Source organism: Juglans microcarpa x Juglans regia, chromosome 4S (assembly GCF_004785595.1).
Source record: "Juglans microcarpa x Juglans regia isolate MS1-56 chromosome 4S, Jm3101_v1.0, whole genome shotgun sequence".
Lineage (NCBI taxonomy): Eukaryota > Viridiplantae > Streptophyta > Magnoliopsida > Fagales > Juglandaceae > Juglans > Juglans microcarpa x Juglans regia.
This window is the reverse complement of record NC_054601.1, coordinates 15,118,799-15,248,959: the sequence shown is the minus strand read 5'-3', so window position 1 is coordinate 15,248,959 and position 130,161 is coordinate 15,118,799. Positions and strand designations below refer to the sequence as shown.

Sequence of the window (130,161 nt, the reverse complement as noted above, 5' to 3'; positions counted from 1 at the left end):
AAACACATCAACATATAGAATCAAACCCACTAATTCCAAATCTAACAACAAAATCTATCCAACAAGATTAAATCAACACAAGGACCTAGTTAGAGTTTGAAAATCAAACCCTGATTGGGTCTTGACCAATCTCACATAAACCAATCTTCAATCGCAATCCAAGATTGTCCATACTCCAATCCAACATAATTCAACACAAATTTAAACCTATTTGGAAGGAAGCTTACTTCAAAGCGACAAATATTAGATAAGCATGATCACCAACTAATAATCCCACTATTGCAAAGCCATGACCCTTCAGCTAGAACAAGAGAAGAGAGAAAGATAGAAAGAGTCGACAACAGAGATATTGATAGAGAGACGAGAGAGAGAGAGTGGGGTACTTAGTAGTCTGGTTATGGTTGAGAAAGGTGGATGAACACCATCAGTGTCGATATTAGGCTGCTAATGACGATAGACCAGGGGCTGAGAGAGAGACCGCATGGGTGAGAGTGCAATTGAGGGAACGATTAAGTAGATAGTTGAGAGAGGGGGAGAGGGTGAGGTCAAGAGAGAGAGAGTAAGGGAATTGAGAAGGATTGGGAATTTTTTTGTTTCCTAATCAAGCTTCATATATATCTTAAGCAGTTACAAGATACAAGAGTCTAAAGGGTGGGAGGCCCCAACAATCATCCTCAAACTAGATAATACAACACGAGAAAAGAAAAAAATTGAGATATGAAGCCAATGGCTCCTACCCATTTCCCACAAAGGAAAGCTACCTAAAGAAATCTTTTTGTACTTCGATAAATGGACTGCGACACTACTACGACTAAAAGTCATAGTGGATTGTGTTGTGTTGCACTTTGCTAGTCTAGTTTGGTTGAAAGAGATGTCCACTTCCTTTTCCTTATGATCTTTGGTCAGGATAAGTGGTAACATAAGAAAATAGCATATGGTACATGGTCCAATACGTCAGCAAACAACCATTAGTGGTTGTGAAGGCGCATGAGAATCATGCGCCATTGCTGGTGAGAAAAATTTTGTTGGATCTACAAGATCCAAGGCTGCTAATCCTATTTCTACCTCACATGGTGGCGGGACACGCACCATGATGCAATGGTGCGTGGATCTCACACTCGGCAATGGCTGCGTGTGAGACTTATGTGCTACTCGAATGAAAGCAATTCTTCCAAAAGCCAACAGATCGGCAGTTATGGAGTCTTGTGTGGCCATGCGTGATGGTTGAAGGTGGCTAGAAATCAATAGATCGGCCCATCTTCGTGTTATTTTAGAAAAACAAAGGAAAAAATAGGACAAAAGCCGGTGGATAGCGTTGAAAAGTACTGAAGTGAAGGATAGGAGGAGGAGCCAAGGCCCCACCCCCCCCCCCCTTCTTCTAGATGGTGGAGGGAGGATCTTAGGAGATTGGTTTGGGAGAACTTTTCGAAAGGGAAAGAGAGAGAGAGAGAGAGAGAGGACAGTTTGTTTGTTGGAAGGATTTGGAACTTGCTTATCCTAAACAGTTTTAGAACATCATAATCTTAACTCCAAAATCACGTGATTTCATAGATAACTAATTATATATATAATATTTAATTATATACAACTAATCCACTCGTCTACTAAGAAATATATAATTAATCCGCCCCACTACCTACTAATACCAAGCAAATCGTTCGCCCAATACCTTGCAAGAGCAGGCAGATGTGTCAAAGGAGGACTCTCCCAACAGCAGTACCAAAGAGATCAGCAGCACATGCTTTTTGTAAATATTTAATAACAATCACAAGTCCAACAAAAACTCATCACATCATAAGATTAGTTCACCAACTCCAAAAAAAATTGAAATTTTAAATACATATGGGGCAATGACATCGGACGAAACTATCTTAAAATTATAATATAGCAAAAAGAAACTACATACAATCAGTAGGTCAAACTACGAAAGAGCATAATTGATGTGTAAAATCCACTTACATATACCTTTCACAAAATAAATGGTATGAGTTATCTCTAAGACTGTTCATCCGGGCCAGGTTTTTTCCCGGTCTGGTCTGGAATCCGGATAACCGGGTTCCGGTTACGGGTTCTGGCCCGGAATAACCTCGGGCCGGTACTGGCTTTTTAAAACCCGGGTCTATCTGGCCCAGATGCGGGTTTTTACACCCGATACCCGTTTCAAACCAGATACCCCTGGTTTAGATAAAAGGCCTCGTTTCCAGCTTACCTGGAGATGCCCTAGCCCCCCCACGCCTCGAATCACACTATCTCTCGTCTACTCTCTCTCTCTCTCTCTCCTTTGCGAAGTCGATGCCCTACGCCTCCCTCCCCCTGATTCCTTTCTCTCGTTTGCTCTCTCTCTCTCTCACTCTGCTCTGAGTCTGCAATGCCCTAGCCCCTCCCGAAATCACTCTCTCATCTGCTTTGTCACTCTCTCATCTGCGATACCCTAGCCCCTCCCGAAACCACTCTCTCATCTGCTCTATCTCTCTCTCTGCCATCTACGATACCAAACAGTGGAAGTGCTTGAGTTTGGGATCCAAGAGATTAGAACGTATTTCCGTTTGGATATGTTTTCTTTCTTCCCTTTGTTTTGTTCTCTCTTTGTTGATTTTGGGTTTTTTTTTTTTTTTTTTTATGAGAATGTTTGAATGTTTGAGGAGTATTTTTATGGGTTAGATCTGTTTGAATGTTTGAGTATTTGTTTAGTTGCAAAATGTTAGAGCCGTGGGTTATTATTATTTGGAAGATTTGTTTATATCTGTTTAGATTTGTTTAGATCTGTTATATTTGGAAAATATATATATATATATAATGAAGATTTGTTTTGATTTGGAAGAAATGGTTTTTAGGATGTTGTATCTTTGATTTTTCTAGATTATTTTTTAAAAATTAGTTGTGTTTTTGGGTGGAGTTTGGAAAAAGAATTGGGGCCTTTGGGTTCCAAATTATTTTTAGGAAAAACAAAGACTTTAGAGAGTTAAGGCAGGTTCAATCTAGTTTTAGACTTTAGAAGTTGTAGCCTTCCGCTTGTGGTCCATTCCCATTGCTATGTTCTAGTTCATTGACCTGGTAGTTCTGTTTAGGTGGGAAGATCTACATTGGCTTACATTTTTTAAAACTTCATGTTTTCATCAAACTGATTCATTATCTTTGGTGAAGCAGCTAGTCCTCTAATCACGTTTCTATATTTAATTGTAAATATCTATTACAAGTTTCAACCTCATGCAACTGAAAATAAGAATAATAATAATCACATTAACACTACAATATGCTAATACAACATCTTTATAGGATAGCCCAAATTTAAGGCCCTATGTTCATAGTTGATAAATAGAAGATCTCTTTGTGATCGATGGCTTTCAAGGAGCTTTCTTGTCCTTGTATACTTTTACTTTTAGTAATGTTTTCCATTTTTTTTGTTCTTTCTGAATAATATTTATCTTATTTCATCAGCTATTTTTTGTCACCAAGTACCTATCAATTCCTTGTAATGGTGTATTGTCTTTTTGTTTGAAATCAAATGCCTTATTAGCTATTGCTGTAGGTTTGGAATTTTTCAAAAGTTACTTGTTCAAGTACCTATCAATGATGAAGCAGCATAGGTGCATCAATAAGAGTCAGTTGAGGAGTGGAACTACAAGTTGTGGGTTGGGCAATTTTGATAGGTTTGAGATTTTGGAAATTTGGTGTAGAGTGAGGATGAATGCAGTTTTGGTTTTACAATTTCAGGCCTATTTTGAGCTTGGATGGAAGAATTGTATACATTATATTTGCATGTGGTTTGGCTGTGTTTGATTATGAGAAATCTGCTTTAGCTAGCTTATTTGTGGGTAGCAAACTTGGACCCTATATTGCCACTAGAAAAAAGGTTTAATGTGAACCATATAAGTAGCTTCCTCCTGCTTCGTAGTGTTGATGACAACGCTTTTTAATATACTTTATACAACTTCGGTGACTTGTTAAATATAGACCCCATTCAATTTTAGTAGTAAATTCATTATATAGTGCATATATAATCTCTCTGCTCCAATCATTCATTCACATTTTCTACCTTTTTCAATTTTTTTGTACAGGTTGATTGAGAGTGGGGGTTGAATTGTAATATGTGGGGAAATCTTTGGAGCTATTTTCAGACAAAGAATAAATAGTTTTTAGACAAAATTTACCACAAAGTGATCTTCACTCAGTAATACTTTCTAATAATTTAAGGCTGATTTTGGCTGATTTTATTAAATTAGTAGGTGAAGAAATTTTTGCATCATTTGTTTAGTTACGTAAAGAATTTTGGAATGGTTGGTTTTCATTTACAAATTGACTTGCTGCCAACTCGATTCTTTGTACTCTTCTACTTCAACTTTCTCCTACAGTTTCTTTTGATCACCCATGGATGCATTAAAGCTTCTAGTTTGTACAAGTTGTAACAAATGCTCCTTTCCCATATGGCGTGCAACAACATCAAATACTAGTTTCTGATTCAGTCAAGAGAGCTTGTCAAAACCACTATCATGTGATTGTTGGAAGAAGAGCTAATTGCTGGAAAAATTTCTGATTTTTTACAAATAATTTGTTGTGTATTAGAGTTTAATTAAAGCAATGTATGTGTTTTGTAATATTTAGCAAATTAGTTCAAACAATGTAATATGTAGTTGATTGTATCTTGTATGTGTTTTGTAATATTTTTTTTATTTTTACATGCATTTAGTTAAAAAGTTTAATTAATTGTTTATAGTCTCATGTTATATTATAGGCTTATGTTGTATTGAGAATATGATTTGAAATTCTAAATTGAGACAAAATATTTGAAGTCTAATTAATAATAAAAAAAACTTTTGTTAAAAAAAAAAAAAAAAAACCGGGTTCAACCCGGAACCCGGAATCCTAGTTTTGAAAAACCCGGATTCACTCGCGTTCCGACCCGGGTCTGACCCGGACTAACCCGGTCCAGATTCCGGCCTGGGTTTAAAACCCTGTTCCCGGTCCGGGTAGACCCGGGTTCCCGGGTTGGAACCCGGATGAACACCCCTAGTTATCTCTTGAGTGATAATAAGTTCAACAGTCCTAATTGACAATTAGTACCACTAGTATTAGATGGCATCGAGATCTTATCATTATTTGTGATATGGTACCTCTCTCCCAGAGTTTTAGCATTTGGCACCACTGGTGGGATCATCATTGTGAGATTTGGGATCTCAACTATACTATAATGGACCTGTTCATCCTGGTCGGATATTTTCCAGTCTGGTCTGAAACCCGGATAACCTAGTTCAGGTTACGAGTCCTGGCCCAGAATAAATCAAGGTTGGTACCCACATAGAAAAAATTGGGTACACCTTGTCCGGATATCGGGTTTTAAACCCAGACCCAGTTAATTTTTTTTTTTAAACCTAGTAGGGGGGTTACAATAATAAGTAACTAATGGCATTTTCTAAATGGGGTAGTTTACGCTTTAAAACAATAATAACTATCTAAATAGTAAGTAACAATATTAATATTTATTCTATTTTTCCATCCTTTAACGTTTTACTAGCCAAAGGCATGTGGCATGGTTGGCATAAGCCTAGCCTCCAAAATGGAGGTCTGGAGTTTGAAAGCCCCTCCCCCAAACTAAAAAAAAAAAAAAAAAAAAAAAAAAAAAAAAAAAAAAAAAAAAAAAAAAAAAAAAAAAAAATTTACCAGGATTATTGATCTTTCAGACCGTAGGTTTGCTACATTAATTTTACTGTATACCAAATGCGGTCAGAGGAGTTCTATTAGGATTATTGACCTTTCCGACCATAAATTTGTCATGTTCAGCTTTACTCTATATATGGCCAGAAGAGTCTAGTCAGGATTCTTCACCATTCCAACTATAGGTTTATTTTCAATTTGTTTCATTCATTCATTCATGCCAGGATAGTTTTTGAAATGTTTCTCACATTATTACTAAAACACGTTCAGCGACTAAAATTAACATGGCATGAAAACATACTCTTTGCAATCAAAGTATAAAACAGATGAGTCAATTTATCTTGAAAGCTCAATTACGCCATAAGAGACAAATTACAAACTGTGATTGCTATGATGTGTCGCAATCCTCATTTTCTGTCCAGATTTTCAACCTCATGTTAGCTTGTAGGTTTAACTCATTTTTTACTTAAAAACCTTATAAATCTTAATTATTATTATTTATTCCCTTATGTTTATTTTTTTCCCTTAAACTTTTATTATTTGCAATTTGTGCCCTATACATTTTTTAAGCCCTTAATTCTAGTACCCTCAAACTATAAATTTAATTAGCATAGTAGACTTCATTTCATGCACAAAATATTCATCTTAATGCTTTATACCACTAACTTAAAATTTAACCCTAATATTTATGCATAACCCGAACCTCTATCCCTTTGATTTTATCAAATCATCATCAATCTTTGATCGCATGTTCAAGGTTTCGACCTGACTCTAATGGCATGTTTGGGTAACACCAAACATTCTCAAAATTTCTCATATCTTCATTTCCAAACATCACTCAAATACAAAATATTTCTCTATTTCAAATTCTAAATTTTTCATCTAATTATTATTCAAGAACAAAAATCAACACAACTTTTACAAAATTTAAAACAAAGTAATATTTAAAAGTTATATTCAAATAATCTTTTAACTTTATCTATTCATTTTCACAGACTCCAATACAATACTTCTTTAAAAAAAATATGTTTATTCAAAATCTTCTCTCTCATGTTCTAAAATCCAATAAAATATATTTTTCTCAAACAATTTCACTACTATTCATAAAATTTTGAGATACTTTAAGCATCCAAACATGTCCTAAACATTATGATTTTTACTCGGTACACATTAACAACATCATATAAAGCCTTACATGAACAAAAACCTAGATGCTCTTTTTTTTTTTTCTATTATTCGATCAATATCCAACATACACATTAACAAATTTATAGAATTAGTTATCTAAACACTAGATAAACACTACTGTAATCTTGAGAACATGATTACTTACTTGAGTTCAAACTTTGAACTCCTTAACACCTTTCTTTACTACCATTGAATAGGAACTAGTTTGATTGAAGTTTAAGTGTTGTAACAGCCCACTAGAAATTTAATGGTGGAAATTTCTATAGGCTTTATGAACCTTCATGAATCGACCAATTGTGTAGGTTTTATTTTGTTAGCATAGTCAATGTTACCTACCACTCACTATGGTGTTAGAAATGCGATTTTATTTATTTGAGATAGTTAGAAATGTTAGAATGCGATATGATCTATGACATTAGACTCAGAGGAAGATTTGGGATTTTATGGAGCAATAATCTCATTTTCAATTTTTAGACGAAACGCTTGTTCGAAAATGCGTTTTCTTTATTTCGAGGCCCTTCGAAGTTGAATTTCAATAAACGAATTGCACAGTTAGGTTAGTGTTTATATTTAAGATTTTACAGTTCAAAGTTTATTTCACTTTTCCCAAAATGAATAGTAACCTCGATAGTAGCACTAAGTGCAGTGTTTTCAAAATTACAGTGTGGAATGTCCAAATTAGGTTAGAGAAGTTTTATTTGAACATATGGAGAGATCTTAGCCACACTTGGTAAATAGTATTGGATACTTAGCACCAAGAGGAGCCATGAGATGGAAGCAAAGGAAATAAAGTTGTGAGATCATGCCACCTAAGCAAAATACTATTCCATCCAATCATCCATTATGTGCCAAACTAAAGAGGGTTTCAACCCTAATGAAACCCTAAATATTTAAAATCCAATCGAAACTCCACAAGGTTGGAGGAAATCGAAATCCTAAACGGTTACCCCAAACCCTAAACTTGATTTCAAAACCCTATTGGATCCTATTTCTAGCATTGTGTTTAATCACTTGATTAAATCACTCTCACATGCTATTAATCCCTCTAATCCATGTTATGAAGTCATTATTCAACCCTTTAAACCTTGAAAATTTAATTGGGCCAAGAAAAATCAGATCTGGGATTGATAGCATTTTAAACCCTAACCAAACCCTCTTTAAACCCCTAATTGAAGCCTATTTGTTTAAGGCCCACAAATTTTGGCCACCTTGCCAAAAATTTTTAAGGAAGTTTCTACCCACCCATGGCAGGCAAACCTCTGCCCATGACTGTAACGCCCGCCCTTGTGGTGGGATTTTTATAAAATAATTTTAGAAAGGAAGATGGGGAATTACTGTTCGATTTAAAAATTTTTACTTCCATACCCACGGTACAAGACTCTACATTATAAAACAAAATGTGCGTTGCGAATAAAAGAGGTTTACAGCGAAAAAAATTAATTTTAACAATAAAATGGCCTCTCATACATTTAAATGCTCGTGCCTAAACTTCCGTGCTCTTCCCCTTGGGCCGTGTTCTTCCTTATGCGTACTGCTCATTCAGTCCCTGTGGGGGGAGGGGCATGCATAAAAACTAAAATGAGTCGATGACTCGTAAGCATTACTTCATACGGTTAAAATATAACAATATAGGTTTTCATTTATGCATTCATCATACCATACATACTATACGTACATGCATGCGTGCATTCGTTTGAAAATATCACTGGAAGAGATTTTTCTTTAAAAATGGGCTTTCTTTTTGTAAAACCCTTCTGTCAGTGCCTTCATTTCTTAAAGAATGTGATGCATTCATATATTGATACATTTTTTCTTATCACTTTCATTGGCCGGGACACACTGTTACACCCCGTGTGTTCGGGTTAGCGGTCTTCCTTTGGACCCGGACTCTGCCCATGGCCACGGGTTGGGAATCCCTTTTCAGTCAGGGGGCAGCACTAGGTACACTATCAGTACTACTTACCCGGCATTACAATCTGTCCATTCATTGGTACCATTTTCATTCATTCATGTAGCCATTATGTATTTTCATACATTAAACGTTCAGTCCTTTCATTTAGTCCATTCTTTCAGTTCAGTCCTTTCTTTCAATTCATTTCAGTTCTATCTTTCATTTAACAGTTCATCCATGGAAAACATTATTTAAAAGCATGAGCTTAAACATCATCTTTCATGGCATCCATAAAGCATCAGTTTATAAGGGCATTTTAATATCAGTTCACAGGGACCATTTTAAAACACTTTCTTCACGTCAATCAAAGCATCAGTTAAAGCTCGAGGCACAAGCCTCGACATTTCTTTTCGTAGAAAATACATGCAATAGGTATAGCGTATAGTGATCCATTCACATGCATACAATTAATACTTTGGGTGAGTAAACAGGAGCTACCAAGGAGGGGCCGTAGATACATATACCTTTGAACACTTATACTTAGCATTTTTTTTTTTTGTAAAACATCTTTCGTATCGTTTAGCAAGGAAAAAACGTTTCATTTTCGTTTCTTGTATTTTAGAAAACTATAGAAAGTGTGAACGTAATACTTACTTGGACTCCATGCTATTTTTTATATCATGTAGTCCATTCATGTGCGTGTTAGATGGCAACCTACATGCATACACATAACCTTAGTGTCATTCTCTGTCTAATGCATAAGCAACTTAAACTATAAATAGAGCTACACTTCACTTGGAACACTCTCCTTCTATCTCGCGCTCTTACGTGCTCTTTACTTATGCTAAAACCTTCGGGATTTGTTTACGGTCACCTTTACTTATGCTAAAACCTTCGGGATTTGTTTACGGTCACTACCTCTTCCAAACTCGACGTTCTACTTTGAGTGCTCATCCCTTAAGGTGAACCCATGGATTAAGACACCAAGACCTTCGTTTTACTCTTCTTACTAACCACATTCCGACGCATGATTTCGACCGATGGAATCACGCATCCCAATCCTAGACAATACACCAATCACTATCTTCATGCACCTTATCTCACACTAAATCCTCATTCCTATCCATACCCGCCACATGGCTCTAAGCCAACTCTAAGGCTTAAGCACCGTGTAACTATATTTAAGACAGATTATCTATTACATATGGTGAATCCGTCCGGCATATGTGTCTAACCAGATTACACACGTACCTTACCCCTTATCACTAAGACCAACATATAACACGTTGATCGCCTACTTGTGTAAAAAAACACCATACTCCAATACCAACCTTCTCTTAACCTAGCTATCATGACTTTTCATGCTACCCGTCCCTTTTGACAGTTCATCCCAACACTTAACACAACAAGACTCCGTTCACAACCACGCCTTACATCACATCATATAGCTCAAGATTACTCCTAAGCTACAGCGTGAGTCACGTCACCTGACATTTGCTACACCATTTCTATGCTAACTCCTCACTTATCATAAGCACGACTACTGGTAACCATGTCACTTCATGACATTCCCCAGTCATGCTTCTGCTGTGCACTCTTACACTTGTTCTTCTACTTCACCCATACTCCCAGCCATGAGTCAACTACATGGTGACACCAATCACCTCAGACTATAGCCTACACCATAACTACTTCGAGACACTATTCCACAGTTCCTGACACTACTCATCTCGTTTTACGCGCATCAATCACATAATCATCCTTATCTCTGCTACATGACACACCTGCACCTCTTGGAGTACACTCCACGTGTACTCCTTCTCACACACTATGCCACATCACCACTATGGCGTACACACCATATGGTGCATCACTCCATCACATGGAGTACACTCAGCGTGTACTTTCTTCATACATGCTACACCACACAGAGTACATTCCACGTGTACACTTCCCATTCCACATTAAGCCAGAAGGGTATATTTTATATATACTCTCCTTATCCCACACTACGCCACGAGAGTACACACTCTCTTCCCAATCCACATGACGCCACGCTAGCATTACAGCACATATTCTACAATAACACTACCCAACACAGTCCACAACACTGCACAACACACTTCCCAACTACGTCCAACACTTCGCTACATAGAATGTCCAACACTTCATTACACAACACATCACAATTCAACGAACTCCACAATACTAACAGCACAGTCCACAACCTAATCAGCTAATTAACATCTAACATAAATAACGAGAGATTATACCATTGACGGGATAACCCATACGTTGCTCGCTGATCGCCACGGTTGATGACATTGAAAAGGTTGTACGTGGCGGCAAACCCATGTACAATGGTTGTCCACCATGTAAAGTGGCGGTTTGGGCTTAGGGCTAGGCTAGGGAAGGCCAAGGGAGGCTGAGGGTGGTCTCATGGTGGCCTCGTGGTGGCAGTGAGGGGTGGAACACGGCGGAGCCATGGGTTTCCAAGGGAACCCGTGTGTCCCGAAGCATGAAAATGGAGAGGGAAGCTTGGCTGGCCGTGGCTAGCCATGGGAGAGCTCAGGAAGTTGTTGGGGGAGCTATGGTGGTGAGGTGGAGGCGGCACGACTGCCTATAACGAGGGATCGAAGCCAACGATGGAGGGAGATTCCGTGAGAGAGTGAGAGAGAGTGGACATGTGTGAGGGGTAGATTGAGGCTATGGGTGGTCGGGGTAGGCTAATGGTGACCAGAGGAAGCTCCGGTGGTGGTGCGACGGCCTGGGTAACTGCGCATGGCAGCGCAAAGGTGATAAACCTGTGCGTGAGGGAGAAAATGCCCGTGTGTGTGAGGGAGGCTATGGGCCTTGGGTCAAGGGGAGGAGGAAGGGGGAGGGAAGGGAAAGCTCAAGGAGGCACTTAGTGGTCGTGGGTGGCCGCTCATGACAGCACATGGAAGAGAAATGGGTTTTTCCCCATTTTGGCCAACTTATCGTGATGTGACAGAGAGGGTTGCGTGTAGGGCTTGGCTCCGAAGGTAGAAGCTTGCCCGCATGGGAGGACATAGGTGGTGGTGGGGGTGAGGCCAGGCGGCTCATGGCAACGCCTAGCTGGGCTATGGAAGAATCGGGCGAGAGGGGGGAGGCGTAAGTCGTACGCGTGAGGGAGAGGGAGGAGAGAGAGAGGGGAGGAAAAAGTGAGAGAGAAAGATGAGGGTATGGGTTTTAATCCTGATCCCTTCGTCTTGGGATCTACAAAATGATCTAATGATGGGCTTTAAATACTAATTTGAAAATGCATAAACATTAACTTAATTAAAAGCACTAAGAGGAATTGAGGTAGAATATTATTTAAACTAAACTTTAGTTTATAAAATAATATTCCTTCATCATTAATAAAATAATAAAGTCTTATTTAATATCTTTAAGGAATAAAATCATTTAATTTAATTAGATTTTTAAACATAATTTTTAATCACATAGTATTTTAAATAACTGGAATCATTTTAATAAATGATATTAAAATAATTTTTGACAATTATAATATTTTTGGAACTCTTCAAAAATATTATAATTATCTTATTTAAAATCAAACTTAGTTCAATAATACTGGAAATACTCCATATAAATATTTCCAATGCATCTAAAACAAGCAATTAGTGTTCAACACGCATAACGAGGCTCGCAGTTGTTAGAGAGAAGGGGCAAACTGTTGCATAATTTTCGTCCTCAAAATTTGCTTACGTCAGAAAGAAGGAGCGTACTTAAGAAGGAAGGAGTGAGGTGTTACAATGACAGTCCCAAATAGTCACTTAATATGAGAGGAAAAGGCAACCTCAACACCACCCTTCTCTTGGAAGTTTTCTTGGCTGAAAACCACTCACTATTTGCACATTTTTGTGACCTAATCACCATCCACCAAGGTATCACTCAAGCCCATACTTCACTTTTCAGAAATTTATTAGGTGTGCATGTCATCATTTTACTCATTTCACCCCTTTTCATTTATGTTCTTGGAGAGAATACTTAGAAGCTCTCTCGGGTAATTTTCAGAGCAAGTGCCATTTTTGAAATCCTTGTATGTATTTAGCATGATGATTCTTTCATGTAAGTTGTTCTTCTTTGAGTTTAGGTTTTGTGGGTATCTTTTTTGTTTTATTTTATTGTCATTTTATCAGTCAAAAGTTGTTTTGACTATGGGGCAATCTGGGTGATAAATTGGATAGTGTGCTGTTTTTGGAGTTTTCTACCAAGCTAATGGACAAATCATGATCCAAAATTTCTATGTAGCGTTTTCAACATGTTTATGAATGTCGTTTGAATATTCATTGCATGATAAAGATTTTGATGAAAGATTTTCTTAGATCTATAAACTTAGAAACTGGAAGGAGAAAGCTTAGATCTTTTGTGGTTTAATTTTACTCCAATGATTTTGATATTTTTATATGATGATTCTAAGTCTTGGATATACATGTTAGGATGTTGGTTTGAAGATTTTAGGTGTTGATTTGTGAAAATATGATTTTTATGCAAGAGAATACTCGGTTAGGCCATATGTTTGATGTTTTCAGCTAGATTCATATTTTGGTTTTTTTTTTAGCCATGTGATTTTAAGTTTAATACTTGGATCTACTTTAGGACATATATTTAAACTATATGATGTTGTTGGTTTGAATATTTCATCATGGTATTTTAGTTAAAACGTTTAGATCTTTTTACTAAAAAGTTGTGATTATGTGAAGTGAATTTTTGTTGATTGTGTTAAGCATACTTATAAGTATAGGATGTGATGATCTATGTTGCAATATTTTGATTTAAGTATGAGTGTTGAAGTTGGATAAAATTACAATAAAAATCAAAGAGAAATGACCTTTGGAAGTTTTGGCCCTATGGTGTTTTTCATAGTTGTGTTTGGTTTTAATTTTTTCTAAGTTGATATTTGAGTTTATGATAAAATTCACGTGAGGAATGTAAATTTTGGTAATTTTTAGAGTTAGGATGTGAAATCCTTAAGTTAAGGGTAATATGGTCTTTTCCTACATGTAGAGGGTAAAATGATAATTTTACTCTAAATTAGCATTTTTCATAATACTAAGTTATTAGTGATAAAGTTACTAATATTTAGAACTCCCTACGTACATTTTCTCGCATTTTGTGCTTTTATTGTCAGCTTACTATGTATGTATGTAGGTAAGGAAACCACTACTTATGTATTTATGTTATCCTATATGTCGTGCTACATCATGTATGTCTGTTACGCACGTTATATTCTATCATGAACATATGTATATGTCACATAATATATTATATCACGCAATATTTATTTATTATACAATATACTTGTCATGTAATGTTATTTGTTACACATTATGCCATGCCACGTAATGTTATTTGTTACTCATCATATCATGTCACGTAATGTTATTTGTTTCACGTTATGCATTGTCATGAAATGTTTGTCTGTTACATATTATGCCATGTCACAAAATATTTTTCTGTTACATATTATGTCATGTCACGAAACATTTGTTTGTTATATGTTATGTCATGTCCCGAAACATTTATCTGTTACATGTTATGCCATGTCACAAGATGTTTGTCTGTTTATATTATGCCATGTCACGAAATATTTGTCTGTTACATGTTATGTCATGTCATGAAATGTTTGCTTGTTTCATGTTATATCATTTCATTCATCTCACACTTACGTCAAGTCATCTGTCTATTCGCTTTATGTCACGTCATGTCTCGAGTACAGAGTGAAAACAATATTTTCATCCCAATCAAGTTAGTTTCATGCATTATTAATTCAAGTTCAATTCGAATTCTTATTATCGATTAATTTATACTACGATCAAGGAATATACGATCTGCATGGTCCTGAAGTCAAGACATATGCGTTGCTCGGTACTATGGTGACGAAATATAATCTGACGTAAATACAAAAAGGATACTCATGGTGAAGGTGTAGAAGCTACCTGAGTAGCATTTCCATAATGCATAATTTTAGTTGCACGAGTTAGCATTTTCAATTCAGTTCTTCAGTTCATGTTTAGTTTAGTTTAGCTTATGTTCAGTCTTAGCCTAGTTCATGTTTAGTTCAAGTTCAACAAAATTTAGTTCACGTCAGTTCAGTTCTTCTCATGTTAGCTCAAATCATGTCAGTATACGTCTTGTTAAATGTCAAGTCATGCTAAGCTTATTTATGATCATATATGCATTCATACTTTTATTGCAATACATGCATTTTTAACATGTATGTTAAGTTATCTATTAGGAAAATGTTATAGCCACAAAGTGATTATATGAAAGCAATTCCACAAACTGGCTTGGTTTAATGTGATTCGTTAGATTGTAAAGTTACTTTTATTATAAAGTAGATCTAACAGATCAGATGAAGCCATATCAATTTGTAGGATTGTTTTTGTGTAATTCCTTTTTGGATGTAGCAGTCCTCTATCCGTTAACTTACTAAGATTTGTAATCAAATCTTATTTAATAGTCTCAACTACCATTCCCTCTGGAATGGTAGACGATGTGTCGGGATCTGGAGAACCCACGCATGGGAGATTGGACGAGATCGAATAGAATGTGAAGCAGATAAAGAGTTGATGAGCCTAACCTCCATTTTCTGGACGTCAGTTTGGATATCACAGTTGAGCTATGTGAATGGCTCAGCGAATTAGTACAATACTTTTTATTTTCAGACTGTAGTTATGGAGCGCCATCTTCAATACTTTTTATGCTACAGACCTATTGGATAAGTACCTTAACCTTTTGAATATTAGCTATCACATGAATTTTATGAAGTATATTTATGTTTTAGGATATATTACTTCTGGTACATAGTATTGCTAGATGCATGCTAGATACATTGCATATTTAATTGTCATGAACGGGGACAGGTAACCTTGCATTGCATGTCCCGATGCGTCAAGTTTCGTCAAATCCCAAGCGAAATTTAGGGGTGTCACAAGTGTGCTTTGTGTTGAAGGAAGTTGAAGGAAGCTTGAGGGAATGATGGGAGGTGACTTCAACCAGTAGCTGAGGGGCTTGAGAGACAAAAATGAAGATGAATTGAGGTTGGTTCGGAAAGTGTAGGAAGAGGCGACAGGATGTGGTGGCAATACAAGATCGTGTCAATACATTGCACTAGTGGGATCGATGCACTTAGCAAGGCAGGCCAGTGTGAGGCGTGTTCATGTGGAGGTGCCCTATCCTTTTTCTTGTGCTACCAAATGGTAGCTGATGTGTTGCTGCCAAGTGGCAGCACCGCAATATATATATATATATATATATATATATATATTATCAAGTTTACATGTTCTAATTAATACTAACTCATCTTTATTTTTGTTTAATTCGATTCCTATTTGAAGATATAATTTTCCTAATTTGTTTTCTCTCTCGGTTTTCTCTTACATTCTTGTTTACACACCTTCACAATTTCCATTTAGATATTTTCTTGATGTAAAATTCTATATACCATACAACCATCTTACTTTTATCCCACTATGATGAGGTGGTATTGCCCATCAATCTTTATATTTATTGTTCTTTAAAGATATAAAATATCATCCAATAGTAATAAATGTGTCGCATCTTATGTAGTTGGATGATTACTCTTTGCACCTCTGCACCTCCACTCACATACATAACATGGTTTGTTTTGATCGAGATTCACCCTTATGCAATTTTTTTTTTAGGAATAACCCCTATGGTCCCAAAACTTGAGATTTGTTCCCTTCGTTACTAGTTCGGTCTATCTTATTTAAGAGCAATGTTAAGTACAATCCCTATTTGGGGATTGTAATGCAAGTCTAAGCAATTTTATCTTTAAAATTTTTTAAAATTACAAAACTATCCCTTCTAAAATGATGATTGTTCTCATTTAATAAAGAGCCTGAACATACAGTTCCCAAGTGGGGACTACAAATATTTTCCTTATTTAATAGAAAAATGTGACAATCTTAATGAGTATTGCTTCGGAGAAAAACATATTTATTTTTAAAACAATTTAAATTGAAAAGGTAAAATTAAAATTAAAATATGAAAAAGAAGATAGGGGGAGCGGCCAATTCTGGCACATGGGGACATGGGGTGGACAGCTTGTAAGGCTGAGCAAAAATTTGAAATTTGAATCTGATTACGATTCCACTTTGGCTCCAACTTCAACTCCGGCAAAATAAAGTCGGAACTAGATTTATTTTTTAATTTTTTAGCCGGAGTCGAAGGTGTAAAAATATGGGGACATGGGGTGGATTGCTTCAACTCCGACTCTAGCTCTGAATCTGAATACGACTCCAATATTGTACATATGGTATAAAAATATGCATTTATCTATATATTTATCATATATAGTAGTATAGTTATATAGTTATATAACTAGAATTTATATCGTTAAATTCAATAATATACTAATATAAGTTAATTATTATAAAATAATATACTTATACTATAATATAAATAAACTAATGATAGTTTAGAATATGTAAGCATCATAGTATATATTACTTCCATACATAATCAAGCATAGAAATAAGTTAAACACCAGTATTTAAATAAGTCTAGTATAAGAAGTTAATAACACAAATACTAATTTACTTGAATATAATAACATGTAATTAGATACTAGAAAGTCTAGTATATAATTAAGTTATAAATAAGTTAGACATTGGTATAATAATATGTAACACTAATGTATAATAACATGTAATTATATACTAGAAATAAGTCTAGTGTAGAAATAAGTTATAAATAAATTAGACACTAGTATAATATAATAACATGTAATTAATTTAACACTAAAAATAATATGTAATACTATTAAGTATGATAACATGTAATTAGACATTATAGTATAAATCTAGTATAAAAATAAGTTAGACATTAATATATAAATAAATTACCAGTGAATGATTTAATACTTTTAGTTTTTAATTTTTTAGAAAAATTAAAATTTGAAAACCCACAAAAAAGGTTTTTTTGTTTTTTAAAAGGACTAAATGTGAAGCTAAAAAAAACCCAAATCCGACTCCGCTCCGACAGATCGGAATTGGACCAAAGCCTACACAAATTGGAATCAGAGTCAGAGTTCGGATTTGAACTTCGATAAAATTGGAGCCAGAGTCAGATCTAGGAGAATTCAACTTCGACTTAGTCGATGCTCACCCCTAGTGGCTTGGACCTCTCAGCCCCTCCTGTCAAAACTTTTTAAATTTTTTCTTTATTTCTTATTTTACAGTTTTAAAATAAAAAATTTTATTTTAAAATTTTAATATATTTATAAATTTTAAAAAACAATCCACTGTGAATAGATAGATGCACACTACAATAAAAAATCTTGCTGGAAATGACTTTTTTCCACCACCTTAATTCGTAGCTGACTCCTCAGAGATAACTGACAACAAATACTAGAAGTATCCGCAATGCAAATTTGTCCAAAATACTATTATTTCTGGCATATGGTGGTCGTAGGAGATATATAGACTTTTTGTGAGAAATATGTCGCACCTGAGTGGAGCTTGATTACCATAAAAGTTTGTTGCAGTTTATGATGTCACTAGAAATGATTATTTGAGGCAGTCAGTATGGTGGGAAATGCTTTTTTCTGCTTGGGAAGTTCACCAATAAACATTTTTTTCTTGCATGCTTACCTTACCGGAAAAAGTATTTATTACAAACACTTCGCGGGTCTTAGTTACTTTCAGTGTTAATTTCACACTTCATGCTAAATACCGACTAATAATATTGCTAGAAATAACTATTTGTGGTGATATTATATGGCAAATCTCAAGTTTTGTTATAACACTTTTTTTTATATATATATATCTATAGAAGAGAACGATATCCCAATTTTATTGATTGTCCTTGCTTATGGTGGAGAAATACCATAGTAACAAATAGGACACTTGGGATTTACGAATATTCAATAAAACCATCACAGGCATCAAAACCAATTAAACAAAATAACCTATACAATAAACTAAACAACTAATGCAAACTAACAAGGAAACGCGTACAAAGAAAACGATAGCAAAGAAACCGCTCTATGTGGATGAGTTCCCTCCTCTGTGTAGCTTTCCTCACCGACCCTCATTGAAACTGACTCTAAAAAAACCCTATCCCTACCACCTAACTTTCAAACATCCAAAATCTAAGCTTCACCTACCTGAACATTTAACCTTTTCACTTTACTCCTTTTCATCCAGAACTTACCCCACCTTGACTCCCTTTCAACATACTTGCACACCTACCCCACCTAACCCCACAACCATGAAAGAACCAACTCCAAACATTGATTACCTCATCACACAAATGGAAGCCTTATCCTAGGATGACATAATCCTTATACCAGCAACAAAAGCAGCTGAAGACATAACAAATCACACATTGGTGGGAAAGCTTATCTCCTCAAAACCTCTAAACAAGTACACTTCGACACCACCATCAAAGCAATATGCAGTTTTATCTCCAGTCTTGGGATAAAGGATGTTGAACAAAATGCCTTCCTCTTCACTTTCCCTTCCTTGCAAGACAAAAACAAAATCTTCAATCAAAGACCATGAAACTTCAAAGGGTATCCATGTTATTAAAGGAATGGAAACCAGGTCAAAGTCTGCAGGAGGTTGATCTAAGGTTCTCTGATTTTTGGATTCAAATTCATGGTCTTCCATTAGAACTGATGACCTAAGAAAATGCTGAAAATTTTGGGAAAGTGCTGGGTAATTTCTTGGAATTCGACCACTTTGCCATTTCGGTTAAAAGATTTCTCAGAATTAGGGTTGAAGTTGATACATCAAAACCTCTCTCAGAAGGTTTCTCCCTTCCAAGAATTAACAAAAAACTAACAACAGTCTCCTTTAAATACGAATGAGTCTCAGAGTTCTGCTACTTGTGTGGTCATCTTGGACATGTACACCTGGCATGCACCCAAGTTCATGGAAGAAATGTTGACTTCCAGTATGGGTTAGGCCTACGGGCAGAAGGACAAGATCAAAAGAGACCAGCTAGGACTGAAGAACCAGTGACTGAAGCTCCCTCCCCAGAACTACAAGTTCCCATCATACCTCTACCACCATTCAAAATTAAGGAGCCAATGAGCAGTATCAATATTTCGGAGAACAACCAACCAGTCATCAAGCAATTTCAACATCAGCTAGGTTTTAAAGGAAAAGGCAAACAAACTCTGGAAAACAAAGGAGAAGCAACAAAAAACTCAAAAATCCACCAGAGAACAATTTTCAAGGGTAACAGTAACGCTTTTTCTGAGTTTGGCACTATTCTTCTTCTTCCTCCGAACCAACAACCCAGTGAACTGGAAAACCCATGCAAAATCTCATCCTCGACAGGTGGAGCCATCCCAGACCAGCAGAGAGGATTTTCAAATGGAATTAAGGAATGCTGGGGAAGTCAAATGCAAACTCAATCCCCCTCAGCTATAAGCCATTCTGTCACCCTACAGTCTAGTCATCTCAAATTACCTTTCCCAGGTGAATTCATAAATTTCTCTAACCATGTGGCCTCATCTGATTCACAAATAGAACCCACATATACAATTAACCCGCTGAAAAAAAAAAAAAAAAAAAAAAAAAAGCAACCCAGTTTATATTCCAACCAAGTGACTTTGAGAACCAAAGCAATGACCCAGAACCTTTGGTTTTTTAGTAGGTAATTGCTCAGTTTCAAAACACACAAAGTGATATGAATCGGTAGAAATGGAATCCCTTAAACCCACAATCAATTCGAAAACTCACCTAAGAAAGTCAAAATCAAGTGAATGGATGGAGAATCTAGACCCGTTGAGAACTCGTTTCAAGAACCTAGATTATATTAAAATCTAAAACAGTTGAAAAACTTATCTCAAGAACCCATATTACAAGGAGGAATGCCACAAAGGTTATGATTTACCTTTGATAAGTTCAAAAGTTCAATCAAGAACAAGATGAGTAAACTCAACTCACAATGAAAATTCATCAAATTTCACAAACTGATTAAAATGAGACTACAAAAAGTATTTAAAGCAAAACCTAACTAAAATCCTAACCAAAATAAATCCTCATCTTCCAAAAATGCCCCTAAGTGAATAGTGTCATGGCTACAGTACCGCATCTATAGTAACTCGGCTACAGTACTTCTTGAAACCCTAGTTTAACAAAATAAAATATATGTGGGCCAAGCATCCTTAACCTCAATTATTCTAAACTAATAAAATAAGTCATTTAAATGAATTAAACAAGTTGAAAGCCTTTAAGTGTGCAAAGCCTTTAAGTCATGTTGTTACTCTCTTCCATAGATTGTATCAAATGAATCAAAATTGGATCTATCCTTTAAGCCCATCTTGAATGTTGGGCTCTTACTACACTCGTCCCAAGTGGATTGCACCAATCCTTGCATTGTCTCCTTGATCTTCAGGGCTCTTGACCTTGTAATTGGCACATCTAGAACTTGCAAATAATTTTTAAGATTAAGTCCATTTTGGTGCCCATCATTCCCTCTCTCCTCAAAATGATTCAATCTTGAATCTCCACTTGCATCAAAGGGAAAAATGTTAGTAACATTGAAAATAGCATAAATATGATACTTATCTGGAAGATCCACTTGATATGCATTATCATTAATTTGTTCAAGAAATTGGAAAAGTCCATCCAAGCTACTCCTGTCATCAACAGGTAAAGATATTAAATCTAAATGAATAAATGGATCAAGTCTATAAACAATTTCAAAAGGTGAAAATTTAATAGTAGAACGAACACTCCAATTATGTGTAAACTCATTGAATGACAAACAATACTCCCACAAATGTTGATGAAACACATCTAAAGTCTTCCTTACACCAAAATGACCACTCCAATTATATGCAACCTCAATGAAAGACAAATGATACTTCCTTAAACGTTCATGTAACAAGTCAATGAATGACAAATGATACTCCCACAAACGTGCAACATGTCTAAAATCTTCTTTACACCAAAATGACCACTTCAATTATATGTAAACTCAATGAAAGGCAAATGATACTCTTACAAACCTTCATGCAGCAAGCCAATAAATGACAAATGATACTCCCACAGACGTTCATGTAGTACGTCAAAAATATTCTTTACACCAAAATGATCCATCAAACCAAATCCATGCACAAGCAACTCACGCATAAGACTAGTAGGCTCACAAGGTATATTCTCTTTCAACAAATACCAATATAGTCTATAGAACTGACCAAACCAGGCTTTCTCATGTACTCCATACACACTAGCCAAGCCATCATCATTAACATACAATTTCTTATCATATTCAAGTCTCAATAACTTTGCATCTAAAATGATGACAAGGATATACCTTCTTGTTAAAGCATCAACTACAAAATTTTTATTTACTATGTGTGCACTTCATTACATGGGGAAAGGTCTCGATGAATTACATCCACTTGGCATGCATTCTATTCAACTTACCTTGTTCCTTCAAGTGCGTCAATGACTCATGTTCTTCAAAGAGAGGTCGGGTAGGGTTGGTCGCACCTGTCACAAAATCAATGTAATGATCTATCTCTCTAATAGATGGCAATCCACTAAACACACTGCTAGGAATCATTATCTCATATTCCTGCAATAAAGAAACAACAATATTAGGTAAAGGATCGTTAAACTTGTTAGTATAAAAGTTTGTTTTAGCATAAAAACTCACTTTTGTTTTTCCATTTCTATTTGTAATCTCTCTTTCTTTTTCCTCTCGGACTCTACTTTTTTTTCTTGACTCTTAGCCACCTCTCTATTTTCTTTTTCACTCTCTCTTTCTCTTGATGTTTCGGCCTCATTCTCTTTTTTTTTTCTCTCACTCTCTTTTTCCTTTTCACACTTTTTTTTTTCTTTCACTCTCTTTTTTTTTTGAACTCTCGGCTTCACAATTGTTTTTCAATTCATTCTCTCTTTTTCTTGAGGTTTCAGCATCACCCTCATCTTTTTTTCTCTCTAATTTTTCTCTCTCTCATTTTCAATCTCACTATTTCTTTTTTCCCCAATCTCATCCTCACTTTTATTCCCATTTTTTTTTTTTTTATCAATCTCACTTTTCAGCTCTCGTTGATCCTCATGGACCTGTGTTGGACTTAAAGGAGCAAGTTTGATTATTTTTCCATCCTTTTCAAAAATGTAAATGTTCCTTAACCCATCATGGATTACTTTCCTATCATATTACTACGGCCTCTCCAATAAAATATGGCCAGCATGCATAGCACTACATCATAAAATACCACATCCTGGTATTTTCCATATGAAAAAGAAATTAAAACGTGCTTATTTACCCTAACCTCCCCATAATGACTCAACCACTGCAACTTGTATGGTCTAGAGTGTTTCAAGGTAGGTAAATTCAATTTCTCAACTAAAGTAGTGCTAGCCAAATTTATACAACTCCTCCCATCATACCTTGTTGTTGATGTTCTATTATGAAAAATGTTCTCGCTCTGCTGCTCTTTATCATCCATCTTAATTTGTGTATTGTGTGCATGCCTGGCAACAAGAGAATCACCATACTCTTCATTCTCATACCCATTTTTAACACTAGACTCACGTCGTCTCTTATCTCTCATGTCCTGTAGATTTCTAATTACAGCATCTTGATGATCCATCCTATCCCTCATTTCCCCCAACATCCATCCTATCCCTCATTTCCCCCAACACCATCAAATTCAACCATTCAAATTGTTGTTGCATGACATACAACAGAAAGAATGAGTTATTTGCTATCTCCTTTGGTGTTGAGTCACTCTTGTGAGACATCGTAATGCGCTACATAAAAAGAATGTTAGTGAAAAACCTCACAAACTCCTTTACATGTTTACACTCAAATAATGGTACTCCACTCGTGTTTCACTCTTAATTGACTTTTTCCCGATAATAGTTTCACACTCTCTTGCCTTTTACCTCAAGAGTTTTTCCACTCAATTTCTTTAAGAACTAATTGAACTCAATCAAGACAATGCAACCTTGTTTTATCCCAACTAGTAATTAAGTCCAAAAAACAAAGAACAAGAGAAACATGGAAGGAATACAATGACACGAGAATCAAAAAAATTATACGAATGAAACAAGATACCAACTATAATGAAGTATGTAACTCCTTTGATGATAAAATTCAATCAACAAATGTCTTTCTTTCTCTTTATTGTAACCATATAGCAACCTTTGAATATGTTACATTTTCTTTTCTTCTTCTTCTTCTTCTTTTTCTTTTTTTCAAATCTTCTTTTCTTTTCTTTTCTTTTTTTTTTCTCTAATTCAATCACAAACAACAATATTCAATTGTGAAAATCAAGTAATAGAATTCAAGTATACAAGAATTGACAATGAAATAGAAGAGAATCAATTGATCAACACTCTAAATAATTGACAAACTTAGAGACGCAAGAAACCCTAGAATTTTGAAACCCTAAGTGATGCAAATTTCAGCCAAACTGAAAACCGTAAAAATTTTGGCAGCCTACTTTTTGTCTTTTTTTTTTTTTTTTTTTTTTTTTTTTATTGTAGCCCTAGAACAATAAAGCCTTAGAATTAAATTTAAAGATACAAGAATTAAAAGACTCAGACTTGATTGGAAACTTTGCTCTAAATACCAAATGATATGAATCCGCAGGAATGCAATCCCTTGAACCCACAATCAATTTGAAAACTCACCTAAGAAAGCTAAAATCAAGTCAATGGATGAAGAATCTAGACCCATTAAGAACTCGTTTCATGAACCTAGATTATGTTAAAATCTAGACCCGTTAAAAAATCCATCTCAAGAACCTAGATTACAAAGAGGAACGCCACAAAGGTTGTGATATACCTTTGATAAGTTCAAAAATTCAATTAAGAATAAGATGAGTAAACTCAACTCAATGAAAATTCATCAAATTTCATAAATTAATCACAATGAGGCTACAAAGAGTATTTAAAGCAAGTCCTAATTAAAACCCTAGCCAAAATAAATCTCCATCTTTCGAAAATGCCCCTGAGTGAATAGTGCCGCGGCTACAGTACTTCTTGAAACCCTAGTTCACTACAATACTTCTTGAAACCCTAATTCAACAAAATAAAACATATGAGGGCCAAACATCCTCAAGCCCAATTATTCTAAACTAATAAAATAAGTCATTTAAATGAATTAAACAAGTTGAAAGCTTTCAAGTGCCCAAAGCCTTTAAGTCATGTTGTTACCCTCTTCCATAACTTGTATCAAATGAATCAAAATTGGATCTATCCTTCAAGTCCATCTTGAATGTTGGGCTCTTGCTACACTCATCCCAATTGGATTGCACCAATCCTTGCATTACCTCCTTGATTTTCTTGGCTTTTGACCTTGTAATTGGCTCATCTGGAACTTACAAAAGATCTTTAAGACTAGGTCCATCTTGGTGCCCATCACAAAGCCTGCATGCAAATAAAGCCCAAAGCCCAAAAATATCACTATTGCTCAATCCCTTAGGCCGTGCATGTCTCGTCTTCAGCCCACAATAAGCCGACCCAAATTCCTTTCCAACCCAGCCCCTCCCACAAAATAGTAGCTCCACAATAAACCAGCATTTTACCCTAATGGCCTAACAGTTTTTCAAATTGATCAACAATGGTCAAGTGAAACCAGCTTTACTAACAAAACCCAAACAACCCAAAGATCATTCATGAAATTCCCAAACGAAAAAACCCTAGCCAACCCTCACCTTACCAAGAAAAAAGCTCCAAAGAAGAGGAACCATCGGATAGCAGAGCATGCTCTCTTCCATCCAAACGAAGTAGCATTCAACTGATCACTCAAGCAGACACTGTCAAAGAAGATGCAATTTCAAGTAACAGCCCAACTCTCCCAAGCTCTGGAAATCAGCTACTGGATGATAGCACTAAAGGCCACTTAGTTCAGCCAAGCAAGAAACTGGTGCAAACATGTGGGTATCTCGAAAGGTCCCAAAGATGCATAGATTCTTCCCTTACAAGCTAGAAGACGTGGAACAGCAGGGTAACTCCTTCAACTCTCCAGTCATGAATCTCTTCCCTTTAAATCCAATGACCGAAGAGGCAGGGTCAAAACTGACCTCATAACAAACATGAAGATCCTCACTTGGAATTGCTGGGGTATTGGTCGACCCCGTGCAATTAGAAATCTAAAGGCCAATATCAGGACCCATAATCCTGATGCAATATTTCTATCTGAAACCCTTTTGCATGATGAAAATACTATTGCTGTTGTTAATAGATTAGGATTTTTCCATTTATAATCCCCCTACTAGGAAATGGGGTGGGCCTTTGTTTATATGGGGTGATGGTGTAGATGTTGAAACTTTTTTATTTCTAGTAATGTAATACCTATGTTAGTCTACTTTGACCCCCTCACATACTCCATGGTTACTCACTTTAGTTTACTACCCAGCTCAGAAAAAGCATAAACCTAACTTATGGAACATCTTGAATATTCTCCCTAAAATCTATCCTAGACCCTTGCTTTGCATTGGTGATTTTAAGTCAATCCTCAAACAATGTGAAAAATATGGAGGAAGGCCTTTTGCAACAATGTCATCTCGCAATGATCTGGCTTTATAGCCTTTTGCAATAACTTTCTCTCGCAATGATCTGGCTTTATACATGGAGCAACAAGGCATGGTTGACTTAGGTCACACTGGTCCCCTTTACACGTGGAGAAATAACAAACATGGCCTTAATAACATTAGAGAAAGACTTGATTGTGGTGTTGCTAATATTCATTGGAATAATCTTTTCCCTAATGCAAACATCAAAATCCTTCCTAGGCTTTCCTCTGATCATTTTCCTATTTTACTGGACACATCAAACAACCACTAAGGGAAAAAGTCTTTCAAATTTGAAGAGTTTTGGATTAAAAACAATTCCAGTTTTTGGTAAAATTAGCTTGGTCAACACATGTGACTAGTTCTTCGGCTTCCATTCTTACCAAAAAAGCTCAAAGCCACAAAACTTTCACTGAAAAATTGGAACATAAATTGTTTTGGTCACATTCAAACTGCCATCAAGAGTCTCACCTTAAAACTTAATGACCTTCAAAATGTGCAACCAACTCTTGATAATATCATCATGGAAGAGATCACCAAAGAGAACCTTAATGAGCAACTTAGATGAGAAGAATCCCTTTGGAGCCAAAAATTGAGAAACACTTGGTTAACAACTTCTGAACTTAACACCAAGTATTTCCATAATTCCACTATCATTCGGCGAAGAAAAAATAATATCAATTTTTTGAAATTAGAAGATAGTCATTGGACCTCGGATCCCTCCATTATTAGGGAAAAAAATCTGCAATCATTTTCAAGGAATCTACAGCCCCACTAATCATGATGTTTCAGATGACCTTCAAACCTTTTCTCCAGCAAAATTTCTGAAACGAAAAATGAATTTCTTTGCAAAATACCTATTGAGGAGGAAATTTTAAACACAATCAAACAAATCCCTTCCACAAAGGCCTCTAGTCCCGAAGGTTTCACTGGTTTCTTCTATAAGCATTAGTAGACCATTATAAAGGATGACCTTCAAGAAGTCATCAAGAACTTCTTCATTCATGGTAAAATTCTAAAAGAAATGAACCACACAAATATTGCTCTTGTTCCCAAAATTGAAAATCCGAATGCGGTTCATCACTTTCAACCCAACAATCTTTCTAATGTTAGCTATAAGATCATTGCAAAAATCCTAGCTAATAGGCTAAAGATCATTCTTCCTAGTCACATATCACCTCATCAAACGACCTTTGTCCTCGGTAGGCTCATTCAAGAAAATATCATTCTTGCTCAAGAAATCTTCCACCATTTGAAAAAAGAAAGGGCAAAATGGGTAATATGGCAATAAAGATTGATATGGAAAAATCCTTTGACTTTATGGAGTGGTCTTTCATACTCTCTATTTTTAAATCTCTAGGATTTAGTCGAACTTCGATCATGTGGAGGAGTGCATCTGTAGAGTTTCTTTTTCAATCATCCTCAATGGTACTCCAATTGGTTTAATTCATCCTGATAGAGGTCTTAGGCAAGGAGATCTCCTATCTCCCTTTCTATTTGTCTTAGGTAGTGAGGTGCTCTCAAGATTGATTCTTAGGGAAGAAAATAGGCAAAACTTGAAAGGGATCAGTTTTTCAAGTTGTAATGCCCGTCCTTGTGGTGGGACTTTTTATAAAATGATTTTAGAAAAGGACGATGGTAATTACTGTTCGATTTAAAACTTTTTACTTCCGTAACCAAGGTGTAAGACTCTACGTTATAAAATAAAATGTGTTTTGAAAATAAAAGAGGTTTACAGCGGAAAACATCAATTTTAACAATAAAAAGACCTCTCATACATTTAAACACTCATGCCTAGACTTCCGTACTCTTCCCCTTGAGCCGTGTCCGTTCTGACGCGTACTGCTCATTCAATCCCTGTGTGGGGAGGGGCATACATAAAAACTAAAATGAGTCGATGACTCGTAAGCATTACTTCATACAGTTAGAATAGAATGATATAGGTTTTCATTCATTCATTCATCATACCATACATACTATACATACATGCGTGCGTGCGTTCGTTTGAAAACTTCATTGGATATGATTTTTCTTTAAAAAAGGGCTTTCTCTTCGTAAACGTTTCTCCCATCAGTGCCTTCATGTCTTAAAGAATGCAATGCATTCATACATTTATATATTCTTTCTTATCACTTTCATTGGTCGGTACACACTGTTACGCCCCGTGCGTTGAGGTTAGCGGTCTTCCTTTGGACCCGGACTCCGCCCGTGGCCATGGGTTGTGAATCCCTTTTAAGTCAGGGGCAACACTGGGTGCACTACCAGTACTACTTACCCGGCATTACAATCTACCCATTCATTCGGTACCCTTTTCATTCATTCATTCATATGGGCGTTACGTATTTTCATGCATTAAACGTTCAGTCATTTCTTTCAGTTCAGTCCTTTCAGTCCTTTTTCAGTTAATTTCAGCTCTATCTTTTCAATTCATTCATGGAAAAACATCCTTAAAAGTATGGGCTTAAACATTATCTTTCATGGCATCTGTAAAACGTTAGTCCATGGCATCCATAAAAGCATTAGTTCATAGGGACCTTTTAAAACAACATACTTTCTTCGCATCGTTTAAAGCATTAGTTAAAGCATTAGATATAAGCCTCGGCATTTCTTTTCTTGGAAAATACATATAATAGATATTGCATATAGTCATCCATTCACATGCATACAATTAATACTTTGGGTGCGTAAAAAGCAGCTGCCAAGGAAGGGACATACATACTTATACCTTTGAACACTTGCATGTTTTCATAAAGCATCTTTCGTGTCGTTTCGCAAGGCATCGTAAAGAAAAGTGTTTCGTTTTCATTTCTTATATTTTAGAAAGCTCTAGAAGAGTATGAATGCAATACTTACCTGGACTCCATGCTTTTTTTCATATCATGCAGTCCATTCATGTGCGTGTCAGATGACAACCTACATGCATACCCATAACTTTAACGTCATTCTCTATCTAATGCATAAGAACCTTAAACTAGAAATAGAGCTACACATCACTTGGAACACCCTCCTTCTATCCCGTACTCTTACGTGCCCTTTATCATGCTAAAACCTTTGGGATCTACTTACGGCCACTACCTCTTCCAAACTTAACGTACTATTTCGAGTGTTCATCCCCTAAGGTGAACCCATAATTCATCTTAGGAATAAGGCACTAAGACCTTCGTCTTACTCTTCCTATTGACCACATTCCGACTCATGATTCTGACCGATGGAATCACGCATCCCAATCCTAGACAATACACCCGTCATTGCCTCCATGTCTCTTAGCTGACACTAAATCCTCATTCACATCCATAACTACCACACAGCTCTAAACCGACTCTGAGGCTTAAGCACCGTATAACCATGCTTAGGACAGATTACCCATTACATACGGTCAATCAGTCCGACACATGTGTCTTACCAGATTACACATGTAACACGTTGATCACATGCTCGTACGGATAAGCGTCATATTCTAATACCAACCTTCTCTTAACCCGGCTAGCATGACTCTTCATGCTACCCATCCCTTTTGACAGTTCATCCCAATACTTAACAAGACAAAACTTCATTCACAATTACGTCTTACGTCACCTCATATAGCTTGAGACTACTCCCAAGCTACACCGTGACCATGTCATGTCACCTGATATCCCGCTACATCATTTCTACGCCAACTCCTAACTCATTAAGAGTACGGTCTCTCACGTACTCCTGTCACTTTGTAACATCCCTTCACGTTCCTACTACGTCATTCATATATTAACTCCTCACCCATCACAAGCACAACAGTCAATAACCATGTCACTTTGTGACATTTCCCAGTCATGCTTTCGATGCACACTCTTACACTTGTTCTGCTACTTCACACATACTCCCATCCATAAGTCGATCATAGTGACACTTGTCACCTCAGATTACAGACCACATCACAGCTACTTTGGGACACTGTTCCACAGTTCTCGACACTACTCACCATGCTCTACGCCCATCAACCACACAACCATCCTTATCTTTGTGACACGCCACACGGTGTATTGTTGCACCTCATGGAATACGCTCCACGTGTACTCCCTCCATACACGCTACGACCCATCACCATTACGGCATACCCGCCATATGGTGTGGCGCCCTCGACCTCCACGTGTTATTTTTGTGGAGTTCGTGACACCGGGATGATGACCACACGGATCACGCACCCCAACGACCAGTGCTCAAAGTGTGTACAACATACAATAAATGTACAGTATAATATTCGCAGCGGAGAAAATAAAAGGGTCTTTCTTTATTAAGTACCAGAATTGTACAAAAAGTAGTAAAACAACTTTACAAGAATTTTACAGTCTTCCAACAGATAATTTAAAGAAAACAAATAACATAAAGGAAACAATTCTCAAAACGCTGAACAACATATCAACGACTTAAGCTTCTGGCGGAGTTGGTCCTTCAGGTTCATACTCGGGCTCTGCGTCAAACTCTATGGCACCATAAAACAGAACCGTAGGGTAAAACACCACTATGAGATTATGACATCTCAGCAAGTAATTAACCAAAACAACATCCAAGAGATTTAAAACACCACTATATAAACACGCGTTCCCATACGGACAGAATAACAATCCACATTCATTTTTTCCAAAAATCCCATTTTTTGGTCCCAATCATATTTATTATGAAATTACGCATGCACCACGGTCTCCCCTATTAACCATCCGCACACTCTGGCTCTCTTCGTCACATCACGGGTAACGTCCGTGCATGAGACTTCGTAACAAGTGATGCCCAGTTCCGCGCCCAGCGCGTATATGGCCAAGCATCCTCTAACCTCGCCAGCCCAAAGGTCACGGAATCGGTACGAGAGCATTACCATCTCGTCCGTTCCCGTTGTCGCCCTGTGACAACTCAGAGGACGTCACGTTAGTCTGTTACGCTCCCGAGTGACCAGAGGAGCTCCACTGAGATAATGCCCCATCTCGGCTTGGGGTCGTGATACACACGCACCCACGCCATTAATAACAACAGTCTCAATTCCAACAGACAACGTGACATCACAACACAATTTATTATAAACGATAAATATGCATTGCAACAGTTTATTGGAATAAATATTAAATATCTCATTTACAATAAAATAATCCTCTATTTACAATTATACAGTTTCACAAATACACGCGTAATCCGGTCCTCTAATCCAGCCCAAGGCCCAAATCCAACAACTCCAATTTAACAAACCCAACACTTCAACGACTCAAGGCCCAATTTTCAACAAAAACAACAGATCAATAATTTACAAATGAACAACAGTTATAATGCCAATTTAAATCACTTGATTTACGATGGAAAATTACATACACACGAAGATGGATATTTCTGAAAGATCACTCAAGGGCGTTGCTCAAGGTGGCGGCTCAACGGAACAGTGCCCAAAAATTGGGTTTTATCACACGGCAACAACAAACACCAACCGATCAATTTTTTCCCCCAATTATAACAAAACCAAGCTCAACAAAATCTTAAGCTCTCGGATTCAACATCCAAAACTCACAAATTTCATAATCGAAGCACTCGGCAAAACCACACAAACACTCGGGTTCATCCCAAAAATTCACAGATCAAACACTCCAATTAAGAGGGACAAGATTGAGGAACTCGGAAAAATTATTTGTAGAAGCCGTGGCCTATTTATAGGCCAAGCACGGCAGTGGCAGGAGCCCGTGTGTCACACGGGTAGAAGAAGAGAAAATGGCATCAAGCCAGACGTGGCAGTGCGGGTTACGTGGTGGAGTGATGGCTTGACAGCAGATGCGGGAAGGCGTTGCCGAAGGACACGGAGAAACCATGGAAGCTTGAGATGGCAGGTGGTGGTGGCCGTGTGAAGCCACAGCTTGACAGCAAGGCTTCGGAGCCTCCATCGAACAACACGGAGAGGAAGAGGCAAGGTGGAGGTGGCGGCTTGCGGCTGATTTGCGGAACGAAGTCCCGAATGGAGTCGGCAGCAGCTGCGTGGAGGAAGGAAGAAGAAATTTGCAGAAGAAGCTAGAAGAAGGAAGAAGATGGAGCATGGCGCAAGGGAGAAAGAGATGAAGCCCTAATGTCATCCTCCAAAACGACGCCGTTTTGATAAGTGAGGGTTGAGTTCTCACGGGCCGCACGGGCTGAGTTCTCACGGGCCGCACGGGCTGGGCCCTGCTAGGCTGGGCTGGAACCGGCTCACCAAACTCACACACCCACGGCCCACAATGAAAAACACACATACACACACAGCCCACAATAAATAATCACTACAATAAAATTACACAAAAAATTACTAACACATATATAAAAATAAATAATAATAAGGAAATTAAAATCCCAACATACCAAAATAATTAACAATAAAATAATACACTTAAAAATAACATAAATAAAATAACACAATAATATAATTAAATAAATAATTTAAAACCCATAAAAATAGGGATCTCACATATGGTGCATCACTCTACCATATGGAGTACACTTCATGTGTACTCCCTTCACACACATTATGCCTCATAGAGTATACTGCACGTGTACTTTTCCCATTCCACCTTATGCCAAGAGGGTATATTTTACGTATACTCTCCTTATCCCACACTACTCCACAAGAGTATACTTTATGTGTACTTTCTTCCCAATCCACACAATGCCACATCACCATTACAACACATATTCCACAACCATACTACACAACCCAGTCCATAACACTTCACAGTACACTTCCCAACTACACCCAACACTTCACATACACAGCACAACACATCTCCATATTGCACAGGAAACTCCACAATACTAACAGCACAGTCCACAACCTAACCAATCGACTAATAACATAAATAACGAAGCATAGAGGGTTATACCATCAACGGGATAATCAGTGCGTTGCTCGTTGATCATCACGATCAATGACATCGGTGGCTGTTTGGGCATTTGGATAGCTAAGTGTGGTCTTGGAAGAGCTCATGGTGGCAGTGAGGGGGGTAACACGGCATATTTGGCCGTGTATAATGGCGGTTAGCCATGCACAGTGGATGTCCACCACATAAGGTGGTGGTTCTGGAAGGGGCTGAGCTTGGAGGGGCTTGGAAGGACCTCGGCGAGGTGATGGTGGCGTCGGGGTGGCACCACGGTGGCTCTACGGTGGCAAATCTAAGCCTTGCATGTGGGAGAGTTCATGAGAGAGAGGATGTGTAAGAGGGGTGGATCGAGGCTATGGGTGGTTAGGGTAGGCCGATGGTGGCCAGAGGAAGCTCGAGACGGTGGTTGGACTTCGTGGGTGGTAGCGTACGGCAGTAGATGGGGAGAAACCCATGCATGTGAATGAGAGAACTCATGCGTGTGAGGGAGGCTATGGGCCTCAGGCCAAGGGGAGGAGGAAGGGGGGAAGGCTCAGGGGGCTCGTGGTGGTGCTTGGTGACCTGGGTAGCCGCATACGATGGCATTAGGGCTGTTGGTGGCATTAAAGCCGTGCAAAACCCATTTATGGGTTGGGTGCGTGCATGCAACGGAGGGGGAGAGGGAGGTTGTACTGGCTTGGGTTCCATGGAAGGGGTTCACCGGTGATAGGAGAGGCTTACCGTGAGAGAAATGGGTTTTACCCATTTTGGTTGCTTACCGTGAAAAGAGAGAGAGAGGGCTGTGCGTAGGGGGCTGGCTTTGGTGGTGGAAGCTTGCTAGTGTGAGAGGAGGCCGTTGGTGGTGGAGGTGAGATCGGGCGGCGCATGGCAGCGCTGGGCAAGGCAGAAGAAGAATCGGCTAGGGAGAGGGGGCGTGCAGCGTGCGATGTAAGGGAGAGAGAGAGAGAGAGAGAGAGAGAGAGAGAGAGAGAAGGAAGGGAAAAGTGAGGAAGAAAGAGAGGGGCTTGGGTATTTAATCCAAGCCCTTTATCTTGGAATCTACAAAACGATCTAACAGTAGATGATTAAAACACTAATTTGAAAATGCGTAAACATTGACTTAATTAAAGCCACTGAGAGGAATTAAGGTAAAATATTATTTAAACTAAACTTTAGTTTCTAAAATAATATTCCTTTATCATTAATAAAATGATGAAATCTTATTTAATATCTTTAAGAGAATAAAACAATTTAAATTAATTAGAGTTTTTAGCATAATTTAGATCTCATAATATTTTAAATAACTAAAATCATTTTAATAAATAATATTAAAATGATTTCCGACAATTATAATATTTTTGGAACTCTTCAAAAATATTATAATTGTCTTATTTAAAATCAAGCTTAGTTCAATAATACTGGAAATACCTCATATAAATATTTCCAATACATTTAAAATACTGGGCGTACTTTAAAAGTCACATAATATCTTTAGAATCACGCCATTGAGGTTCAACACGCATAACAAGGTTCGCAGTCGCCAGAGAGAAGGGCAGGCTGTTGCATAATTCTGTTCTCGAAATTTGCTTACGTCAGAAAGAAAGAGCCTTACGTCAGAAGGGAGAAGCGGGGTGTTACACAAGTAGAGGTCCCATCCTCTCCCATCTCCTTTTTGCTGATGACCTAATACTTTTTGGTGCTACAACTATTAATTCTACTCAAGCATTTGCAAGATGTCTTGAAATCTACTCTTCTTGGTCTGGTCAAAAAAATCAATTTTGGAAAATCATCCATTCATTTTAGTAATAACACTCACAATAAAATCAAAGAAGAGATCAAAGAAATTCTTAGCGCTTCAAATCCTCTCCACCAAAGTTGAGATACCTTGGCCTTCCCCTTTTCATCCAAGCCTCAAAAGAAGTTTTTTTCAAAGATATCCAAGAAAAGATCCAAAATAGGCTGTAAGGTTGGAAAAAAAAGATTTTGTCTCAAGTTGGTAGAACAACTCTTATTAGGATTGTTGCTAGTACTATTCCCTCATATTTCATGTCTACTATGTGGGTACCAAAGTCTTCCACAAAAAAAAATAGATGCTTCCTTCAGAAGATTCTGGTGGGGAACTGACAATAAAAAAGCTTACACATCCAAATCTTGAAAATCCATTTGTCAACCTAAATCTTTAGGAGGATTAGGCCTTAAAAACATCTCTCTTTCTATAGAGCCTTTGATTTCAAAATTTGCTTGAAACCTTATAAGCAATTCCAGTGGTCTCTGGAAAACCTTTTTGGTTAACAAATATTTGAGAAATACTCCTTTCTTTGATGTGAACTCCAAACCTACTGACTCCTGGTTTTGGAAAGGGCTCCTAAAACAAAGAGACTTCATCAAATCAAGTTGTTGCTTGCATATTAATAATGGCATCACAGCCAGAGCCTGGTCTAACCCGTAGTTCCCTTCTTTGCAAAATTTCTCACCACAACCGAATCAAAACATTCCTTCCATTGACCCCACTCTAAAAGTCTTGGAATTAATGTTGGAAGAACCAAGGAGATGGAACACTATTCTCCTCCAAGCCCTCTTTATTGCTGATACTGTTAATGAAATTCAAAAAATCTCTATTTCTCAGTACAACTATTCAGCTGTGGAGAACAAAATCAAATGGGTTCATCATTCCTCTGGAAACTTCTCGGTCAAATCAGCCTATGCAGCTCTGATAAATAATTTTCATAATGATCCCCTTTCTCAACCTAATGAAATCTGGAAAAAACTTTGGAAGTTAAAGATGCAAGATAGACTAAAACTCCTTCTCTGGAAAATACTTCATAACATCTTGTCAACTAGATCTCTTCTAAAAAGAATTCTTTCTCTAGAAGATGAGCAAATTCTCTGCCCTCTGTGCAATGTAAGGGAGGAAAGTCTCACACGTCTCTTTCTTAGTTGCCCTTTCTTTAGGATTCTTTGGAGACATTCAAAATGGCCCATAAAAACTGCCCAGATTGCTTCATCTGAAATCTCTTGTTAGATCAAAACAATTCTCAACCCAAAAATAGAACTAGCCATTCCAGAAAATGAAATTCATGAATTCCAACTCTTTGCTACATTGGACATGGACATCCTTTGGTTTATTAGGAACCAGGTCATTCATAACTCTTTTTTCCCAACCATTTATCAATACATTTCAAGAGTTTTCAAGTCCTGTAAAGAACACAAATAAGCATGGATTTTGAAACAGTATCATGAAGAGACAATCTCCCTGCATGGACGGCTTCCCGAAGGTTTCTTTTTGTTGTCCTTTGATGTTGCAGTTCGAAGCTACGGTAGTGTTGTAGCAGTAATCTGCCAAACTGAAACAGGAACCCAGGTTTTTGTAAACACTGCATTTTTGCACAGCACAAATCCAAATATAGGTGAATCTGCAGCAGCCCTGTTAGCAATTCAAGAAGCACATGACAGAGATCTAGGGAAAACTTTCATTCAAGGAGACTCAAAGCAGGTTGTTCAAGCCACAAACAATGCAAAGCAACCTACATATTGGAAAATGCAATCCATTATCAGGGACATCAAGCACCTTTTGAGCAGTTTTGAATATTGAAAAATTGTGAAAAATATATCGATCTCAAAATGAATGTGTGCATAGCATTGCGCAATAGGCTGCTTCCAACCATCTGTATGGAAGCATATCCCTCATTTCTATTCCTCAATGTCCTTTAAGTTTTCATTGTGGAAATGACCCTCCTTCCTTATTTGTATACTTTACCTAAGAACATATTGTATTTCAGGTTATTATAATATCAATGAATGAATCTTGCTTAGGAAAAAAAAAAAAAAAAACTAAGGAAACAGATCAATGCACCTCAACATTAGAAACACGAGATCAGGTTATTCTTTAAAAAAAGAATTGCATAGAATATGAAGCTCAATCGAAACAAAGGTAAAGACGAAGAGTCAATGCTACAAATACGAAGGATCTCACAGAAATTGCACGGACCAAAGCCAAAAATTTATCACTGTTTTCACTTTTTTCACGTCTCAGTCCACTACTCATTTCCAAAAGATGAAAATACCACCATGCAAAGTTGAACATTGAGGGTGACTCAAACAATTATTGGTATTTGTTATTGTTAAGGAACATATACGCCCATGATAGTGAGATATGATGAGATTGGTTAAGATAGTTTCTGAATAGTAGTGAGATTATTAGTTAAAATTAGAAAAGATAAGATGAAGTGAAATGAGATTCACCCCCTATCCGAACGGGCTCATAATGTATTAATTGTGTGCGAGAATCTTCACATATAAGTTTTGTGTTCTCATTTTCTTGTATAAATATGCACTCTTTCGTACTACACGTCATGTATTTCGTGTTATGAATCATAGTTTTATTATGTATATGTTTTCAGAGAAGCTCTATTCATCCTCTTAACATGATATTAAAAGATTGAAAAAGAAGTTTCGATATTTTGAATCATGAACATAAAATCTTGAAAAACTAAGTAATGATACGACACAACCGGATACAAACTCAGTAATGATACCACACATTTTTATTTCAAGTGATCCATTAATAATATCCATGGAAGATCCTCTCAGTCAGAGCCATAAAGCTCTAAATTTATTTCAACTTCGCTATTCTGGATTCATAAACTAGAAGCAAGTTTCTTGGCTCTATGTTAACATAACACAATCTTAATGGAAATCACTCCAGTAGATAATCATTCGTGTGCGACACGAATGACCTGCTTGCCAACATTTTTGCCAGAAAATAACCCAACAAAGGCAGCTGGAGCACTGTCCAAGCCTTCATTCATGTCTTCGATGTAAACAATTTTCCCTTGCTTATAGTTAGTGATGACATCTTCCAAGAAGCGTGGGTATAGGTGCAAGTAATCATGTTGCAGGAATCCCTGCATCCTGATGCGCTTTGTTATGAGATTGAACCAGTTAAAAATCCCTTGTGGCTTAGAGAAACTCTGCTGGGATACCACCCCACAAACGGCAATCCGGCCATGAATCCTCATGTTAAGAAGTGCAGCATCGAGCATGTCCCCACCCACATTATCAAAGTAAATGTCAATTCCTTGTGGAAAGTACCTATTTCAGCCAAGAAAGAAAGAATGAATTGCGACTGAATTATTTCAAGGGAAAATAAAAGGGGAAATTTGAACAAAAAGGAAAAGAAAAGAAGGTTTCATCTTTTCTTAAAACAAGTTCTTTACCATAGTTCATCCTTGGAAACTCATCACTAACCTTTTCAGTGCAGCATTAAAGTCTGGCTCTTCCTTGTAGTTGAAAGCTTCATCAAATCCAAGCTTATTCTTCAGTAGATCAACCTGATATGGCCCATTTAAGTCATTCTACTCGTCTAAACGGAAAGGAGTCCAACTCAAATGCAGAAAATCAATGCATAATACGTTTTTTAAAAGTTTTTTTTTCGAGATAAAGATCATTCCTAAAATCCGTCAATAATTAACAATAAAATATCAGGAAAAAAAATAAAGCAGCTTACTTTTTGGCTTGTGCCTGCACTTCCAACTACATAGCAACCATGCAACTTAGCAAGTTGGCCAACAAGCTGACCAACGGCTCCAGAAGCTGCAGATACAAAGACAAATTCCCCTTTCTTAGGGGTGCAGACCTCAAAGAATCCTGCATATGAAGTAAAACCTGCCATGCCTGTATAAAAGGAATTCCAGTTTTTAGTGATTACTTCAGATGACTAAAGCAAACTCTTACTATAAGATAATTTATTTCCATATATTAAAAACTTAACTTTTAATTGACATCACATGTAGAGGAAAAAAATGTGAAACTTTTGGATTGCCATGAGTATAGAGTTGTACACAACGACCTTAAGTAATACCTAATTAACTAATGAGTGGGGTTTTGACATCGTCATGGATTGAGAGAACAACTTCTTCCTTGCTTCAACAGATTTTTTTGGTTCATGTTAGAATAATGGTTAAATGATTAAATTTATCACTTCTCATAAACTCGAGCTTTTGAGATTATTGGTAATACATCATACCATCAAGGCACGTTTCTTGAGTTTGGAGCATGCCTTCATTTTTTACCTTAGTCAAGTTAAAATAATTTCAATTATTGACCCCGATTTATTTAGAGGAGTTTCGTCCAGCAAGTGAGAGAAGATGTAAATGATTCCTTAATGATTGAGTTCACCATTTCGTTTATGCTTAAGCTTTCAGGATTAGTAGTCAGTTCTCTTTCCAAAGTGCCAATGTGAAGCCCCCACAACCCACTCCCCCACACATTATTCTTTCTATTCAGGTCAATTGAATGGGAAAACTGAAGCTACAATGTTCTTAGTAGTCCAATGAAGCATAGCTCCCGGGAAATTCATTTTGTCCCTCTAGATAAAGCAGATATCAATTTTCAAAAACATAATGTAGATCACGTTCAGGAATTGATATATGTGTTTAGAGTTGCTAGATAAGTTTGACAGCTGGAATGGGAGCAACCAGGCAGCAGCTGTCAGTATGAGTTTGCCTAAATTATTTATGCCCATTTGGACTCCATTAATAGAAAGAACCATGGTTAAGTTGGACAATTTTGTTTAGGGCCAATGACAAAGCCACGCTAAAAAGGAGCTTTGCTTGCTTAACTACGCACAACACTGAGGCAAATATGCAATAGTGGGTCCTCGTATCTGGTAAGGGAAAGCACAGACTACAAAGTTGAGCACCTCTGTTACTTGGACAAAAACCGTGGACAAAGGCACAAGGTGCTAGTGCTTCACCATTTTTCATGAGAATAAGAGGAACCCCAACCATCAGTACCAAATTGACAGTTTATTTTATTTAGAAAAATTTTCCACAAAGAAACATCCAAGCATGTATTATAGCATTGAGATTCCTCTATACAAGTGTCATTCTTGGACAGTATTTGAGGTCCTAACTTATCATAATATAAGCCATTAGGATTATCAATTGTTGCATGGACCTTTTAGGCAGAGTAAGTGAGAATGCATGACAGAGAAAGAGATTGATAACTAAAAGAATATGAAAGAACTGTAAAATATGTTTCCATGTATGTTCAGGTGAAAGAGAAGCAATCCCAAAATATGATGGATATTGAAGTCAGAGTACAGTACCAAGAAGACCAAGATGGTATGAGAGAGGGATTTCATCTTGATCAATTTTCCTACTCTGCTCGGTTCTGTGAATCAAGCTATATTCTTCCCAGCCAGTAATCAATGCAACTAAATCGCCAGGCTTGAAAGCTGGATTATCAGAATCTAGAACTCTGGATACACCAAATCCTTCCAAGGGCTTCATCAGAACACATCATTATTAGGAAATTGTAGAGCACAAAATCAATTGGGCATATGTCCCATCATATAAACAATAGAGACCGATACTGACATCCTACTTCCAAGGATTAATATGAGAAAAATGGTTATAATATAATTGATTGCTACCATACTGATCACCACTAGACTGATTTTAGAGGTGCAGATAGACATGAAGAAGGTTGAAAAGCATGATTTCTCAGATATAGCTGATCAACATAAGTGCTGATGACCTAAAGTCTGTTCATGATTAATAGATGAAAGAACTGTAAAGGATGAACACATAAATGATTCTTCATTGTGTGCACGGAGATGAACATTCTAAATTACTTAAATACTCAGAATTAACTATAATCGTTAATAGAACCAATAAATGTCTTACAACAGCTAGGCATAATTAACTATAAATGTTTTGTTTGCTGCTAGTAGACAGGAAGTGGGGGATTTCTCAGTCGATGACATTGAAGCTCTAGTTGCCCTAAGAGGTTTACAAATGATTTTACAGTTGGGATTTTTAAGAGTACTATTGGAAGGGGATTCAATGATTGTTATTGAAGCTATAAAATCCCAGGAACCCAATTTTACGTCTCAAGGGCCTTTGATTATGGAGATTCAACGTCTTCTAATATGCTTCCAGAGTTATGATGTTATGCATGTAGGGAGGCAAGGTAACCAAGCAGCACATCTCAGAATGCAACATGCTAAAAGGGTGGAAGATACGGCTCAATGAATGCATTCATACCCAGATTTTCTTTCCAATAGAGTGTTAATAGATTCTAAGTTGGTCTAATTACTTGTTCTGTCTACTTACTGAAGGTTCTGTAGTTTGAACTGGTTGTATCATGTTATTCAATTGTGAATAAAATCTGTTTAAAAAAAATACAATTAACATAAATTGTGGCTCCATATTTCTGAGGTTAATGTAGTGAAAGTCGAATTACCATACATTCAGTGCATGGAGATTAGGTGTTCATCAATACAAGCCAGTTCATTCTTCATTACCAGGTTACAAATGGATAAAAGCCAATATTGAAATCCTAAGTTAGTGCTTACTCTATATAACAAGTGTAAAGAACAAACAGACTAACGATTTTCCTCAGTTTGTTTCATATTCTTACCTTTAATTTGTTGACTGATTAAAAAAAAAAAAAAAAAGACTCAAGATTTTGCATCTTGATCACCGTGGCGCATATGTTTTCCTTTCAATTCATAAAAACAGTAACTTTCATAATACCATCGATCTCAGACTTTGTTTTAACACAATTGAATTTTTTCATCACTTAGATATTACAACTTAACAAGATCAGTGAGAACTCAGGTTTATACTAGTTGGAATCTTCTTTTGTCTTATCAGTTGAGAAATAAAGTTGGGAATAACCGTTAGTGCAAAAGGCAAAGCTCACTCTCCCCATGTCCCGGCCTCGACATAAAGAAATCAGGCAATTGTTTGTAAAATTCAGTCATAGATGAGTTTACTTTGTAAGAAATGGTTCTTTAACGAAAGGGTAAGGACCAGACATGCTCCTCCTGTGGTAAATATTCATGGGTTTTTGGGATCATGACAATGAATTAAGTCTCGATCAAACAATGAAACCACCAAATGGGATATTGCAGAAAAAGAAAAAAAGAACTATCCAAACAATGAGACAACAACATCAAAAAGTCACAACAAGAACAGATTTTTTTTTTTTTTTTTGAAGTCACAACAGGAACACGAATTTTGAATATTTTTACTGTAAGTAAAGAGTGGGGAGATGATGATGGGACTACCTGACCGGGGACAAAGGGGGGGATATAAGAGTCACGGAAATCACGCATACGGCCTCTCATGTAAGGGTCACAGGAGAGGTACAGATTCTTGACCAGAAAAGCTCCCGACCCTTTTGGAGCCTCGAGCTTAATTTTGCTAACCTTGAGCTCCATATCTGATTCTTCCGGGATATTTTCTGTGTACCCTTTGAATATGACTTGCTTGTTGTCCACTTCCGCCATGTCAAAGACTTTAACTTCTCGCGCGCGCGCACAACCCAGATGACGAAAATGTAATAAGGGGATTTTGATGCACAAGATGGGCTATGCTTGTGCAGAGCTCCACTCGCAAGTGTAAAAGGGAAGTTGATTTGCATCTCATCACTCACATAACTATTATATATAGAAGAGAGAGAATTCGGTACCCAAATTCAAGAACCACCCACCCTCTTTTGACGTTAAAGGGGAGGAGCCAACGCTGACCAGCTGACTTGATAATGTAATAGCAACGTTGCCCACCTAATGATTCGTCCACCCTCTCCTTCTTGTCCTTTTGCACCCTTACACCAACCCCGTCGGCCGTCGCCTGTCGGTTTCGAAGTAGTTCAGAAGAAAAAGAAAATTGGGAAGTATTAAGAAAGGGTAATGTACATTCAGTGAAATGTGCAACCGGACAGTGTTTTAAAAAACAGTGTAGAATTTATCGTTAAAAAATTAATTTTTTTTATAAATTATAAATTTATTATTTTTTAAAAATAATTATTCAACAGGACTCTTACGCATTCACAATCGTAAGCATTACACCATCAAGAAAATAGAAATGCGTCGTCCGCAAACGGATTTCTTTTGGCGAGTTCATAAATGGGGAAGTGTAAGAAAAAAATTAAAATTTATTCGTCGGACATTCTAAATATTCTTTTGAAAAATGAGAGTTCGTTTTCTCAATTTGACATTTTTTTAATAATTTTTTTATTTAATAGTTAAAAAAATGATTATTCATGTATTATTTTTTTAATTTTTTAAAATATTTTAACATATTTAAAAATATTTGAAATAAAAAATAAAATAAAAAATAGATGATTTACATTAGAGGCACGCCCAATATCTAATGTGGACGACATAACAGTACTACTCTTTCATATCAATTTATAAATTATTAAAAAAAAAATAGAAATACATCTCTTTTATACACGAAATATTAACCATTCTAATAAGAAACTAGAAAAATACTCTTTAGCCCCTACTTCTCAACAAAATCTCTACTGTAACACCCCGCATTTTAGTGTATTTTTACTAAAGGATTATTTTTATTTATTTAAATTTTATTCTCGTATTTTAAAATTGGTTGGATTTTGAATGAGTTTATTTCCATGATTTTTATTCGGTGAAAATTATTTTTTATGTGCTTTCTTAATATTTATTTATTGTTATGCATTTAAATTGCTTTTAATATTTATTTAATTACTGTGGGATTTAATTATTTCAATTTGACTTTACCATTACGTTTAAATTTTTTTATTTAACTTGAGGTTTTGAAATCGTTTCCGTTGGATCATTTTTGTGACCCAAGTTATGAGGATTGGACCTCATTTCTTTTCCCTCTATTTTTCTTTTCCTTTTCTTTTTCTTTTCTTCTTTTCTTTTCTTTCTTTTTTTTTTCTTCTTCCCGGTTTCCTCCCCGGGTGCGCGAGTTCTTCTCTCTCTCTCTCTCTCTCTCGCCGTGCGTTGGCTTCTCCCCCAGCCCGCCGCCGTGCGCCGGCGGTGGTCGACACCGCCTGGCTCCACCGCTCCCCCTGCCGCCGGCGATCACCCCCCTCCATTTCCAGCTCCTCCATTGCCGCCGTTAACCACCACGAACCCATTGAAGCCGTGGCGTTCCATGCACCACTGCGCCGCCGTCGCGCCACCTCCGGCCACCATCTTTCTACCACATCATCCTCGACCTCTTGGCAACCCATTGGACCCAACCCCAGCTCCGATCCGTCACCGGTGAAGCCCCACCAAGTCCATCTCCGATTTGCACATTTTTGGCCTAAAACCACCCCTTGCGCCGCCACCCACGCAAACCACCACCACCACTAGCTTCACCGACCTCTCTAGGCCCTACCCTACCATTTTTGGGTCTTCGTTTGTCCTCGTTGAAAAGTGGGTATCTGTGACCCACGGCCACAGTGTATTTTACACTGTGGTGTTGCTCAGACATCACCACTTGCAGCTTCGTGATCCTCCGGAAATTATTATATTGCACTGTAAGTATTTCTCCAAAGAACTTTCGTAATTTAAATGTATTTTTGCACTAACTCATTTCACTGTATATTTGGCATGCCGGACTGAGTCCGAGGAGTTCGAGGGTCGGATGGATTTGTGATTGGAGTTGTTTGGTTGGATTTGATTGGATTGGTAATTGTTGGTTTGGATATTGTGTTGGTACATGTGCATTTCATTATTTCATGCATGATCATGTTTGTAAAAAAAAACTGGGTTTTCGTGTATTGCATTCATGTTCATGTGATTTGAAAAGCTATGATTTTATGTGATAATATTTTTGGTGCGTGTGTATCACGACCCCAAGCCGAGATGGGGCATTAACTCGGTGGAGCTCCTCTGGTTACTCGGGAGCGAAATATACTGAGTAACGTCCCCTGGATTGTCGCCGGGCGACAATGGAATCGGACGAGATGGTCTCGTGCCGACTCCGTGGTCCTTCTGCTGGCGGGGACTAGAGGATGTCTGGCCACGTACGCGCTGGGCGCGGAACTGGGCATCGCTCGTTGCGTAGTGTGGGTGCTTGGCCATGTACGCGCTGGGCGCGGAACTGAGCACAGCTACGAAGCCAGGACGTGCGGATGGTCCATAGGGGAGGCCATGGTGCATATGGAAATAATGCATGGTGCATTTGGAATTAATGCACTATTTTCTAGGAAAATAGTGCGAGTTGATTTTTGGGTAAATCATTTTCTGGGAAAATGTTTTACGGATAATTTGGACCAAAATGGGATTTTGGTGTGTGTTGGAAAATTATCATTTTCGGAGAAAATGATGTTTTGTGGAAAATGCATATTTTTCATGTGCATGCATGTTAGTTGCATTTAATGCATTTTATATTACGTTGTTGTTTGGGTTATACTTACCTGCGATACCATTTTGTGGTAACGCAGATTTTGATGCTGAGGAGGAGGAGGGCGAGCCTGAGGAGACGGCTCTGCCTGAGGAGTGATCTGGGATCACTCGTTTGTATATCTAAAACTATTGTAAATTATTTTATAGATGACTGTATAACTGCTATTTAAATCTTTACTGATGTTTGATTGTAAATAAATTCTGGTACTTAGTTGACTATCCGCTGCGTTATTTTATTTGTACACTGTTGCATGTACATACACTGGCACTTCGTTGGGATGTGTGACCGTGTTGTCACCATCTTGACGTCTCGATCCCTGTGTATTTATATAAGGGGGATTGGGGGCGCCACATCTACGAAAGGTAAAATCTCACTACAATTTACTATTATTTATAAATTTTAACTTACAAATTTTATTACTATTCATAAATTATCTCATCTCTCAATCCCAACATATCTATGTCTCTTCGTCCCTCCCTTCTCTCCCTCAGTGTCGTTTCTCCTTATGTTTTATTTATTTTTTAACGTTTGAGAGCCAAATTATAGCTTTAAGGCATCTGCAAGCTGTACTACACACAAGGTGTAATCTAAATAGATTATTCTACATACAGCTTGAATTTAATTTGATAATACTCAATTTGCAAAGTTTATTAGATATACTGGGAGATAAGTTTTACTATTTATAAATTCAGCGTCCAACGCATAGTTTATTATAGGATCCATTTCATTCATAAAGAAAAGTTATAATGCAATTTTTTTTAATATAAGTTAATGTGATAGGCTTCTATATAAACGATATATGATCTGGTGTGTCAATAAGAAAGGTTGTAGTAATTTTTTCTTTTTAAACATAACTTCATTCAATCAAAAATAACAACAATACATCAATTGGTATCAAACTATAGTGCATGACTATCCAAAGAAGGGATCTGCTCCCACCATACATTGATATCAACAACGCGTTCCAAGTATGTCTAGCTAAAGAGTGAGCTATCCCATTCCCTAGCCTGTTAACATGTTGAACTCTGACTTCTTGGAAATGCCTCATCAGATCCTTGGCTTCATTTGATGAAATTACCAGCACTTGCATACAAATCTTTTGTGGATTGCAGCTCCTGAACCACGTTAAGACAGTCACTTTCAATAATTAAATTTGGAATACCAAGTGGGAGGCATGGCTGTAGCCCTCTCAACACAACAATGAATTCAATTGTGACTGCCTCATCCACTTCTAACTCATTCTTGCTTGCAGCCATCACAATTCCTCCACTTGTATCTCGTAGGACAATCCCAACTCCAGCTTTCCTCAGATTAGCAAAAATTGAACCATCTACATTTACTTTGAGAAACCCATCCGGGGGAGCTTGCCACGTAGAAAACTTATGCAGATCCCTTGCTATTGTTGCTTGTACATCATTGAAAGCTTTGCATAGTGATAAAACATGTTCAGCTGCTTGAACAGGTTGTGTCAAATTGTTTTCCATCTGCAACTAATTTCGCCTATACCATAAGCTCCAACACAGAATAAAAAATATAGTTAACTTAGCTTCATTGTGTTGCATCATAATCATTCTCACAATTTCAATGAAACTCAAGGAGGATTTAAAAGTTTGTAACATTGGGAGGAATTTCTGCCACAAAATATAATTAGTAGAACAAGTTAGCATAGCATGGCTAGTATCTTCCTCATGAACATGGCAAAAACCACATTGAGCCTCCACATCAATTTTTTTCCTCCTACGTTAGTGAGAGTTGGCAATATATCCTTGCAAGCCTTCTAAGCAAAAGTCTTAATCTTCATGGGAACTTTCATGTGCTAGATTCTCCTCCATAGAGTTCTATCTTGCATCTGCAAAGATGATTCCCTATCACAACTGGCCACTAAATTTTGAATCAACTTATAAGCACTCTTGACAGAGAACTTGCAATTTGCTTCCTTGTCCCAAATTCATATATCCAAACTCTGAGTTGGTAACAATCGAATCTTAAGGATCTCCTCAGCTATATTTGGATTAAAGAGAGCTCTTACTGACTGTGCATTCCATGTTTTAGTAGTAGCATTTATTAAACTGTCCACTGTATGTTCTTCAACAACAATTGTCCCATTTATGCTATCCAAAGCAAGCTGTAAGAGTCTAAGGCCAATTAACCAAGGATCATTCCAAATCTTCGTTGTTTCACCATTTCCCACTCGCCACTTACACCCTTCCAAAAGCCATTCCATTGCTTAAAAAATGCCCCTCCAAGCATAGGAAGGATTAGGGCCAAAAGAAGTTTGGAAAAATGTACAGTTAGGGTAATATTTGGCCTTAAAAATTCTTTGCATCAGTGAATTCTCATTTTGCAACAACCTCTACCCTTGCTTAGCCAATAATGACATATTAAACATGTGTAAATCCCAAAACCCCATCCCACCTCTAAATTTGGACACATAATTTCTTCCAACTTAACTAATGAATTTTCCTCTCATTACTCCTTTGTCTCCACCAAAACCTTGCCACCATCATTCAAGTTCCCAGCACAAAATCAAAGGTAATTTAAAATAGCTCATTGAGTAAGTGGGTAAGGCCACTATTTTTATAAGAATCTCTCTACCCTCTTGAGAAAGCAGTTCTTCTTTCCAACTCTGCAATTTTGTCCACACCCTTGTCTTAATACTTTCAAATACTCGAGCCTTAGATCTCCCAATAAAATTTGGCAACCCTATATATTTGTCATACTGTTGAAAAGTACTAACGCCCCATAATTGCAACAGCTCTCTTTGTTTAATAGCATCCACATTTTTTGAAAAAAATATGGCTGTTTTCCCTTTGTTCACCTTTTGCCCAGAAGTTATTTCATATTTATCTAACAAACCTTAAATAAATCCGGTTGTATCAACATCAGCTCGACATAAGAGTATGCTATCATCAGCAAAGAGGAGGTGTGTTACCATTGGAGCTCCTCTACAAACTTTCACTCCCATCAAATTCCTATATACCTCAAAATCCCTCAATAAGGCTATTAAACCTTCAGTGCAAAAGAGAAAAATGGAAGGGGAAAGTGGATCTCCTTTACTAATGCCCATTGTAGGCAAAATGGGGCCATGAGCATTCCTATCAACTAAAACTGAAAAAGTGACAGTTTTAATACATTCCATAATTAGATTAACAAATCTGGTTGCAAACCCCAATTTGAGCATGATCCTCTCTAAAAATCCTCATTCAACTCTATAGTACGCCTTACTTATGTCTAATTTAAGAGACATGTACCCTTTCTTTTCATTTATTTTATTTCTCAGATAATTCACTAATTTATAAGCTGTCAATACATTGTCACTAATCAGTCTTCCCCCCACAAAAGCACAATGAGACTCAGATATGATATTAGGTAAAAAAAAAACCTTTCATTCTATTCACAATGACCTTGGAAACAAGCTTATAAACCACATTGCACAAACTTATTGGGCGACAATTAGAAACAAGCTCACAAGTTTTCTTCTTAGGAATCAAACTTATAAGTGTATGATTGAGTTGAGAGGGTAGCTTAATCCAACATTGCATTTGTAATGGAATCTCCCGTGACCTGCCGGTATGATTGGAAAAACAAAGTGAATCCGACACTATATTTGTATTAAGAGAATCCAACATTGCATTTGTAAAGGATCCAGTATTAAGATAATCCAACACTGCATTTGTAATTGAGTTGAAAGGTTGTAGTAAATGAAGCCAATCCAATTGCGGTAAAAATCCTCACCATGCAATGCCAATAAGGACGACAGTAAGATCTCCTCACATTTCCTTTCCCCTTCTTTTGTTTTTTGTATTTTTATAATTTCGTGTTAACCTTTTTTTATTCTTATATATTTTTGTCTTTTATTTCTTTTTTTTTTTAACTTCTATTTTTTTTTTTAAATTTTTGGATTTTGTTTTGCTAATATTTCTGCGAATTCACGATATAGACAGCAGATGAGACTCACACAATGTTCTTTTTTTAATTATCTGCCTATAATCAATAGATCAGCAACTGAATAGTATGGTATGTGCGTGATAAGTAGCTAGAAAGCAGAAGATCAAGCCTTTTTTGAGCCGGAGGGAAAAAAAGGTAAAGAGATAAAGAAATAAAAAGAAAAAAAGGGGAATGCTTTGTTTGGAGAGAGAAGAAAATGAGGGTGACCCCTATTTAGGGTTTCAGATTTATAGTCAAGGGAATAGTTGTCTAGAGCAAAACTCAAGGAGAAAAATGTCATTTTAAAAAACCCAATTACTATTTTTTTTAAAAGTTATATATTCTTTAAAAATTCTACTTACCTTCTCACACTTCTTTATTTTTTTTTTATAATAAGTATATGGTATATAGATGAAAAGTAAAATAATTTAATTATTTTAATAAAAATAAAATAAAATATAATTTAAAAATATATAAAATATAAGATAAAAGATAATGTAAAAGAAAATCCATTCTGATCCTGTGTGTGACATAATCATGAAGAAGATAAGCTCAACTTTTCATAGACTATTTTAAATTATCCAACGACCATTGAAGAAGATTACTAGGAGCCACACGTGTTGTTGGTCACCGGCCGTAGCTTTTTAAATATATACCCTTTTTAAACACATTGAATGGTAAGCCACCAATAAGCTATCCCTTGACAGGTCACTAATCCAATAATATAAGAGGATAATCCGCCCACTTTCAATCACATCCTCGTGGGTTCTGTTACATGATTATGGGAAGTAATATTCTTACTACCTATCTATTATCTATTTACTATTTATAATATTTTTATTTTTTTATTATTTTATTTTAAATATTTTTTTAATATCTTAATCATTAAAAAAATAAATAAACTTACTATTAGTTACTTTCTTAACTATTAAGTAAAATTAAAAATTAAAAAAATTAAATACAAAATGAATAGTAAATAAGTAGCAAAAAAGTAGTAACCCTATCATTTTCTCATGATTATTCCGACAAATTTTTTTTTTCAAATAGTGGGTACTTTTTTTTTTTAACATTTGGGAAGTTTTTCGATCTCAAGACCTTTATTTTAAAAGTTAAGAGTTTATATCAATCAAGTCACATATTTTTTACGGTTACTTTTGTTAAATAATAGATACTTTTGTAAAATGGTATAACTATTTTGTAATTTATTTTATAAAATAGAGTTGTTAAGATTTATAAAAAGAAAAATGATAGGCATATAAAGTTTTTTTACAATCATTTATATAATTATGTTTTAAATTAGTAGGATTTTTTGTAAAACAACTTCATTTTATATAAATAGAATTATTTTAAAATATGGTCTTCAAAATATTTGTAAAAAAAGATTGCGCGTACGTCAGTACTTTTATTAAAAATGGTTGTATTTTCTTTTATCATTTTTTTCCAAGTCTTAATCGTACAATAAGTAATGTAACTGTTCTATATGAGTTTGAAGTACATATATATATACATACATACATACTAGTGAAGGTGTTATGTGCAAGGCACGTATACCGGCCCGCCCCTTGCATGTAGCACCTGGTTAGAAGAGTAAAAATGGCATATGTGAAATCAGTTCTGGTTAGTGAAGGTGGTTTATAGATTTAGTTTATTTTCATGTATGTATGAATGATTTTGTTAGTGAAGATGTAGAAATTAGAACAGATTTTGTTTGGGTTTGATTTTGTCTGATGCGAATGATCTATATTTTGTTGAGAAAAGCATGGGCAATGCAGTCGGAGTTTGTTAGGGTTTGTGTGTGGGGTCTAAATAGGGGCAAAGATGTAAATTTTCTAATTAAACAAAGGGATAAAAACTTAAATTTCTGAATAAAACAAAACAAATGACAAGGACAAAACGGGAAAAGCAAAATTAGGAGAAAATCAGGAATAAAATTGAAAAATGAAATTTAGAGAAAATGTACTGTTCATCCGTGTAGGCTCTTTTATTCATAGAGTAGATATATATATTGCCTTCTTTAAGTTTCAGTTAAAAAATACAAATGGCATCAATTACGATAATTGAATTCGATAAATATTTAACAAATAAAAGTGATTATCACTAGGAATAATTGTATTGAACTTTTTAGCAAATTCCTTTTCAATCAGATATATAATTTGCAAGAAATTCATCATCTATTTTATTTTTCAATATTCGAGAAGGCTTTCGTCTTATTCCTACCCATAATAGCTGGTAGACCAAGATACTTTTCATATTGATGATGCTGTTGAACTCTCCAAAAAGTCATAATCTCTTCTTGTAGATTGGTAGGAACATTCCTACCGAAAAGTGAAAACCATCGAGGTCTGCCTCTATTTACACACTGACCAAACGCTTTCTCATATATCTTGAGCAAATGGTAGATGTTGAGACAAGTTTGTAAATTAGCCTTGCAAAAACAGCATACTATCGTCCGCAAATAATAGGTGATTTAGCTTAGGAGCCTCTTTGCATATTCTTATGCCTTCCACTTATTTACTATTTTTTTAAAAAGCTATATATTCTCTAAAAATTCTACTTAGCATCTCACAGTTCTTTTAATTTTTATTTTCATAATAAGTATGTAGTATATAGATAATGTATAGAACAATTCATTTATTTTAATACAAATAAAATAATTTTAAAATATATAAAATATGTGATATGAGATGAGTATCATCCTCTTTAAAAAAAAAAAAAAAAGAAAAGGCATTATTATCCATACTGCATTATTATCCTGTGCATGACATAATCATGAAGAAGATAACGTCAACTTTTCATAGACTTTTTTAAACTATCCAACCTACAACCATTGACGCCAAAGCAGATTACTAATTTACTAGCCTACTAGGAGCCACACATGTATTGTTGGTCACCGGCCGTACCTTTATAAATACCCTTTTTAAACCCACCGAATAGTAAGCCACCAATAAGCTATCCCTTGACAGATCATTCGGACACAATTTTTTTTTTTTTTTTTTTTTTATAAATAATGGGTACTTTTGTAAAATAATATAACTATTTTATAATTTATTTTATAAAATATTTCTATGTAAAATAGAGTTGTTATAATTTATAAAAAGAAAAATGATAGACATATAAGTCTTTTTAGAATCATTTATATAATTATGTTTTAAATGAGGGACATTTTTTATAAAATAACTTCATTTTATATAAATACTATTATTTTAAAACATGGTTGTAAAAACATTTGTAAAAAAAGGTTACGCATATATCATTACTCTTACTAAAAATAGTAGTATTTTTTTTTTATCATTTTTTCCCAATCTTAATCGTACAACAAGTAATGTAACTGTTATATATGAGTTTGAAGTACATATATATATATATATATTGCCTTCTTTAAGTTTCAATTAAAAAATACAAATAACATCAATTATGATAATTGAATTCGATAAATATTTAACAAATAAAAGTGATTATCACTAGGAATAATTGTATTGAACTTTTTAGCAAATTCCTTTTCAATCAGATATATAATTTGCAAGAAATTCATCATCTATTTTATTTTTCAATATTTTCTTTACAATATTCATAGATGAAAATCTATCTTATTCGTTGTTGTTGAACTATGTAACATCCCCAAAAACTACACTAAGAGATCCTAAGGATAAAAAATTTCAAGGAACTTGGGAAATATAGAATAAAAAACATTTAGAACCATAAGTTGGGAAATCCTTATAGAGCGTTCTTTTGACAAAGAAACTTATAGGAGAGAATCTATCAAGATGATGGACTTAAAAGACAAAACCAAAACATTTTCCAACTCTTAAGGGAAAAGTTTGAAATAAGCCCAAGAGTAAGCTAGGCACACACCCAAAGTGACCTACAGCCCAAATACAAGGCCCACTAAAAAACCGAATAGATCAAATCTGAATGGGCCAAGGCCCAAGATGAAGCCCAACTTTAGGCCCAAGGCTCAATTTGAAAAGCCCAATATAAAGTCTAGACCAAATTATCAAACTTAAGACCAAAGTTTACCAATTTGGAGACCAAGTTTTAGAAACTTGCCTATCACATTTTACCTTAGGAATTCAACATCTTGTACCATACAACTTGATGCCCACATGACTAACACAGGAGGGTTGAATTGGGCTGTATTTAAAAATTCTAAATTATAAACTAAATACATAATATAAAATATGAACAAAATACAAAGCTGCAATAAATATAAAAAATAAGGGTAAGAGAGAAGCAAAATCATTATTTTAATGAGGTTCAGCCCCATTGCCTATGTTCTCACCTCAAACTAGCTCTTGAAGATTCCAAATTCATTATTCAACCTCCTTCAAGTGGAGATAGAAACCTATTATACTTTTGATCAGTACCACTACAAAGAATTCGTGTAGAACACCATCTATATTTACAATCACCTTACATATAGTGATTCAACTATTCTCTATGTAAAACACCTTCTACATACACAAGGGTTATACACACCCTTTTACTTATACAAGAGCTGATAGTAAGTAGATTATCAGAGAATACTTCTCAATGAGTCAAATGAAAACATTACAGTGCAAACTATATCTCTCTCGAAATGAACAAGGGTTAAGGTTCAATGTATAGAAAAGAGAGATTAAAAACTTTGAATGAATGTTGTAAAGTTTGTAAGTGATGTGTGTATGCTCTTGTTGTAAATTTAAAGATCTCAATTGAGCTATTTATAGGCATAAGATTTTCAAATTTAAAAGGATTCACATGTTACAAAGGAGCACTACTCACTTTTCAAAATTTTCAAATAAAAGCTTATTCTTTTTGTAATTGTCAAAAACAATATTGTTCACTTTTCAAAATTTTCAAACCAAATCTTCGATTTTTCGCATATAACAAAAGGAGCATTATTTTCTTTTCAAAAATTTTAAATAAAAGCAATTACTTTTTGCATATGTAAAAAAAGAGCATCAATAACTTTTGAATATTTTCAAACTTATCATGCACCTATGAGAGATAACAATCAATCATCTTTCAAATTTTTTAAATTCAAATTTTTAATCATGTCACGCACATGTGAGAGAGGACAATCAATTATATTTAAAAAAATCAAATTTAAAACTTGTATTCAAATATATCATGCACATGTAGAAAATGCAATTTGATGATTTATGAGAAAAAACTCTTTTTGAGCTTTAATCGAGTTTCAAAATTTTCAGGAGATATACAAAATTACTCTAAGAGCTTTATTTGTAAGCTTGTTCCCTTTATTGCTCATACTTGTTTCGTTGATTTGCTTGACTCCATTGTGTAGAAAACTTGATCTTAAGACTCGTTTATGCTTAAATTTATTTGTTAACATCAAAATTCATAATATGGAGCTTGAAACCTTGGGTTCAACAATCTCTCCATTTTTGATGATGACAAATACCTAGTGGAACTTTGAGGCCAGTAGTAATACTTAAGCGCCACCTGAAAATGTGCGTTAATTTTTTAAGCAATAGATAAACATAATTCCAAACATATATAACAAGCTTAATAATTCAAATGATGTTAATTTTTTTTAAAAAAAAAAAATTGACAAGAACATGTTAATTTTCTTATTCTAAAACTTCTCCCCCTTTTAGCATCATTAAAATGGAACCACAATAACCAATGGACAGATGAAAACAATGCATTAGTAGAAACTGTGAAGAGTTGGATAATTGGAGCTGCTAGGGTTTCGACAAGTTCTGCAAAGCTGTTAGTCCTAGCTCTATCGACTTAGTACGGAAAGAAATTCAAATCCGCTTGATGTTGTTGACAAACGAGATTTTGCAAAGATTTGAAAGCTCTGGTTTCTATTTAAAAATGACCATTTTCATCCATCAGATACTCATGAAAAAAATTCTCACATGATTCCTTGACCTAGTTTCTGTTTATCTAGAATGATAGTATGGCCGAGAAACTCTCTTCCATTAATGTTCCATATTTGAATTAAAAATCCTTTAATAGTCCTCAACTACCAATTTTTTCTCATGATACTGTCAATATTATGATAGGAGCATAAATGCATTTTTCTAGTAGAACTGATTCTAAGGTTGTTGTAGAATCAAGAACTCTCAGTGCTCAATATGCTATCTCTGTTATGACCATATCTCGGAGGTTACTGGTGAGGGTGAGTGAGGTTGATCGGCTTAATAATCGAATATCTAAATTATGTCAAAAGCTTGCTAATAAAGATAGAAAAAATAAAAGGTTAAAGTAAGAAAATAAGGAGTTGAAAAAAATGCAGCCATGAATAGAGGACCTGGAATGAGAGAGAGTTCAAATACAAAGTCAACATCAACAGATAACAGTAGAGGTTCAAAGTTTACGAGAAAAATAGGGACAATCTACAGTTATTCTTGCTGGCTTAGTAGAATAACTTTTAACAATATGCATCTAGTATATCTTCTAATTTTGACTAAGTAATATATGAAGAGATGATAGTTTGTCTTGTTCACATCTCTTTAATTCATCTACATTCTCATTCTACAAATTTTCTTTTGCAATGGCTCATCAATATTCTTTTAATAACCCTCGTGATCAATATATGAGGTATTCTTCACCTCAATTACCAGTTATTTTTGCATCAGCTATAGGTTCCATGCAGCATGAAAGTGTTCTGACTAATAAGTCAGATGATGATTCCATTTTCCTGGCGGTTGCAATTCAGAGCTCGTGAGATTGAAAAACTTAATGATAAGATTTATGTACTTCAACGACTTGTTCATCAGTCTAATAAACAAATAGGAGACTTAAAACAGGAGAATAAATATTTAAAATCCTTATTCGGCTCTTTATTTCGACTACCTAATCCATTAAATAAGGATAGCATGTTGATACATAAAAAGCAGGATCTATTAATGTTCATAACTATTCAGTTCTAGTTTCTGTTTCAATCAAATTTAAACCGAAAGATAAGAGTATTATGTAGGTTTCTTTACGGTATAGGTGGTAAACTGAACGCATGCTATAAAATTTATATATGTAATGTATTTATACTTTGACCATTTTTTATATTATTAATTTTGAATCATTGTAACAATGGTTATGTATAATTTACTATTGAAAGAAATATATTTTATAAGATCTCCCATAAAAGTAAAGCCTGCACATAGCACTGGTTATGAGCTCGTATTCTGTATACTGTAGAGCTAATTTATTAATGTACTTGTTAATAAATAAAATCATTTTATATACAAAATATTTAATCTTTTCTAAATCACAAGCAACCGTTAGGTTGTATTGAGCCAAGGGTTCTTCCAATTGCATTGGTACAAAAGGATCGAGACAGTTGATCCGGACAAGTCAAATTGACATTTTCGAGTCTAATCCCGGTGCAAGAGTTTTTGGAACTACTGTCAGGTTTTATTGCAATCCGAGTTGCTGATGTTCCTCGAATGCCCCTGTATATCACATCACTTATTTTTATACCCGACACCTATCATTAGGGTAAAAAAGAAAACATCAATATTAGTTCATTTCGACAATAAACCATGGAAGGAAAATGAATGGGTTAACTTATGGACTAAGTCCATCATCTTTGGTCATAATTAGTTTTGTGTTGGCATTTGTAAAAGTAAATTGTAAAGTTGAAAATATGTTAATTAAACATAATTTTTTATGAATATCTTCTGCTTTGGCATTTGCAAAAGCAGTTTTGATTTTTGTGTTCGATAATGATTGAATAAAAAGTTAAGGTCGTGTTTGGATAATGAGTTGGTCTCAACTTATTTTATTTAATCATCATAATTTTTAAAATTTTTAAATAAAATATAATAAACAATTCAAATTTTTCAAATATTAAAGCAAGAGGTAATATTCTAACAATATTTCATTCAACTTTTAAATTTTATCTCATCTCATCTCAACTCAATTAAACTCAACTCACTATCCAAACCGCCTGTAAAAATAATTTATTGTTTTTAGGCTTAAAGATGTTTGGTTTAAAATTTTGAAAATTCTCCTATATCAAAGATGTCCTAACATGAAATAAGACATCTCTATCATACTAATTAACATATTTTTTCTTTAACTCGTTTAAGAGGATCCTCTTCCCAAACCCATTGGGGATCACATCTCCCCGAACCCCCTAAAAGAAGACCTATTTGACTGTCTGAAAAGCAACAAGTATGGATGAAAGTGCTCCTAACTGTGAGAGCGTTCGTGCCCCATTCTCCATTTTATTGACTTTCAAGTCTATTTACAAGTTATTAGCATAAGTGACCATTGAAACATCAAGCAACATCTTTCAGACTGTACATTGATGGAATGTTCGTACAAGACTAGTAATTGCGTTTAGCGATTATGTCTTATGTATTGTGCTGTGAAGACAAATTCTCTCTCTCTCTCTGTGTATATATATAGTAAGCTACTTAAGATTTGTTATTACCCGAGTAGGGTAGTTGATGTTTTGGGGGCAATAATTTTGGTCTATAACTATAGGATTCTAGACATTGTTCATTACAACGCCTAGAAACTGGACCCGTCGGACGAATCTATTGCTAGGTCTGGCCCAAGACTTTATTCTCAACTTATTTTGAGCAATGTTTTGAATACCGTACCGGAAGTCATACCTTTTTCACTGTCACATTTTGGACCCCTAGCTCTTTGGTGTCCTTTGCAAGACTGCCTATGCTACAACAAGCACAATTACACATGCAAATGCAACGTTAATATTAAACAAGTGATATTTACGGTCTTAAGATGTACAAACGCAATTAATTCTTTTTTTTAAAAAGAGGTGAAAAATCTAAGACTCATATAAAAAAATCATTTGTTGAATTGTGGATCTAACTTTTTTACAAACTAAGTATGCGAAACTTATACATTGGAAGATTGTATCTAATCTTACTTTTAAGATTATAGTCTAAGACGTTTTCTTTGGGCTCTATAACTATGCCTACCATATTAGTGTACGAAAGGTTATATATATTTGAATAATTCTACTCATCATCTCTACACCATACACCACACATATTTTTTATTTTTTATTTTTTTTCTCAGAATAATGACTAAAAGAAATCAATTAGTTTAGTAGGAATAAAAAAAAATTAAATCCCTATATATATATTTCAGTCACCTAATGCTATGACCAGGGCCGCATGCGACGCGTTCAATCCACAAGTCCTCGGTGCCAGGGCCAATGGAGATGCAATCATCCCCTGTTCTGATGCGTGAGTTGGTGATGGCAACATTTTTGGATAATTGGACGTGAATGCCTGTTATACGCCTGATTTGATAATAAAGGAAAATAGCTCACCTCGAGGGTGAGAGCCTCCAGAGAATAAATAAAAGAATTCTATTTTTATTGATTTCGTTGATAATGGAGACACCTCCATACACAGACGCTATATGCTGTAAATCTGTAACTAACTTGAGATAAAGATAAAGCTACCTAGGAGCACAGTAACGAAAATGACAGATAGACGTCCCTTATAAATGGGCTCACAATAACTACTATGGGCCAAGCCTAGACTCTTGAACAATTAACATAACTCTTGCTTTAAAGGAAATATTAGGTGAAGTCCATCTGGCCCAAAGGCCCATCCGAAAGTAACCCTAAATTACTTCTCTTCATGCATCGCATCCTCTGCCTTCCTCTTCATGTCATCGCCCAAATGCAGCTTATGACTCCCTGGTAGCCATCAACGCCTTTGAACTGCCGCATAACAGATCCCCTCCCTTAAAACACCTTACCTGCAAGGTGTGGAAATGATTCCTTCAACTTGTAGTAATTTTCCCAGGTAGCATCCTCCTTGCCTTGCCCCTGCCATTTTACCAACATTTCCACCACTAGCTGATTCTTCAAGGGTCGAATATGCCGATCCAAGATCTCCACCGGCTCTAGTTGAAGAATCCCACGCTGATTTACTGGCGGTAAGATGGTTGACACCATGATTTGCTCCCCAACTCTTTTCTTTAGCTGAGAAATGTGGAACACCGGGTGAATGTGGGATGTTTTGGGCAATTTCAGCTTATATGCTACTTCGCCCACTCTAGCCTCCATCTGAAACGGCCCATAAAAGCGAGGGGCAAGCTTCAAATCATGGCGTTGGGCTATAGAAACCTGTCGGTAAGGTTGTAATCTTAAAAATACACAGTCGCCCACGGTAAAACTTCGATCTTTCCTCTTCAAGTTTGCGTATTTGATCATTCTTTCTTGACCCTTGCTTAAATTGTAACGAAGTAGTTGGATGATGAGATTTCTGTCTTTCAATTCTGTTTCAACCTCCACTACTTGTGTGGTTCTTGGAATATATGAAGTCAACTTCGGGTGTTTATACCCGTATAAGGCTTCAAATGGAGTGAGCTTGGTAGAGGTGTGTTGAGTGGTGTTGTACCACCACTCTGCCAAGGGTACCCACTTGACCCAATCATTTGGTCGGTCACCTACAAAACACCTCAAATAGGTCTCTAGGCTCTTGTTCACAGCTTTGGATTGCCCATTTTTCTGCAGCGATAGGCTGTGCTAAATTCCAATTTAACCCCCTGCACCTTAAATAACTCCCTCCAGTAAGTACTAGTAAAAGTGTTGTCTCGATCAGACACTATAGAGTGTGGTAAACCATGCAGTTTGAATATATGCTTCACAAATAGCTGGGCCACTGACTTAGCCGTGTAGGCGTGACCCAAGGGTACAAAGTGACTGTATTTGGTTAGGCGATCAACCACCACCCATAGAGTACTGAAACCGCTGGTATTAGGCAATCTTTCAATGAAGGTGATGTGAGTCCACGGCTGTAATGGGATGGGGAGAGGCTGTAGTAGACCATTAGGGAAATTATGATCTGTTTTCTGCTGCTGACATGTTTGGCATCCTTTGATGAATGCCCTCACTTCAGTCTTCATATTAAGCCAGTAGAACTCCCTCTTTGCCCTGTGAATGGTTTTATCCATTCCAGAGTGACCCCCCCATGAGCTCCCATGCAAAAATTCCAGGAGTTTATTCTTAAATGAGAGATCTTCAGCCACATAAATCCTTCCCTTGTAGTACAACACTCCTTCCCTCATAGAATAATGTTGAGGTGCTTGCCCCTCCTTACACTTAGACAGCAACTCCAATGCCTTAGAATCACCCGTATAGCTTTGTCGAATATCTTCCAACCACTAAGCTTGGCACGGACAGCAGGGCCACAAAAACTTCATCTTCTTCCATTTATCTAGAAAGAGCATCGGCCACCCTATTCTCTACTCCCCGCTTGAACTCCACTACGAAGTCATACCCAAGCATCTTACTTAACCACTTTTGCTCATAGGAGTACCATTTTTCTGGTCCAAAAGGTATTTTAGGCTATGATGATTAGTTCTTACCACAAAGGATCTGCGTAAAAGGTATGGCCTCCATTTTTGAATAGCTGTGACCAGGGCATACAATTCTTCTTCATAAGTAGATAGGGAGATAGGGAGACGGCCCTACCTTTTAGTGCTTGACTGAAAAAAGATATGGGCTGGCCACCTTGCATGAGTACAACCCCAACCCTTTTGCCCGAAGCATCACACTCTATCACGAATGCCTTGCTGAAATTTGGAAGGGCCAGCACTGGTGGGCTGCTTATAGCCAGTTTAAGCCTCGAAAATGCCTCATTTGCTGCATCCCCCCATCTAAAATTTTCTTTCTTCAATAGAGCTGTCAATGGGGCAGCCAACACTCCATAATTTTTTATGAACCTTCTATAGTACCCTGTCAACCCAAGAAAGCCCCTCAAAGACTTAATAGATTTGGGCTAAGGCCATTCCACTATGGCCCTTAATTTTTCAGGGTCGGTTCTAATCCCCTCGGCCGAGATTAGATGGCCCAAATATCCCACCTCCAAGCATGCAAAACAACATTTAGACTCCTTAGCAAATAATTGGTGCTTCCTTAAAGTTTCTAAGGTTATTTGTAAGTGCTGTAAATGCTCCTCCACATCCCTACTATAGATTATAATGTCGTCGAAAAACACCAGCACAAACCTCCTTAAAAAGGGTCTAAATACTTCATTCATCAGATTCTGAAAAGTGGATGGGGCGTTGGTCAACCCAAATGGCATGACCAAGAATTCGTAATGGCCTTCATGGGTTCGGCAGGCTGTTTTGTGTACATCATTGGGCTTCACCCTGATCTGATGATAACCAGACCTCAAATCCAGCTTAGAAAACACCTTAGAACCACTTAATTCATCCAACAACTCCTCCACCACGGGAATGGGAAATTTATCCTTTACGGTTACTTGGTTCAAGGCCCTATAATCTACACACATTCTCCATGTGCCATCGGCCTTTCTTACCAACAAAATAGGAGATGAATAAGGACTTTGACTAGGGTGAATCACCCCAGAATTCAGAAGCTCCTTAATGATTCTCTCAATCTCATCTTTTTGGAAAAAGGATACCTGTAGGGTCTTACTGACACTGGTTGTGCTCCTGGTAGTAAGTTGATTGAATGGTCCTGCTCCCTACATGGTGGTAATCCCTTGGGTTCTTTGAAAACATCAAGAAACTGGTTCAGCACTTTCTGCACATTCTTGGGACATTTCTGCACACTCGTAATGATCTCCGGCTCATTGATTAGCTATACTATTATTCCTTTTTTCTCTAACTTGCTGATTTTGCTACAAGAACTTTCCTCCAGCAGCTGTGTGGACATTATTCCCTGCAACACATCATTCTGCCCATGATGGTTAAATTGCATGGTAAGTTTTTCAAAGTTCCATGAAATAGTGCCTAGGGTTTGTAGCCAATGCACACCTAAAACCACATCACACCCTACTAGTTCCAGTAAGAAAAAATCCATAGAAAATGACTTTTCTTGGATTTTGATTTGGATCCCCTTGTTTCTGCCTTCACACAACAACTGCTCACCATTAGCCACCCTTACTCAGTTGACTCATGTAATGCTACCTAAGTCAATTAAAATCACTACCCACTGACCAGCCAACTTACCCTTCACTCTCATAGTTTTCGAATTATTGGACCCAACTAAAACATGTAAGGATATCTCAGGTTTCATGCCTACTTCAGTAACCTCTAATAGCTCTTTCCCTTCCTCTACTAGGTTTACTACCTCTTCCTCTACTTTCTTTTCTTCTTCATCCTCCACCTCTTCTATAAGGAATAATTTGAGACTCTTGCACTTGTGCCCCGGATTCCACTTGGAATCACAATAATAACACAGTCCTCGCTCCCTTCTCTCCTTCATTTGACCTGAGTTAATTTTCTGCACAGGCACTATAGCCTTACTAACATTCTGTCCAGCTTGGTTTCCACTTCCTTTAAAATGACTAGATTCCCCCATCCCTGTTGAAGGGTTCCTGAAGACTTTTTTACCCACTCTCACAAGTTCCTCCTGAATCTTAGCCAAACTAAAGGCTGTTAAGAGATTAGGTGGATTGAACATCTTAACTGACAGTCTAATTTCATCCTTTAATCCACTCAAAAAATAGCTTAGTTTGTGTGGATCCGACAATCTATGTAGCCTATTAGACAAATTTTCAAACTCCACCTTATACTCCTCTACTGACCTAGTTTGTCTTAGTTTGGTCAAAGCCTCCATAGGATCATCGTATGTGCTAGGACCAAACCTAATGAGGAAGGCCCTAACAAATCCTTCCCAATCCTTATGGACCTTGAGATTTCCATATCTTGAAACCAAACCATTGCCCTACCTTCCATGTGAAAGGAGGCCAATCTGAGTTTCTGGTTGGGTAGTGTGTTATAGAATAAGAAAAACTGATTGGCTTTGTAGAGCCAACCTATGGGGTCATCCCCAAGGAAAGAGGGAAACTCCAACCTTACTGACCTTGGGATTAACTCACCATTGTTCTCCCCTGTGTCCTCCCTTTTGTAATGGGTTCTTGATGAAGAATCTTCACGTTGTTCAGCATTTTTTTCTGCAGTTCTAAAGTCAATGCTGCAAGCTGCTGGACCACTGCATCAGATTGCCTCTTCAGTGCCAGCACCTCCATCTCCAAGGTCTTAAACTGAGATTCTGTTTTTTTCTTCAGCCCGTTCAAGCCTTCCTGCAACTGGTTCATTCTAGTGCCTTCTGCCATTGATAATGAAGCAGCCAAGGATTGCCTAGCTCTAGATACCAACTGTTATAAACCTGATTTGATAATAAAGGAAAATAGCTCACTTCGAGGGTGAGAGCCTCCAGAGAATAAAGAAAAGAATTCTGTTTGTATTGATTTCGTTGATAATGGAGACACCTCCATACACAGACGCTATATGCTGTAAATCTGTAACTAACTTGAGATAAAGATAAAGCTACCTAGTAGCACAGTAATGAAAATGACAGATAGACGTCCCTTATAAATGAGCTCACAATAACTACTACGGGCCAAGCCCGGACTCTTGAACAATTAACATAACTCTTGCTTTAAAGGAAATATTAGGTGAAGTCCATCTGGCCCAAAGGCCCATCCGAAAGTAACCCTAAATTACTTCTCCTCATGCATCGCATCCTCTGCCTTCCTCTTCATGCCGTCGCTCAAATGCAACTTATGACTTCCTGGTAGCCATCAACGCCTTTGACCTGCTGTATAACAATGCCATCTGTGTTGGGGCTGTCTCCGGCAGTTATGATTTTGACTTTTCCAACATGCACGTTTTGGCAGCCATTAAGCACAATGTGGAACATCTGGCTGTTTAGTGAGAGCAATCCATTGATCCTAATGTTGTTAGAATTGGTAAAGCTCAATGTCTGCATTCATACACAAGAAATCATCACCATAAGTATCAATTATTGCTATCAATAATATTATAAGAGTTTTGCTACTTATAATCTCCACACACCACACGCCACATTTTTTATTATTTTATTCTTCTTAAACTAATTGAATTCTTCTACTCATTATCCATATACCACACATTTAGTAAGAGAAAAAAATAAAAATAGAAAAAGTGTGGTGTGTGTCGGGATGATGAATAAAATTTTTCGTTAAATATTTAATACTAATGTTAGTACATAATTGTGTACAATAGTTGTATGTTATTTACATAAGTACTTAAGTCATTAAAGTATAGCGGCTATTTTATAATTTGTACAATAGTTAGTCAATAGGATTTAATAACTTTATATTCAAATATGCAGTAACCTGCATATTTGAAATGTTGATATATACTATATTATTATATGTATCGTTGTAAGGGGATTATTCCCCCCCCCCCCTTCTATAGGCCGGCCCAACGAGGAGGCCTGGAAAAGCTCAACTTGGCCCAACGATCCTCCTCTAAGAGAAGTCACTAGGCCTCTGCGGGGCACCTGGGCCATAAGCAAAACCAACTCTAGAAGCAACCCTAACGTGGGAAAGACGAACGTTGGGGAAAGATGTGACTTGCCGCCCTGACATGCATAGTCCTCGAGAACCCGTACAAGCAGGTGGGGGAGAGATGCGGAGGACCCTCGATCTGATCCTGACAACAGGTATGAAGAGACTCGACAATGACCAATCGTAGGTAGAAATTTAGTCAGGAAGCTACGCTGCATTAATGGCGCTGCTCCTCGGACTCTATGCCGCATTAATGGCACCATCTAGAAGCCACACCATATTAATGAATTTTGACCAAACAACAGTCAAAGCGATGTGAGCCCCGTAAGGCTTGGTACGGGGTGTTCCCACCCGAAAACCTCATATAAAAGCAGACCCCCAAGTACGAAGAACTCTCTCTGATCTCTCTACGCTCTCACACAAACCACTAAGGAAATATACTGACTTAAGTATCGTAGACCTCCTAGCCTTCACCAATGACTCCTTCTCTCTTTGTTTTCTTGAGTGTGGAGGTGCAAGGACCTTAGACTCGAGTTGTTGGAACATGGCCCAAAGGCGTAACGAAACATGACATTAACAGTGGCGCTGCCTGTGGGAGCTCAATAGACTTCATGTGTCCTTCGTATGCCACGGACAACCCATTCTCAGATAACTCGGACACAAAATGAAGCAACATCAACAAGCATGGAAGCAAGGCTTTCAGCGATGGATCAACTGGTAGGAAAACTAACTATTGAAGTAGAGACCTCCGAAAAGCAAACGAGACACTCACAATAGCCACCAATGGACCGAAAAATGATACAAGGTCAAGCAATAGTGAGCATGTAATCCAGAAACGCAGAAAAGGGAGGTGACAACGAGGAAGAAAGAAGAAACATGCAAAACGAGCTGCTTAACCTCAAAGGGAAATATGAAGAGATGGCAAAAAAGAAGGGCACGTCATCATCATGTAGACCAACTCTCACTAGCGCGGCCTACCCTGCAGTGTTGTGGTGATGGTCATGGACCTGCCACTAAAGTTTCGAGTTCCTCAAACACCAGAAAACCTTCAGAACCCACATAACCCTGCATGGTTTCTCAGGAGAAGTGGGTTTAGAGCTTTCCTGTTGATCCTGAAAGGACCGACAAGAGTATGGTTCTGATCCTTGGTGCTCGGATCCATAGACAGCTTCAAGGAGTTGGCTCGTCAGTTCCTTACACAGTTTATGGCAAGCAGAAGAAGGAAACGCTCCGTGGCATATCTTCTTACCATCAAGCAAGGGGAAGACAAATGTTTGAAAGCATACTTATCTAGGTTCAACAAAGAGTGCATGACTACGGACAACCAAGATGAGAAGATAACTTTGGCAGCTCTTTAAGGATGGGTATGGCCCCGATTCTAGTTCATGGCAAAATTAGCAAGGAGGACTCCTGCCACGCTGCGAGAGTTTATGGATCAAGCTGACAACTTTATCAATGCCAAAGACACACTCCAGGCCTTGACTTAACCAAGGAAGAAAGAGTTAGAGCAGGTAGATAGGAAAGGGAAGGCACCAACCAAGAACAAGGCTCGCGAGAAATCGAAAAAATGACCACATGACAACAGGAGGGAGGAAGCCCCCACGAGAGGCCTAGAGTTTCGATTTGACTGGACGACGCTCACCATTCAAAAAGACTACCAACAGCCATCCAAGAAGATGGTTACAGGAGAATAGTCACCACTATTGCAGTTACCATTAGTCCAACACTCATAACACAGAAGATTGCGTTTCCTTGAAAGATGGTTACAGGACCAAGGCCACAGTATCCTTTCACCCGAAGACCAGAATGGGAGTGGAGGAGGAGATCATGGGAAAGAGGTGCAGAAAGAGCCAATAGGTCAAGGAGGGAAAGAAGCCAGGGACAAAAGGTAGCCAAGCGGGGACCACAACATTAATGACAAAAGAGCCATACGTGTACAATCAAGTGCAAACAACCTGACACGTGCCACGGAGCCGGGAAGAGTAATGACCGCCCATCTTGGAAGTGGGAAAGTACAGCAAAAGCATCTACACAAAAATAGGAACAAGAAGACAAAGGCAAGAATAAATTTCCACCAGACTAGTCCGATAGGAATTGGTAGGGTATGTAAGGGGATATCCCCCCGTTTTTCTATAGGCCGAAGTAACAAGCTAATGAGCGACCTCAGGAAAAAGGGGAGGTTCGGGAAAATCCAACCAGGCCCAACGATCCTCCTCTAAGAAAAGTCACTAGGCCTCTGCGGGGCACCTGACCCATAAGCAAAACCAACCTAAAAAGCAACCCTCACGTGGGAAAGACTAACGATGGGGACAGATGGGACTCACCCCCATGACACGCCCCAGTGATGCCTGGCCCTCGAGAACTTGTTGTAACTCTCGTCCTTGTGGTGGGATATTTTATAAAATGATCTTAGAAAGGACGATGAGAATTACCGTTCGTTTTAAAACGTTTTACTTCCATACCCAGGGTGCAAGACTCTACGTTATAAAATAAAATGTGTTTTGAGAATAAAAGAGGTTTACAGCAGAAAACATAAATTTTACGATAAAAAAGGGCTCTCATACAATTAAACTCTCATGCCTAGACTTTCATCCTCTTCCCCATGGGTTGTGTCGTCCTAATGCATGCTGCTTATTTAGTTCCGGGGGGAGAGGCATGCTTAAAAACTAAAATGAGTCGATAACTCGTAAGCATTACTTCATACAATTAAAATATAATAATATAGGTTTACATTCATGCATTCATCATTCCATACATACTATACGTACATGCATACATGCGTTCTTTTGAAAACGTCACTGGACGGGATTTTTCTTTAAAATTGGGCTTTCTTTTCATAAAACGTGTCCCCCGTTAGTGCCTTCACTTTTTAAAGAATGCGATGCATTCATATATTCATACATTCTTTCTTATCACTTTTATTGGTCAGTACACAATGTTACGCCCCTTGTGTTGGGGTTAGTGGTCTTCCTTTGGACGCGGACTCTGTCGGTGGCCACGGGTTGGGAATCCCTTTTCAATCAGGGGGCAGCACTGGGTGCACTACCAGTACTACTTACACGACATTACAATCTGCCCAGTCCATTGGTACACTTTTCATTCATTAATGTGGCTGTTACATATTTTCATACAGTAAATGTTGAGTCCGTTCTTTCAGTTTAGTCATTTTTTAGTTCATTTTAGCTCTATCTTTTCAGTTCATAAAAGCATGGGCTTAAATATCATCTTTCATGGCATCCATAAAGCATCAGTTCATAGGGGCATTTTAATATCAGTTCATAGGGACCTTTTAAAACACTTTATTCATGTCAGTCAAAGCATCAGTTTAAACCTCGAGGCATAGGCCTCAACATTTATTTTCTTTTCTTGAAAAATACATACAATAGATACAGCGTATAGTTATCCATTCTCATGTGTACAATTAATACTTTGGGTGCGTGAAAAGGGCCTGCCAAGGAGGGCTGTACATACTTATACATTTGAACACTTAGCATTTTCTTTGTAAAATGTATTTCAAATCGTTTCGTGAGGCATCATAAAGGAAAAGCGTTTCTTTTTCATTTCGTATATTTTAGAAAACTCTAGAAGAGCAGAACGTAACATTTAGCATGTTTTTATAAAACATCTTTCGTGTCATTTCGTAAAGGGAAAGCATCTCGTTTTCTTTTCATATATTTTAGAAAGCTCTAGAAGAGTATGAACGTAACACTTACTTGAACTCTATGCTACTTTCATATCATTTAGTTCGTTCATGTGCGTGTCAGATGGCAACCTACATACACACACATAACCTTAACGTCATTCTCTATCTAATGCATAAGCAACTTAAATTAGAAATAGAACTACACTTCACTTGGAACACTCACCTTCTATCTCATCCTCTTACGTGCCCTTTACTATGCTAAAACCTTAGGGATTCATTCACGGTCACTATCTCTTCCAAACTCGACGTTCTACTTCTAGTGCTCATCCCCTAAGGTGAACTCATAACTCACCATAAGACTAAGACACTAAGACCTTCGCCTTACTCTTCCTGTTGACCACATACCGACGCATGATTCCGATCGATGGAATCATGCATTCCAATCCTAGACAATACACCCTTAATTGCCTCTATGCATCTTAGCCCAGACTAAATCCTCATTCCCATCCATACACGCCACACGACTCTAAGCCAACTCTGAGGCTTAAGCATCATGTAACCATGCTTAGGACAGATTACCTGTTACATATGTTGAATCCTTTCGGCACATGTGTCTCATCAGATTACACATGTACTTTATCCCTTTATCATCTAAGACCAATATATAACACGTTGATCACATACTCGTACGGACAAGTGCCATACTTCGATACCAACCTTCTCGTAACCTGGCTAGCATGACTCTTCATGTTACCCATCCCTTTTTGACAATTCATCCCAACACTTAACAAGATAAGATTCCATTCACAATTACGCCTTATGTCACATCATATAGCTCGAGACTACTCCTAAGCTACACCATGACCTTGTCACGTCACCTGACATTCTGCTACATCATTTCTATGCCAACTCTTAACTCATCACGAGTACGCTCCCTCACGTACTCTTATCACATCATGACATCTCGTCACGTTCCTACTATGTCATTCCTACACTAACCCCCCACCCATTATAAGCACAACTGCCAGTAACCATGTCACTTCGTGACATTCTCCAGTCATGCTTCCGCTACGCACTCTTACACTTGTTCTGTCACTTCACACATACTCTCAGCCATAAGTCAACTATGGTGACACTTGTCACCTCAAACTACAGGCCACGTCACAACTTTTTCGGGACACTGTTCCACAGTTCCTGACACTACTCACCACGTTCTAAGCCAATCAACTACGCACTAATCCTTGTCTCTGTGACACGCCAAACAGTGTATCGCTGCGTGACAGAGTACACTCCACGTGTACTCTTCCCATTCCACATTATGCTAGGAGGGTATATTTTACATATACTCTCCCTATCCCATACTACGCCACGAGATTAACACACTCTCATCTCAATCCACATGATGCCACGCCACCATTACAGCACAATCAACAACACTTCACAACACACTATACAGATACGCCCAACACTTCAATACACAGCACATCACAATACAGCAAACTCCACAATACTAACAGTACAGTCCACAACCTAACCAACCAACAAATAACATAAATAATGAGGGATAAAGGGTTATACCATCGACGGGATAACTCGTGCATTACTCGCTGATCGTCATAGTTGATGACGTCGGAAGGGTCGTACGTGGTGGCTAACCCACGTACAGTGGTTGTTTGGGTGTTTGAATAGCTAAGTGTGGTATTGGAAGGGCTCATGGGACCTCATGGTGGCGGCAAGGGGCGGCATATGACATATCTAGCCATGTACAGTGGCGGTTAGCCACGTACAGTGGCTGTCTTGGCCATTGGAGGTGGCTAGAGGTGCAAGTCTAAGTGAGGGAGGGTCGGGTCGTGGTCCTGGAGTGGTGGTCTCGTGGTGGTGCCGAGGTGGCACACATCGGGGACACGGCGGCTCGTGGAGGAGTTAAGGCATGGGTCTCAACATGGGGAAATCAGAAGGAGAGCTTGGCGCTGGTCGTGGCTGGCCATAGAGGGGCTGAAGGAGGTGCGGAGGAGCTTGTGGTCGCATTGGGGTGGTGCCACGGTGGTTGGAGGAGGCGAATCTAGCCGTGAGGTGGAGCGAGAGTCCGTGAGAGAGAGGACGTGCGTGAGGGGTAGATCGGGGCTATGGGTGGTCGGGGTAGGCCGATGGTGGCAAAAAGAAGCTCCGGTGGTGGTGCGGTGGCCTGGGTAGCCGCGTACGGCGGCGCAAGGGTGATAAACTCATGCATGAGGGGAAAAAGCATGTGCGTGTGAGGGAGGGCTATGGGCTTCGAGTCAAGGGAGGAGGAAGGGGGAGGTCAGGGTGGTGCTCGAAGGTCATGGGTGAACGCATAAGGCGGCGCAGGGGGAGAGAAATGGGTTTTACCCATTTCGGTTGGCTTACTGTGAGAAGAGAGTGAGGGTTGCACGTGGGGGAGATCGGTAGTGGCTGGCAAGCTCACCAGCGTGAGAGGAAGCCAATAGTGGTGGTGGTGAGGCCGGGCGGCGCACAGCGGTGTCGGGCTGGGCTAAGGAAGAATTAGCTAGGGAGAAGGGGCGTGTGGCATATGCTAGGGGAGAGGGAGGAGAGAGAGAAGGAAAGGAAAAGTGAGGGAGAAAGAGAGGGGGTCTGGGTTTTAATCCTAACCCTTTATCTTGGGATCTTCAAAATAATCTAACGGTAGGAAATTAAAGCACTGATTTAAAAATGCGTAAACATTAACTTAATTAAAAGCATTGAGAGGAATTAAGGTAGAATATTATTTAAACTAAATTTTAGTTTATAAAATAATATTCCTTCATCATTAATAAAATGATGAAGTCTTATTTAATATCTTTAAGAGAATAAAAACCATTTAATTAATTAGAGTTTTCAACATAATTTAAATTTCATAATATTTTAATAAATGATATTAAAATGATTTCCGAAAATTATAATATCTTTGAAGAGCATTATAATATTTTTGGAGCTCTTCAAAAATATTATAATTGTCTTATTTAAAATCAAGCTTAGTTCAATAACACTGAAAATACTCCATATAAATATTTTCAGTGCATTTAAAACATTGGGCGTACTTTAGAAATCACATAATATCTTTAGAAACATTCTATCAAGGTTTGACACGCATGACGAGGCTCGCAGTCTCTAGAGAGAAGGGCAGACTATTACATAATTTCTGTTCTCAGAATTTACTTACGTCAGAATAAAGGAGTGGGGTGTTACACTTGTATAGGCAAGTGGGTGAGAGATGCATAAGACCCTTGATCTCCTGACCGTGAGTATGGAGAGACTCGGCAATGAATACTCATAGGTAGAAGTTTAGTCGGGAAACCATGCAGCATTAATGGCACCACTCTCCAGATTTTATATCGCATTAATGATACCACCCCAGGAGCCACATCGCATAAATGGGTTTTGACCAAACAACAGTCGAACTGATGTGGGCCTCATAAAAGCCGATCCTCAGATACAAAGAACTCTCGTTGATCTTTCTAATCTTTTACACAAACTACTAAGAAGATATAATGATAAGTAAGCATTGAGACTCCATTTTTTTTTTTTTTTTTTGTCCTATTTTCGCTAGTGAAACAATGTATACACTTTAAACCGAACAATTAGCATGACATAATAATTGCCATAAACAGAATGGTCTGGAAAAAGCTAACAGTCCAGACAGTAAAAGAAATACAGGTAGAATAAGGTAATGTATACCACCTGATAAATGATGTATTTCCAATGTTTCAGCACTATCTAGCTATGATCATTCTATCATATCCCATCACACGCCGAGAACAGCGTAACCCCAAATCAAAAAGTGAAAACATGAATATAAAAAGAAAATTGTCTGAATACAAGATAAACTTAATTAAAAGTAACCTGGATTGAGAGAGAGAGAGAGATGGAGGCTACGTACACAAATGAAGTGAGAGAGTTGACTTGTTTTATATGTCTGTAATCATGCGTTCGATTTTCCCCATTCCGGGAGATGATCATGGATAGCATGTGTGCGTGATAATCGCAAGTGTTGTTGCTTTTTTCTACAACCACAAAATATATTTGGTAAATCAATTTATTAAACCTTTTTTATGTCCATGTGCATGAGTGTTAGAATACAAACAATGAAATTAAAGGATAAAAAACTAATTCATTCCGTTCCACTGATTACGTACCTATTAGTTAATTTTCATATGATCTACATGCATGCAGTACAATGTGGAGATTATCGAAAACATGTGGAGATTATAAAATTTTTTTGGGGATTATTTTCTTTATTTTACGCGCGCGCCCCTGGGGGGAGGGGGGGATGGCTCCCTTAGTACAATGTGGGTCCGCCACAGTCTATGACGACATCGTTTAGGATTTATTTGTGAAAGGCCCCATGCATAATTATTTAGGGGCTAATATTATAATCTGGATCCTTCGTGATTTCTTGGGATGGATGTGGCTGTATCAAGATCGAAGGGATGTATGATTTCTTGAGATTTGTAATAATTACCATTTAATCATGATTGGCTATGATTGGCTATGATATAAAGCATTAATTTAATGAACTATCATCATTGTCCGTCCATGCATTATGATCATACGTATAATATTTCAATTTTCATGGATCCGGATTTTTAATAATTCTTCTTCTTCTTCTTCTTATTTTTTAACAAAAACATGTTGGCTTCAAGCTATAAATGATGATCAATGACGTGATGCTGAATCAATTCAGTGCCTCCCTCACTTTCATGTGACGGCTTCTTCTAATACTCCTATAATTTCCAGCTTTGTACGCACCACAATAAATTTGAAATTTTGGGATGAAATTATTTAGGAATAAAAAAAATTTCATCTTTAAAAGTTATTTCTTGAGACGAAATTTAAATTTCATCCAAAAAAATTGATGACTTTACAAAATCGTTCGAACATAATTTTCTGTGACGAATTAAATCGTCTCAAAAACTTTTTCCGGTTCGAATATCAAAAAATACATTCGAACAGTAAAATTTGGCGGATAATTAATTTATTATGGCGGGAAAAGTTCACAAACATTCGAACGATTATTTGTTGCGTTCGAACGGAAAATATTTGGTGGCAAATCCTGGTGGGAAGGTTTCTAAACCGTTCGAATGAAATATATTTAGTTAGAACATATTCAAGCACCACATTTATACATTTGAAGGTATAATATTAATCTCGGTACGAAACTCAAAATATAAAAAATATATATCATATATACAAATTCATTAATTAATTTTATGTAATTAATTTAAAAATATTTTAATGACTTCTTTTATGTTAAATAAGATTTTTAGTTAAATAAATATTATCAACCATACACCACATAATATAAATCAATAATTACTCCAGAAAAGATTTTATATTTAATTTACAAATAAAGCAAATTATCAAAACATCATATATATTGTTCATAACTATAACAAAAGAAAATATAAATAAAAAATAGAAACTACTGTGATGCGAGGTCTCTACATCTTCGACTGCAGCTAATTGTGTCTCTACTTGTGTCAGTCGAGTACTGAGCGTGACCTGGGTTGCATTATTGGCATTAATCGTTGTACATAACTCATTATCCTCTGTACGTAAGCCAGAGACGGCAGCCATAATCTCTGTACACAACTCAGACATGGTAATATGCACTGCATCAATCATTGCTGATGTGTGTACGCCGAGCTCAGCATGCAATATGTCAGCCATCTCCTCGCAAATAGATGTGCGTGATGCCTCAGCCTGTGTAGATGTCTCACCAGCCGATATTTCAGTATCTCCCGGTTGTGCATCTCTCTGAATCTCAGCCCTATCAGGAATAGCCCCACGAAAACAAAATCTCGTGTGTCCCGTTATCCGTGACAAGGTGGTGTTATTGATCGGTGCCATCGGAAATCGGGAACGCTCGGCAGGTTTGGACACGACCTCGGCATGTAGCAAAAATTGAGTGATGAGGGTCCCAAATGGCAGTATATCTGTCGTAATGAACCGTGCCTCTGATCGGATCCTCACAAATATATAACCAACGAGGTCGATCGGGATGCCACGAGCGACCCGTATCATAAATCTCACTCTATCTATGCTGACCTCGGTCTTGTGCTGCTGTGGGTCAATATTGTTGGCAATGATCAAATTCATGATCTTGAAGAAAGAAGATATATCTGCCTACCTAATACTCTTCGTCCCATCGTACACTGGAGCATCTGGACCAACAATCAAGTCTATGACCTCATGATCAGCAAGTGTATCGATCTCATCTGTGTAATCTGGTCCCTCGTCCTGAGACATAACTGCGTCACCTGAAGGATCAGACTCTCTAGGCGGCAGGTTTGGATAGGCATCAAGAAGCCTAGGAGTACCCAGATATGCAGCGAGTCCGTCTGCTGAAAATATAACAGAAGCTCCTCGGACAAGATCCTGTATGCCTGTCCATCGTCTGGCTGGTAGCACTGAGCTCTTTATAGAGCTCAGTAACGATCTCAATGAAGGAAACGAGCTCAATTCCTTCTTCTCGCTGATCTAAGATTGGTGTCCAACCACGATCATTGAATACTGATAGGAGGGAATGACCCTCCCATATAAGAGCTACAAAATCAGACAGTTTTACCTGTCGCTCAAGTAAAACAGTTCGCTCTCGAACTGTTTGGATGGAAGGTTCTCCTGATCTACCACGTTTACGGCCCTGATAAGACATTATTATGAACCTGAAATTTTAAAAATAAAATATATATTCAACATTAGTGATAAAATCTAATTACGACGAAAAGATTTACACAATTATATATTTTAATAAATTAATTGATAGAACAATTCAATAAAACGATGAAAACAATTTAATAATCTAATATAAACAAAATGGTTCGAATTTAGTATAAAGCGTTCGAACGAATATAATATATGGTCGAACGGAAACTGAAAACCGTTCGAACGCTTAATATATGGTTCGAACGTAAGAGTTAAATCATTCGAACGCATTCGAACGGAAACCAGATCTAACTCGGCCATGGCTGAGTCAACTCAGCGGCCATGAAAACACCTAAAACAGCATCGATTCCGTGATTTCTTTGACAAAATACATAGTACGCTTCATTTCTAAACATCCTACAGTAGATTTATGGTGTTCTACGGTGACTATTGATGAAAAAATCTAATTTAAAAAAAAAAACCGAATAAAACCATAAAATTATAAAATAAACGGTAAAATGAGTTTGAAAATGCATACCTTCACTTGGGAGGAAGAGTGTTTGACGTAGGTGCTGATTACGGCGGCAGACGGCGGCGATTGTATTGCGTTCAAACGTTTCCTCGCTTTTTCAAACGGTGGGGATGGCGGCGTGAGAGAAATCTATGCCCGCGATAACTTATATGTGCATAACCGTTTGAACGTTAAATATTAACGTTCAAACGGTAATATAAAACCGTTTGACCGTTAATATTTCACGTTCGAACGTAATTTGTTTTAAGTTTAGTAAAAATTATATTAAATGTATATTATATTTATAATCCTATAAATTAATATAATATATATACTATTATAGTAGATTATATATATTGTAATATTATAATATATTATAATATATATTATGATAGTAGAATACTTTAAATGAAAACATAATAACTTATATGTATTTTCTTATAGTATAATAGTAATATATCATAATACTTTACTATTAAAGTGTTATATATAAGGTTGTAATATATATATATATATATATATATATATATATATATATATGATAGCATATAGAATGGTATGAGTTTATACTTAACTAATATATATCATACTATATATTCCATTATACTTTACTATATAAGTTATATAAGATACTATACAACATATATATAGAGTATAGATTACTAATATACTATTATCTTATAAATTTCTCTATACTTTATTATGTGACCTTAGTATATTTGAGGCTATATATATGTTCTCTGGATATATTACTAATACATATGATCTTATATTTTTCACTCTACTTTAATATAGGATAATATATATGATACGATATATATCATATATAGTATAGATTATTATATATCATATCGTAATCATTACTAATATATTTTCCTTTATACTAATTTAGTATATGATACTAATATATAGTATCTATTACTAATAGATATCATCTTACATGTTTATAGTATACTCTAGTATACTATACTATATCGGAAGATATTTAGTATAAATTACTATATATATGATAGTATATATAACTAATAAATATGATCTTATAGTACTTTTCATTTAATGATAAAAAAATTATATTTAAACATAAAGGTGATTTGTTCAAACGGTACTCGTAAACCGTTCGAACACATATTTGGCGTTTGAATGTAGAAAATGACATTCGAACAGATTATTGCTATGGTGGGAAAACATCACGCCAATTAAAGACTGCTGGACTACCATTCGAACGTAATTTGTTATAGTTCGAACGGATTATTGCAGTGGTGGAAAAATATCCCACCAATTAAAGACTACTAGATTACCGTTCGAACGGAATTTTTAGCCAAACGGTAATGCAGAAATTTGTGCTGGCGGGAAAATTGGCGCGCTGAAAAATTTCGAGTTCGACCGGACTTTATTTACGTTCGAACGGTTGGTCAGAACTTATATTCTTCCTGCACGCCGTCAGTCCCTCATTTTTCTCTCATCTCTTTCACTCTTCTACGTTTTCTCTCAAAAATCTTATATTTTCTTCACAAACTCCTTCATTCTATCATCATTCAAAGAGGATTGCTGAGTATATTTTGCTTAAAGGTATCATTTTCTTTATCATTTTACTTCTAAATCTATCATTTTTTATTATTGATTTTGTGGTTTATATATATATATTGTGTAGGTGTTTCTTAGTTTAAACACAAAATATATTTGTTAGAAGATTGCTATTGGATGTTCAACGGTTGTATGTTTGTTAGAGGGGTGCCATTCAAAATATATATGTTGTATCTTTGTAGTGTTTTCTGAATATAAGTTTGTAGTGTTAGAGGGGTGCCGTTCATTTGCCTCGTGAGGCTCAACTTACAGGACCAATCTAGTATAGATGGATGTATCCCATTGAACTGTTTCTTGAAAAGTTGAAACGCACAGTGGGTAATAAGGCTCGTCTAGAAGGATCAATTGCAGAAACATATATTGATGATGAGTGGCATACATTCTGTTCCAAATACTTCCATGGCGTTGACACAAGGTTTAATCGACCGGAAAGAAACTTTGATGTTGACCAAGCAAGACAACGGAAAGGATTTTCTATATTTTCCCAACAAGTACGTCCATTTGGTGCTCAACATGGTTATGATTTGTGTGAAAGGGAGTTCAAGAAAGCTCAGTAGTACGTGCTAAATAATTGCCCAGAGATAGAGAGCCACTTGAAGTAAGTTCGAATTGATTGTTATTTAATCATTGAATTTACTTATTAAACAAACATACCGAATATGCTTATTGTTGATAACTTTTAATTTCTGTGATCATATTAACGTGCTAAAAGAACTGGGAGTAAATGATATATACAGAGACATGAACAGGAGTTCCCGAAATGGTTCGAGCAACGGGTAATGAATATAATACAGATGAAATTTTGCATTAACATATTTTAAATACAGAGGATTGTTAACGGTTGAATGTTTATACTTTATTTAATATGTAGGTTGTACAAATGCATGCGAGTAATTTGAACGATATATCAGACGAACGCACTGGCGCGTGGCTCTTCGAGGCGCGCTGCTCGATATTCTGCATGTATTTCTCGAGGAAGTAGATATCACACAATTGATCGAAAATTTTATAGGAAAACACAAAATAGTGGTGTCCTTGTTGAAGGGAGTCATGATGAAGAGAATGTTGATTTCTACGGAGTTATCATAGATATAATTGGAATGAGACATGTGGGGGAGCTTGTGGTTTATATATTTAAATGTGATTGTTGGGATTTAAGTAATCCTCGAACGGGAATATGCCAGGATGAATATTTTCTGAGTATTAATATATCAAAAAATGGTATGAAGATGATCATTTTATTTTGGCTTCCCAAGCATCTCAAGTATTCTATTTAGACGATCCTCAGTTAGGAAATCAATGGCAATTAGTACAAAAATTTTCTCCTAGAAATATTTTTGACGTTATCCCTGAGGCGGAGGGATAAGATGAAGAAGAAGATGATCCCTCCACTCAAGAAACATACCAAGAGAGTCAACCTGCCATTAACTTATTTGTGGATTTGAGCCAGTATGAGATGATCCCATTATATAGGGAAGATATTGAGGCTGAAATTGTTGAAGCGACAGTTGATCAAAGGTTAACATTCCTGACGAACATACTGGAGGCGAGGGACAACAAGTAGCTTGGCTTGCTTCGCATGTGGGTGCTCTTACACGGACTTATGCACCTTTGGTTACGAGTTCATGGCATAAAGTCCTGCAAGATGTGAAAGAGTTTATAAAGAAGCGTTGTTTGGTACGTAATATTTAAATAAAAATATTTTTTTTTCATATTATTTAATATTTTGAATGATCTTTGTGTATATACTTTTTCAAGGATGACTTCAAACTAAATTTTGGTCAGAGAGAAGAGCGTAGGACTGTCGAAGAGCTTATATCTAATGCATTCCGCAAGTATAAGGCAAGATGTCACGAGCATTACAAGAAGTACGAGAACAAGGAAGATGCACGCCAGCATCCTTTTTAGGATGTTCGAGCTGAAGAATGGGGAAAACTTTGCGACATGCTTGAGGATCCTTCATATAAGGTAAATTAAATGAATTCTTTATATGTCATATTTGTAATTTTTCACTTACTAACTTTTACAACTTCTATGCAGGAGCGAAGTTCTATAAACAAAACGAATAGATCAAAGTTAAAGATTCATCATCATGCAGGCTCAAGATCTTTCCATCGACTATCTCAGAAATTGGTAATGTACTTTTTTTTTTTATTCTATGTAGCTTGTTTTTAATATAGACTTTATATCTTAACAATGTCTCTTGTAGTAAGAGTTAGACACCAATTATGATCTGACAAAATTATATGCTGCATCACATACTAAAAGTAATGGAGAGTGGACTCATCCCGATGCTCGTGAGAATTATGTAAGTATTATAATTTCTTTTAATTAATTATATTTAAATTATTGTGTCAATATTAATTTTATATGTTGTGTGTAGGATAAAATGGTTGCCATTCGTGCTGAACCTGCATCAGATCATAATTCATCAACAAGTGATGTTGAAATTTTTACACAAGTTCTGGGTCAACGTTCGGGCTACTTGAGGGGTTTGGGTCACTGTGCAAAGCCTTCAGGCTCTTAATCAACATCAAGCATTACTGCCATTGTGTTAGAGAATGCAAATTCTATGATCGAAGAATTGATGGCAAAACAGCAAGAGTTAAAGGCTCAATTGATGAAACAAGCTGACATGAAGATGCGCATAAAACAGAAAGAATATCAACAAAGAGAGATGTAACTCCAAATGCAAGAACAACAAAGACAGATGCAGTTTCAAATGCAGATGCTTATGCAACAATTCAGGCTTCCAAACAATTGAATTTCATTATAAGTGTTTTTGCATATTGAACAATTATATATAATGTACTCATAATTTTATTAGTATTATTAATATTTTATTTATTTAGTTCTGAATTATTAGATTAGTTTTATTTATATTGAACAATTTGTAATGTATTTTTGAAATATAAATATCTATTTGGTTTTAAATTCGTATTATTGTCCAAGAAAATAATAATTGTTCGAACTCTCATCAAACGTTCGAACATATAAAAATGGACACAACCATTCTAACATTGAAAGTTAGAGTTCGAACAGTAAAAAATTCTGTGCCGTTTGAACAGGAAATTCACTATTTGCGTTCGATCAATAATTTTTTTGTTCGAACGTTTCTTCATGTTTATTTGGTCGAACGGATTTGAATTGATTGACCGGCCATGAAATACCCGTTCGAACAATTACTCATGGTTTGAACGTTATTTAAGATGTTCGAACGAATTTTTGAGATGAATTTAAATTGTCTCAGAAAAAAATTCCATTCAAATGCGATCGAACGGTCTAGCTTAATTTCGTCCCAAAAGATATTTTTTGGGACAAAATTTTTATTTTTGTCCTAAAATACCTTTTGGGATAGTTTTATAGGGACGAACTTGGGACGGTTTTTTTCGTCCCAAAAAATATTTTGGGACGAAATACCAGTCTTTTGGGACGAGAATTTTCGTTCCAAAAGACCTAATTTGTTGTAGTGACGTACTTGATCGGACGTACGCCAATTTGCCTTAATCAAGAAGGGAATGAATGGTCTGCGATCCAGTGCTTCAAACAAGTAATTCATAATGTTGTAAGCTTAATTGGTTAATTAATAGAAAAACAAGTTTTCAAATCCCATTGATTTTTCCTCCTCAAGTGGCTCAATTGGGTCCATGAAAGGTTTGATATTTGTAATTAGGGTTATGAATCAGATCAACCCAAAATCATGTAAGATTAGTCATATCATGCAATCAGACAAAAAACTCTAGATTTATCGGTTCTGTTTCTTTTTGCAAGTGAAACTAATTAGGGCTCGCTTTGGTACAGAAATCAACATGATGACTACAGATTTTGTACATGATGACTACATGCATTGTTCTTTCAAATATTGTCAATTACTTGTTAGGAACAAGGCTTGAAAGAGGAAGTACCATTCTACTACTAGCTCAGCATGATCTATCACCTAATTCAACTTATGATCTGTTTTTGTTACGCCTTTAGTTGCTTCTATTTTAATTGTCGTCTATGCTCTTTCTTTTCTATTTTTCTTCTTAATCAGATCTCTTTCCAAATATTCTTCGCACAACACCGGCCCATTTGTCAAGGATCAAATCTCTTTTAGAGCACAACCACTCGTTGATCTCCACATGGTTGTGTTGGACTAAAATGTTATAGATAAATTTTACGATGAAAAATTATTAGGTACTTTTGGAGTATGAATGATGCGATACTTTTATATATCTTATCATAAAATATTATGCAATTAAAATTCTTTCTCTAAGTATTTATTTTAATGGATACGTACTTCGAGAGAGTTATGTATATGTAGTATGAGAATATCTTATATTACTCTTGTTCGATATATTTAAAAAGAAAATTTTATACATTATACTACTATCTTATTTTCATCACATTAAATAAGATGTGATACATTTATTACTATTAAATGATCATTTAATATTACATACTTCTTTATCATTTAATAGTGATAAATATTTCATATATTATTTAATACGACCAAAATAGGATGAGAGTATGGTATATAACATTACTCTGTATATATACTATTAGTAATTCTCAATTGCCCGCTACTCCAATCCCCCAAATCAAAAACCATCGTGTAAGTTCTGTTCATGTTTAAAAAAGGGGTGATATATTTGCAAACCGTTTTGTACATTGGCCATGAGACCTGTTTTTTCTCCTTTTCTCAGCTTCCACATGAGCATTTAATTGGTGCTTTTGTTCTTAATAAGGCAAGATCACCTAACAACATTGACATATTTTCTTTCTATAATGCTGGTTTTGGCTCTACCTTGTTATTGCATATGTTTGAATAAAATGAGTCATCCACATCCGATCCAAAGCACAATATTTGACAACAAATTGGGTTGCTTTAACTATATCAACAACTCACACAGTGCGGAACACTCACAAGCTAAAGAATGCTCAGTGGCTTGCGGAAGTGGCAAAGAGACTAGGGATCCACCTTCAAAAGATGGTGCGAGGACGAGTGCGCAGTTACATAGGTGGCTAGGCACATAATGGAAGAACTTGGTTCAATATTATGAAAAATTCTTCTCACAGCCACTATTCACCACCCACACCCTATAAAAAACATCTTCATACATTCTGAAAAACACTCCACACTTTATGAAAAAAATTATAGGTGTGAAGTGTGAGAGTGAATAGTGGCTGATGCATAGTAAATCTCCAATATTATTACGGATAAAACAATGATAATTTTATTGGGTCCAAATTAGATTTAATGGGTCACATTAGACTAGTCCACAGACTCTAAATTTATTGAGGTTGGTTAACAATTCGTATTGAGCCCATAGGACCAAGAGCTTATTTTAATGCCATTTATACTTACATGATGATTTTGGATACTTTTAACGGACCAAAATTTTAGGGACGATAAACTAAGGTTCATTGCATAATTTGAATATATGAACTAACCGAAAAACTTGTTATGGTAGGTTAATTGATAATTGAGTTAAAGCACATTTAATGTTTATTGAACAAGTGGGCCCATATTTAATGAATATATATTCAAGAAATTATTTAAAAGCCCAAGAGTATTTATTGGACAAGTTTGCTAATTTGGACTCAAGACCGATCGATGAGAATTTATTAAGCGACTTGGCCCATGAAAGTATAAGCAAGTCCATGAGTTCGTTAGGCCCATTAAATAGTCTAACCTATGGTTAAGACTGAAAAGAGTTCTCGAAGCACATACAAGGCTCAAGATGAACAACCCAAAGCTACCATAGCAGTAACCCAATTTACATAAGACCGAAACCTATCTAAAAATCACCCCTCCAAGATAAAAGCCCCAGCATACCTATAGAACCCATGTGCTCTCCTTCTCCTAGGGTTGGCGTCTATGGCACCTTCCTCAAGTTTGGCCAGCCAGAACATGCTTGGGTTTCTCTCCTCCAAGCCAACAAAGCGTGAGCCACCTAGTTCTTTCTCCCATGCTTCACCATCTTAGCTGTGATGCCCCAAATTTTGCTTGATTTGATGGAAATTGAAGCGTCAGGACATGCAATAAAAAATTACATACCCACATTCATGACAGTTAAGAATGCAATGTACCTAACATGCTTCTAATAATATGAAGTAACACAACGCACAATTTTTTTAGCAATACACAATGTACCAGAATGTTAATACCAAAACATAAAACCTTTTCCATTAATATTCACATATCAAAAGTTATATCACCCGTCCAACCAGTCTGTAATCAAAACAATATAGTACTGGAGACAGATCTCCATAGTTACAAACATAATAGAAATCTAATCTAAATGTCATGCCGATCACACAGCTCAGTTATAAGCTCCAAAATAATATCCAGGAACTGGAGGATCGACTCCAAGTGCTCTCTTAAGGTCCTCCCCGGCCTACTCAACCTCGTGCAGTCAGTCATGCGTTGTTCCTTTGCTCCTAGACACATCTTCTACTATTATGGTGGAAATGGTAGTTGGGACTACCACAATGAGATTTATAAAATCTCAGCAAGTAAAGTTCCTAAGCTACTAATAGTATAAATAAGCATGCATGATAGTAACGAGACATGTGTGCCTGATGAAAATGAAGTTGCTTATGCATGATATGACTTAGAAACGTAATAACTTGACATGAACATGTCATGCTTGCTTGTGTGACCATGAGATGCTCATACATATAAATGTTTGATTACGTGATAATGGACACTCCACGATTCCCCATAAACAGTGTGCTCCAGCTGGTATGGCACCACATCACATGTCCTTGCACTAGCTGTGAGTATGTCACTCATGAAGGCTTTACCCTTAGGTAGGTCCATAGCTTGTACTTGGGCATGTTTTGGCACCCACTGGCATTTGGTGCCTGAATTCACTTCGGAAACTAGTTACTTATGTCCCATTTGAAGTTTGTTGACTATACTTTGTCAACCCAAGAAATTCTACTCAATTTTAAACACCCTGGAATGGACAGAAGAGTTTCAATAGGATAATCTCTCATCCTAACATTTAGGGTATTGATAAAATAAAACGACTCATGCACGACTTAAAAATATTTTTGTGGTGCCCCCAATCCCCCTTATATAAATACACAGGGATCGAGACGCCAGGATGGTGACAACACGGTCACATATCCCAACGAAGTGCCAGTGTGTGTACATGCAACAGTGTACAAATAAAATAACGCAGCGGATAGTCAACTAAGTACCAGAATTTATTTACAATCAAACATCAGTAAAGATTTAAATAGTAGTTATACAGTAATCCATAAAATATATTACAATAGTTTCAGATAAACAAACGAGTGATCCCAGATCACTCCTCAGGCAAAGCCGTCTCCTCAGGCTCGCCCTCCTTCTCCTCATCTGCATCAAAATCTGCTTTACCACAAAATGGTATCGCAGGTAAGTATAACCCAAAATAACAACGTAATATAAAATGCAATAAATGCAACTAACATGCATGCACATGATGAAATATGCATTTTTCCACAAGACATTATTTTCCCTGAAAATGATAATTTTTCAACACACGCCAAAATCCCATTTTGGCCCAAAATATCCGTAAAACATTTTTCCAGAAAATGATTTACCTAAAAACCAACTCGCACTACTTTCCTAGAAAATAGTGCATTAATTCCAAATGCACCATGCATTATTTCCATATGCACCATGGCCTCCCCTATGGACCATCCGCACGTCCTGGCTTCGTAGCGGTGCTCAGTTCCGCACCCAGCGTATACATGGCCAAGCACCCACACTATGCAAGAGCGATGCCCAGTTCCGCGCCCAGCGCGTACGTGGCCAGACATCCTCTAGTCCCCGCCAGCAGAAGGACCACGGAGTCGGCACGAGACCATCTCGTCCGATCCCATTGTCGCCCGGCGACAATCCAGGGGACGTTACTTAGTATATTCCGCTCCCGCGTAACCAGAGGAGCTCCACCGAGTCAATGCCCCATCTCGGCTTGGGGTCGTGATACGCACGCACTAAAAATCCATTCTCACATGAAAACCCAGTTTTCATAAACACATGAACATGAATGCAATATACGAAAACCCAGTTTTCTTTTACAAACATGATCATGCATGAAATAATGAAATGCACATGAACCAACACAATATCCAAACTAACAATTACCAATCCAATCAAATTCAACCAAACAACTCCAATCACAAATCCATCCGACCCCCGAACTCCTTGAACTCAGTCCGGCATGCCAAAAAATACAGTGAAATGGGTTAGTGTAAAAATACATTTAAATTACGAAAGTTCTTTGGAGAAATACTTACAATGCTATATAATAATTTTCCGAGGATCACGAAGTTGAAAAATGCGACGTTTGAGCAACACCACAGTGTAAAATACACTGTGGCCGTGGGTCACAATACCAACTTTCAAACGGAGGCAAACGAAGACCCAAGATTGATAGGGTAGGGCCTAGGGAGGTCGGTGAAACTAGTGGTGGTGGTGGTTGGCCGTGGGTGGCGGCGAAATGGGCGATAGAAGACCAAAATGCCCAAATCGGAAATGTAGATGGTGGAGCTTCACCGGTGGCGAATCGGAGCTGAGGTTGGGTCCAATGGGTTGCCAAGAGATCGAGGATGAAGTGGTGTGAAGATGGTGGCCAATGGTGGTGCGACGGCGGCGCAGCGGCGGAAAGAGTGCCGCGGCTTCCAACCGTGCGTAGAGGCTCACGGCGACTCGAGGGAAGCTGGAATTGATAGGGGTTGGTCGCCGGTGGCAGGGGGAGCGAAGGACATACCACCAAAATAGTCCGGCAAGGCCACTCTATAAGCAACAAACCCAACCTTCTCTACGATCTGAAAATGGCCAACATATCTTGGACTAAGCTTTACTTTCTTACCAAAGCGCTTAACGCCTTTCATAGGAGAGACTTTAAGATAAACCCAATCACCTACTTCAAAGGATAAGTCTCTTCTTCTTGTATCTGTGTAACTTTTCTGGCAACTTTGCGCTTCAGCCATCTTCTTCTTGATAACTGAACTTGATCCTTCATTTCTTGAATTATCTCAGGCCCAAGCAATTTGTTCTCGCCAACTTCATCCCAACATAAAGGCGATCTGCACTTCCGTCCATATAAAGCTTCATACGGGGCCATCTGAATGGAGGGATGAAAATTGTTATTATAAGAGAACTCAATAAGCGGTAAGTGATTCTCCCAACTTCCTTGGAATTCCATGACACAAGACCGCAACATATCCTCCAGAGTCTGAATAGTACGCTCTGATTGGCCGTCCGTTTGGGGGTGATACGCCAAACTAAACTTCAATTTAGTGCCTAATGCTGCCTGCAAACTCTTCCAGAAATGGGACTTGAATCGCGAGTCCCAATCTGACACGATACTCTTGGGTATTCCATGCAAACGCACTATCTCCTTGACATATAACCGAGTCAACTTACCCAACGAGTCAGTATTATTAACAGGCAAGAAATGGGCACTCTTGGTCAACCGATCCACAATCACCCAAATTGAGTTCTTCCCACTAGGAGTCCTCGGCAACCCTACCACAAAATCCATAGAAATATCATCCCACTTCTACTCTGGAATAGGGAGAGGTTGAAGTCTACCAGTAGGTCTTTTGATGCTCAGCCTTAACTTGACGGCACGTGGCACATTCCTCAATGAACCTGGCACTATCCAACATACTCATTTTAGTCCCTCAATGACAAATCACGACCAGTAATCCCAGGGTGACTATGCTATCCAAAATCTCATTTTCTCGAGAACCTTAATACAACATCCAATAAATTTCAATGATCAATAGATCCATACAATAATATGTGCTAACCTCAATCAACTCCTATGCTCCAACTTCTAAACCTTCATGGAATTCTACTATTGGAAACCTAATAGCCACTTCCAATGTTCACCATCAATAACAAATTGCACAACCAAATGATTAATTTCTAATTACAAGTATCTTCTCAAAATTCAAGTCATCACTAATTCTTCAAATCAGCACAATTTGAACTTCTGACTACAACAAAAAATACCACGCTTTTGCTGCGCACTCTGATATTCGCCACATGCATAAAACTTACGTCCTCATGAAACTAACACCATCGAGTACAAGGTGGCTCCATTCCTACTAACCAAAACCCTTATCACAATTTGGTAGAAAAATACTCTCTCTCCGAAAACCACGAGTTATAACTCAAATTCCTCAATTAACTTCTGCTGCCTTGATCAAAATCAAATTCTATAAAATACACCCATGATCATTGACAGAAAATCAATATCAAACAACCTCAACATCTCAAATTGAAAATAAGCAACGTCAACCCAAAATACATTCATCTCCTCCAAGATAAGAAACATACTTTAAAAGACTCAATTCCAACCTAGCGAATCAAAAGAGTGCCTAGAGACTTCTACCTAACAACCTAAACCCGAAAGCTCACCATCTACATTCTAAACAACATCTAATCTAACGGTGACTAAACTCACAACGAACCACCATTGACTTCACGAAAACATTAACAAAACTTCCTTGGTAGCTCGCCCAGCTACTTCTACTCCTATAAGCTAGTATTAACACAATTAGTTCCTTCAATAGTACATCACTATTAAACCTCAAGGCAAGCCATACTGCTCAAATAATCAATCCACCAAAAGCCATTGCACAACACCCAAGGATCCTAATGCTTTATTAACCCACATACTTGATCATATTATCCACTGTTGATGCCTAAGCTTCAACTTCGAAGATAGTTTCATACACCATACATGACATCCCATCAATCTCTCTTCAAGTTAAATAACAATGTCCTTCATTCAACCAACTAGATGCTCAAACTCCAAAAGAAAGTATAGCCTTAAAAATTTAAATTCCTAGGTGACCTCAAGTCACAATTAATTCCTGAAGATAATCACAATAACTATTCCCAACCATGATTTCATTGAGTAACCCACTCGACTACACACTTCGATCAACTCACCAAAAACTCCAAGCCAAGGTTTCTTAAATTACTACTATTGTGTCGACTCCTCTTCCACACCTACCAAAACCACTTCTTTCAAACCAAAATGAGAATAGGACCTGAACTCTCCGAAATATGCATAAACACTCACCACTACCATGCATCGATCACATGCACCTTTAGCCAAAATCAAAAATGCTCCAAATGTGCAAGTGATCATCATTACCATTTCCATCACTAAACCTATATCCTCGAAATCAATAAGAATCATTTCTTAAATCATCACCATCTATTATCCTTAAAATTGATATGGATTAAATCATTAACCTGTCACTGTAACCTCAAGCTAAAAACAATTATTAGCCGAACTAGATCAACATCTTCCATCTCCAAAGAAATTCTCCCTAAAAAAAATTCTCATATCAGTAACTTAACTCTCATCAATCCTATTTTAATTTAGCCCTTCAACTCTGCAATTCTAAAACCTTAACCGAGATAGAAATCATTTCCTGAAATCCTCAAGATCGATGACCTTAACTCCAAAACATTCGCCTTATAAAACTTGTAAATTCTAAAACCCCAAATGTTATCAAATTGCTTATCGAGGTCGGCAAGATCAAAAACTTCTAATCTAAGTAATCTCTTAATTGCTTGTTGAACCTACCAGCTTAAATCCCATTAACTTATTTTCTAAAAAACTATGGGGCCACAAACCTTAGATGAACTTCTCATAAATCTAACATTGACATTCGTTGAACTTACAACCTCCTATCCCAAAAACTCATTACCTAAATTCTACGGAACCTAAATCCTCAATTATCCTAAGCAATTAAAAACTATTCCCTTCCTTAGCAGCAACTTGAGTACCTAATCCAAAGAGTTCACCCAGACCCTGATGTTCAAGCCTTGATATTAAAACAACCAATCACCAAGAGTTTATGCCTACTATACCAATGTTTAAGCCTAACAATGGCATTCTCAGTCGTACCATCTTCCTGTCATAACATAACCTTTAACCCGCCTTTCAATTTCGAACAAAACAAAATAAAATAAAATTTCATAAATAAAATAACATACGACAAAATGCATAAAACCAATGAAGTAGTTCACAATAAAATAAATAAAACAATAAAATAATCAGACATAAAATAAAACAATTAAATTAAAATGACATACAATAAAATAAATAAACACCAAAATTATTATACAATAAAATAAATAAACACCAAAATTATTATACAATAAAATAAATAAACAACAGAATTGTTATACAATAAAATAAATAAACAACAGAATTATTATACAATAAAATAAAGAAAGCCAATAAAACCATACTCAACCAAAGGTAAACACTAATTAAAGCAATAAAATCAAATAAATCAAATAACATCAATTAACATAAAATAAAATAGCAATAAACTCATAATATAAAATAAATAACTTAACTTACACCACTTAAACAAAAATTTTATTATTTTAAAATAATAAAAATAATTTTATGGTACTATCCTAAGGGACATGTGGTTTTACCCAGAGCCGAACTGCTCCGATACCACCTGTGGCGCCCCCAATCCCCCTTATATAAATACACAGGGATCGAGACGCCAGGATGGTGACAACACGGTCACACATCCCAACGAAGTGCCAGTTGTGTACATGCAACAATGTACAAATAAAATAATGTAGCGGATAGTCAACTAAGTACCAGAATTTATTTACAATCAAACATCAGTAAAGATTTAAATAGTAGTTATACAGTAATCCATAAAATATATTACAATAGTTTCAGATAAACAAACGAGTGATCCCAGATCACTCCTCAGGCGGAGCCGTCTCCTCAGGCTCGCCCTCCTTCTCCTCATCTGCATCAAAATCTGCATTACCACAAAATGGTATCGCAGGTAAGTATAACCCAAAATAACAACATAATATAAAATGCATTAAATGCAACTAACATGCATGCACATGATGAAATATGCATTTTTTCACAAGACATCATTTTCTCCGAAACTGATAATTTTCCAACACACGCCAAAATCCCATTTTGGCCCAAAATATCCGTAAAACATTTTCCCAGAAAATAGTGCATTAATTCCAAATGCACCATGCATTATTTTCATATGCACCATGGCCTCCTCTATGGACCATCCGCACGTCCTGGCTTCGTAGCGGTGCTCAGTTCCGCGCCCAGCGCGTACATGGCCAAGCACCCACACTACGCAACGAGTGATGCCCAGTTCCGCGCCCAGCGCGTACGTGCCCAGACATCCTCTAGTCCCCGCCAGCAGAAGGACCACGGAGTCGGCACGAGACCATCTCGTCCGATCCCATTGTCGCCCGGCGACAATCCAGGGGACGTTACTCAGTATATTCCGCTCCTGAGTAACCAGAGGAGCTCCACCGAGTTAATGCCCTATCTCGGCTTGGGGTCGTGATACACACGCACCAAAAATCCATTCTCACATGAAAACCCAGTTTTCATAAACACACGAACATGAATGCAATACACGAAAACCCAGTTTTCTTTTACAAACATGATCATGTATGAAATAAGGAAATGCACATGAACCAACACAATATCCAAACCAACAATGACCAATGCAATCAAATTCAACCAAACAACTCCAATCACAAATCCATCCGACCCCCGAACTCCTCGGACTCAGTCCGGCATGCCAAAAAATACAGTGAAATGGGTTAGTGTAAAAATACATTTAAATTACGAAAGTTCTTTGGAGAAATACTTACAATGCTATATAATAATTTTCCGAGGATCACGAAGTTGAAAAATGCGACGTTTGAGCAACACCACAGTGTAAAATACACTGTGGCCGTGGGTCACAATACCAACTTTCAAACGGAGGCAAACGAAGACCCAAGATTGATAGGGTAGGGCCTAGGGAGGTCGGTGAAGCTAGTGGTGGTGGTGGTTGGCCGTGGGTGGCGGCGAAATGGGCGGTAGAAGACCAAAATGCCCAAATCAGAAATGAAGATGGTGGAGCTTCACCGGTGGCGGATCGGAGCTGGGGTTGGGTCCAATGGGTTGCCAAGAGGTCGAGGATGAAGTGGTGTGAAGATGGTGGCCAATGGTGGTGCGACGGCGGCGCAGCGGCGGAAAGAGTGCCGCGGCTTCCAACCGTGCGTAGAGGCTCACGGCGACTCGAGGGAAGCTGGAATTGATGGGGGTTGGTCGCCGGTGGCAGGGGGAGCGAAGGAGCCGGGCGGTGTCGACCACCGCCGGCGCACGGCGGCGGGCTGGGGAGAGGAAGAACGGACGGAGAGAGAGAGAGGAAACTGGGCGCGCGCACGGGAAGGAAATCAGAGAGGAGAAAAAGAAAAGAAAAAAAAGAAAAAAAGAAAAGAAAAAGAAAAGGAAAAGAAAAATAGAGGGAAAAGAAATGAGGTCCAATCCTCATAACTTGGGTCACAAAAATGATCCAACGGAAACGATTTCAAAACCTCAAGTTAAATAAAATAATTTAAACGTAATGGTAAAGTCAAATTGAAATAATTAAATCCCACAGTAATTAAATAAATAATAAAAGTAATTTAAATGCATAACAATAAATAAATATTAAGAAAGCACATAAAAATAATTTTCACCAAATTAAAATCATAGAAATAAACTCATTAAAAATCCAACCAAATTTAAAATAAGAGAATAAATTTAAATAAATAAAAATAATCCTTTAGTAAAAATACACTAAAATGCAGGGTGTTACAATTTTCATGACGTGCTTATATGCTTATGACATTACCTTCATGGCATGTAACAAATAATCATGTAGCAAAATAAGATGACATGCCATGACATATTATAGAAAAATTAAATAGGCATAAATAAAGAAAGCATGAATATACTTAATATAGCTTACCACCTTACATACAAAAAAATACCACGGGTAAGTTAGAAGCTAACTTACAGAAAGTCGTGTGTAATGTAAACATAGCATAGGCTAAAATGAGAGACGTTCTAGAGTTAGAATCTCTCATTTAATCCTTATAAAAACTAAAGTTACTAACTTTGGGCTTAAGTTGCAGAATTACACCTTAACTTTTAGGAAATTACAAATTAGCCCCTAAACTTAAGAAAATTGCGATGGAGCCTTAACTTAACAAAATCTGCATACCTCTTATAAACTTCATCCTAATTCCAAATACGGGCTTAGAATTTACAAAAACTAAACCCTACTATGAGAACTCCTCTAGGCCGATTGATACATAGGGTAAAAATGGTGTTTTGCTTGCTATTTGGCCATTTATCACATTATCATGCTTAACCCGAAATTAATAACATAGATATCACATCCCTAGTTCTAATATCATGTCAATATACTAAACCAAGTATTATACATGATCATAATCTCAACTTCAAAGAATCATACAAAATGTAATAGCCTGCTAGAAATTCAATGGTGGAATTTCTATAGACTTTAGGAACCTCGTAAAAACTCCATAAATTTTCACGAAATAAATGTGCAATTACATAATTTTTAGTCTGTCAGCATAGTTAGTGTTACTACTCATTATGGTGCTAGAAGTGCGATTTTATTTATTTGAGATAGTTAGAAGTATCAGAATGCAATATGATCTCACTATTAGACTTAGTTGATTGTTTATGATTTAATGGAGCAATAATCTCATTTTCAGTTTTCAGACGAAATACTTGTTCGAAAACACGTTTTGTTTATTTTGAGGCACTTCGGGGTTGAATTTCAAGAAATGAATTGCATAGTTAGTTTAGTGTGTATGTTTAGGATCTTTTAAAACAAAGTTTATTTTCCATTTTTTTTTAGTAAATAGTAACATCAATAGTAGCACCAAGTATAGTGTTTTCAAAATCATAGTGTGGAATGTCCAAATTAGGTTAAAAAAATTTATTTGAACACTTGATCATAGCCACACTTGGTAAATAGTATTGGACACTTGGCACCAAGAGGAATCATGAGATGGAAATGTGAAGAAAATCAATGTATGAGATCATGCCACCTAAGCAAAATCTTATTCCATCTAACCATCCAAATTGTGCCAAAACCAAAAACTATTTCAACCCTTGTAAAACCCTAAATGGTTGGAATACAATTGAAACCCCAAAAACATGGTTGAAACCGAATTCCTAAATGGTTTTTCCAAACCCTAAAGTTGGCCCCCAAACTCTGTTTGATCGGATTTCTAGCATTGTGTTTAATCACTTGATTAAATCACTTCCACATGCTATTAATTCCTTCAATTCATGTTATGACATCATTATCTAACCATTTAAACCTTGGAACTTTAATTGGGTCAAGAAAAATTAGATTTGGGCTTGATAGCATCTCAAACCCAAACCAAACCCTCTTTAAACCCCAAATGAAGCTCATTAAGGCCCACAAATTTTAGCCACCTTGACAAATCTCTTGAGGAAGTTTTCCCCACCATGGCTGACCAACCTCTGCCCATGGCAACCCCAAATAATCCCTTGATGTGAGAGGAAAATCCACCTCACCACCTCCTATCTACACAACAGCAGTAGCCCTTTCCCCCTCACTATTTGCACATTTTTGTGACCTGATCACCACCCATCAAGGTGTCACGCAACCCATACTTCCCTTTTCAGAAGTGTATTAGGTGTGCAAGTCATTCTTTCACTCACTTCACCCATTTTCATTTCCGTTCTTGGAGGCAACACTTAGAAGCTCTCTCAAGCCGGTTTCTTAGCCTTTTTGCATGCCGTTTTTAGAACCCTTGTAAGTATTATATCAAAATTATTCCTTCATAACAGTTGTTTGTTTGATTTCATGGTCATTTCATTGGTCAAAAGTTATTTTAATCATAGAAATGTCAATTTTGGTGATAATCTCGATAGTGTATTGTACTTTGGAGTTTGTGACCAAGCTAATGGACAAATATTAGTCTGAAATGTTTATGGAGTAAAATGTTTATATGAATTTTTGTTGGAGATTAGTTGCATAATTAAAGCTTTTGATGAAAGATTTTCTTAAATCTAAAAGGTTAGAAATTGGAAAAGGAAAATAGTTTATGTTTTAAGAAAGTTTGGATCTTTTGTGGTCTATTCTTACTCCAAATGCTTTGATAAATTTATTTGATGATACCAAGCCTTTTATCTACATGTTAGGATGTTAGTTTGAAGAGTTTTGATGTTAGTTTCAAATATAAGGATTTTTATGCAAGACAATACTCAGTTGGGTCAAAAGTTTGATGTTTTGGTCAAAAGTTTGAAGAGAATTATCCATGTGTAGGGCTAGATCCAAAGCCCTACACCAATCGGTTTGCTCTTCATTTGAGATAGTCCCAATTTCAAGCAACTAGACCCACTCCCTTATACGAGTTGCACCAGCCATGCCTTGCCGAAGGGTCACCCTTTTCGACCTTGAAAACCCCTCCGGCACTCAAGCAAGAACAACCCCCATAATTGAGTTCCAAAACCCCAAGTCGAACCCTTTCCACTCCATCAGGTGTAAACAATTCCACGCAATTGGGTTGCCATCTTCTTATAGCTTGAGCTAGTCCTTTATACAAGCAAGCTACCCCTTGAAGTTTTAGTGATGCCCTACCATGTACCCCCCATGTCACCCACCCAAAACACCCCTCCACTCAAGCCAAAACCGAGCCTCACTCCATCGAGTACAAGGACTCCATTGCACTTGAGCATGTTCACTTCAACATGCAACCTTCCCATCACTCCCATGCCTTGCTCCACCGAACCCAACAGCCCTCTCCCCTGTTTCACTTTTTGTTTCCCACACCCACTTTAGTCTCCCTTAGTTGCACACAAGTTCACACGACACAAATAGCACCGTTGAGAGCAAACTGAGAGAGTGAGAGAGAAGCAAAGAAAACTTAGGAGATTATCTTGGCAATTAGCTCAGTAATCCCCTTTTTCTTAACCACTCTTATTCTATTTTGTATTACTCGAAGATAGGACTTGATTGCTTGGTTTTTTGAATGTTTTTCTTTGATTTAAAGGGTCAAATCTTGGTGATGATGGGTATGTTGATTTTGTCTAGCATGTGTTGTTTATGTTGGACTTTTGTCTAGGAATCCCATATAGTTTTAGGCTCAACTTGGTATTTTCGAATTTAATGGAATTAGTGACATGCATAGTGCATCAGATCTTTGCTTGAGTTTGTAAAACAAGAGCATTCACCCAAAAGTTGCATGAACCTATTTAGGGTTAGGAGAAGTTGAAATACTAGTTTGAGTTCTCTTGAAGAGTTAGTTTCTCTTGAACTCTAAAGTTGGTTTGATGACTAGACCTTCAAAACCATTTTTGGTAAGTGTTAGATTTATTTGTTAAGCCTTTTTTTGAACCATGAAACTCGGGTTTGAGTTTAGTGAATACTCATAGATGCATGCTTTTAGTGTAAGCCTTGAGGTTCTTGCCTATTGTTTGATTTTATCTTGAATCTTGGTTATGATATGATAAAATGGTGATAAGACCTAGCTAGGATTTGATTATGATGATCTTGGGTGAGTGATTTCAAAAAAATTGGCATGTTACATAAGGATTTAATCAAATTATTCAAGAACAAAGAACAAGCATGTTTCAGTTTTAGGGTTTTGTGTGTGATCCAAATTCTATGTCTTTGATATCATGAATGTTTTGTTTAGGATAGTGTAATAACATCTATAAATGAGTACTTAGTATTTTAGAAGTTAGGATGTTTGGTTCATTGATGTTCATTTGTAAGAGAAAAACTAAGAACACCATGCTAGGGTTTCCGGTTGCAAGGTCAGCGTTGTGTTTGTTACTATGAGGAAAATATGGTCATGAACAATATGAATATAGAGATTTAACATGTTACTAAGCTTGGGTCGAAAAGGTGATTAAGTGGTCAATTCGGATTACTTCTTTAATGGTATGCAAGTAGGAAACAAATCATACTAAGTGAAATTTAAGATTTTAGGGGTCTTAGCCTTGATGGGTTTCTCATAGTAGGTGCATGATTCACAAATTTCTATGCTCAAAAATAGATTTAGAATAGAAAATACACAAGGGTTGTAAATTTTGGTGAAATTTGGAGCCCAATTGCAATTATTGAAAGTTTAGAAGCTTATTTGCAATTTTTGAGGAGTTGACAAGCAATTTTGCAAATAGTTCTCTAGGAGTATTACATTGTTTGGTTAATAAGATTTCCTAACCTTTATATATCTCTCCTTTCAATTTGCTCATTTTTTTTAACACAAGGATTTCTTTAAGTTAATTCCTAACTTACTCTCGGTGTATGATAGTATGCTAGTTAATAAATGTCAAGCAAGTAACTCGTGTTTTATTTAAATTCTCGTTGAAATTTTCAGTATTTATGTTATGTCATGATGTCATTTTCCATAAGCATGAATATTTGTCACACAGTACAAACATTTGTCATGAAGCATGCGAGTTTGTCAAGAATGAAAAGTTAAGTTTTTATAACGACCCAAAATGCTAGAATGGAGGATTATCATAGTGGAACTCCCATATGTACCCTAGAGTGAATAAAATGGAGTTGAGTCTCCTGGTTGACAAATAATCATCAACAGGCTTTCAATGGGATCAAAAGATCACCGAAGCGAAGTCCAAAAAATTCTAATGCTGATGGGTGCTATTCACTCTTGGCAATAGAAATACCATGAGGTAAGACTCTGGTAACATACTCACAACTAGTCCGTCCTTGTGGACGGACCTGTAATGTGATGCGGTAGCTAGCAGGCGTAGATAGTTTATTGAAAACCGTGAAGCATCCACCTTTTGCAAGAAGAAGAATATGAATGAACGAAATAGGTTTTATAAAACCAATCATGTTTCGAAGTACAAAAACTCTTATGTCATTGAAGTTATGTTTTGTAAATGCAAGTCCATGTTAATCCTAGCAAGATCATTACCAACAAAATGATTGAAGCACAAGTGAAAGCTCATGAGGTAAAGGTCGAAAAATACATAAAAAATGAGTATAATTGTTGATATTATCATTTGAATTATGTTGTGGATTATTTTTATGTTTATAACCATGCTACTTACTCCTCTGCAAAGAAAATATGGAAAGCTTTAAAGAGTAAACATGATATAGAAGAAGCCAGAGCAAAGATATATGCAGCAAGTCACCTCTTTTGATATCAAATGGTAGATGGAAACTATTTTGCAGAGTAAGTGCAAGATTTTTAAATGATTGCAACTGAAATTAGATCCGAACGCATCAAGATTGGAGAAAATATAATTGCTTCTGGCATCATTGACAAGCTACCACCTTCATGGAATGGAGCAAGTTTCAAAAGTTCATGCACCACAAATGAAAACACAAATCCTTGGAGACCTTAATTGCATGTATTTGCATAGACAAGGAAACTAGAGGCCAAGATACTTCGATGATTCAAAATGATAATGAGAATTCCACAACAAAGGAAAATTTAATTTTTGAAAATGGTGGCTTGCCCAAAGGTTAGAATAAAAGAAATTGTCAATTGAAGTGGGAAAAAAAAAACAAAAAGTTTAGTCGATCTCACAAAAAAGACTTTTCAAGTCAAAAGAACAAGAATGATGGTCCCCTTCACAAAATGAAGCTTGTTTTGTCTGTGGAAAAAGTGGGCACTTCGCTCAAATTTGCAAGTTTTAAAAGTGAGAAAATAATCTTCAAGTTAATGTTACTGAGGAGCCATTTGTAGTAATGATTAGAGACATTAACATGGTTCAATTTTTTGAAGGGTGGTGGCGAGATTCTAGAACGAATAGGCATGTCTGATAAAGATTGGTTCAAAAGCTATACTTCTTTTGAGAAGAGAAAACTGTTATACTTGGTAATTCAAGTAAAGCCAAGGTTCTTGAGAGTGGTGGGGACGAGCTGAAATTCACCTATGGAGGTATCTACTCTATACACTATCTTTGAGGAAAAATTTGATGTCAAGTTTTGTACTTAACAAGTCTAGCTTCAAACACACTATGGTCATCAATATGTAATTACCAGAAAGTAAAGCAAGGATAATGCTTGTGATGGAATGTTTAAGTTGAATGTGGAGAATAAAGAATCAAATGTTTCTATTTATATGCACCATTCTTTAAATTCTTGGCATCCATATTTATGCCATATTAATAGTAGATATGTTGCAATCATGAATATTTTTTAGGATGAGTTCCCTACCTGACAAAACATTTTAAAAAATGTTAAGTAATTTGTAGTCAAGCAAAAATTAAAAAATAGATCATAAAAGGTTTGAAAAAATACCAAATTATTGGATTATAGTTCAAACTGATCCAAGTGAATTTGAAGGAATTTTAACTCGTGGGGAGATATATATTTTATCACTTCCACGCTTGATTTTTCAAAATACACTTATGTTTATTTATTGAAAAATGAAAAGTGATACCTTTGAAAAATTCAAAGAGTTCCTCTATGAAGATTGAAAATTAATTTGGTAGGAAGATTAAAAGATTTAGAAGCAATAGGGGCCGAGAGGATGATTCAAATGATTTCAATTCATTTGTTTAGTCTATAGGAATTATCTATAATAATACTGCAGCATACTCATATGCATCTAACGGTTTGGTTCAGAGACAAAATAGAATGTTAATTGAGTTGACAAATGCAAAGCTTATAGGTTCTGGAGCTCTCTCAAGTTTTTGGGTTCAATCAGTTTTGACTGTTTGTCATATATTAAGTAGTGTGCCTTATAAAAACTCAAAACCTACACCCTTCAAGTTATGGAGATGGCATAAGCTAAGTTTACGCTATTTTAAAGTTTGGGACTGTTTGGCATTTGTTAAGCTAACATATCCTAAAAGACTCAAATTGATAAGCATATATATATACATATATATATATATACATATATATTTGAGTCCATTCATTTGAGTTATAAAGAAATTAAAAATGGTTAGCAAAGATGCAAAACTAACTTTGAAAAGGATAATTTGGGAATTCTGATGTTATTTAATTCCTTTTTTTTTTTTTTTTTTTTCCTTTTTGCTAATTTTAAGCATTTTACATATTAACAAACAGCCTAAATATTCTACGGCTACAAGTTGTTACGGTAGTGCTAAGTTTACCGGTATTGGGTTCCGATATGTGTAATTATAATTTTTTTCTTTTGTTTTTCATGCATTTTTTTAATCTCTTTAAATATTAAAGAAAAATTCACAATATGATTAAAAAATACTTCTTAATCATTAATTAAAAAAAAAAACCCCGAGATCCATTGCATGTCAGGACTATAGCATTTTCGATCATGTTATGATCATTGATTCATTAACAAACAACCTAAATTCTGCGGCATCAAGTTCTTGTGATGATCGGCTTTGGGCTATTCGTGGCGCAAACCCTCCGCAGCCAACCACACATTGACAGAGTCTCTCTGTAGATGTTCGAATCTCTCCAAAATTCGAATTCATCAACAAATGGCAACTGCCTTTTTACTTCCATTTGACCCTCTTTAAAAGGAATACATAGAATGTTACAATCTAGAAAATAAACTAGGAAAGAATTACTAACTAAGCACCAATATTTCAAAACAAGTAGAAAAGAATTTTAACAATTAGATAAGCCTCCATCATCCATGATTCAAGGAGCAGTTTCCACATTGGTATCAGCCTCCAAATTTGCATCAATTGCCGGCCACTCGGAAGAACTTGACTCTGGCAAGTTTTGATGAGCATAGGGAGCAAATAATTTTGGGTGAAGTCGCTTGAGTTCCAAAGGTTGCAGCCAAACTAAGTTGGACTTGGGACAATTTTTCTAAGGCACTAAAAATTTTTAATAACGCCCTCGTCGGGTAGTAACAAACTAATGATCAAGTATAGATGCAATCTCATCTTTAGGGGCTGTATTTTTAGGGACTTGAATAATTGGATCTTGCTAGGTTGGTGTATCTGGAGTTGTTGGCACTTGTTCCTCCGAACCTTGAAACTTAGTGGGGTCTTCAATATTGAAAATAGGGCTTATTCCATAGTCAAAGGATAACTCTATGACATAGGCATTAGGACCCAATCTCTTGGCAATCTTAAAAGGTCTTACGTGCCGAGCATGTAACTTGGTAAAACTCCTAGGAGGAAAGTGTTCGGACCTCAGGCGAATAAGAACCATATCACCAACATCAAATTGCCTATCTTTGCACCGAGTATTTGTAGCGGTCATGTACACTTCCGTGTTGAGGGATAGATGCCACTTTACGTCTTCAAGGATGTCCTTCATGTAGCTAGAAAAATCTAGTGTAGCTTCACATCGTCTAGAAGGCAAAGTCAGGGAGTGGAGACCATAGGAGTGTGGGGTTGAAAATCATAGACCACTTCAAACGACGTGCAGCCTGTGGATCGATTAACAGAATTATTGAAAGCAAACTATACCAGTGGTAATACTATGTCCCAACTTGATTCATGATCTGCTACTAGACACCGCAATAAATCTCCCAAACTTCGATTGGTCACTTGATATCTCGGTCGAACACTACAGTAATTGGAACACCATGTAATCAAATCACCTCTTGCAAAAATAGTGTTGTTGTCTTGGAAGCATCATAATTCCTATGACAAGGAATAAAATGGGTAATTTTCGAAAAGCGATCCTGTAACACCCCGCTCATTCGAGGATAGAAATTATGTAACAGTCTACCCCTTCTCTCTAGTGACTGTGAGCCTCGTTATGCGTGCCGAACCGCGATGACGTGTTTTTAAAGATATTATGTGATTTCTAAAGTATGCTCAGTGTTTTAAATGTACTAAAAATATTTATATGGGACATTTCTAATGTTATTGAACTAAGCTTGATTTTAAATAAGACAATTATAATATTTTTGAATAATTATAATATTTTTAAAGAGCTCCAAAAATAATATAATTGTCAGAAATCATTTTAATATCAATTATTAAAATGCTTTCAGTTATTTAAAATATTATAGGATTTGAATTATGATAAAAGCTCTAATTTATCTAAATGGTTTTATTCTTTTAAAGATATTAAATAAAACTTCATCATTTTATTAATGATGAAGGGATATTACTTTATAAACTAAAATTTAGTTTAAATAATATTCTACCTTAATTCCTTTCAGTGCTTTTAATTAAGTTAATATTTACGCAGTTTCAAATCAGTATTTTAATCCTCTACTGTTAGATCGTTTTGAGAATCCAAAGATGAAAGGTCTAGATTAAATACTCAAGCCCTCTCTCTTTCTCCCTCACTTTTCCTTTCCCTCTCTCTCTCTCTCCTCCCTCTCCCCCAGCGTACATCGCACGCCCCTCTCCCTCTCACCCGATTCTTCCTCTACCCAGCCCGATGCCGCCGTGAGCCGCCTGGTCTCACCTCCACCACCAACGGCTTCCTTTCACGTCGGCGAGCCTCCACCACCGAACCCAGCCTCCACCATGTAGTCATCTTCCCCGTCGCACGCCCGCAGCAACCCATGCATGATTTCACCATGCGCAGCCCTTTCCACCGCCGTACGCGGCGACCGAGCACCACCATGAACTTCCCTTGACCACCCCCTTCCTCCAACCCTCGACCCAGCCGCCGTAGCAACTCCCTAGGCCATGCACGAAACCCACGGGTTTCTCTCATTTCTACCACCGTCCGCTGCCTCCTGGCCACTGCACTACCACCGAAGCCTCCTCTGGCCATTGGCGACCTCCCCTAGCCACTCCCATATCCAGCCAAGCCATGTAGCTCCCACATTCTCTCTCACTCTCTCACGGGCCATTCCTCCACCCCAAGCTGGATCTGCCACCTCCAGCCACCGTGGTGCCACCCCAATGCCACCACAAGCTCCATCACACCTCCCTCAGCCCCTCCATGGCCAGCCACGACTAGCCAAGCCCTCCCTCTTATTTCTCCTATTTGAGACCTTGTGAAAACCTGCGCCTCTGCCGTGCTCTGCCACCTCAGCCACTATGAGAACGACCCTCAGCCTCCCTTGGCCTCCCCTAGCGCCCTAAGCCCAAACCGCCACTTTACATGGTGGACAGCCACTGTGGTGGTTCACATACGACCCTTCCTACGTCATCAACTGTGATGGTCAGCGAACAACGCTTGGGTCAACCCTGACGATGGTATAGCCCTCTATCCCTCGTTATTTATGTTGGTTGGTTAGGTTGTGGATTGTGCTGTTAGCAATTATGATGTGCCGTGTAGTAAACTGTTGGACGTATCTGTGTTGTATGATGTGTAGTGTTGTGGACTGTGATGTGTAGTGTGGTTGTGAAGTATTTGTTGTAGTGATGATGTGGCATCATGTGGATTAGGAAGAGAGTACACGTAAAGTGTACTCTTGTGGCATAGTGTGGGATAAGGAGAGTATATGTAAAATATACTCTACAGGAGTAAGGTGGAATGGGAAGAGTACACATGGAGTGTATTCTATAAGGTGTAGCGTGTGTGAAAGGAGTACACATGATGTGGTGGAGTGATGCACCATATGTCGGGTGTGCTGTAGTGGTGATGGGTCGTATCGTGTATGGAGACAGTACACGTGGAGCGTACTCCATGAGGCGCAGCGATACATCGTATGGAGTGTTGCAAAGATGAGGATGGTTGTGTGGTTGATGGGCATAGAACGTGGTGAGTAGTGTTGGAAACTGTGGAACAGTGTCTTGAAGTAGCTGTGATATGGCCTGTAGTCTAAGGTGACAAGTGTCACCATGATTGACTTATGGCTGGGAGTATATGTGAAGTGGCAGAACAAGTGTGAGTGCACAACGAAAGCATGACTGGAGAATGTCATGAAGTGACATGGTTACTAGCAGTCGTGCTTGTGAGGAGTGAGGAGTGAGTCTAGGAATGGCATAGCAGGAATGTGACGAGATGTCACGAGTACGTGAGGGACCGTACTCGTGATGAGTTTGAAGTTGGCGTAGAAATGACGTAGCGGGATATCAAGTGACATGACACGGTCACGGTATAGCTTGGGAGTAGTCTTGAGCTACATGACGTGACGTAAGGCGTAGTTGTGAATGGAGGCTTGTAGTGTTAAGTGTTGGGATAAACTGTCAAAAGGGATGGATAGCATGAAGAGTCATGCTAGCCGAGTTAAGAGAAGGTTGGTATCGGAGTATGGCATTTTCCCTACGAGCATGTGATCAACGTGTTATGTGTTAGTCTTAGGTCATGAAGGGTAAGGTACATGTGTAATCTGGTGAGACACATGATCCGGACGGATTCACCATATGTAATGAGTAATCTGTCCTAAGTATGGTTACACAATGCTTAAGCCTCGGAGTTGGCTTAGAACCGTGTGGCGTATATGGATGGGAATGAGGATTAGAGTGAGCTCAGATGCATGGAGGTAGTGATGGGTGTATTGTCTAGGATTGGGATGCGTGACTCTGTCGGTCGGAATTATGTGTCAGAATGTGGTAGTAGAAAGAATAAGATGAAGGTCTTAGTGTTTTAATCCTAAGGTGAATCATGGGTTCATTTTAGTGGATGGGCACTTGAGGTAAGACCTTGAGTTTGGAAGATGTAGTGACCGTAAGTAGATCCCAAAGGTTTTAACATAGTAAAAGGTATGTAAAAGCATGAGATAGAAAGAGAGCGTTCCAAGTGAATTGTAGTTTATGTCTACTAAATTTAGTTGCTTATGCATTAGATAAAGAATGACGTCAAAGTTATGTGTATACATGAAGGTTGCTATCTGAGATGCACATGAATGGATTGCATGATATAAAAGTAGCATGGAGTCCAGGTAAGTATTATGTTCATACTCTTCTATAGTTTTCCAAAATATAAGAAATGAAAAAGAAAGGTTTTTCCCTTACGATGCCTTACTAAACGACACGAAAGATGTTTTACAAAAAATGCTAAGTATAAGTATTCAAAGGTATACGTATGTACGGCCTTCCTTGGCAGCCCCCTTTTACGCACCCAAAAGAATTAATTTTATGCATGTGAATGGATGACTATACCTTGTATCTATTGTATGTATTTTCCACGAAAAGAGATATTGAGGCTGATGCCTAATGCTTTAATCGATGCTTTGAACAACGCGAAGAAAGTATGGTGTTTTAAATTGTCTCTAGGAACTGAGGTTTTATGGATGCCATGAAAGACAATGTTTAAGCCCATACTTTTAAATAAAGTTTTCCATGAACGAACTGTTAAATGAAAGATAGAGCTAAAACGAACTGAAAAGAAAGGATCAAAAGGACTGAATTGAAAGAAATGACCGAATGTTTAATGTATGAAAATACGTAATAGCCACATGAATGAATGAAAAAAGTACCAAATGAATGGGCAGATTGCAACGCTGGGTAAGTAGTACAGGCAGTGCACCCAGTGCTGCCCCTTGACTGAAAAGGGATTCCCAACCTGTGGCCACGGATGGAGTCCGGGTCCAAAGGAAGACCGCTAAACCCAACATACGGGGCGTAACAGTGTGTACCGGCCAATGAAAGTGATAAAAAAGAATGTATAGATGTATGAATGCATCGCATTCTTTAATAAATGAAGGCACTGATGAGAGAAAAGTTTTTAAGAAAAGAAAGCTCCCTTTGTTTTTAAAGAAAAATCCCGTCCAATGATGTTTTCAAATGAATGCATGCATGTATGTACGTATAGTATGTATGAAATGATGAATGTATGAATGAAAACTTATGTTATTATATTTTAACTGTATGAAGTAATGCTTATGAGTCATTGACTCATTTTAGTTTTTATGCATGCCCCTCCCCCCACAGGAACCGAATGAGTAGCACGCGTCAGGATGGACACGGCCCATGAGAAAGAGCACGGAAGTTTAGGCAAGAGTGTTTAAATGTATGAGAGGCATTTTTATTGTTAAAATTGATGTTTTTCACTGTAAACCTCTTTCATTCTCAAAACACAATTTATTTTATAACGTCACCTTGGGTATGGAAGCAAAAAGTTTTAAAACGAACGGTAATTCCTGTCGTCTTTCCAAAAATCATTTTGTAAAAATTTTCACCACAAGGATGGGCATTACATATCCACAACCACCATGATAGTACTTTTGATGTTTCAATCTAAAGAAAAATGAAAAAAAAAATACTCATGCAATTGGATGTGAATATTGCTTTAAATGATATTAATGGTTTGTTGTTATCAAGTTAAAAATGTTATTAAAATAGTACTTTTGTTGGTAGATTCTCATGTGATTTGGAGGTGAACGGGATTTGGAAGCAAAGCTAACCAATGTTATCATTTTAGCACTGGACATTTTACAGTAAGATTGGCAATAACTGGATTCACTTTTATATATAGCTAGCTTTAAGTTTTATTAAACTTCCAAGCATAAAACTATAGACTCAATTAATAGGAGTAAGGTTTATGCAATAGATGTTCCAAGGGATATAAAAATGTAATATCCAATTTGAGCTGTTATAGTTTATTTGGTTTCACCGCTACCACATATAGATCATGTTATTTCAAATCATACCGACTAGTGTGCAATATTTTAAGTGGGTTTTCATTGGTTAATTTGATTGGAGATAACAAATTTAAGATGAAAATTATTGACACATTCACCACAGTGTAACAACCCGATCCAATATTTCCAAGGTCAGAATCTAGTTAATTTTATTGGGCCATCAATTGGGCAAAAGCCCATTTAATTTTTTTAGTGACCAAGTGGGCCTTATTTAATTGGTAATAAGTCCAAGATTTTTATCTAAAGCCCAAACATATATGGCAAGTTGGGCTTATTTTAAGCTCAAAACTAGGCCTTTAACTACTAGGCCTATGAAAATGTGGATAAGTCTAAAAGATTATTTGGACAAATTGAAGTATCCCATTTGTTAGACCCAAAATTTGAGAAAGCTCAAGACCCAAAGGCCCAAGTCCGGTCACAAAATACCCAACAAAAGCGCGTGACATAAATTGCCCTACAGTATGTCTTCCACATTTGTTCATTAAAATCTAGGGTTGTCCTAGTCCACACCCAACCTCTCCATCCGGTCAAATAGACCCCATGTCCCACATTCACCACCCTAGAAGCTCGAGGATTCTCTCCCATCGCATGCCTGCCGACCCCCATACTCCATGCCTAGCATGCAATACACGGCAAACAAAACTGCAAGCCTCCACGCACACCCAACAAGCCACCATATCTCCTCCACATGTGAGTAACTGACGCAAAGCCCAGCCGCGAGATGTCTCTCGTCATGCAGCACAGAAACCAATGAACACACATTGACGAGGTTGCACCAAGAATGTTATGAGCCCTAGCTAAGGGGAAGGCTATGAGCTAAAGAGGAGGTATTTGAAGTGTTTGGAAGGGAACTAAAGTGAAGTCATGTCTTTGAGTTGAATGTAATAACTCAAAATAGTGTCGTTCTGAATTGAGTCATAACGTGGTCACGCTACAGTCACTATAAGTTGGCCTCTAACTTACTTTGAAGATATTTTTGCGTGTATGGTGGTAAAAAATCATTACTCATGTTTATTTTTACTTATTATACATGTTTGATATAAATTTCAGTTATGCCTTGTCACTAGTCACGTACATGTTATGTCATCTTTAATTTTATTTCATGTCACATCATGTCACTTGCATGGAGTATATCACGTAAAATAGTATTATCAAGTCAATTGAATCTTTTATGGTTATCACGATCCCAACTGTTAGGATGGAGCAATATCCTAGTGAAACTCTATTGTTCATGCTGGAGTGGTTAAACTAATGTGAAATTCCATGCGTTGACAAAGTACCATCAACAAGCTTCGAATGGAGGCTAAGTAACTGGTCACCAAAGCAGAGCCAAGCACCAACGTCGATGGTGCCAACTACAGTTTAATTTCTTGTTATATATACTCGTAACGGGTGCAGATACCTATTATGGGATGCATAAATTATGTGCTCACAACAGGTGAAGATACCTATAGTGTGATGCGTATGTTAACATACTCACAACTGATATTGATACTTGTGAAGTGATGCGGTATCAACAAGGGCACACGACTCAAATGGGCCTATGTAGCATCCATATCTAATGTTTAATTAATCAGTTTATTTCTGATACAAGATTCCAACTTCACTTTCAATTTCAAGTTCAGTTTCTTCTTCAGTTTCAAGTTTCAATTCATGTTCATTTCAATCAGCTCAAGTCAGTCTCATGTTCAGTTCATGTTAGTTCAGTCCATGTCAGTTCAAGTTTTTTTTTTTTTTTTTCATCAAGTGCCTCTTTATTAAAAAAACCCTCACTTTTGCAGAGAAATACCTTTACAAAAACTCAAATGACCTAAAACATACCAACAACACCAAAATGACCCAATACAAAAAAACCTCACAAAAAACCTCACAATCTCAGACATGACAAACTCAAATAATCCAATCTCAACAAACCTCTCACCTCCCTCAGCAGCTCTTTTAAGCTATCCCACAAACTCGAGATGTCATTTGCACCCATACATGCGAAGTAATTTGTCAAACTATTTCCTTGACGATAAACATATTGCACTCGAAAATCAATCTGATGAAGCAATTCAAGAATTTCACTCCAATAATCTTCCAAATACCAGATATTACAACGTGTTCCTATGATCCAATTAACAACAACCAAGGAATCAAGCTCCAACACCACATGAGTTGCTCCCAATCTTTTCACCTGCCGAAGGCCATGCAACAAACCCATCATCTCTACGAAATTATTTGAACTAGACCCCACTGATACTGCAAAAGCATATAGAAGTTTTCCCTCATGACTTCTCAGCACACCACCTGCACCAGCATCACTTGGATTCCCATGACTGCATCCATCCATATTGAGCTTTATCCAACTTGCTTTCGGCTTCTTCCAGAACACCAACGCACTCTTCTCTTGGTCGGTTTAATAGGAGCATTCAAGGATATTAAGATAGCTTCATCTCTTTTAGATAGACATCTTCTTGCATTTAATTTCTCCCCAACTCGAGAAGCATAGTACACAATTTGCCTCCAACCCATAGCAATATTATCAGCCATACATTCCATATGAAATCTACATCTCCTCATCCAAAGACACCAATTAATAATTCCTGGTAATGAGCCAATCAACTGCCCTATTTGAGATGTTCGAGATGCTCTACGGATCCATATTTCAACCATATCTTTCCAGCTCCTCCCTTCCACAAATAGCAACCCCACTAACATATAGCTTCTTCTCCATATTTCTCTGTCAATATCCCCCTTAGCTAGCACATGTTTCACAGTTTCATAGTCCCCATGCACACAATAGTCACATTTTGAAGCTAGAGGAATCCCAACAGATTTAATCCACTCATCAACATTAAGACCATTAAGCATAGCCTTCCACATAGTCACCGACATACTTTTTGGCAAACAAGAGTGCAATCCCAAGCACTCTTGGTAGAGAATTTTCCATCTACACTATCCATCCATACCAAACTATCTAACCCATTGCGACATTTACTCAAGACCTGCATAATTTTAATTGTTCTATCCTCTCCAACCATACGTTGAAGTAGACCAACATCCTAGCTATAATCCAGTTTGCACACTTTTACTACTGAATTCGGTCTCTCACTTATTGGTTGTAGCTACATCAATGGCTCCTCCTCAAGCCACCTATGATGCCAAAAAGACACATTTCCTTCTTTAACATTCCACTTCAATGAATGAAGTAGATATGACATACAATGAATAACCGATCTCCAAAACTGAGACCCATTATTACAATTAATCAATGAAACATGTTTATTACGAATATATTTTGCACAAAAGAATTGAGACTACAAAAATTATCTACAAGTATTTTCCAAAAAAATTTCATATGGAAGGATTTTTGAATATCTTGAAGCTTCCTCAAACCCACTCCTCCTCCTACGGGTTGACATAAAATCTGCCATGCCAAACAATGTTTCCTTGGCTTCCCATCAACCATCCCCCAGAACAAATTGCTGAAATATTGATTTAACTTTCTCAAAATTGTTAAACTCACATGAACAACTGACATAAGACGAATTGGTAAACCCAAAAGCACATGTTTCAGCAATAATAGCCGAGCCCCAGTAGATAGAAATCAGTTGTGTCATCCTTCCAATCTCTTTTTTATTTTACCAATCAAATCATCCAAATGAATAGCTTTTAACCTTCCTGAAATAATAGGAACCTCAAGGTATTTGAACGGAAATAATCCTTCCACAAAATCCATCATCTACAACAATACTCACCGCCCGAGAAAAAGGAATATATCTTGCATAAGTAATGGAAGACTTCTCTTTGCTAACAGATTGTCCAGACCACAACTCATGCTTTCTCAAATTATCAGCAATGGACCTAAGGGAAGATTTACCACCATTAGGAAAAATGACAATACCATCCACATAGAGTAAATGAGAAATAAGCGGAGTGTTCCGAGGGTGATAAAAAGCCTTTATTTTATTATTCATAAACATTTTCTTCAACAACTGAGATAACATTTCTTCAACCATAATGAATACATACGGCGAAAGAGGATCTCCTTGCCTCAACCCACGACCCCCTTTGAAGAAACTTGTGGATACGCCATTCATCACAACAGAAAACCAAGGTGTTGTAACACATTGTCGAAGCAATTTACACACCACCTCAAAAAAACCAAAACCTGCCAACACATAGAACAAAAACTCCCAATCCACACTATCATAAGCTTCAGCCATATCAATTTTAAGGATAACATTTCCACCTCTCACAGGTTTATTAATACAATGAACCATCTCCTGAGTAAGACTAATATTCTCAAATATACTCATTCCTTTAATAAAAGAACATTGTTCCTTTGATATAATGCAAGGCAAAATAGTAGCGAAACGATCTTTAAGAATCTTGGAGCACACTTTATGAAACGCAGAGCATAAACTTATCGACCTAAGCTTATCAAAGGACGCCGGGTTTTCTACCTTTGGAATAAGTACAATAGCTGACACAATAAAAAAATGAGGCAATTCAGCACCTAAAAAAAAAATCATGTACTATGCAAACAACATCCTTCTCCACAATACTTCAACAAGTTTGAAAAAAACCTGACCAAAATCCATCTAGTTAAGGACTACTATTCACAGGGATGCAAAAAACATCATCTTTAATAACTTGGATTGAAGGGAGCTAATATATCATTTCATTATCACGCTAAAAAAGAGTTTTACTAACTATAGAAGAAAGATCTAGTAAAGAGCCAAACTGTTTTTGAGCCAAGAACTACTCGAAGTACCTCACTGCCCCTTCATGTGGACCTCTTCCTAAGATGATAACAGTGTGCCATCATGAAGTCTCATCTCATTAACCACCATAAATAACCTAGAAGCTTGAGCACGAAAAAATTCAGCCAATGCCTCCCCCTTGTCCAACCGATTTTGCTTAGCCTGTTGCCTCAACCTGACAGTCTCACGGTATGTCAAAGTTTGTAGTTCAATTTTTGTACACAAAAAATCCTGTTCATCTTCTTCTAAATAATCCTCCTACAAATTACCTTCTAATTCTGATAGTCTATCTTCCAACCTCGTGATATTCCTATTGGTTCTACCAAAAACTTCTTTATTCCACCTTTTTAATACCACTTTGGTGTTTTTCAGTTTCCAGACAAGCCTCCCCATACCACTATCCTCAGCATCAACCACCCAAGCCTTTTCCACACAATCCTTAAAAGAATCATGTGTTATCCACATTTACTGAAATTTAAACAATGGAAAACTATATCACCTATCATCCTCCTCCATCCAAACCACCATTGGAGAATGATTTGATGTCAATCTATCCATATACCTCAATTGTGCACCAACAAATTTAGTAAGAGAAGTAGTGTTCATCAACACACGATCAATTCTTAACCAGCTCCTTGATCTTCCCTCTTGTCCATTACACCAAGAGAATTGATTCCTTAAGAAACTAATATCCAGCAAATGAATCTCATCAATGAAATCATTAAAACCATTAAAATCTTCCATTGCCGAAGGTAATCTTGGTCATCCTCCTCTACGTTCAGAATCTCTTCTAATAATATTAAGATCCCCCGTGACAATCCATGGCACCCTACTCGGACTTACATTATGCAACTCCTCACATAACTCCCTTCACTCATATTAAGAATATTTTGCATACACAAACGAATAGCAAATACTTTCATCTCTATCTTTCATAAGAACTGTAATTGATTGATTTGAAGTAGCCACCAATTGATTTGACGTAGCCACCATCGATACTTGCACAACAAATCTCCACAAAAGCCACATCTTTCCCCCTTTCTCTTTGTTAGACAAACAACTAGAAAACCCAAAATCATTTCGAGCCTTATCCTATTTTCTACCAGATTGAAACAGCTCCGCCAAAACCAGAATACCATTTTTATTCTTCCTACATAACTTTCTCAATTTTCTTTTAGAAGTACCTAACCCCCTAATATTCCAATATATAATTGGATGCATAAAAAATTCATTCTTGGGGGCGTGCTTTAGCCTTGGTCGAGCTTCTAGTGAAATGTCGTTCTTTTTCCCTTTCAAAACATCAAGATCCGAGGCATGATCTTTCTCTTTACATAACTGTGACACATCCTCATCCCTCCCAAAATCAAATCTAACTTCCACAATACAAGCATCATTCTGTTGAACCACATCTTCTTCACAACATTCTCCATCGACCACTTCAATAACACAAACAATAAGAGTTGTTGTCAAAACTTTGAAATCATTACCATCCCCTAGTTTCACCACTTCATTAACCAGGAACCAAAAGACCATCGCCATGCTCTCCACTCCCATTTACAGTGACACCCTCCAGTCCTATACCAGATTTTGCCAAAGATTCTACAAGAACAATTGTAGAGTTCTTGACATTATCTTCCCTCTGAGCATGAACATCTACATCCTTGACCTTCAAACCTTTGGCCACCTTTCCAAGAATAGGAGACAACACAATCAGCGCATTTCCTTCCAAAGCAATGCCAGAACCACTAGCTTCAGGGCATTGCTACTCACATAAGAATTCGAGACCTCTATTTTGTTCAGAACCTTCATTTCCCTAGCTTTCTGCATCTCATCTGGATTTAATGCCTGTTTATCCTTTCGGACCCATCTTTGGCGTTATTTACCACCATCAACCTTCTATTTTTTTCCCTACTACTTTCAAATCCTTTTACACGTATTAAGATTATGTGCCAGCACCAAACACTTCCTACAATACGCCGGTAAAGTCTTGTACACCATATGCTGAAGAAAACACCCCTTTTGATACGACATACCATAATCTAGACAGGAACCACCTCTGGCTTAAACTCCTCAGAATAATCAGGGCTCCAATGAAACACCCGATATGGTTGCCCCTCCACCTCCCAGATTTCCCTCGAAAAGGCCATGATAAAATCCACCTCATTGGAAAACCTCACAAAAACAGATCTGGGACTTTGTTGCAAAAGAAACTTCAAGACTAGGGATAACTGAAGCGAATTTGCAGACTGGTCAATGTCCTCCTTAGAGAAATTGATGAAGGTCTCTCCATCCAAAACCTCCGGTGGCCTTAAAGGAACCTCCACCTCAGGAAGAGGTTGTGGAGATTGGACCACCATATCAAATCAAGTATTAGCAAATATCTATATATAAAAAAGATAAATAATTTTAATGTTCAATTCTAAGCTTTTCACCAGTTTGAGATTATTAATAAGGATCGCAATAACCAGAGAACCAATAAAAGGGGTTTTGTAGAAACTATAGATCGTTGAATAGTTGGAGCTGCTCGAAAACTGCTGCACATCTGTAAGGCTAGCTCTGTCGACTTAGTGTAGAACGAGTTTCAAATCTTCTTAAATTTTTGGCAAAGGAGATTTTATAAGTGTGACGCCCCTAGATTTTCACTTGCGATCGGACTGACATCTGATGTAACACCCCGTATTTTAGTGTATTTTTACTGAAGGAATTATTTTTATGTAATTAAAATTTATTCTCTTATTTTAAATTGGTTGGATTTTTAGTGAGTTTATTTCTATGATTTTAATTTGGTGAAAATTATTTTTATGTGCTTTCTTAATATTTATTTATTGTTATGCATTTAAATTACTTTTAATATTTAAATTAATTACCGTGGGATTTAATTATTTCAATTTGACTTTACCATTACGTTTAAATTATTTTATTTAATTTGAGGTTTTGAAATCGTTTCCGTTGGATCATTTTTGTGACCCAAGTTATGAGGATTGGACCTCATTTCTTTTCCCTCTACTTTTTCTTTTCCTTTTCTTTTTCTTTTCTTCTTTTCTTTTCTTTCTTTTCTTTTTCTTCTTCCTTATTTTTTTTCTCCCCGTGCGCACGATTTCTCTCTCCTTCTCTCTCTCCCCGCGTCCCTTTCTTCCCCACCAGCAGCGCCGCCGTCCGTCGGCGGTGGTCGACACCGCCCAGCCCATTAGACTCCCCAGCCGCCGGCGACCCCACCCCACCAATATCATCTCCGTTCGTGCTGCCGTTAGCCCCCACGAAGCCCACGAAGCCGCGGCACACTTTCCGCCGTTGCGCCGTCGTCGCACCGCCATTGGCCACAATCTTCCTACCACTTCATCCCGGTCTCTTGGCAACCCATTGGACCTAACCCCAGCTCCGATCCGTCACCGGTGAAGCCCCACCAAGTCCATCTCCGATTTGCACATTTTTGGCCTAAAACCACCCCTTGCGCCGCCACCCACGGCAAACCACCACCACCACTAGCTTCACCGACCTCCCTAGGCCCTACCCTATCAATCTTGGGTCTTCGTTTGTCCTCGTTGAAAAGTTGGTATTTGTGACCCACGGCCGCAGTGTATTTTACACTGTGGTGTTGCTCAAACGTCCCATTTTTCAACTTCATGATCCTCGGAAAATTATTATATTGCACTGTAAGTATTTCTCCAAAGAACTTTCGTAATTTAAATGTATTTTTACACTAACCCATTTCACTGTGTTTTTGGCATGCCGGACTGAGTCCGAGGAGTTCGGGGGTCGGATGGATTTGTGATTGGAGTTGTTTGGTTGATTTGGTTGAATTGGATATTGGTTGTTGATGGGTTGGTTGGATTTGTTGGTATTGTTCATTGATGGATGTTAGATATTGTGTTGGTACATGTGCATTTCATTATTTCATGCATGATCATGTTTGTAAAAGAAAACTGGGTTTTCGTGTATTGCATTCATGTTCATGTGCTTTGAAAAGCTATGATTTTATGTGATAATATTTTTGGTGCGTGTGTATCACGACCCCAAGCCGAGATGGGGCATTAACTCGGTGGAGCTCCTCTGGTTACTCGGGAGCGGAATATACTGAGTAACGTCCCCTGGATTGTCGCCGGGCGACAATGGGATCGAACGAGATGGTCTCGTGCCGACTCCGTGGTCCTTCTGCTGGCGGGGACTAGAGGATGTCTGGCCACGTACGCGCTGGGCGCGGAACTGGGCATCGCTCGTTGCGTAGTGTGGGTGCTTGGCCATGTACGCGCTGGGCGCGGAACTGAGCACCGCTACGAAGCTAGGACGTGCGGATGGTCCATAGGGGAGGCCATGGTGCATATGGAAATAATGCATGGTGCATTTGGAATTAATGCACTATTTTCTGGGAAAATAGTGCGAGTTGATTTTTGGGTAAATCATTTTCTGGGAAAATGTTTTACGGATAATTTGGACCAAAATGGGATTTTTGGTGTGTGTTGGAAAATTATCATTTTCGGGAAAAATGATGTTTTGTGGAAAATGCATATTTTCATGTGCATGCATGTTAGTTGCATTTAATACATTTTATATTACGTTGTTGTTTGGGTTATACTTACCTGCGATACCATTTTGTAGTAACGCAGATTTTGGTGCTGATGAGGAGGAGGAGGGCGAGCCTGAGGAGACTGCTCCGCCTGAGGAGTGATCTGGGATCACTCGTTTGTATATCTAAAACTATTGTAAATTATTTTATGGATGACTGTATAACTGCTATTTAAATCTTTACTGATGTTTGATTGTAAATAAATTCTGGTATTTAGTTGACTATCCGCTGCGTTATTTTATTTGTACACTGTTGCATGTACACACACTGGCACTTCGTTGGGATGTGTGACCGTGTTGTCACCATCCTGGCGTCTCGATCCCTGTGTATTTATATAAGGGGGATTGGGGGCGCCACAGGTGGTATCAGAGCAGTTCGGCTCTGGGTAAAACCACATGTCCTTTGGGATAGTACCAGAAAATTATTTTTATTATTATTTTAAAATAATAAATTTTTTTTTTTTAAAAGAGATGTAAGTTAAGTTATTTATTTTATATTATGAGTTTGTTGCTATGTCTTTTTATGTTAATTGATGTTATTTAAATTATTTTATTTATCGCTTTAATTATTGTTTATTTTTGGTTGAGTATAAATTATCTGGATTTAAGCGGGGTTGGAGAATGTTCTATAACAGGATTATGGTGAGACCAAGAAGGCAAGCTGAGGTGCCTGAAGATGAGTTACCTAGAGGTGATGGAAATTATGCTATGGCAAGAGCATTAAATAGAATGACAGAATTTCTTCAACAGAATTTCCGACCGCCGCAGGGAGATTCAGGTAGAGGAGCCCAAGTGGGGTGTCCCTATGAGTGCTTCCTAACGCATAGGACCCCTGCCTTCACTGGGGAGGAGGACCCAATGCGAGCTAGGAGGTGGATTCAAGATTTGGAAAGAACATTTGAAGTTTGTGGATGCACGGAGGCTCAGATGGTATTATATGGAAGTTATATGCTGCAAGGTGAAGCGGCAAATTGGTGGGAGACCAAGCGGACATTATTAGAAATGGAGTTGGGTTCCTTGGCTGCTGTGTCTTGGCAGCGTTTCAAGAAAGAGTTCGATGACCGGTTCTTTCCTGCTTCAGTGAGAAGGCAAAAGGCTCGGGAGTTCAATAATTTGGTCCAAGGTGGCATGACTGTGGAGCAATATGCAAGAAAGTTTATGGAGCTTGGACGGTTCGCTCCTCACCTCATTACTACGGAGGAGTTGCGGGTCGAGCGCTTCCTGGAGGGTTTGCGCCATGAGGTACGTAAACAAGTGGCCTGCCTTAGGATTAAGGACTTTCAAGAGTTAGTGGATTTAGCCAGCATTGCAGAACGGGAAAACAGTTTTGGAGCAGGTTCCCCTCCGGGTCAGAAAAGGCGGAGTTACCTTGGCGAAGGGAGTAGTTCTGGGTCGCCTCATAAGTTCGTGCAAAGGACTAGTGCCCGTCCGCAGACGACCACCGGTGTTCGTGCTGGAGGTCGAGCTCCAGTTTGTAACAGGTGCAATAGAGCCCATGAGGGTGAGTGCGGCCAGAGAGGAATTCAGTGTTTTAGATGTGGCCAGCCGGGTCACTTTGCTCGGGAGTGTCCTGGTCAAGTTCAAGGAGGGCAAGAAGCGCGAGGAGCGCGAGGAGGTCGACGAGGTGGAAGGGGCAACCAGAGACAGTTGGTACAAGCTCGGGTTTATGCAGTGACCCCTGGTGATGTGGATTACGGAGCTCCAGAGACCCACGATGCTGGGGTTATTACTGGTATGCATTTAATCATTTTAATTTAATTTAATATTTGTTATGGTTGGATTATTTGGGATTGTCTGGTGGATGTGTTTGCTTCAGGTAGAGTTCGCCTATATGATTTCTATGCATGTACTTTGTTTGATTCTGGGGCGTCTCGATCTTTTGTGTCTGCCACTTTTGCACGGATGTGTAATCTGGTCACGGAGCCTTTATCGCAAACTCTAGTAGTGGCACTTCCAAATGGTGAGATGGTGTGGTGCTCTAAAGTTGCTTTGGGCTGTCCTTTGGATTTTGGAGGGAGGACACTGGATGCAGATTTGATTGTATTCAAGTTGCTGGGATTTGATATAATTTTGGGAATGGACTGGCTATATCGATATTCAGCAAATATTGATTGTAGAAGTCGGGTAATTGGTTTTCAACTCTCGGATGATGATTATGTGGAATTCGCGGGAAGTAAGTTGAAGGCAAAACCAACAATTATATCAGCAATTCAAGCTAGGAGAGATATAGCTCGTGGAGCAGATGCTTTTTTGGTCCAAGTTGAGTCTACGCCATCTGAGAAGAAGTCGTTAGTAGATATTCCAGTTGTGGGCGAGTTTCCTGATGTGTTTGTAGATGATTTGCCCGGATTGCCTCCCGTTCGCGATATGGAATTTGTTATTGATTTGGAACCTGGTGCGGCTCCTGTGCATAAAGCACCTTATCGCATGGCACCGGCTGAATTAAAAGAGTTGAAGACTCAATTGCAAGAACTGGTCGACAAGGGATTTATTCAGCCTAGTACTTCACCGTGGGGAGCGCCCGTGTTGTTTGTCAAGAAGAAAGATGGTACTCTCCGAATGTGTATAGATTATCGGGAGCTTAACAAAGTGACTATTAAGAACAAGTATCCTCTACCAAGAATTGATGATTTGTTTGACCAACTTCAGGGAGCGGCTATCTTTTCGAAGATTGATTTGAGGTCAGGGTACTATCAGTTGAGAATAAGAGATAAGGACGTGCCCAAGACTGCTTTCAGGACGAGGTATGGGCATTATGAATTTAAGGTGATGTCTTTTGGGTTAGCTAATGCCCCTGCTGCTTTTATGGATTTAATGAATAGGGTGTTTCGGCCTTTCTTGGATTCTTTTGTGGTGGTGTTTCTCGACGACATTTTGATTTATTCTCGAGATTTGGAAGAGCATGCTTGTCACCTTCGCCTGGCACTTGGGAAATTAAGAGAACATCAATTGTACGCTAAGTTGAGCAAGTGTGAATTCTGGTTAGAAGAAGTTAAGTTTCTTGGACATGTGATTTCTCAAGAAGGGGTGGCTGTAGATCCTAGTAAAGTAGAAGCTGTTTTGTCGTGGCCTCGCCCTTCGACAGTTCGTGAGATACGAAGTTTCTTGGGACTTGCCGGTTACTATCGAAGATTTGTGGAAGGTTTTTCTCGACTATCAGGACCTCTCACTGCCTTGACTAGGAAGAATACTGAGTTTGTATGGTCTGACAAATGTGAGAGAAGTTTTCAAGAGTTAAAGAGAAGATTGACAACGGCACCTATTTTGGCACTTCCGGAGCCACACAAGCCATTTGTGATTTTCAGTGATGTATCCAAATTCGGGTTGGGATGCGTTCTTATGCAAGAGGGACGGGTTGTTGCTTATGCATCTCGTCAGCTGAAGATTCATGAAAGGAATTATCCCACGCATGATTTGGAGTTGGCGGCAATAGTTTTTGCGCTTAAGATCTGGCAGCATTATCTGTATGGCGAAGCCTGTGAAGTTTATACTGATCACAAGAGCTTGAAGCATCTGTTTACTCAGAAGAATCTAAACATGAGGCAGAGACGGTGGTTAGAGCTAATTAGCGACTATCAGTGTGAAATCAAGTATCATCTAGGAAAGGCAAATTTAGTCGCTGATGCCTTGAGTAGGAAGTCACAACAAGTGGATGAAGCGGAATCTTCAGATGTGGACCCTCTCCTTTGTGGAATGAGGAGACTTCTTATCGAGAGTTCACAGCAAGAAGAATTATTATCTTCAGTCTTGGATGTCCGAGTAGTGGATTTTGATTAATTAAAGACTCTTCAAAGAAAGGACCCTAATCTGTTGGCTATCAGGAAAAGAGTCAGAAAGTCTAGAGGACCCTTGCATTACAGCTTGGATAAGGATGGCATTCTTAGGTTTCGGGATCGTAGAGTGATTCCCCGAGATTCTGAATTTAAAGAGCGAATTTTAGCAGAAGCTCATGCAGCTCCTTATTCGGTTCATCCAGGAAGCACAAAGATGTATAGGGATTTAAAGAAGAATTTCTGGTGGGAAGGAATGAAGTCGGACATCGCCCTGTTTATTGAGAAATGTGACACATGCCGACAGGTGAAGGCTGAACATCAGAGACCTGCTGGTAGACTCCAACCTCTCCCTATTCCGGAATGGAAGTGGGATGATATTTCTATGGATTTGGTGGTAGGGTTGCCGAGGACTCCTAGTGGGAAGAACTCCATTTGGGTGATTGTGGATCGGTTGACCAAGAGTGCCCATTTCTTGCCTGTTAATAATACTGACTCGTTGGGTAAGTTGACTCGGTTATATGTCAAGGAGATAGTGCGTTTGCATGGAATACCCAAGAGTATTGTGTCAGATCGGGACTCGAGATTCACGTCCCATTTCTGGAAGAGTTTGCAGGCAGCATTAGGCACTAAATTGAAGTTTAGTTCGGCGTATCACCCCCAAACGGACGGCCAATCAGAGCGTACTATTCAGACTCTGGAGGATATGTTGCGGTCTTATGTCATGGAATTCTAGGGAAGTTGGGAGAATCACTTACCACTTATTGAGTTCTCTTATAATAACAGTTTTCATTCCTCCATTCAGATGGCCCCGTATGAAGCTTTATATGGACGGAAGTGCAGATCGCCTTTATGTTGGGATGAAGTTGGCGAGAACAAATTGCTTGGGCCTGAGTTAATTCAAGAAATGAAGGATCAAGTTCAGTTTATCAGGAAGAAGATGGCTGAAGCGCAAAGTCGTCAGAAAAGTTATGCAGATACAAGAAGAAGAGACTTATCCTTCGAAGAAGGAGATTGGGTTTATCTTAAAGTCTCTCCTATGAAAGGCGTTAAGTGCTTTGGTAAGAAAGGAAAGCTTAGTCCAAGATATATTGGCCCTTTTCAGATCGTAGAGAAGGTTGGGCTTGTTGCTTATAGAGTTGCCTTGCCAGATTATTTTGGAGATGTTCATGATGTGTTTCATGTGTCCTCATTGAAGAAGAGTTTTGGACAGCAAGAGCCACGTTTTGTGGATCCCGAACGCATTCAACTGCGGCCCAACCTTACTTATGAAGTTGCCCCAACCCAGATCGTGGATTGGAAAGAGCAAGAGTTAAGGTCCAAGGTAATACCTATGGTGAAAGTGGCATGGGGTGATCGATTGGCTCAAGATTTCTCTTGGGAGAGAGAGGCCGACATGAGGGAGCAATATCCATACTTGTTTGATTGATTTTGACGGTATGTTCTAAGTATTATCTTGGTTGAATCTTGATCTTGTCTTGGTGCAATATTTGACCTTGCCAATTTCGTGGACGAAATTTTTTTAGGGGGGGAGGATGTAACACCCCGTATTTTAGTGTATTTTTACTGAAGGAATTATTTTTATGTAATTAAAATTTATTCTCTTATTTTAAATTGGTTGGATTTTAGTGAGTTTATTTCTATGATTTTAATTTGGTGAAAATTATTTTTATGTGCTTTCTTAATATTTATTTATTGTTATGCATTTAAATTGCTTTTAATATTTAAATTAATTACCGTGGGATTTAATTATTTCAATTTGACTTTACCATTACGTTTAAATTATTTTATTTAACTTGAGGTTTTGAAATCGTTTCCGTTGGATCATTTTTGTGACCCAAGTTATGAGGATTGGACCTCATTTCTTTTCCCTCTATTTTTTCTTTTCCTTTTCTTTTTCTTTTATTCTTTTCTTTTCTTTCTTTTCTTTTTCTTCTTCCTTATTTTTTTTCTCCACGTGCTCACGATTTCTCTCTCCTTCTCTCTCTCCCCGCGTCCCTTTCTTCCCCACCAGCAGCGCCGCCGTCCATCGGCGGTGGTCGACACCGCCCAGCCCATTAGACTCCCCAGCCGCCGGCGACCCCACCCCACCAATATCACCTCCGTTCGTGCCGCCGTTAGCCCCCACGAAGCCCACAAAACCCACGAAGCCGCGGCACACTTTCCGCCGTTGCGCCGCCGTCACACCGCCATTGGCCACCATCTTCCTACCACTTCATCCCCGGCCTCTTGGCAACCCATTGGACCCAACCCCAGCTCCGATCCGTCACCGGTGAAGCCCCACCAAGTCCATCTCCGATTTGCACATTTTTGGCCTAAAACCACCCCTTGCGCCGCCACCCACGGCAAACCACCACCACCACTAGCTTCACCGACCTCCCTAGGCCCTACCCTATCAATCTTGGGTCTTCGTTTGTCCTCGTTGAAAAGTTGGTATTTGTGACCCACGGCCACAGTGTACTTTACACTGTGGTGTTGCTCAAACGTCGCATTTTTCAACTTCGTGATCCTCGGAAAATTATTATATTGCACTGTAAGTATTTCTCCAAAGAATTTTCGTAATTTAAATGTATTTTTGCACTAACCCATTTCACTGTGTTTTTGGCATGCCGGACTGAGTTCGAGGAGTTCGGGGGTCGGATGGATTTGTGATTGGAGTTGTTTGGTTGATTTGGTTGAATTGGATATTGGTTGTTGATGGGTTGGTTGGATTTGTTGGTATTGTTCATTGATGGATGTTAGATATTGTGTTGGTACATGTGCATTTCATTATTTCATGCATGATCATGTTTGTAAAAGAAAACTGGGTTTTCGTGTATTGCATTCATGTTCATGTGCTTTGAAAAGCTATGATTTTATGTGATAATATTTTTGGTGCGTGTGTATCACGACCCCAAGCCGAGATGGGGCATTAACTCGGTGGAGCTCCTCTGGTTACTCGGGAGCGGAATATACTGAGTAACGTCCCCTGGATTGTCGCCGGGCGACAATGGGATCGAACGAGATGGTCTCGTGCCGACTCCGTGGTCCTTCTGCTGGCGGGGACTAGAGGATGTCTGGCCACGTACGCGCTGGGCGCGGAACTGGGCATCACTCGTTGCGTAGTGTGGGTGCTTGGCCATGTACGCGCTGGGCGCGGAACTGAGCACCGCTACGAAGCCAGGACGTGCGGATGGTCCATAGGGGAGGCCATGGTGCATATGGAAATAATGCATGGTGCATTTGGAATTAATGCACTATTTTCTGGGAAAATAGTGCGAGTTGATTTTTGGGTAAACCATTTTCTAGGAAAATGTTTTACGGATAATTTGGACCAAAATGGGATTTTTGGTGTGTGTTGGAAAATTATCATTTTCGGGAAAAATGATGTTTTGTGGAAAATGCATATTTTCATGTGCATGCATGTTAGTTGCATTTAATACATTTTATATTACGTTGTTGTTTGGGTTATACTTACCTGCGATACCATTTTGTGGTAACGCAGATTTTGATGCTGATGAGGAGGAGGAGGGCGAGCCTAAGGAGACGGCTCCGCCTGAGGAGTGATCTGGGATCACTCGTTTGTATATCTAAAACTATTGTAAATTATTTTATGGATGACTGTATAACTGCTATTTAAATCTTTACTGATGTTTGATTGTAAATAAATTCTGGTACTTAGTTGACTATCCGCTGCGTTATTTTATTTGTACACTGTTGCATGTACACACACTGGCACTTCGTTGGGATGTGTGACTGTGTTGTCACCATCCTGGCGTCTCGATCCCTGTGTATTTATATAAGGGGGATTGGGGGCGCCACATCTGAAGCATCAGGATATGCAACACAAGGTTACCTGTCCCGGTTTATGACAATTAAAGGTACAATGCACCTAGCATGCAACTAAGAATATGCAATATTCACAGTAGATAAGTTTTTTCTTTATGCAATGCTATCTACCAGAAGTAATGGATCCTAAAAACATAAACATACTTTATGATATTCATAATATAACTAATATCCAAAAAGTTACAGTACTTGTCTAACCTGTCTGTAACATAATTAGTATTAGACCGAGCTCCCTAAGGACATGCAAAACTACGGTAATTGTTAGGCTAATCCATCGAGTAGCTCATACAACTCAATCTAGGATGCCATAATACTATCGAGGAAACTGTGGCTCCCCCAATCCCCCTTATATAAATACACAGGGATTGAGACACCAGGATGGTGACAACACGGTCACACATCCCAACGAAGTGCCAGTGTGTGTATATGCAACAGTGTACAAATAAAATAACGCAGCGGATAGTCAAATTAGTACCATAATTTATTTACAATCAAACATCAGTAAAAATTTGAATAGCAGTTATACAGTCATCCATAAAATATATTACAATAGTTTTCAAATAAACAAACGAGTGATCCCAGATCACTCCTCGAGCGGAGCCGTCTCCTCAGGCTCGCCCTCCACCTCCTCATCTACATCAAAATCTGCGTTACCACAAAATGGTATCGCAGGTAAGTATGACCCAAAATAACAACGTAAGATAAAATGCATTAAATGCAACTAACATGCATGCACATGAAAAAAATATGCATTTTATTCAACACATTATTTTTCCCGAAAATAACTATTTCAACACACGCCAAAATCCCATTTTGGCCCAAACATATCCGTAAAACATTTTCCCAGAAAATGATTTACCCAAAAATCCAACTCGCACTATTTTCCCAGAAAATAGTGCATTAATTCCATATGCACCATGGCCTCTCCTATGGACCATCCGCACGTCCTGGCTTCGTAGCGGTGTTCAGTTCTGCGCCCGGTGCGTACATGGCCAAGCACCCACACTACGCAACGAGCGATGCTCAGTTCCGCACCCAGCGCGTATGTGGCCAGACATCCTCTAGTCCCCGCCAGCGGAAGGACCACGGAGTCGGCACGAGACCATCTCATCCGATCCCATTGTCACCTGGCGACAACCCAGGGGACGTTACTCAGTATATTCCACTCCGAGTAACCAGAGGAGCTCCACCGAGTTAATGCCCTATCTCGACTCGGGGTTGTGATACACACGCACCCAAAAATATTATCACATAAAATCCAGTTTTCATAAATACATGAACATGAATGCAATACACGAAAACCCAGTTTTCCTTTGCAAACATGATCATGCGTGCCAAATGCAATGTACATGAACCAACACAATATCCAAACCAACAATTACCAATCCAATCAAATCCAACCAAACAACTCCAATCACCAATCCATCCGACCCCCGAACTCCTCGGACTCAGTCCGGCATGCCAAAAAATACAGTGAAATGGGTTAGTGCAAAAATACATTTAAATTACGAAAGTTCTTTGGAGAAATACTTGCAATGCTATATAATAATTTTCCGAGGATCACGGGTGCGCTCAAAGTAGAAAAATAGCTGTCGAACAATGTAAAATACACTGTGACTGTGGGTCACAGATACCCACTTTTCAACGGTGACAAACGAAGACTCAAATTTGATAGAGTAGGGCCTAGGGAGGTCGGTGAAGCTAGTGGTGGTGGTGGTTTGCCGTAGGTGGCGGCGCAATGGGCAGTAGAAGACTAAAATACCCAAATCAAAAATGTAGATGGTAAAGCTTCACCGGTGGCGGATCGGAGCTGGGGTTGGGTCTAATGGGTTGCTAAGAGGTGGAGGATGAAGTGGTATGAAGATGGTGGCCAATGGTGGTGTGACGGCGGCGCTGGAGTGAAAGTGACGCCGTGGCTTTGAAGGGCTACTGGTGGTTAACGGCGGCGCGAATGGAGGTGAGGTTGGTGGGCTAAGGTCGCCGGCGGCTGGGGAACCAAATGGGGTGGGCGGTGACGGTCACGACGGCGCAACGGCGGCGGGTTGGGTATGGGCGACGGACGCACGGGAGAGAGGGAGAGCGGGCTGGGCTTCGCGCGGGAGAGAAGGAGAAATAAGGAGGAAAAAGAAAAGAAAGGAAAGAAAATGAGAGGAAAGAAAAATTGAGGGGAAAGAAATGAGGTCCAATCCTCATAATTTAGGTCACAAAAATGATTCAACGGAAACAATTTCAAAACCTCAAGTTAAATAAAATAATTTAAACGTAATGGTAAAGTCAAATTGAAATAATTAAATCCCACAATAATTAATTAAATATGAAAAATAATTTAAATGCACAACAATAAATAAATATTAAGAAAGCACATAAAAATTAATTTTCACCAATTAAAAAAAATCCTAAAAATAATCCAATTAAAATCCAATAATTTTAAAACAAGAGAATAATTTTTGAATAAAATAAAAATAATACTTCAATAAAAATACACTAAAATACGGGGTGTTACAGAAACAACCCATCAAAGTGATGAGCTCTGTGTCGTGTCTTTGCTGTCTAGTCGACCGCCTCAATTCAATCATATGTCGTGTCTCCTGTAACACACGATCTACCGTTCCAGAGGAAATGGTAGTTGTAACTACTATGGTGATAATTGATTACAAATCTCAATAAGCTAACAAGAAACTTAACATACAGTTTAAATATGCATGCATGACAATAAAACCATGAATGCATACATGGTAATCATAAATAAGCATGACATGACTCAACATATAACATGGCATAAACTGACATGACTTAAACAAAGCATAGATTGAACTTAAAACCCAACATGACATGAATTGATATGAGCAGAACTGAACTAACGTGAACTAACTGAAATTGAACATGAGCAGGAATATAGCATGAACATTAAATAACATGAGCATGAACATCAAATACATGAACTTGAAATCTTGTTCAATAATTAAACGTGATTAATAAAAGTGAAAATTGAGCGCTGCACAGGTTCCCTTGAGCCGAGTGTCCCTACTAATTACGGCACACAACAGAGGTATTTGCACCAGCTGTGACTGCGTTAACATACATGCCAGGTCACAAGTATCAGCACCTGCTGTGGAACACGTAATGTACGTATCCTATGTTAAGTATCTGCACAAGTACGACCACATATAAAATGAAATTAAAATGTATGAGGGTCACCATCGGCGTTATTGCCATTCTTTGCTTCGAGGACTAGTTAATTAGGCCCCATTCGAAGTCCATTGAACTTTACCTTATCAACCCAAGGGATTTCACACTAGATTAGACATTCCAGCTTGAACAAAGGAGTTCCAATAGGTTATTACCACATCCTAGCATTCAAGGTTGTGATAAATGTAAATAGACTTAACTAACATGGAAATACTAGTTTCGAGATCATGAACAGTACTCAAGATATAACGTGACGTGAAATGAAAAGACAGATGACTTGACTTTATGTAATGTGACATGTACATGAGAGGCATGACTTGATGTAATATGAAACAGACAAATTATACGTCGCATGACATAATGTGTAACATATAAATTTGTGTGACATGACATACCGTTTAACAAATAATATTTCGTGACATGTCATAAAATGTAGCATACAAATATCGCGTAACAAAATATATCATGTAACAAATGAATATTATGTGACAGAATATATCAAGTATCAGATAAATATCTCGTGATAGAATATTATGTGTAACAGATAAACTAGTGAGATGACATAGCATGACAAATATGATAACATAAATACATAAACAATTGTTCCACACATATATAGTAATCTAACAGTAAGTTATAAGCTAACTTACAGTGATGCAATTTACGAGGAAAATAACAAAACACGAGGAACTGGAAGTTTGAGTTTTAAATGTTAGAAACTTTATCCCTAACGACTTAGAAACATGAAAAATGCTAACTAATAGTAAAATTACGATTTTACCCTCTACATGTAGAAAAATGACCATTTTATCTCTACCTTAAAGATTTTAGATCTTAACTCAAAAAATTATCAAAATTTACATTCTACATGTAAATTTTGTCCTTCAATCAAATATCAAGTTAGAAAATTTAGAAACAATCACAACTATGGAAAGCACCATAAGACCGAAACTTTCAAAGGCCATATTTCCTGATTTTTGTTACAATTTCATCCAACTCCAAAACTTATGATCAAACCGAAATATTGCAACAAGGATCTTCATATCCTAAGCTTACAAACATCCAACAAAAATCTACTTCACAAAACACAAAAGTTTTATGCAAAAGATCCATACTTTTAACCAAAACACAAAACCTTGAATCTCAAGATTTTGACCTTTATCAAAACATTTCCAAGAAGTTCCAAAAATCCAAAACCTTCCTCTAACATGTTCACAACACATTAATAAGAACTAACATGTTTTGAATCAACACATAAAAGTAACCAAAAATCACAAAATCTCACTTGAAGTACTTGGCTCCAACACTTAGTAAAAAACAAAATTGTTTTCTCAACTTTGCTTTAATCAAACACTTGATCCTAGATGCACCATGATGAAATATTCAAATCAACAACCTCATATGGTTTAAAAATTTGTCCTAAAATCGTCTCAAGTATTAAACTTAAAATAACATTGTTAAAACTAAACCAACCAAAACATCGATCTAGCCGAAATATCGTACGCTTGACTTAACCAAGTATTCTCTTGCATAAAAATCATATCTTCAAAAATCAACACCTAAAGTCTTCAAAATAACATTCTTACATGTATTTCCAAGACTTAGAATAATCAACTAAAAATATCAAAACCATTAGAGTAAGACTAAAACACAAAAGATCCAAACTTTCTTGAAACAAAAACAGCTTTTCTCCTTCCAGTTTCTAAGTTTCAAGACCTAAGAAAATCTTTCATAAAAAGTTTTTATCATGCAACAAGTCCTTAGAAACCATTCATATAAACATGTTTGAAACACTCTATAAAGTTTTCAAACCAAGATCTGTCCATTAGTTTGGTCAAAAACTCCAAAATACAACATATTGTCCAGTTTATCACTCATATTGACCTTTCTATTATTAAAACAAATTTTTACCAATCAAATGACAATGAAATGCAATAAAAAAATGTATCCATAGAAACTATACGCAAATAGGAGAAACTTTCATGAAGAAAGCTTAGTGACATAAAATGGATGATTGGATGGAATAATGTTTTGCACTGGTGGCATGACCCCATACCTTGATTTCCTTCACATTTCCATCTCATGGTTTTTCTTAGTATCAAGATTTTAATACTATTCACCAAGTGTGGCTAAAATCTTACTAAGTGTCCAAATAAAACTTTTCTAACATAATTTGGACTTTTCACACTGTAATTTTGAAAACACTATACTTAGTGCTACTATTGAGGTTGCTATTCACTCCAAAAAAAGCAAAAATAAACTTTGTACTGTAAAATCTTAAATATACACTAACCTAATTGTGCAAGTAGCAACTTAACCATATTGATCTTCGTAATCTCAGGCGAGAAAGGTGAGTAAAGCCAAGGGCGAGCAAAGGCTAGGCAAGCACCGCTCTGGGCGTAGAATGACAAGGGCTAGCAACGTGATAAGTAAACATGGCACTGACCGAGTAAACTAAGAGAACACAACACTTGGGTGAGCAATGACAAGGGGGAGCAAAGAATAGACAAGCATAGTGCAGAGTGGAGAATGAATAGTTGGACACATCGAGCGAGCAATGCACAATACTATCAAGATTGGCGAGTAAGGAATTAAGCCTACTACGCGATAGACGACTAACACGTAAAGTGATACAATTCCAAATAGGTGCTTAAAAAATAGTTTCTCGCCTGACCGTGAGTCTAGGCTAGTTCTCGAGCCACATTCTCTGTGCTTATACAAACCCAAGCAAGGGTCGGGAGAGTTTTGGGAGTGCTTGGATGTTTACTTAAGTCGACCAAATGCCCCCGCAAAATCTTTATTCTATGAATATGACGCGGTTGCGAGAATGTTCATAGACTCACTTTTCCCCTGACCATGTGCAAAGACTTTATCAACATGTGTACGACATTCATAAGCAGAAGATTGGAGGACCAGCCCCATTTGAGGAGCTCATCCCTCCTTGGCCGAGCTTTTGGACAACAACCACATCATTATCGTCTTTGTCACCCCCTTAATTTGGCATACACTTGGACAGTTGGATACTCACCAATCAATGGACCAATCCCACCATGAGTGACAAGGAACTTGTGATGACATCCCCCCTTTTATGTCTCCTCGCCGGTCATCTCCTTCTTTCACTTTTTTTGTTTCTAAAAAACTCATAATTTATTTCTTCTCTCTCTCTCTCTTTTTACATGTCTTTCTCTCATCTATTTTGTGTTCAAACTGAGAAGGCCCTTTCATTTCCAAAGTTTCCAACACACGCAGTTAAACTTAGGAGGACTTTAGTGGCACTAGTAGTCTCAGTTTGGAATTCTGAACAACAAACGATTGGCTAAGGCTTTAATTGTTTGGGGTAAGTGTTTTCCTTGGCAATGCTTACAATATGTGTTGATGATCGTGAAATATGCAGTATACGTTTAGTTCGAGTATATAGCTTACGTATTGATCTACTGGGAAATAATCTTGTTATCTCACATCTCACTAACTCTTGATTTTGCTCTACAAGTTGTTTTGTGTTTTCAATGCATGTTCGAAGATTATTCAAGTGATTTCATAGTTTTACTTCATAGTTGATTTTGGATGAATTTTCCTATATATTGTATTTGAGTTTTTTAAACCTTTAGAATATTATTCTTCGGTGTTGAGATGATATTTTAAGGGGATGTTCGTTGTCTTTAACAAAAGGCTGTGTGTGCCTCATGACCCCAAGTCTGTGTGAGGTATTATCTCGGTACAACTCTCCAGCTTTGTTAGGAGTGTGTAACAATCGAGTGACGTCCCTGGGTTGATGTTGTGCTATCAGCGGACTCAAGTAGGATGATAACGTTCTTGGGTCAAGCCATAATTCTCTAATGGTGGAGGCTAGAGATCGCTTGTGCGAATCCAAAGCATTTTTGGAGATGAAATCATACTCGCAATCATTACCCACAGTGTGGCAAAGGGAGCCAAGGTATGTGCACGACCATTTTAGGGGATTTGGTGCATATGGTGTGGCCATGATATTTTAAATACATAAATACTAAACATTCATGTTGCTCGGGATGTTGCATACCCATGAAGCAAGAATTTGTTTGCTTGGGTTCTCTCATCTCTGTAAGCATGCATCATTGCTCAAATCCCTTATGTTTTATACTTAGCATTATTCACTATCATTACATGTATTATATGATTTGTCAAGGCTTTTAACTTACTGAGATTTCTTGAAATCTTACACTGGTAGTCCCACTAAGGTTTCGTTCATTGAAACCATAGACTTTGATGTAGATTTAGGCGATAAGAGCGTTTACGAGCAGGAAGACCGAACACATCCCAAGGAGAGATATGGTGGGGTTGGCCCCCCATCCCTCATTTCCAGGTGTGCTAGATGCACATGGGCTTGTCCCACCCATTCTCACTCGTTGGAGGCCATTGCTCGCCATAGCAACTTGGCTTGCCCATCATAAGCTAGCTTGTCACCTTTGTTCGTGGCTGGTGGGAATGCAACATGCCAGCCACAAGGGACTTATGATCAGCTAGGTTCATCTGCGAGGTCACGTGGTGTCCAATAAGCTCACCACCTATGGAAAATTGTGTGCAAGGTTTGAGTTTGCCCACTAAGATTCACCAAGGCACAGACTGCCCACCAATATGGCCAACTTGTTCATGGAACCACCGACGAGTGGCAAAGCTCACCCCATTTAACTTGAACTCATTTCCTTCTGCCTAGTGCACTTGAACTCAACTACAACTTCTCCTAGGAAACCTCAATCCATGGGTTGAGCTCTAAAGCCCTTCCTCTTCCATTCTAGCATGACTATCTATAAAAACAAGGGATTAGAATACTGCATAGTATATGGCATGACATCCATTCAACATGCAACCAGAATCCTAAAGTTGGCCGATTCACCCACCAACCCACCTAAAGGCACGGGCAGGCATGGCACCTGCAACATGTGCCACTAAACTTGACCAATGATCAAG

General features: G+C 37.6%; 2 protein-coding genes and 1 pseudogene across 2 annotated transcripts; all 3 read right to left on the bottom strand.

The window, feature by feature from the left end:
* Window positions 1-37,564: 37,564 nt before the first annotated feature.
* LOC121262612 (2-alkenal reductase (NADP(+)-dependent)-like) lies at window positions 37,565-42,779 on the bottom strand. The gene is made up of 5 exons (XM_041165162.1): window positions 42,183-42,779; window positions 40,215-40,392; window positions 38,613-38,779; window positions 38,354-38,436; window positions 37,565-38,197 (listed from the first exon to the last, which is right to left on the bottom strand). Exons 1-5 carry the CDS (start codon window positions 42,402-42,404, stop codon window positions 37,819-37,821), a joined length of 1,029 nt encoding a protein of 342 aa, XP_041021096.1. The 5' UTR covers window positions 42,405-42,779; the 3' UTR covers window positions 37,565-37,818.
* A 3,564-nt stretch (window positions 42,780-46,343) lies between these two features.
* Window positions 46,344-46,766, bottom strand: LOC121262066. Its single transcript, XM_041164498.1, has one exon. It carries the CDS (start codon window positions 46,764-46,766, stop codon window positions 46,344-46,346), a length of 423 nt encoding a protein of 140 aa, XP_041020432.1.
* Window positions 46,767-56,425: 9,659 nt separating this feature from the next.
* LOC121262065 lies at window positions 56,426-101,359 on the bottom strand (annotated as a pseudogene).
* Window positions 101,360-130,161: the final 28,802 nt, after the last annotated feature.

Excerpts from the sequence above, each read along its gene's own strand:
- LOC121262612 (XM_041165162.1), bottom strand. The coding sequence starts at position 42,404 with ATGGCGGAAGTGGACAACAAGCAAGTCATATTCAAAGGGTACACAGAA. Across the intron at positions 40,393-42,182 it reads CCCCCTTTGTCCCCGGTCAG|CCCTTGGAAGGATTTGGTGT; the intron begins GTAGTCCCATCA and ends GTTCTGATGAAG. Across the intron at positions 38,437-38,612 it reads GTGCAGGCACAAGCCAAAAA|GTTGATCTACTGAAGAATAA; the intron begins GTAAGCTGCTTT and ends GGGCCATATCAG.
- LOC121262066 (XM_041164498.1), bottom strand. The coding sequence starts at position 46,766 with ATGGAAAACAATTTGACACAACCTGTTCAAGCAGCTGAACATGTTTTA.